Raw genomic sequence first — 144,179 nt, forward strand, 5'->3', positions numbered from 1 at the left:
TGTTCAAAAATTAAATCCAAAGGCATTTGAAACTACCAAGTGAAAACTGACTTACTGTAGGGAAGGAAGTTCTTACACAACTGTCCGATGATTTCGCAACAGAAATCTTGAAGTGCAGAATGGAATGAATCATATATTCAAAGTACAAAAAGAACATGAATGAAATAAATGCTTTTCCACTTCCACATTAGCCTGTCCGGAGGTGTTGTCTTTGTATTCACCAGTACTAGCATGCTAGTGAGACTTCATAGGTATTCTTCTGTTGACCTTCTTAGAAAACAGAATTTCACAGAAAACTTCACATTCTCCTGGGTCTTACATCCTTTCTGCCCCCTCTTCCACAATGACTCATGATCCTTAGATGCAGGAATTATGTTTTAGATGTACCAGCTCTATATTTTAGAGCCCCATGTTTCTGTGAAACCTATCTGCTTCAAAGAAAAGTTTTGCAAGATCTCAATCCTAGACAAAGAACAACATGCAACTAAGGAGTGCTGAGAGCAGGAGAAATAGTCTTCCCCAGGAAAATGCACACCAACTGTTCAATATCAAGTGGTCAGTGCTAAAAACATACAAATAACAGAATATGAACAGTGCAGTTAGTATACATACACATGCAACAACAGTTAGAGAAAAAAGGCTATAAATTCAATAGAGAGCAAGGACAGTATGTGGAAGGATCTTGAGCAAAGAAAGGGGAGGGGAAATGATATAATTATATTATAATGTTAAAAAATTAAAAGGAGACATCTCCCTGGACACCTGCAAGTCTCTCTAGAGTCAAGTCTCTTGCCAACCCTAAGATGGCTTCCTTAATTAGGATATATACTTCCCTGCTCCCATATCCACCCTTCCTTTATCCCAACCATCCCTTTCCCCAAGCTCCCCCCATCCTCCCCTTCTCACTTTTCTCACCCCATTTCCAATTACCCCTATCCCACCTCACCCCCAAGTTCCCAGTTTTTGCCCTGCAATCTTGTCTACTTCCCATATCCAGGCAGATGACTATATGTTTTCCTTTGGGTTCACCTTCTTTTTTTTTTTTTTTGTTTTTTTTTGTTTTGTTTTGTTTTGTTTTTTCGAGACAGGGTTTCTCTGTAGCTTTGGTGCCTGTCCTGGAACTAGCTCTGTAGACCAGGCTGGCCTCGAACTCCCAGAGATCCACCTGCCTCTGCCTCCCGAGTGCTGGGATTAAAGGCGTGTGCCACCACCGCCCGGCTTGGGTTCACCTTCTTATTTAGCTTCTCTAGGACCAGTTAGTACCTTGGGCAACTGAAAAGAGGGAACCTGAAATGACCCTATCCTATAGCCATACTGATGAATATCTTGCATATCACCTTAGAACCTTCATCTGACGATGGATGGAGATAGAGACAGAGACCCACATTGGAGCACCGGACTGAGCTCCCAAGGTCCAAATGAGGAGCAGAAGGAGGGAGAACATGAGCAAGGAAGTCAGGACCGCGAGGGGTGCACCCACCCACTGTGACAGTGGGGCTGGTCTATTGGGAGCTCACCAAGGCCAGCCGGATTGGGACTGAATAAGCATGGGATGAAACCAGACTCTCTGAACATGGTGGACAATGAAGGCTGATGAGAAGCCAAGGACAATGGCTCAAGGTTTCGATCCTACTGCATGAACTGGCTTTATGGGAGCCTAGCTTGTTTGGATGCTCACCTTCCTCGACCTGGATGGCGGGGAGTGGACCTTGGACTTTCCACAGGGCAAGGAATCTGAACTGCTCTTCAGACTCAAGAAGGAGGGGGAATGGAGTAGGGGGAAGGAGAGAGGAGTGGGGGGAGGGGGAGAAGAGTGGGGGGAGGAGGAGAGGAGTGGGAGGAGGGGGAGGGAAATGGGAGGCGGGGAGGAGGCAGAAATTTTCTTCAACAAAAAAAATAAATAAAATTAAATTTAAAAAAAACAAGTTACAGGCTTGTTTAAAATAAACTGGCCATTATGTAATCTCTCCAAAAATTTTTTTTTAAAAAAATTAAAAGGAATTAAATGTCAAAAAATACTAAAATTCACCAAAACCGTCTTTCAAAATAAGAAAAAAAAGACACACCTAGACCTTAGACAAATGAAAATTGGCAGAGTTCTTTGCACTGGTCTTGCTTTGCATGCCGTCCGTGGCCCATGATCTCCCTAACCATTTTAAAACCATCTTTATAGTATATATAAGACATCAAGCCCTGATCAAGTCCTGTCAAACAAGCTCTCAAATGCAATCAAGAGAGTAATTGGTTTCCTGTCTTAACCTGTCTTGCCACTATTGTACCAACTGACAAATCTTGTATGGCAGATCCATATTGTAGCAGGAAGAGTCCTACAATGCTGCTTTTCACCTTTCACCTTGTTTGAGACAGAGTCTTGTCAACTCAGCTGCTTATGTTAAACTAGACGGCCCATGAGCTGCTAGGAAGTTTTTCTTTTTCTTTTTTTGCCTCCCATCTTTTACTAAGACCACAGGGATTACAGATTTTCATTACAGGGACTCTGGAGATTTGAATTTACAAGACTGACACTTTGTGGCAATTGCTGTATTCACTGATTCATCCCCTAGCCTCATGGCAGTGAAAGTTGATTAGAATGATTTGGTATAGGTCAATCCTAATCAATTAGTGAAGCTGTAGAATATTCATAGGCATGTTTTCTATTTACTTGATTCCACAGTTATTCTCTTCAGGCCAGGTAACCCTTTAACAAAAGAAAGGTTGGTTTACCCAGTCTAGCTAAGGAGAGGTAACTTAAATAGCCTTATGAAATAGAAAGCGTGTGGATCTGTTCTCTTAATTCAAATGAAAAGACCAACTTCATGACTGAAAAAAAGTTCCATAAATGCTTAAGAGATTCTTCACTCATAAAAGAAGCTTGAGAAGATCCATTTTCATCAACACTAACTGCCCTTTATACCACCCCTCCCAACACCTTGGAGTTTATAGAAATTGTCCTAAATTATCTATTCTGGATTTTACCACAGAACAGTGAATCTGTGACTGTGTGGAGGGAAATACTCAGATATTTTGCTTTCCAGGCCGTTTCTATCTTGCAGCCAGTGCTGAAAACCCATGAATTCAGTCATTTTTCATGTGCCATCTAGCTTTATATTACAGATTATTTTCTAAATTTTGTCATTGGACAAGTTATTTTGAAATCCGTTTGCCTTTTCAAAAGATATTTATTTGTATTTGTGTATGAGAAGGAGTGATGCATAAGAGTGCGCTGCCTATGGAGGCCTGAAGATGACTTAGATCTCCTTGAGCTAGAGTTTCAAAAGGTTGTGGACCACCCTACGAGGGTTTCAGGAACTGAGCTGTGGTCCTCTACAAGAGCAGCAAGCACTGTAAACCTTTGAGCCCTGGCCCCTCCTCTTCTATTTACTTCTTGTTGCTGATCTTTCACACAGAGGAAACATGAAAACACTAAATGAACATTTTTTAGTAACAAAAACTGGGGTTGGGTCTATTTATATCTATAATTAGATATCCATATTTCTATAACATTTTAAAGTTCCCAAGAAATTTAAATCTCACTCAAATAATTCAGGTTTATAAGATGATTTTTGTCTTTAAATAATTGTAATAAAATATTAGTTTAATGAAATATTAACAGGAAGAAATTATGTTTTCTAGTTCCAAGGACAAAATGAACTAGATGATCTTACTATTTAATTATTGTGAAATACCATGAGCAATGATAACATCCCATATTATTCTTGGTGCATATGAGGTATTCATGTCCAATAACTCATAAGGAGATAAGCTTTCACTGACACTGATATTTTCTTTTTCTTTTTATTTTGTTATCATAGAATTTTAATTACTTTTTCAAAGTGAACTAATGAATGATCATAGGGAACAAGACAAAAATAGCCCATAAAGTAAACATCCAACCTCCTTATGGGAAATGCTTCACAATAAATTTTAAACCTTAAAAATAATACCAGTGAAAATTAATACATTCTTTTGAGAAAGTAAAGTTTTCCAGTGTGTAGATTAACTAGAGCAAATATGTTGTGCATATGAACCACATTTTCACTTTTACTACTTGTCCGTCAGTTGGTCAACATCATACCTTGCCAGTATGCCACAAGCCTCATGGCAAAATATAAAGTAATGAAAATGGTTAATTTTAGATGTAAGAACTAGCTAGCAACATGCTTAAGTGATTGGACAAGCAGTGATTTGATTAACACAGTTTCTGTGTGGTTATTTCCTGGTCTGGGTAGCCAATAACGAACAAGAAGACTCCAACTACATAGGTCAGTTCCATGAAGGCTCCCTGATGTTCAGTTCAGTCTCTGTGAGTCCCTATGATCCCAGATTAATTGATTCTGTAGGTTTTCTTATGGTGTCCTTGACACCTCTGGCTCCCACAATCCTTTCTCCCCTTCTGCAGGATTCCCTGAGCTCCATCTAATGTTTGGCTGAGTCTACATCCGTTTCCATCAGTTGTTAGATAAAGGCTCTCTGATGAAAGTTGGGCTAGACACCAATCTGGCTGCAGGAGATGGCCAGTTCAAGATATGGATCCACTATTGCTAGGAGTTTTATCTGGGGCCATCCTCGTAGATTACCTTGCAACAGGTTTTTTCCTGAACCCATAATGTCCTGTTTTCTAGTATTCACTTTCCGTGCTCTCTTCATCTGCTTCCCAAACTTTTTTGTTTGGGGATGGCTCATGCTCCATCCCCACTTGCCCTCAGTCCATTCATGAAATCTCTTCCCTTTCCCCTTTTCCAGAGAAGATTCAAGTGTCCTTCCATGAACTCTCCTTGTTATCTAGTCTCTCTGGGTCTGAGGATTGTAGCATAGTAATTCTTTACTTTATATGTAGTATTCACTTATGAGTGAGTACATAACAAGTTAATCTTTTTTGGTCTGGGTTCTATCACTCAGGATGATGATGTCTTCCTAGTTCTATCCAGTTGCCTTCATATTTCCTGGTTTCCTCATTTTTTAACAGCTGAGTAATACCCCATTGTATAAATATAGCACATTTACTTTATCCATTCCTCAGTTGAGGTACATCTAGGTTGTTTCCAGGTTCTTTGCCTCCATCCTATAGTAAAGATAAACTAGATTCATTGTTTTTTATGATTAATTCTGTTTCTCAAAGATTGGGCTATGTCCCACCTGTAACCCTAACTACTGCCTGTTTCAGGAAAGGCCAGCCATGACTTTGTTTAAAGGTTATTATGATCACCTGTTGCTATGACCACCTTATTATGACTACCTCATTATAACTACCTTGTTATGACTGCCTCATTACTATCTCGTTATGCCCTCTTAGGAATCATGTTTAGTTGCAGGGGGTCATTATTACTAATGTGTTATGCTTATGTTCTGCTTCTTTAATACTAAATATTTTGCCCACCAAATCCCCTATCCCTGAACTATAAAAAGCTTGTCTTCCTCATATCCAATTTTGATCTCTTGAACCCCACTTTTATAATGAAACAGTCCATGTACAGAAATAGAAAAGCTTGCTTTAATTAATTGCTTGCTTTAATTAATTTGGCTGTGTTGATTTGGGTCAGTGTTCTTTCCGCCCAGTTAATCTTTAGGGTTAACACACCATGAAATAAGAAGTAATAGGAAGTGCTCTCTCCATTTCTTCTCAAAAGCTCCAGAGCTAGCATCCTTTCCCAGTCTGTTATATATCTAGTCCTCTGAGGCGCCATCCCATCTCATAAGAAGGTTCTCTACTTATCCAGCTTTATGATCTTTTCAGCAGAGTTTCCTTTACTAAATAAGGCTGAGGGAGGAGGAGGGAGGCACAGTATCCACAGGGTAATATTTCAGGGCTATATGTGTGCTAGACTGCCTCAGAACTGAAAGTTAAAATGAGTCTTGAAGTGCTTAGCATTATCCTGGCATTATTTAAGATTGGTGAAGATGAGGGGATCGTTCAGTCAGTGACCACTACTGTAAGCTCCACCAAAGGAAAAAATGCAGAAAGTACCTTTGCCAGATGCCTGTCTGCCCTTCCTCCACACCACTGATTCAGGGTTTGCGTTATTCTAAGGCTATCAGGATTTAACCTGATGCTCCTCTGGGACTGTGGAGATATATTCATCTGGTCCTCATTACCATGAATAATTGATCCTTGGAAGAATGTCAGAGGCTATCTATGAACAATGCTTTTTACTTACCATAAATTGATGGCAGTTGGCAGGAAAATCATTTCATGGAAGGGACCTAGGATGTACTGATGCACAACACTAACATCAGCCTCTCTAAATCAACCATGCCATGCTTTCCCCTTCACTGTTAGAATTGTAGTTCAGACTAGAAGAAGTCAGGAAATACCAGTAAGTACTTTTATTGAAAAATGTATTTTTATTCCAAGCAGAGACAATGCACATGAATAGATATGTGCTGGTTCCAGATGTCATTCATTCCTAGTCCTAAACATTATATTTTATACAGAGTGAAAGGGGACCTACAAGTAGTAAACACAAATGCTCACAGTCAGCATGACAATTCAAAATCAAGCTTAACTGTTCACAAAAAGTGTGCTCTGTCCAGGAGGAATGAGATTGGATAGACCCAATTTTTTAAAACTGCTTTAGGTGATTGTTTTTTTCCCAGTAAATAAAATCTGACTTATTTTTTCTATAGTATTTATGGGAGCTATAACTCACCTGTCATTGTTCTGCTTCTGTAACCACAAGACTTCCTACTACCATCAATAATCAAACAGTGATAATATGTGTGGTAGTTTAAAAGAAAATGACACCCAAAGGGAGTGGTACTATTAGCAAGTGTGGCTTTATTGGAGTAGGGATGGTCTTGTTGGAGGAAGTATGTCACTGTGAAGGCAGGCTTTGAGATCTCTTACATGCTCAAATCACATCCAATGTCTCAGACTACTTCCTGTGGCCTGCCTATTAAGAACCACCAGCACCATGTCTTCCTGCATGCCATAATGAACTAAACCTCTGAAAATGTAAGCCACCCCAATTAAATGTTTGTCCTTTACAAGAGTTGCAGCGGTCATGGTGCCTCTTTACAGGAATACAAACCCTAAGGCGCCATGATAATATACCTATAGCCCATTTTTGTAAAAGGGCCATGTCCCATCTTGGTTGCCAAGGGCCACTGCACCCGCATCAGTGAAAAATTGCCCAATTTTTGGTTCTTGCCTTCATAAACTTTCTGCTTTATGGATATGGGGTTGTCTTTTTAGACTTAAAGTCACAAGAGTGTGTGTCTCCCATGGGATCTGTGTGGTGCAATAAAAGCTTCAAATTCTTAAAGATTGTGTTCTTGCCTCCTTCTCTTAGGTCATAGCAGTCAGACTACAATATCCCAACTAACAGCACAATAGAAACTATAATTCAACATATTGATTGATATAAATTAAATATAAATCAATGTAAAAAGGGAGAAAGGAAGGAGGAAAGGAATAAAATAAAAAGGAAATGGAATGAAGGAAGAGAAGGAGTGGAGAGGGATGGAAGAAGAAAAAGAAAAAATAATGCTTATATGCTCTCTCTCGGAATGGTATGACTCTGAACTTAGGTTATAGTGAACCAAGGGAACTCTTCTTCAGAGTAGCAAATCTATAGTAAATAATCAGAAGGTGTGTTGTTTTTTAATATCTTTTTATTGATTTTAGTTTGATGTCTATTTTGTTAGATATTAGAATAGCTACACCCACTTGCTTCTTGGGGCCATTTGATTGGTAAATCTTTCCTCAACCCTTTACTCAGAGGTAATGTCTGTCTTTGAGGTTGAAATGTGTTTCTTATACACAACAGAAGGATGGATCCTGCTCTTGTACCCATTTTGTTATCTTATCTCTTTTTTCTTTTCCTTTTTTATTTATTAAAAAATTTTCACCTCCTCCCATCCTCACATTTCCCTCCCACTCCCCCCACTCTTCCCACTCCTCCTCCCCCTCACTCTCCAGTTCTAAGAGAAGTCAGGGTGCCCTGCCCTATGGGAAGTCAAAGACCCTCCTCCCTTCCTCCAGGTCTAGGACGGTGTGCATCCAAACAGACTAGGCTCCCCAAAACCCAGTACATGCAGTAGAATCAAAACCCGGTGTCATTATCATTGGCTTCTCAGTCAGCCCTCATTGTCAGCCACATTCAGAGAGTCCAGTTTGATCACATGCTCATTCAGTCCCAGTCCAGCTGGCCTTGGTGAGCTCCCATTAGATCAGTCCCATCATCTCCGTGGGTAGACGTGCCCATCACGGTCCTGACTTCCTTGCTCATGTTCTCCCTCCTTCTGCTCTTCATCTGGGCCTTGGGAGCTCAGTCCAATGCTACAATGTGGGTCTCTGTCTCTATCTCCATCCATCACCAGATGAAGGTTCTATGGTGATATGCAAGATATTCATCAGTGTGGCTATGGGAGAAGACCAGTTCAGGCACCCTAGCTGGGGAAATCCCCTTGGACACCTGGGAACCCCTCTAGAGCCAAGTCTCTTGCCAACCGTAAAATGGCTCCCTTAGTAAAGATATCTACTTCCCTGCTCCCATATCCACCCTTTCTTTATACCAACCATGCCATTCGCCCAAGCTCTCCCCAATCCTCCCCTTCTCCTTTTTCTCTCCCCATCTCCTCTTCCCTCCGCCCCACCCCACCCCACCCCCAGGCTCCCAACTTTTGCCCTGCGATCTTGTCTACTTCCAATATCTAAGAGGACAGATATATGTTTTTCTTTGGGTTCACCTTCTTATTTAGCTTCTCTAGGACCACAAACTATAGGCTCAAGTCCAAATGGATTAAAGACCTCAATATAAATCTGACCACACTGGACCTGATAGAAGAGAAAGTGGGAAGTAGTCTGCAACACATGGGCACAGGAGACCACTTCCTATGTATAATCCCAATAGCACAGACAATAAGAGCAACAATGAATAAATAGGACCTCTTGAAACTGAGAAGCTTCTGTAATACAAAGGACACTGTCATTAAGAAAAAAAGGCATCCTTCTGAATGGGAGAAGATCTTCACCAGCCCCGCATCAGACAAAGGTTCTATATCCAAAATATATAATGAACTCAAGAAACTAGACATTAAAACTCTAATTAACCCAATTAAAAAATGGGGTACTGAAATGAACAGAGAATTCTCAACAGAAAAAGTTCAAATGGCCAAAAGACACTTAAGGTCATTCTCAACCTCCTTAGCAATCAGGGAAATGCAAATCCAAACAACTTTGAGATACCATCTTACACCTGTCAGAATGGCTAAAATCAAAAACACCAATGATAGCCTATGCTGGAGAGGATGTGGATTAAGAGGAACCGTCATCCATTGTGCTGGGAATGCAAACTTGTGCAACCACTTTGGAAATCAGTGTGGCGGTTTCTCAAGAAACTGGGAGCAAACCTACCTCAGGATCCAGCAATTCCACTCTCAGGAATATACCCAAGAGATGCCCAATCATACTACAAAAGCATTTATTCAACTATGTTCATAGAAGCACTATTTGTAATAGCCAGAACCTGGAAACAACCTAGGTGCCATAAGCAAAGGACATTGAGCCTATAGTTCCGGATCCTAGAGAAGCTTGTGTCTTTTTATGATTATTGAGTGCATTGATATTAAAGGATATTAATGACCAGTGATTGTTAATTCCTGTGTTTTCTTTTGCAGTGGTAGTGTTTGTGTGTTTCCCTTCTTTGTGGTTTGTTGGTGTGAAATTATCTGTTGCCTGTGTTTTCGTGGGTGCAGCTAATTTCGTTGGGTTAGAGTTTTCCTTCTAGTACTTCTGTAAGGCTGCATTTGTGGATAGGTACTGTTTAAATCTGGTTTTGACATGGAATATATTGTCTGCCATAGATGATATCATCTATGGTGATTGAAAACTTTGCTGGACATAGTAGTCTAGGCTTACATTCATGTTCTCTTAGGTTCTGAAGTATATCTGTCCAGGACCTTCTTTCTTTCATGGTTTCCATTGAGAAACTGGATGTAATACTGATAGGTCTGCCTTTATATGTTGTTTAGCTTTTTTGCCTTGCAGCTCTTAATATTCTTTCTTTATTCTGTATGTATAGTGTTTTGATCATTTTTTGGCAAACGATCTTTTTTTTGGTTCAATCTCTTTGGTGTTACATAAGCTTCTTTTTACCTCATAGGCATATCTTTTGTACCTTTGAGTTGGCGTTTTTCTCCTTTTTCTATCCCTATTATGCTTTTTTTTTTTTTTTTTGGTTTACTTATGGAGTCCCAGATTTCCTGAATGTTTTGTGTTAAAAAAATTTGTTGGATTTAATGTTTTCTTTGACCAATGAATCTATTTCCTCTACAACACCTTTTCTTCAACACCTAGGATTCTTTCTTCCATCTCTTGTATTCTGTTGGTTATGCTTGCATATGTAGTTCCTAATTATTGACCCAGATTTTCCCTTTTTAGAGATCCATTCTCCTGTGTTCTCTTTATTGTCTATATTTCAGTTTTCAAGACTTGATCTGTTTGAATTCTTTGCTTCAACTCTTTGATTGTTTTTTTTTTTTCTGTAAAGAGATTTAGTAATTTCTCCTGAATTTTGTTTGTATTTTCCTCCATTTCATTAAGGAAATTTTTTATTTCCTCTTTAAGGGTCTCTTTCCTCTTCGTAAAGTTATATTTACAATCATGTTCTTCTGCTTCTTCTGGGTTAAGATGTTCAGGTCTTTCTGTTGTATGACACTGGGTTCTGTTGCTGTCATATTGTTTTTTAGGTTGTTGAATGCATTCTTGCATTGGAGCCTATTCATCACTTCCTCCAGTTGGTGCAGGCAGTTTTATTCCTCTTGCTTCAATCAATTCTTGTAGTTGGTGTCTGTGTCTTAGGGATTTTTCTCTTGGAAAGATCATTGCAGTTGCTGTCTGTGTCTTAGGGAGCTGCACTTGGTCCACTCTGTGTAGTTGTTGTCTGTGTCTCAGGAAACTACTGAGGTCTCTGGAGATGGGTTAGCTTAAGGATATGGTGGGACTTATAGATTACAAGGTCTGATTGACGGGGTTGTTAGAGCAGCCTGCCTGTATGTGACTTGCCTGCTGGTCAGCTAGTGAAGCTGATGCATGTGGCAGAGGGGCTTGGAGCTTCCCCCTGGGGCCTAGGGTTGGACTGTACAGCTACATTCACCTCTTGGTCTGCTCTGAGCAGTCACAGTCTGTGACTCACAGATCCAGTGATATCACAGTGGATGGATGTGTTTGGGGAAAGAGTGGTACTTATAGGTTACAGGATCTGATTGATGCAGGGGTATTTGGTGCAGCCTCCCTGCAGGTTTGACTGCTGGATGACTAGTGAAGCTGAGGCAGGTGGGGCAGGGACCCTGAGTTTGCCTGAAAGCCTAGGACCTAGAGACTGGGCTGTCTAGCCAGAGACTTGGTCACTCACCTCTTGTTCTATTCTGTGCAGTCACAATCTGTGCCTTAGAGATCTACTGAGGTCATGTGGAAGGGGTGGGTTTGGGGGCAGAGTGGGACTTGTAGCTTGCAGGGTCCAATTGATGGAGGTGTGGAGCAGCATACCTACAGGAGGCTTATCTGCTGGCTGGCAAGTGAAGCTGAGACAGGTGGGGGAAGGGCCCAGGTTATTGACTGAGGACTAGATGACTGTTCTGTCCAGTTTAGGAGCTTGTCACTCACCTCTTGGTCTGCTCTGTTGCCCTGGAAACGTTTTAAACTCGCTATTAGTGAACCTCCCTCATATTAGCTGCACCCAACCCTTACATGCTTGAGTCTGATATACCAGACTGATGCTCAGTTTCATTCACTACTGGGTTTGACTTTGGCTGTCTATAGGCCCTTGATCTTCCAGTACTTTTTTCATCACTTTCAGCCTTTTCGACTTTTTGTTAAGGTTTTATAACAAACTTTTTTTGTTGTTATGGTTTTAGTCTTGTTCTCTGAGAGAAGAAAGTCATATACAAATTATATATAGCACTTTTTACCTGGACATTCTGCCTTCATTATTTCTGGGGTTTGAAGATCTTGCAAGTAATAGCACTTGAAGGCTATTTTTGGAAATAACTGTTTTTCTAAATCTGTATAATATAAATTAGAGCATTCTTTTATATGCAGTTGTTCTTTATGTCCTCACACTCAACTTAAAGCAAGACCCAGTTATAATTCATGGCCCCAGTAAGCCAAATAAGTCCACTAAGACTTAGTAAGTAATGTCTTTGCTCTTACACTTTCAATTGTAGGTACAGTAAGAAATTGGATAAAACTATAAATATTGTAGCATGTGTTACGAAGAAAAAGGCACGGCCTCAAGTAAGGGTGATATAGAAATTATCAAGTGGGATTGAAAGGACAGGAGGATTTGTTTGACAGTAATATTGTGATGAAGTAAATGAAGTCTCTGATCCCCCCATAGGTCAAGGAATATCTATGGCAGGTCACACTGGAAGGTTGAAATATGATGATTGAGAGATGACCAAAGATAAAGTTTATAAATTCATCTTGCTTGAATCCTATCATTATTTCTGTCTGCCTCATGATAGCTCAGGTTTAATTACTTTATACTCTAAATAAATGTTAAAGTTACCATTGTTTTTGTGTTGTATCCACATATTTTGCTAAAGTCACTTAGTAAGTAGAATAAAATTGTGTCTAGCTTTATAAATATGCCAGACTAAGTTTGGGAAGATAACTCACTGAGTAGAATTCCTTGATGTATAAGGTAAGTTCAGATCCACAGATTCCAAGCTAAGTTTGATGGGGTAGCAAGATCATCTATAATCCCAGTAGGCCTCTAATAAGAGATGAGAGACAGAGACAGTAGAATCTTCCACATAATGACAGAGACCCTGTTCAAAACAATTGTAGAGTCAAGAACCAACGCTTGAAGGTTGATACTCTTGTGTCTGCATACAAACACATGAACAAGCACACACAGACACTCATACATATACAATCCCAAAATTCTAGTTTTTCTTTCAGTTGCAGTATTTGAACAATGTGTATCTTATTTAATTATCAACAGGAATAGGATTATATCTACTATCTTGTGATTCATTTCCTTTTGGATTACTTGATCAACCCTTTGATATTCTCACCCATGGAAGTAGTCTCTCTATCCTCAGAAGATATAATCACAACCCTGAAATATAGCCCCTTTGACTGAAGAAATTAGTCCTCCATTTTCTGGTAAACCAGAAGTGACCTTTGAAGGAATGTCTATCCAAGATAAAACTGATGTCATTCAGGACCCACCAATATGTCTATAAGCTGACAAACCAAATTCAGGAACACATCAGAAAAATCATTCACCATGATCAAGTAGGCTTCATCCCAGAGATGCCTCAACATGCCTCAACCAACCAGGGATGGTTCAACATATGAAAATCCATTAATGTAATCCACTATATAAACACACTGAAAAGAAAAACATATGATCATCTCATTAGATGTGGAAAAGGCCTTTGACAAAATCCAGCATCGCTTTATAATAAAGGTTTTGGAGAGATCAGGGATATAAAGAACATACTAAACAAAATAAAGGTAATATACAGCAAGCCAATATCCAGCATCAATAATGTAGAGATGGAGAAAAACTATACCCATATTTTCAAATATTGTCTATAAATATTCATTTACATTTAAAGGGGGATATTCTATAGAGATTTGCAATGGTATGTGTCTTGGTTTATTGATACAAATCAAATTTAAGGTCAATTTTGTTATACTGTATATATATATATATATATATATATATATATATATGCTCTTGATTAAGGTATTGTGTTTGTGCAGCTCATTTAAAAATTATAATTAAGAAATATAGGTTGAAAGATAATCATCTATAATTGTCAAGCTTGAGTCATGTTAGTTAGATTTCCTAGATGTACAGAGATGTATTTCAGATGCATGGGCATTCTTCAAACCTTTCAAAGACTACAGAATATGGCATTTAAAATTTAGGGCTTTTCATGACATGAAATACATCTGTTCCTGGCAACACAAATCTACTTCAAGAGGATGATGGCCATTAAAGACACTCCTTATGAAGTTTGCTAGCCATTTGGGCAAGAAACTGCTCTTGCCTGGACTGCTTGATGAACTAGGACCCACAGAGAAATGACTGCTGAACTTGCTTAAAGGTGAGCCGATCCTTTGGGGTTCCTGCTTCATTAAAGAGTCTGCCAGATATTCTGCAGGACACAAAAAAAGTAACTGACAAACTGCCAATATAGGCAAAACTGTCTTTGAAATTTCTTGCTTCATGGAAAAGTTTGCTGGATACTATGGGCCTGTAGGCTGAAGATGGATGCCCCAATGATACAGAAGAACTTTGAGTGATTGTCCAGTCAGAGAGATGTCTCTATCATTTCTAGAATTTTCAAAGTTGCTTACAATGTACTTCCTGTTTACTTAAGTAGTATTATATCCTTCTGGAGTCTTTGATAGAGTTGAAGAATAGATCATAATAATATAGTTTTCCTTAGTTATGATAAAAGATAAAATAGATGTAACTGTAATTCTTGTTTGATAAATGTTATATGTAATTTTACTAGGTTAAAGTTAAAACCTTCCTTTTTTATTGAAACAGAAAGGGAGAGGTGATGTGGGATTTCCCTCTGTATGCTGTGTTTGCCTTTGATGAATAAAGAAACTGTCTTGGGCTTGTGCAGGGAATAGAGGTAGGTGAAGAAAACTAAGCTGAATGCTGGGAGAAAGGAGGTAGAGTCAGAGAAAAGCCATGTAGCCCCACCAGAGATGGATGCCGGAACTTTAGTCAGTAAGCCACAGTCATGTGACGATACACAGATTAATAGAAATGGGTTAAATTAATATGTAAGAGTTAGTCAATAAGAAATTAGAGCTAATGGGCCAAGCAATGATTTAAATAATATGATTTCTGTATGGTTATTTTGGTTCTGAGTGACTGGGATAAACAAGCAGCCCCCTTCAACAGAAACTCAAAGTGATTCCACTAAAATCAGGAATAAGACAAGGCTGTCCACTCTCTATATATCTACTTAATATAGTATACTAAGTTTTAGCTAGAGCAATAAGACCACAAAAGGATATCAAACAGATACAAACTGGAAAGAAAGAAGTCAAAATTTCACTATTTGCATATGATATGATAATTTGTTTAAGTGACCCAAAAAGTCTACCAGGGAAATCCTAAAACTAATACATACCTTCAGTAATGTGGGAGAAGACAAGGCCAACTAAAAGAAAATCAGTAGCCCTCATATATATATATATATATATATATATATATATATATATATATGATAAAGAGACTGAGAAAGAAATCAGAGAATCATCACCTTTCACAATAGCCACAAACAATATAAACTATCTTGGAGTAACTCTAACCAAACAAATGAAAGACCTGTATGACAAACACTTTAAGTCTTTGAAGAAAGAAATTCAAGTAGATATTAGAAAAAGGAAAGATCTCCCAAGCTCTTGGATAGGTAGGATCAACATAGCAAAAATAACAATCTTAACAAAAGCAATCTACACATTTAATGCAGTCCCCATCAAAATCCCAGCACAATTTCTCACAGACCTTGAAAGAACAATACTTAGCTTCATATCAAAAAATAAAAAGCCTAGAATAGCAAAAACAGTCCTGTACAAAAAGAGTACTTTCCTGACTTCATGCACTACTATAGATCTACAGTAATGAAAACAGCTTGATATTGGCATAAAAACAGAGAAGTGGAACAATGGGATTAAATCAGAGACCCTGATATTAATCCACACACCTATGAACACCTGATTTTTGACAAATAAGCCAAAATTATACAGTGGAAAAAAGAGAATATCTTCAACAAATGGTGCTGGCATAACTGAATGTTGACATGTAGAAGAATGCAAATAGATCCATATCTATACCCATGCACAAAATTCAAGTTCAAATAGATCAAAGACCTTGACATAAATCCAGCCACATTGAACCTCATAGAAAACAAAATGGGAAGTAGTTATGAATGCATTGGCACAGGAAAGTACTTCCTAAATATAATACCAGTAGCATAGACAATGAGATCAACAACAGATCAATGGGACCTCCTAAAAATGAGAAGCTTCTGTAAGGCAAAGGGCACAGTCAAAAATACAAAATAGCAGCCTACAGAATTGGAAAAACCTTCATTAACCTCACTTCAGACAGAGGACTGATCTGCAAAATATACAAAGAACTCAAAAAACTAGATAACAAATTATCAAATAATCCAGCTAAAAAATGTGGGTACAGATCTAAACAGAGAATTTTTTCTTTCTTTTTTATTATTGCTTAAAAAATACCAATCCAAATTCCCACTCCCCCCCCTTCCTCCCAGTCCCCTCCCTTTCCCTCCACATACTCTCCCCCATCCTTCCAAGCATAAGGAAGTGCCATGCACTCCGCCCTGTGAAGGTACAAGGCCCTTCCTACTACATCTAGGTTGAGAAAGGTTTACATCCAAGGAGAATAGGATCCCACAACGCTGGTATATGCAGTGGAGACACATCCCAGTGTCACTATCAGTGGCCCCTCAGTCTGCCCCAGCTGTCAACCTCCTTCAGAGGTGCTTGGTTGTTCCCATGCTTGTGCACTCCCAGGCCAGTTGGAGTTGGTGAGCTCCCATTAGCTCAAGCAAACCAGATGACCCCCTCATGGTCTTTGATTCCTTGCTCCTACTCTCCTTCTACTCTTCAACTGGATCTTGGGAGCTTAGTTCAGTGCTCTGATGTAGGTCATTGCCTCTAAACAGAGAATTTTTAACAGAGGAATCTCTAATTGATGAAAGGCACTTAAGGAACTGCCCAACATCCTTAATCATCCAGGAAATGCCATTCAAAACAACTCTGCACCAGTCATAATGGCTAAGATCAAAAACATTAATGACAGGTTATTCTGGAGAAGATGTAGAGTAAGGGCAACACTCCTCCATTGCTGGTGGGAGTGCAAACTTGTACAGCCACTTTCAAAATCAGTTTGGTGGTTTCTCAGAAAAGTAGGAATCAGTATACCCCAAGATCCAGCAATACCACTCTTGGACATATACTGAAAGGATACAGACCCATACCACAAGAATATTTGCTCAATATGCTTGTGGCAGCTTTGTTCCTAATAGTTAGAACTTGGAAACATCCTAGAGGCTTGTAAACTGAAGAATGGATAAAGAAAATGTGGTACATTTATACAATGGAGTACTACTCAGTCGTTAAAAAACCCAACAACATCTTGAAATTTGCAGGCAAATGAGTGGAAATAGAAAAAAGTCATATTGAGTGAGGCATCCCACACACAGAAAGACAAACATGGTATGTATTCACTCCTAAGTGGATATTAGGCATAAAAAGGATAACCAGCCTTCAGTCTAACCCCAAAGAAGACAGGAAACAAGGAGAAACCTGAGAGAGACATACATGGATCTCCCTGGGAAGAGGAAGTAGACAAGATCTCCTTAGCATATTGGCTGCATGGGGAGAAAAGGGTGATAGGCGAATGGGGAGGAGCACAAGGAGGAGAACGTGAGGGATTGAGTAGATTGTGTTGGGTAAAGGACAGAGAGGGATAACAAGTACAGGAATACCTTGAAATAGGGAGCCATTTGGGGGTTAGTGAGAAACAAGGCACTAGGGAAACTTCCAGGAAACCACAAGGATGACCCAGCTAAGAATATAAGCAATAGTGGAGAGCTTACCTATATTGCCCTTCCCCAATAATCAGATTAATGACTACTTTGTCATCACAAAACCTTCATCTAGTAACTGATGGAAGCAGATGCAAAAATTCATAGCTAAGCACTGGGCCAAAGTCCTGGAGTCCAGTCAGAGAAGGAAGAGTGATATTACAAGCAATGGGGTCAAGACCACAATAGGGAAACCCACAGAAACAGCTAGCTTGAGCTAGTGGGAGTTCACTGACCCTGGACTGACAGCTGAGAAAACAGTATAAGACTGAACTAGGCTCTCTGAATGAGGATGACAGTTCTGTGGCATGGGCGGTTGGTGGCACCACTAGCAGTGGAACAAGTATTTCTGAATTGCATGAACTGGCTCCTTGGAGCCCATCCCCAAAGAAGTGATACCTTGCTCAGTTTTAGGTACAGTAGGGAGGGCCTTGGTCCTGCCTCAAGTGATATGACAGACTTCGTTGACTTCTCCTTGGGAGGCCTCATCCTCTCTGAGGAGTTAATGGGGGGTGGAGTGGGAAGAAGATGGGAGGAATGGGAGAAGTGGAGGGAGAGGGAACTGAGATTGGAATATAAAATAAGATTATTTTAAAGACAATTGTTTGAAAAAAAAAACAAACAATATTACAACCCTAGAGGAATTGCCACCATTATGGACTTGAAAGATACAGGAGTGGTGGTTCCCACCACAACACCTAAATCACTTATTCCTATCTGTCTAGTACAGAAGACAGATTGATCATGGAGAATGACAGTTGAGTATTGAAAACTTAATCAGGTGATTATCCTGACTGTAGCTACTGTACCAGATGTGGTTATGAATACCAGCTAAGGTCACATGATCAGTTTTAGAAAAGAGGATTCTAGCTGGCTACATAAGATATAGTGTTTCTTTGTATTTTTAAGAATGCATCTATAGCCTTAGCTGTGGAACAGTTTCCTGCCCTTTCACTAAGGCTACCAGCCTAGACCAGTGAGCGCCTGACTAGAGGGCAGGCCTCAAGGTCCCCACCAGGGGAAGCGGGCCCCTGCTGCTGGGGTTGCAGTCTCTGCTTGTGATCTCCTGGACCTGCTCTCCCTGCCCCCTATTTCCCTTGGTCCCGGGCTCATTGGGGCCACCAGGAATCCCTGCATAGGTGCTGAGAAGTCCCATCTGGATGGGTGAGTGTGTGCTATCCTGGGGCGCACTGTCCAGGTAGAGAGCACAAACGCCCCTCCCCCAGCTCCTGCTGCAAGGCTTTCTTTCCTACACACCCGCCCCCCACCCCCACCCCCAAGCCTGCCTTGTCTGCAAGGTCCTTAGCTGTGGAACAGTTTCCTGCCCTTTCACTGAGGCTACCAGCCCAGACCAGTGAGTGCCTGACTAGAGGGCAGGCCTCAAGGTCCCCACCAGGGGAAGCGGGCCCCTGCTGCTGGGGTTGCAGTCTCTGCTTGTGATCTCCTGGACCTGCTCTCCCTGCCCCCTATTTCCCTTGGTCCCGGGCTCATTGGGGCCACCAGGAATCCCTGCATAGGTGCTGAGAAGTCCCATCTGGATGGGTGAGTGTGTGCTATCCTGGGGCGCACTGTCCCGGTAGAGAGCACAAACGCCCCCCTCCCCCAGCTCCTGCTGCAAGGCTTTCTTTCCTACACACCCGCCCCCCACCCCCACCCCCAAGCCTGCCTTGTCTGCAAGGTCCTTAGCTGTGGAACAGTTTCCTGCCCTTTCACTAAGGCTACCAACCCAGAGCAGTGAGGGCCTGACTAGAGGGCAGGCCTCAAGGTCCCCGCCAGGGAAAGCGGGCCCCCGCTGCTGGGGCTGCAGTCTCTGCTGTGATCTCCTGGACCTGCTCTGCCTGCGCCCTACTTCCCTTTGTCCCTGGCTCATTGGGGCATCCAGGAGTTCCTGTGTAGGTGCCGAGTAGTTTCATCAGGACGGGTGAGTGTGTGCTATCCTGGGGCGGACGGTCCCGGTAGAGAGCACAAACGCCCCTCCCCCAGCTCCTGCTGCAGGGCTTTCTCTCCTACACACCCGCCCCCACCCCCACCCCCAAGCCTGCCTTGTCTGCAAGGTCCTTAGCTGTGGAACAGTTTCCTGCCCTTTCACTAAGGCTACCAGCCCAGACCAGTGAGTGCCTGACTAGAGGGCAGGCCTCAAGGTCCCCACCAGGGGAAGCGGGCCCCTGCTGCTGGGGTTGCAGTCTCTGCTTGTGATCTCCTGGACCTGCTCTCCCTGCCCCCTATTTCCCTTGGTCCCGGGCTCATTGTGGCATCCAGGAGTTCCTGTGTAGGTGCCGAGAAGTTTCATCGGGACGGGTGAGTGTGTACTATCCTGGGGCGGACGGTCCCGGTAGAGAGCACAAACGCCCCTACACTAAGGCTACCCAACCAGAGCAGTGAGTGCCTGCCTAGCGGGCAGGCCTCAGCAACCCCCGAAAGGGAGTGCAGGCACCTCCAGCTTGTACTGCAGTGTCGCCTGTGTTCTACTCGACCCCGCCCGACCCCTTGCATTCGGCCTTCTTTACGCGGGTCATTGGAATACCACGCATCCATGTTTTGGTGTTGAGGAGTTCATCTGGAAGGGAACGGTTCCTGCCCCTACACTGAGGAGATACACCTAGAGAGTTAGTCACAGCAAAGACTGGTCCAAGACATCAGGCCTCTCCTGGCTCCATTTGAAGGAAAAGATGGGCAGGCGCCAATGCAAGAATTCCCCCAACAACTTGAAAGGCAACGTGACATCACCAGGATCCAGGAATCCCGAAATGAGAAGTGTACACCCTAATCCAGAAGAATTAGAAGAATTCGACTCAAAAGTGAATTTTATGAAAATAATAGAGGACCTTAAACAGGAGGTGAAAAACTGCCACAACCAATTAGAGATTACAAACAAAAAGGTAGAGGAAATGAATAAATCTCTCAAAGATACCCAAGAAAACCAAGAGAAACAAGAAAAAGTAATCAAACAGGTAAGGGAAACGGTTCAAGACTTGAAGAATGAAGTGGAAGTAATAAAGAAAACACAAACCGAGGGAAGGATGGAGATGGAAAATTTGAATAAACGAACAGGAACTACAGAGACAAGTACCACCAACAGATTACAAGAGATAGAAGAAAGAATCTCAGACACTGAAGATACCATAGAGAAAATAAACACTCTCATCAAAGAAAACAGCATAACCAACAAATTCTCATCACAAAACATTCAGGAAATCTGGGACACAATAAAAAGACCAAACCTAAGAATAATAGGGATAGAAGAAGGAGAAGAAGTACAGCTCAATGGTCCAGAAAATATATTTAATAAAATTATAGAAGAAAACTTTCCCAACCTTAAGAAAGATATTCCTTTGAAGGTCCAAGAAGCATACAGAACACCAAATCGACTGGATCAAAAAAAAACATCTCCTCGTCATATAATAATCAAAACACAAAACATACAGAATAAAGAAAGAATATTAAGAGCTGCAAAGGAAAAAGGTCAAGTTACCTATAAAGGTAAACCTATCAGACTTACACCTGATTTCTCTATGGAAACCATGAAAGCCAGAAGGTCCTGGATAGATATACTGCAGAAACTACGAGACCATGGATGCAAGCCCAGACTACTATACCCAGCCAAGCTTTCATTCACTATAAATGGAGAAAACAAAATTTTCCAGGATAAAAACAAATTTAAACAATACGTAGCCACAAATCCAGCCCTTCAGAAAGTAATTGAAGGAAAATCACAAACCAAGGAGTCCAACAATGCCCACAATAACTCAGACATCTAATGACCCTTCACCAGCACAACCTGAAGAAGGGAAACACACAAACTCTACTACAAAAAGAAGGAAAGAAAGAAAGAAAGGAAAAATGACCGGAGTTAACAACCACTGGTCATTAATATCACTTAATATCAATGGACTCAACTCACCTATAAAGAGGCACAGGCTAAGAGATTGGATACGAAAACAGGATCCAACATTCTGTTGCTTACAAGAAACACACCTCAACCACAAAGACAGACATCTACTCAAAGTAAAGGGCTGGGAAAAGGTTTATCAAGCAAATGGACCTAAGAAACAAGCAGGTGTGGCCATACTAATTTCTAAGAAAGTTGACTTCAAACTAAAATCAATCAAAAGAGATGGAGATGGACATTTTTTACTCATAACAGGAACAATTCACCAGGATGAAGTCTCAATCCTGAATATCTATGCCCCTAATATAAAAGCACCCACTTATGTAAAAGAAACGTTACTAAAACTCAAGGCAGTCATCAAACCACACACACTAATAGTAGGAGATTTCAACACTCCTCTCTCACCAATGGACAGGTCAATCAGACAGAAACCTAACAGAGAAATAAGAGGATTAAGGGAGGTAATGAATCAAATGGACTTAACAGACATCTATAGAACATTCCACTCAAATAAGAAAGAATATACCTTCTTCTCTGCAGCTCATGGAACCTTCTCGAAAATAGACCACATACTCGGCAACAAAGCAAACTTACACAGTTACAAAAAAATATCGGTAACCACCTGTGTCTTATCAGATCACCATGGATTAAAGTTAGAATTCAACAACAATGCTATCCCCAGAAAGCCTATGAACTCATGGAAATTGGACAGTCAACTACTGAACCACACCTGGATCAAGGAAGAAATAAAGAAAGAAATTAAAGTCTTTCTTGAATTCAATGAAAACGAAGACTCAACATACTCAAACCTATGGGACACTATGAAAGCAGTGCTAAGAGGAAAGTTCATAGCATTAAGTGCCCACATAAAGAAAACGGAGAAAGCACACATTGGAGACCTAATAGCCCACCTTAAAGCTTTAGAAAGAAAAGAAGCAGACTCACCTAGGAGAAGTAGAAGACTGGAAATAATCAAATTGAGGGCTGAAATCAACAAAATAGAAACACAGAAAACAATCCAAAGAATCAATGAAACAAAAAGCTGGTTCTTGGAGAAAATCAATAAGATTGATAAACCCCTATCCAAACTAATCAAACGGCGGAGAGAGAATACGCAAATTAACAAAATCAGAAACGAAAAGGGAGACATAACCACAGACACAGACGAAATTCAGAGAATCATTAGATCTTACTACAAAAACCTGTATGCCACAAAATTGGAAAATGTAAAAGAAATGGACACTTTTTTAGATAAGTACCATATACCAAAGTTAAACCAGGACCAGGTGAACAATCTAAATAGACCTGTTAGTCGCGAAGAATTAGAAGTTGTTATAAAAAACCTTCCCACCAAAAAAAGCCCAGGTCCAGACGGCTTTAATGCAGAATTCTACCAGAACTTCCAAGAAGACCTAATACCTATACTCCTTAATGTATTTCACAATATTGAAACAGAGAAGTCATTGCCAAATTCCTTTTATGAAGCTGAAGTTACTCTGATACCAAAACCACACAAAGACACAACCAAGAAAGAGAACTACAGGCCAATCTCACTCATGAACATCGACGCAAAAATACTCAATAAAATACTGGCAAACCGAATCCAAGAACACATTAGAAAAATTATCCATTATGATCAAGTAGGCTTCATCCCAGAGATGCAGGGCTGGTTCAACATACGAAAATCTATCAATGTAATCCATCATATAAATAATCTGAAAGAAAAAAACCATATGATCATTTCATTAGATGCGGAAAAAGCATTCGACAAAATTCAACATCCCTTTATGATAAAGGTCTTAGAGAGATTAGGAATACAAGGGTCGTTCCTAAATATAATAAAAGCAATTTATAGCAAGCCGTCAGCTAACATCAAATTAAATGGAGAGAAACTCAAAGCTATTCCACTAAAATCAGGAACACGACAAGGTTGTCCACTCTCTCCATACCTCTTTAATATAGTGCTTGAAATTCTAGCAATAGCAATAAGACAACATAAGGGGATCAAAGGGATTCAAATCGGAAAGGAAGAAGTTAAACTTTCATTATTTGCAGACGATATGATAGTGTACATAAGCGACCCCAAAAACTCCAGCAAAGAACTCCTTCAGCTGATAAACACCTTTAGTAGCGTTGCAGGATACAAGATCAATTCCAAAAAATCAGTTGCCCTCCTATACACAAAGGATAAGGAAGCAGAGATGGAAATCAGAGAAGCATCACCCTTCACGATAGCCACAAATAGCATAAAATATCTTGGGGTAACCCTAACCAAGGAAGTAAAGGATCTATTTGACAAGAACTTTAAGTCAATGAAGAAAGAAATTGAGGAGGATACCAGAAAATGGAAGGATCTCCCTTGCTCTTGGATAGGGAGGATCAACATAGTAAAAATGGCAATTCTACCAAGGGCAATTTATAGATTCAATGCAATCCCCATTAAAATCCCATCAAAATTCTTCACAGATCTTGAGAGGACAATAATCAACTTTATATGGAGAAACAAAAAACCCAGGATAGCCAAAACAATCTTATATAATAAAGGATCGTCTGGAGGCATTACCATCCCTGACCTCAAACTCTATTACAGAGCCTCAGTATTGAAAACAGCTTGGTATTGGTATAAAAACAGAGAAGTTGATCAATGGAACCGAGTAGAAGACCCTGATTTCAACCCACAAACTTATGAACACCTAATTTTTGATAAAGGAGCTAAAAGTATTCAATGGAAAAAAGAGAGCATCTTCAACAAATGGTGCTGGCAGAACTGGTTGTCAACGTGTAGAAGAATGAAAATAGATCCATATCTATCACCATGCACAAAACTCAAGTCCAAATGGATTAAAGACCTCAATATTAGTCTGAACACACTGAACCTGATAGAAGAAAAAGTTGGAAGTACTCTACAACATATGGGTACAGGAGATCACTTCCTACGTTTATCCCCAGCAGCACAGACATTAAGGGCAACATTGAATAAATGGGACCTCCTGAAACTGAGTAGCTTCTGTAAAGCAAAGGACACTGTCACTAAGACAAAAAGGCAACCCACTGACTGGGAGAAGATCTTCACCAACCCTGCAACAGACAAAGGTCTGATCACCAAAATATATAAAGAACTCAAGAAACTAAACTTTAAAATGCTAATGAACCCAATAAAAAAATGGGGCACTGATCTGAACAGAGAATTCTCAACAGAAGAAATTCAAATGGCCAAAAGACACCTAAGGTCATGCTCAACCTCCTTAGCGATAAGGGAAATGCAAATTAAAACAACTTTGAGATACCATCTTACACCTGTCAGAATGGCTAAAATCAAGAACACCAATGATAGCCTTTGCTGGAGAGGTTGTGGAGAACGAGGCACACTCATTCATTGCTGGTGGGAATGCAAACTTGTGCAACCACTTTGGAAATCAGTGTGGCGATTTCTCAGGAAATTTGGGATCAACCTACCCCAAGATCCAGTAATACCACTATTGGGAATATACCCAAGAGATGCCACATCAAATGACAAAAGTATCTGTTCAACTATGTTCATAGCAGCATTGTTTGTAATAGCCAAAACCTGGAAACAACCTAGATGCCCTTCAATGGAGGAATGGATAAAGAAAGTGTGGAATATATACATATTAGAGTACTACTCAGCAGTAAAAAACAATGACTTCTCGAATTTTGCGTGCAAATGGATGGAAATAGAAAACACTATCCTGAGTGAGGTATCCCAGACCCAAAAAGAGGAACATGGGATGTACTCACTCATAATCGGTTTCTAGCCATAAATAAAAGACATTAAGCATATAATGTGTGATCCTATAGAAGTTAAATAAGAAAGTGAACCCAAAGAAAATCATATAGTCATCCGCATGGAGAGGGGGAAGTAGACAAGATTGCAGGGCAAAAACTGGGAACTTGCGGGTGAGGTGGCACGGGGCAAAGGGGAAATGGGATGAGAAATATGAGAAGGGGAGGATGGGAGGAGCTCGGGGGATTGGGATGGTTGGGATATAGGAAGGATGGATACGGGAGCAGCGAAGTATATATCCTATCTAAGGGAGCCATCTTAGGGCTGGCAAGAGACTTGACTCTAGAGGGGTTCGCAGGTGTCCAGGAATATGTCCCCAGCTGGTACCTTGGGCAACTAAGGAGAGGGAACCTGAAATGACCCTATCCTATACTGATGAATTTCTTGCATATCACCTTAGAACCTTCATCTGGCGATGGATCGAGGTAGAGACAGATTCTCAATTTGGAGCAACGGTCTGAGCTCTTAAGGTCCAAATGAGGAGCAGAAGGAGGGAGAACAAGAGCAAAAAATCAGGACCACGAGGGATGCACCCACCCACTGTGACAGTGGAACTGATTTATTAGGAGCCCACCAAGGCCAGCTGGTCTGGGACTGAATAAGCATGGGTTGATTCCGGACTCTCTGAGCATGGCGGTCAATGAAGACTGATGAGAAGCCAAGGACAATGGCACTAGGTTTCAATCCTAATACATGAACTGGCTTTGTGGGAGCTTAGCCTGTTTAGAAGCTCACCTTCCTGGACGTAGATAGAAGACCTTCGTCTTCCCGCAGGGCAGAGAATTTGGACTGCTCTTCAGTATCGAGAGGGAGGGGGAATGGTGTGGGGGGAGGAGAAGAGGAGTGGGGATAGGGGGAGGGGAGTGGGGGGAGGGGGCAATATTTGGGAGGAGGGGAGGGAAATGGGAAACGGGGAGCAGGTGGAAATTTTAATTAAAAAAGAATAAAAAAAAAAAAAAAAAAAAAAAAAAAAAAAAAAAAAAAAAAAAAAAAAAAAAAAAAAAAAAAAAAAAAAGAGAAGAAAGTTTTGATTTTACTAAAAAGTTTTGAATGTAGAATCAGATGTATGTAGATTAAAAATCTACATAAACACTTTCTGTGAAAAAAAAAAAAAAAAAAAAAAAAAAAAAAGAATGCATCTATACAGATATTTGTGTTTTCTTTAATTTTTTTATCATATGATATAATATGAATTAAAAGAATACCAGTGATTATTATATTTTAAGTTTGAGACACTAAAAGGATATCCCTTAAGAGACATTGCCACCCATTCTAAATTTATGTTTTGTGGTGGTAGGAATAGTTGGATTATATTAGGTATAATTATAGCCAAGTTAAATATATACTGTGTTTGCAATTGTATGTGAGATAGTTATAATATGTTTAGGCATTATTATGGCTAATTATTGTTTTTATTTAGAAATTAATCATGACATAAGGAGCTATGATTCTGTGTCAGGTTGAAAGTAGTGAACTTGTGATGGTTCTTTCTTGGTTGTCTACTTGGTTACATCTAGAATTAATTAACTAAAACACAAATTAGTTAAATCCAAAAATGGGAGATTACCACTGAGGGTTTTTTTTATTAAGTTGAAACAGGAAGAGCAATTCTAATCCTGATCTTGGGGTGAGAAGACACACACTTTTAATCTGGAGCTTAAGGAAGGAAGACACACCATTACCCTGGTTCACACCTTCTGCTGGTAGTCTATATAAGTACATGGAAGAAAGGTTTTGCTCTTTGTCTTGCTATCAAGTCCATTCCTTAACTGTCATTAGAGCCTACTTCTTTGGAATTCCAAGACACCCATCCTTGTAGATGGAGCAACTTCAGGATTTTTGAACTTTCTGTTCATAGCCAGCCATTGTTGAATTAGCTAGAACACAGCCTGTAAGTTCTAATAAATCTTTTTTATATCTATATACAGAGAGATTCATTCTATAAATTCTGCTACTCTAGACTGTAGAAATGTGGTTCTCAACTTTCTTAATTCTGTGACCCTTTAATACAGTTGTTCATGTTGTGGTGACTGCTCAACCATAAAATTATTTCCGATGCTAACTCATAATTGCGATCTTGCTATTGTTATGAGTTGTAATGTATATATCTGTGTTTTCTGATGGTCTTAGCAACCCATATGAGAAGGTCACTCAACCCCCAAGGGGATATTGATCTTGACAGGTTGAGAGTTGCTACTCTAAACTCTAGTGAATCCTAATTCATATAATACTTATACATTTTCTATAAGATTTTATGATGTATGAAACATCACATGCAAAGTACAAGGGAAATCAGTGTTCTGACCTCACTAGAAACTTGAAGCTTCCACCAAGCATCCAGGAGAACTTCTTGCTTCACTCACACAAATGGAAATTGACTTTTGATAACAAAAGATTAATTGAGCATACCCTCTGAAATAAGAACCTATATAATGCTGTTTCTGGTGTTCCATTCATATTTTTTCTATTGTGTTCTTTTTTTAATTTGTTTCTCTTTCCAAAATATCCCACAGAACACACCAAAGACTTAAAAGTTCCTTCCTTAATGTTTTTTTTTATAACATATGACTTTAAACTCTAAAAAGACATTGTAAAATGTGTAAGTGTTAAAGGTGCAGAGGAGCATCAGGAGAGGTAGATATGAAAAAACAAAGAGTGTCTTCTTCTTTAATTCCTTTGCATGTCCCAGTTTATAGACATAGATATTTAAAATATACATATGGTACAGTAGAGAGCTTTTTAAAAAGTAACTGTAGAAAACATTGTTTTCTGCTTAGTAGTGCTAGGAAAGGCAGAAGCAAGGAATACAAAAGAAATACACCCAACTATAGGTATAATGATCTGTCTCTTTAAGAGACAAGCCATATCCACTTGGTCTTTCTTCTCCATCTTACTCTGGAAGAAGCAGCTTCTGCCGCTCCCCTCCCCTCTCTCTCTCTCCCCCCCTTCTCTCCTTTTCCCACCCCCTCCATAAGCCACCTAAAAAATGTCCAACTTCACTCTTCATGGTGTGCCTATCTGTCTCTCAACTGCCTGCTGCCACCACATGGCTCACTAGCCAGGGACACTGCCAGGGACCAGCCACCTTAGGAGATCTGCCCTACCCGGGACTGGCTGCTTTTGGGACCCACTGCCCTCTGCATTCCAGGAATCCCACAACAATTTTTAATGATCATTACAGTAGGCCCATATTTCTATATGGTGTGGCAGACAGGCTGTCCCTGCCCTAACAAAGGGTCAGGATGTTGTTGCTCCTTTCTTTGTAATTTGAGAATGCCTGATAGAGATGCTATTTCAAAACTATGTGGTAGCTAGCATACACAGCAGACAGGTAGTTGTGGACATGACTGAAAGCCATTCACCTGGTTACCTAAGACAGAATGCTAATGTATTTTCCCCTTCAGTTAAGTTTTTATATAAAGACTGTTTGGAAAATAAATAAGAGGAATTCTTCAGGATGTGAACTCAGGACTTCATGAGGGACCACTGAGAATCTCCCTCCCGATAAAACCTCATGAGTTGTGTTTTTATTTCCACGCCTCCACGCCAGTTCAGAGAGACTTGGGGTCTGGTCAGAGAGAAATAATTGAGGGTCCAGGCTACCACCAGCCCCCAACACCCAATGGACCTTATGGAGAACTCTGTGTGTTCTGTTTATAGATTCTGTCTGGTGATAACCTTGTGCCATAGGAGTCCTGCTCCTCTTTTTGTGCTTTTAGTTTTTATAGCTTAATGGTTAGGAAGGATGGGAAGAGAATCATCATTAAGAGAACAATGCTCTCATATAATCAAGCCCATAGCTAGTTCAGAAGATGGAAGAAAATGACTTTTATTCCCCAATAGCTGATGCTGAGAACATACAGAATAATACATTGTGCAAAACAGACAATCTGGTCAAGGTATAAAAGTTGAATTGTGAAGTTGATGATAGTGGCAGTAACCCATGACATTTCAGGAAAGGCTGAAACCCCAGTCAAATAGAATTGCCATGTGGGTCTCTCTTTCTCTTTCAGAGTTTCAGTCTAGTCTGCTCAGGGATATTTTCATCATTTACCACATACTGCCTTTAAAAATCTTTGTACTATCACAGGTACTCAATATCTGTTATCTTCTTTATCAATAGAACATCATCTTTGTAAATTTGAAGTCTATTTACAATTAAGGGTAGTTATGTTAAATATGGAGTACTAAAACAATAACATATCAGATATTAAAAGATCAGTTCCACAGCATCCATTTTTTTCTAAGTAATATAACTATATTGTCTTTTCCTCAGAAAATGGTGCCAGAAATAAATTTGTGTCTGACCTGGGTGGTAATGGCTCATGCCTTTAATTCCAACACTTGGGAGCAGAGGTTAGCAGATTTCTATGAATTGAAGGTCAGAATGAGTTTCAGGATAGCCAAGGCTACACATAGAAACTGTGTGTCTGTCTCGAAAAGACAAAAAAGAAAGTGTTTCTAAAACAACTATTGTATGTGAAGAGATAAATATTAAATAAATAACTTTCTTTTTTTCTTTCTCCAAGGGAAGGAGGCTGAAATGACGGTAGCAATGGAAACACTAGATATGAGTAAAATATATTCAAAACAAGTTCTGTAAAAAAGAGATTTTTTCTGTGTCACTATGCTCTCCAAATCAAAAGGCATGGTCACAAAGAGAAACTGCGGTACAAACTCTATTTTAATTCAGGAAAACACCTTCTGTGGTCTGAGTTACTCATTTTATATAGACAGTCTTTAATAACATTTCTAAATATAATAAGTCCCCATTATAGATACTGTATTACTAGAGAAAATATAATTATTAAGGTAGATCTTGAGGTCAAGTTGTCCCAAATTAAACATATCATAACAGTTCAGAATATGCTCAGTGACCTGACCTCCTTGTTTCAAATGGAAATCAAATACAAGCTTTTTCTGTTACATTAGCTCTCATGTAGTTGTCTATGTTACCTTTTATAATATTGATGGTTCAACATTTTCTAGAATGTGCTATAGTCATTCTTAAACTAAACCTTTACTGTTTATGCATAGAATGGCACTTGGTGTTTCTATAAGGTGCTTTGCTGGGGGACTAGTAAGCATGATAGAAATGAATTGGCTGGGCAACTAATATGGAAGAAAGACTCAATTGGGTATTTCTTTACATTTTGTTTGTTTGCTTTTATATTGTTCTGGTAAAGAAAACTAACACTTAATTATCAATCCTCTCCTGAGAATAAAAGGTTGCTATTTTTACAAATTTATTTTGACAAAATTATGCGTATTTATTAGATTCCATGTAGATGTATAGTTTACAAATATTTTTCTTATTCTGTAGGTTGCCTCTTCATTCTTTTGATTGGTTGAAATATGATGCTAGAAAATCTTTTAAGCCTGGAGACTTGAGTTTAATATCTTGAACTTATGTAAAGGTAGAAGGAAAGATCCAACTCCATAAAGTTTTCATGTGACTTCTACATGGCACACATACAGAATAACAATAATTTTAATAATAATAAGCATTTGTTCTATTATCAATTGTGCTTATTTATATGATAAGTGTTTGTCAAAAATACTCTAAACTTTCAAATTTTCTGTGCAGAAAAGTTTTAGTTTGATGAAATGCCATACATCAAGTTCTTGGTAAGATTTTTAAGCATTTCTTGACCGATTACTAGGCAGTTAGTGAGATAAAATGAATTAAAATGTCTAGATTATGTCTTTTAGAAGAACATAAGAAATAAGAACAAGAAAATAGGAATAGAAAAATAAAGGACATAAGAACTCATAAAGAAATCAACAAATATAATGAGAGATAAGAGATACATGGACTCTACGGGATTCAAGTGGGGAAAGAGGAGAGTTGCATAATAGAGTTTAATAAGACAATGCAGAGACCATTCCAAGAAAAATGCTACAGCACAAGAAAACACGGCCTACAGTGGCACATAATGAAGAGTCTGAGAGAAAGGATATGCCCATGGGGAGGAACTGGGTGATAAGAATGGTTTTTGTTTGCTAGAAAAAGGCTTCTTTTCATAAACAATGGAACCCTAGTAGATGATCAAGTCATGATATGACTTGTTCATATGGACATGAACGATGGCATATGGGTGGCAGTGATAAGCAAAGAAAGGCAAAAAGTATTTGCATCCATTAATATTTCAAGAAGAGTTGAGTTTGATCAGACATTAGAGGCCATAATTGATATAATTGCATCCTCTTAAGTTCCAGAGGGGTTGATAGCATTTGGAAGTCTATACCTGTACTAATTGTTTATATGCAGTTACTGTAGTATTAGTTTTAATTAAAAGCCATGTGAGAGAGGATTGAAGCTATAAGGTGTTTCCACCCTGAGGACTTTGAATTTCTATTTTGAGTTTGGCAGAGACAAGTTAGTAAATGATACTATCAGTGAGCTTCAAAGAAATGGAATTAAATCCTTGTTCTCTAATATCAGATAGCACAGAACATGAAAACAAACAATCCACTAGGTAGTGGCATTTAACAATTTTCAGTCATAGACTTTGGTGATAGAAGTCACTGGCATCAATGTCAGAAGACTTTCCATAGCTACCCTGGTATGGTCTGAGTCTTTCAAGCAATATTCCTCCTCTCTTTCACCTTCAATGTACCACATACATTTCATTGAAACTAATGTGGAACAAAAAATAAGACAGAGAAATAATCAAGAAAGAGAATTACAATACCCTACCTGCTCTAATTCTCCTAAAAGCTCAGTTTGTTTTCATTAACACAGTGCACATAACATTCCATGCTCAGGAAGCATATGATAGGATCCCATAACTGAACATAAAACAAATGGTTTCCAAAGTCGTTGTTGTCTACAATGAAATGATAAACTATTATACTAAGGGTGTTCTTTATTGACAGGTTTTCATTTGCTAGAATATTATTTAAAATTAAGAGAGACATATAGATCTAATCTACATGGGTAGTAGAAAAAGACAAGATCTGAGTAAATTGGAAGAATGGGTACCTTGGGAGAGGGTTGAAGGGAAGGGGGGAAGCAGGAAGGGGAGCAGATAAAAATGTAGAGCTCAATAAAAATTAATAAAAAATTACTTAAATACAAGCTGTTGATTTGAGAGTTTTCAAAAGCATTTCTTATTCTTTTTTGGCATTTTTCTTCCATTAATCCTTCATGGTGCTCTCCGATGTCCTGTAGCACAGTGTTCATTGAGATGTTTGTCTCCAGTATGCTAAGGAAGAAAAGATTGAGCTGTTAATGAACCTGAGGACTCTGCCCTTCTTGGGAAGTAGAAATGGTTGCATTTCCACATGAAAAAGATTATATTTGCAAACACAGATGAAATTTTATCTTCTTTGCATCCATCAGTCTAGTTTATAACTAGAAATCTTAGCACTATAATTTGAAGCTCCATTATTAGTGTTTCCCTTTTGAGGGTAAATAATACATTAACAGCTTGCTTTTTTGTTTATTTTGCCTTTGCTTAAAACATAAAATTCAGTGGTACTCTCACCTTTTCTGCCCCTCATTCAGAGGTTTATTCTGGTCTGTTTTCAGGGGAACATCTCTAGAAAGACAGCCAGATAGGTCTTTGTGTACATTGCCAAGCAACTTGGAACTCTGTTGATCATTACAAAAAGCACTAGTGAAGTATTGAATCCACTTACATCAAGGATACTGCTTTATGAATACAAAAATAATAAAACATATTTTAATTTTTCTTTTTAGAAAAATGAAATCATGAGAAAAATATGCTCTCTCACTGGATATTGTACTATAGAGGTAAAAGACAACAGGTACTTGTTAGACTTGGGAAATGTAGTTAAATTTGATGCGTATGAAATCGTATAGATAGGATATTGACAGCATTGTGAAGGACTCCACATTGTCATGGCAGGGCAGACCTAGTCAATAATCTTTGTAAGGATAAGTGTGTACATTTAAAGACTATACAGTTGTCAATTATTGGATGTAGAAGGAAGAGAAGAAAAGAGAAAAGAAAGCATGGTACATACTAGACAGTGATTGAAATCTGACCATTTTTTAATGCTACTTCTTGGAGAACCCAAGGCTACCATGAGGACGCTAGACAGTTAGTGCTGTCAATTCTCGACTTCAAAGGTCAGCATTTTCCAGCATCCGTTATATATGCAAAGAATCAAAACCTGATTGATCATGATGTCAATACAAAATTGGCTAAAGTTGAAAAGTTTCCCATCTAACTCTGACAAAAATTTCATTGCTTTATTATTTTTTTCAGTTTTGCTTATCTTTACTAGGCCAAACACTAAGAAAGATTTAGTTATTTTTTATTTCAAATTGTTTTACTAGTAAAGAGAAATTATTTTGTGAGAAAGTACTCTGAATTGTAATATTTTATTATATAATAGAGTCCTAGCAAATCTTCACAAAAGTACACTCTCAGATAAACTTTGAAAGGCACAATATTCAGTTTATTCTACAAAGCTTAGAAAAGTGAAAAGGAAAATTTAGCTTTCAACTTCATAAGAAGCAGTTATAAATATCTAATCTTTTATTACAAATTGAACTCTTACATCTCAATCTTTAATGAGTTAGCATTTGAGGAAGTCACATAAAAAGCTGGACATTGGGTATTGGGGCAGTCAAGACAGGAAGGTCCCAAGGATTTGTTGGACCAGTCACCCTATCTAAAATTGTGGACTCTAGATTCAGGGAGACATCCTGTCTCAAAACTTAAGGTGGATTTACAATTGGGTGAGGTCTTTGATGAGAATTTCAATATCAATGTGTCAGACAAGATGTGCTCACTTGTACAATAGTAGTATGATTATTAAGAGCCCACTTCATAAAGGGGACCCATGTATAAAACTATAAACATGGTAAAAAAAAAACACAAAAACAAAACATATGGTTAGGAAAGTCATAGACTTTCAGCCACACTTATTGCTTCTTTTTTGTTGTTGTTGTTTTGTTTTTTTTTATATTTATTTATTTATTAAAGATTTCTGCCTCCTCCCCGCCACCGCCTCCCATTTCCTTCCCCCTCCCCCGGTCAAGTCCCCCTCCTTCGTCAGTCCAAAGATCAATCAGGGTTCCCTGCCCTGTGCGAAGACCAAGGACCACCCACCTCCATCTAGGTCTAGTAAGGTGAGCATCCAAACTGCCTAGGCTCCCACAAAGCCAGTACGTGCAGTAGGATCAAAAACCCATTGCCATTGTATTTGAGTTCTCAGTAGTCCTCATTGTCCTCTATGTTCTGCGAGTCCAGTTTTATCCCATGCTTTTTTAGACCCGGGCCAGCTGGCCTTGGTGAGTTCCCGATAGAACATCCCCATTGTTTCAGTGTGTGGGTGCACCCTTCACGGTCCTGAGTTCCTTACTCATGCTCTCTCTCCTTCTGCTCCTGATTTGGACCTTGAGATTTCAGTCCGGTGCTCCAATGTGGGTCTCTGTCTCTGTCTCCTTTCATCGCCTGATGAAGGTTAATATTCAGGAGGATAACTATATGTTTTTCTTTGGGTTCACCTTCTTATTTAGTTTCTCTAGGATCACGAATTAAAGGCTCAATGTCCTTTATTAATGGCTAGAAACCAAATATGAGTGAATACATCCCATGTTCCTCTTTTTGGGTCTGGCTTACCTCTTTCAGGACAGTGTTTTCTATTTCCTTCCATTTGTATGCAAAATCCAAGAAGTCATTGTTATTTACTGCTGAGTAGTACTCTAATATGTATATACTCCATACTTTCTTCATCCATTCTTCCATTGAAGGGCATCTAGGTTGTTTCCAGGTTCTGGCTATTACAAACAATGCTGCTATGAACATAGTTGAGCATATACTTTTGTTGTATGATAGGGTGTCTCTTGGGTATAATCCCAAGAGTGGTATTACTGGGTCCAGGGGTAGGTGGATCCCGAATTTCCCGAGAAACTGCCATATTGCTTTCCAAAGTTGTTGCACAAGTTTGCAATCCCACCAGCAATGGATGAGTATACCCCTTTCTCCACAACGACTCCAGCAAAGGCTATCATTGGTGTTTTTTATTTTAGCCATTCTGATAGGTGTAAGATGGTATCTTAATGTTGTCTTGATTTGCATTTCCCTGATCACTAAGGAAGTTGAGCAAGATCTTAAGTGTCTTTTGGCCATTTGAACTTCTTCTTTTGAGAATTTTCTGTTTAGCTCAGTGCCCCATTTTATAGTTGGGTTGATTAGCCTTTTACGGTCTAGTTTCTTGAGTTCTTTATATATTTTGGAGATCAGACCTTTGTCTGTTGCAGGGTTGGTGAAGATCTTCTCCCAGTCAGTGGGTTGCCTTTTTGTCTTAGTGACAGTGTACTTTGCTTTACAGAAGCTTCTCAGTCTCAGGAGGTCCGATTTATTCAATGATGCCCTTAGTGTCTGTGCTGCTGGGGTTGTACATAGGAAGTGGTCTCCTGTGCCCATGTGTTGTAAAGTACTTCCCACTTTCTCTTCGATCAGGTTCAGTGTGTTCGGACTAATATTGAGGTCTTTAATCCATTTGGACTTGATTTTTGCGCATGATGATAGATATGGATCTATTTTCATTCTTCTATAGATTAACATCCAGTTTTGCCAGCACAATTGGTTGAAAATGCTCTCTTTTTTCCATTGTATACTTTTAGCTCCTTTATCAAAAATCAGATGGTCATAGGTTTGTGGGGTAGAGTCAGGGTGTTCTATTCGATTCCATTGGTTGACTTCTCTATTTTTATGCCAGTACCAAGCTGTTTTCAATACTGTAGCTCTGTAATAGAGTTTGAAGTCAGGGATGGTAATGCCTCAAGACAGTCCTTTATTGTATAAGATTGTTTTGGCTATCCTGGGTTTTTTCTTTTTCCATATAAAGTTGGTTATTGTCTTCTCCAGATCTGTGAAGAATTTTGATGGGCTATTGATGGGGATTACATTGGGCTATAGATTGCTTTTGGGAGAATTGCCATTTTTACGATGTTGATCCTCCCAATCCAAGAGCAAGGGAAATCCTTCCATTTTCTGGTGTCCTCTTCAATTTCTTTCTTCAAAGTCTTAAAGTTCTTGTCAAATAGATCTTTCACTTCCTTGGTCAGAGTTATCCCAAGATATTTTATGCTATTTGTGGCTATCGTGAAAGGTGATGCTTCTCTGATTTTCCTCTCTGCTTCCTTATCCTTAGTGTATAGGAAGGCAATTGATTTTTTGGAGTTGATCTTGTATCCTGCCACATTACCAAAGGTGTTTATCAGCTATAGGAGTTCTTTGGTAGAGTTTTTGGGGTCGCTTATGTATACTATCATATCATCTGCAAATAACAAAAGCTTAACTTCTTCCTTTCTGATACGAATCCCCTTTATCCCCTTATGTTGTCTTATTGCTATTGCTAGAACTTCAAGCACAATATTGAAGAGGTATGGAGAGAGTGGACATCCTTGTCGTGTTCCTGATTTTAGCGGGATGGCTTTGAGTTTTCTCCATTTAATTTAATGTTAGCTGTCGGCTTGCTGTAAATAGCTTTTATTTTATTTAGGTATGACCCTTGTATCCCTAATCTCTCCAAGACCTTCATCATAAAGGGGTGTTGAATTTTGTCGAATGCTTTTTCAGCATCTAATGAAATGATCATATGGTTTTTTTCTTTCAGTTTATTTATATGGTGGATTACATTGATAGATTTGCATATATTGAACCAGCCCTGCATCTCTGGGATGAAGCCTACTTTATCATAATGGATAATTTTTCTAATGTGTTCTTGGATTCGGTTTGCTCGTATTTTATTGAGAATTTTTGCATCGATGTTCATGAGTGAGATAGGCCTGTAATTCTCTTTCTTGGTTGGGTCTTTGTGTGGTTTTGGTATCAGGGTAACTGTAGCTTCATAAAAGGAATTTGTCAATGACTCTTCTGTTTCTATATTGTGAAATACATTAAGGAGTATAGGGATTAGCTCTTCTTGGAAGTTCTGGTAGAATTCTGCATTGAAACCATCTGGTTCTGGGCTTTTTTTGGAAGGGAGATTTTTGATAACAGTTTCTAATTCTTCGCGAGTAACAGGTCTATTTAGATCATTCACCTGATCTTGGTTTAGCTTTGGTATATGGTACTTATCTAAAAAAATGTCCATTTATTTTGCATTTTCCATATTTGTGGCATACAGGCTTTTGTAGTGAGATCTAATTATTCTCTGAATTTCTGTGTCTGTGATTATGTCCCCCTTTTCATTTCTGATCTTATTTATTTGCCTGTTCTCTCTCTGTCATTTAATTAGTTTGGATAGGGGTTTGTCAGTCTTGTTGATTTTCTCCAAGAACCAACTTTTTGTTTCATTGATTCTTTGGACTGTTTTCTGTGTTTCTATTTTGTGGATTTCTGCCCTCAGTTTGATTATTTCCAGTCTTCTACTCCTCCTGGGCACATCTGCTTCTTTTTTTTCTAGAGCTCTTAGGTGTGCTGTTAAGTCCCCAATGTATGCTTTCTCCATTCTCTTTAGGTGGGCACTTAGTGCTATGAACTTTCCTCTTAGCACTGCTTTCATCGTGTTCCATAGGTTTGAGTATGTTGTCTCTTTATTTTCATTAAATTCAAGGAAGACTTTAATTTCTTTCTTAATTTCTTCCTTGACCCAGGTGTGGTTCAGTAGTTGACTGTTCAGTTTCCATCTGAGTTTGTCGGCTTTCTGGTGGTAGCATTGTTGTTGCCTTCTAACTTTAATCCGTGGTGATCTGATAAGACACAGGTGGACACTGATAATTTTTTGTATCTGTGGAGGTTTCCTTTGTTTCCGAGTATGTGGTCAATTTTCGAGAAGGTTCCATGAGCTGCAGAGAAGAAGGTGTATTCTTTCCTATTTGGTTGGAGTGTTCTATAGATGTCTGTTAAGTCTATTTGCTTAATTACCTCTAACAATTCTCTTAATTCTCTATTAGGTTTCTGTCTGATTGACCTGTCCATTGGTGAGAGAGGTGTGTTAAAGTCTCCTACTACTAGTGTGTGTGGTTTGATGTCTGCCTTGAATTTTAGTAATATTTCTTTTACGTAAGTGGGTGCTTTTATATTAAGGGCATAGATTTTCAGAATTGAGACTTCATCCTGATGAATTGTTCCTGTTATGAGTATAAAGTGTCCATCTCGATCTCTTCTGATTGATTTTAGTTTGAAGTCAGTTTTGTTAGAAATTAGTATGGCCACACCTGCTTTTTCCTTGGGACCATTTGCTTGAAAAACCTTTTCCCAACCCTTTACTCTGAGTAGATGCCTGTCTTTGTGGTTGAGATGTGTTTCTTGCAAATAGCAGAATGTTGGATCCTGTTTTCGTATCCAATCTCTTAGCCTGTGCCTTTTTATAGGTGAATTGAGACCATTAATATTAAGTGATATTAATGACCAGTGTTTGTTTACTCTGGTTATTCTTATTGTTTTTGGTAGTAGAGTTTGTGTGTCTCCCTTCTTTGAGTCGTGCTGGTGAAGGGTCGCTAGATGCCTGAGTTATTGTAGGCAGTGTTGGCAATGTTTGATGGGGGGGTCATCTTTCTATCTGTTGCTTTCCTTGGTTAATTAATAAAGAAACTGCCTAGGCCCATTTGATTGGCCAGCCTTTAGGTGGGTGGAGTAAACAGAACAGAATGCTGGGAGAAAGAAGCCGAGTCAGTGAGTCGCCATGATTTTCCCACTCCAGACAGACGCAGGTTAAGATCTTTCCTGGTAAGCCAGCTCATGGTGCTACACAAATCATTAGAAATGGGTTAGATCAATATGTAAGAGCTAGCCAATAAGAGGCTGGAACTAATGGGCCAGGCAGTGATGAAAAGAATACAGTTTCCGTGTAATTATTTCGGGTAAAGCCATGCGGGCGGCCGGGTGCCGGGGACGCAGCCCCGCAGCTCCTATTACAACAAATGTTGAATTCCTTGGGCTGTGATTTTCCTTCTATTACTTTCTGTAGGGCTGGATTTGTGGCTACGTATTGTTTAAATTTGTTTTTATCCTGGAATGTCTTGTTTTCTCCATTGATAGTGAAAGATAGCTTGGCTGGGTATAGTAGTTTCGGTTTGCATCCATGTTCTCTTAGTTTCCGCAGTACCTCTATGCAGGATCTTCTGGCTTTCATGATTTCCATAGAGCAGTCAGGTGTAAGTCTGATTCGTTTATCTTTATAAGTTACTTGCCCTTTTTCCTTTGCAGCTGTTAATATTCTTTCTTTAATCTACATATTTTGTGTTTTGATTATTATATGGCGAGGGGATTTTTTTTTTTTGATTCAGTCTGTTCTGTATGCTTCTTGAATACTCAAAGGAATATCTTTCTTTATGTTGGGAAAGTTTTCTTCCATAATTTTGTTAAAAATATTTTCTGGGCCTTTGAGCTGTGATTCTTCTCCTTCTTCTATCCCTATTATTCTTAGGTTTGGTCTTTTTATTGTGTCCCATATTTCCTGTATGTTTTGTGATGAGAATTTGTTGGTTTTGCTGTTTTCTTTGATCAGTGTGTTTATTTTCTCTATGGTGTCTTCAGAATCTGAGATTCTTTCTTCTATCTCTTGTATTCTATTGATTATGCTTGTTTCTGTAGTTTTTGATCGTTGACCTAGACTTTCCATATCTAGCTGGTCCTCAGTTTGTGTTTTCTTCCTCGCTTCCATTTCAGTTTTCAATTCTTGATCTGTTTCCATTACCTGTTTGATCGTTTTTTCTTGGTTTCCAAGGGTATCATTTACGTATTTACTCATTTCTTCAAACTTTTTGTTATACTTCTCATCCATTTCTATGAGGGCAATTTTTACATGTTGTTTAAGGGACTCTATTGCTTTTATAAAGTCAATTTCTTCCTCTTCTTCTGTGTTAGGGTGTTCAAGTCCTTGTGTTGTAAGATCATTGGGTTCTGGTGTTTTCATGTTGTTTTTCAGATTGTTGGGTGAATTCTTGCCTTGGCGTCTGCCCATCTCCTCCTATCGATGCTATCTATTGGGTCTTTTAAAACAGGATCAGGTTTCCTTGCTGGCCAGAGGCCCCACTTACAAAATGCCCTCTATCTGGTTCCTGGCTCCCGCTGTGGGCCAAGATCCCTCTCACCGCTCAGAAGGGTCTTCAGGACCAGGACCAGGCTCCCCGTTCGCCAGGAACCTCTCCAACAAAAGGCCTACTACTCTGCAGGTCAGTCACCAAAACAGAGAAACTCCTGCTGCCCTCTGCCCTGAGCTCCTGACCCAGCGCCCAAACAGGCGAAACTGGGTGATCCTGCGGCCCCACGGAAGGGAGGGGGAGTGAAGGAGGACCCTGGGCACAAGCTGGGATGGGTCAGGGAGAGAGAGGTTGCAGTAGAGGTGGAGCAGCCCCAGCAGAGGGTACTAGCTCTCACAGACTAACTGGGGGGGAAAAGGGGTTAGGGAATGCTCCCACTCCATTTCCTGTGTCCCGCCATGGGCCAAGAACAGTCTCCCCACTCAGGAGGGTCTTCAGGGACAGGACCAGGCTCCACATTCGCCCGTGGACCTCGCCACTAAAAGGCCTACCACTCTGCAGGCTGGGCCCCCCAAAAAACCTACTTGATTTAATTTAGTGGGGCAATCTGCTCTCAGTGTGGACTTCACTGTTTCATGCTTGGAGTATCCCGCATCCGCCGCATCTGCGCACCGGTGTCTCCGCCCGCCACTTGGGCCTGTGTGCCATTGTGCTACACTTACTCCTTCTGCTCAGTAAAAATGACATAGCATCATAACTGCCTATAAATACCAATGTTAATATCCATATCAAATGATACTGTAAGCCTTAATGAGAGGAAGCCTTCTTTGCAGTAAGCATCAGTGAATGAGGTGATTCGCTGATGCTAATGATACTTAATCTTAATCAAGATATCCATATCACACCCTCTGGGCTCATTGAACATCATAAGAGGAGTTGGAAAGAATGTGAGATGGAAAACAGGGAGAAGAACAATAACACAATCATTGCTATCTTGAATTCATGGCAATGGGCACTATTTGTAGTAAGTCATCTAATAGTCAGTTATGGTTGGAGAGGAGGGGAACTCGTGGAACCCTAACATTTCCTGATAAACTATTGGTTATTGAAAGATTCTGGGAAAAGGAAGAGTCATTATCTTCAGTTGTGTAACCACTGGTGAGCCCACCAAGCTCCAAGAGATATCTTCAAGCCAATGGTTACATAGACAGTCCTGGGTAAACTCAGTGGATCACAAAACAAAATGACATGAGTATGGGAACATGATTTGTAGGGAAGAGGAGTTTTGAGAAGGTGGGAGATAAGAGTAGTTAGAATGCATTTTATACAAGTATGAAGATGTCAAAGAACAAATATAATTAATAAAAAGGTGCAGAAGTGATAGAGGAAAACATCTCAGCATCAACCTCTGGCTTCCACATGGATGAGAACACTGCCAAAGGCAGAGGTTCACACATGTATGCACTATACACATAAATATCCCTAGCTCTACAGACCCTAAGTGAAAGTCACTGTTACTGTTTGATCTTACCCAAATCTTAGTGAGATTAAGCCACGAGTATAAAGTCACATACCAGCAAATAACATGGCAGAGATCACACTGAGATTCTAAATCATTGGGAAAATGGCGTTACACCTTCCCTTCTGTTTTTATTTCAAGGCTCTTACACAATGACTGTTATACACATTGTCCTTTTAAGTTGTGATTTTTGCTGTCTACAACACTATCTTAGTTAGGGTTCCTATTGCTGTGAAGAGACATAATGACCATAGCAACTCTTATAAAGGAGAACATTAAATTGGGGCTAGTTTATAGTTTTAGGCCATTATCATCAGGGCAGGACATTGTGATGTGTAGACAGACATGGTACTAGAGAAGGAGCTGAGAGTTCTATGTCTTGATCTACAGGCAGTAGAAGCCATTGTATATTACACCAGGCATAGCTTGAGCATAGGAGACATCAAAACTTGCCCTCCATAAAGACATACTTCCTACTCAGCAAGGCTGCATCTCTGCTGTATTGCCACTGTAGTGCCCTTTGGGAGCCATTTTGTTACAAACCATTCCATACATCTGTATCTCTTTTAGGAGAATTCTGAAAGAATTTTTTCAGGTTTGAGTCATTCTTTTCTAGTCATGATTTATGAGAAAGGAGTTTTCTTTTAAGTCCTTGATCTTTAAAAATCTACTTGAATTTTATCTTAAATAAACTAAGATGGCAATAGAAATTTAGATCTAAAGAAGACAATTGAATTTGAAAGCTGGCAATTGAAAATTGCATTCATTCTGTTTTGAGAATTGCATTCATTCATATTGAGAAATAAGAAAATAAATCAGCAGATCTACTTAGAGAATTAAATCACAGGTAACAGGCAGTCTTGCTTTAGAACTGATCCTTGAGTTAGAAAATGAATCCTTTAATTCTGTTTTGTGGTAACTGCAGCTTGTCCCTCATTATTTGTCATAAGAAGAACAAAAATCTATAAAAACACAAATAAGCCCCTGTTAACTCAGATGAATTAATACAACTTCAAAGGTTTCACACATTTGCATTATGTGTTCTAGCTAATGGGCAGTGCTGCTGTTTGTCCTTTAGAAGAATATCATTCACTAGAGACGTTAAGTACCATAACAAGTAAAGAGAGGTGCTGCAAGAATTTCAAAGGATTGTTTCTACATGAGTTTACATACCAGATAAGCCAGTGTGACATCCATCTCAGCAGAGGTCTTTCTCCTAATTTTATTTTTAAAATATGCACAGTGTAATTAGAAAGTCCATTATACATAATCTTTCAGAAAATTGGTGTTATAAAGTTGTTTCAGCTGTTAAGAATGCTTCTTGTTCTTTTAGAGGACCTGTGTTCAGTTCTAAGCACTGACATGACATCTCACAACCACCTGTAATTTCAGTTCCAGGGCCTCTGAATCCCTCTTCTGGTTTTAAGGTGCTTATACTCACACAGGCTCACACACATACATATTTAAAAAATAGATCCTTAAGTAGAATAAAAGGCTTATTTGATAGGCCAATATAGCATGTGGTTTCTTTTAGTCTTTCTAAAACTAAAAAATAATAAGTAAAATATCTTGGGAAAATTGTGATGGGCAACAGAAGCCAAATTAAAGAGTATGTTTAATACAAATGCCAAAAAGTTATTTTGAAAACTAAAAGCATTCTAATACTTCTCAAAAGACAGAGAATACTTAAACACAGAACCCTTACAGTTTGTTTTTTCTTCCTTGGATCTGTTTCTCATTTCCCCTATATGGTGACTCTCTATAAATCCCTGGGGAATAATCAGCCTTCCTATATTTTCTTAAGCACTCATGATTTCAGGTGGTTTATAACCTCTTTCTCTTTCATTTTCCACATTTGCAGAATCTGACCACATTTTCATCAACTGGGACTTAAATAAGTTAATACCCAAATGTGTAAAAGTCATAATGTTATTTACAGACTATGTATAAGTTTAAGATTTGTGAAAAGTTTTATCTTTGAAATCAGAAGTGTACAGTCTAATTTTAAATTAACCTTGGTTAAGGATGCTTTTTATCTGGTGGGGATTTACTTATGTCCTAGCCATTATGGTCATAGTTAAAGCAAGTTTCTTTGCCAGAAAAGAACTTGGGCTGATGAAAGGGATAAATCACCTCTTATCCATGATGCTACATGCAATGTAACATAAGCTGCCTTACTGCTTATTCTGGACACTTCATTATTCCCATTGCTGACAGACTCCTCAGTAATCCTATTTTAGAAGCCTGAGCAAACTTGAAATCACAAAGCATCAAGACACTCCTCTCTGAAGGGTAGCTCGATAAGCCACCTCTTCTCTCATAAAAGTGCAACTGGATCTATTCACCTTCTTCATTTGTCCGTTCTTAGGTGAGCAAACCCACTTTCTATCCCATTATAGTTTAAGTATGCACTTTCCATCATGCATGCTCTGCCTCCTGGAGCAATGCATTTTTCTTTCCTACAAACCGCCAATTGCTTTGGCCATGATTGTCTTATTATGTCCTATATTTTCCTGTAGGAAATTACTCCTAAGGTAAATGCCTATCTCACACATACTTATGAAGAGCTTTACTAACTAGTAATCTTCACTCTAAAAGAAATGATTTAAGAAGTAAGTCAACAGCAACTTTTATTATTATGTTCAACTAAAATACTTTTTCCAAGCTATACCATAAAAAAAGAGAAAGAGAAGCGAATATATCCCCATGAAAGACATTTCTGAGAGGAATCAAAATACGAAAGAGTAGGGATAGATCCTGAGTGAGGTCTAGACCATTTCCTAGATGGGATGAAATTGAGCCATTGTGACCTTCTCTAGGCCTCATTTACATTATCCCAAGCTAAGGAATTCTGTTAGGAGTTTTGAGAACTGTCCAGTGAAGTATCAACATTATAGCTTTGCAAGCATAGTAGAGAGCATGAGCTTCTATAGTTGACTCTGCCTCTTCTACACCTGCATTTATGCATTTATCTCACAACTCAGAGTACTCTACTTTTCTGGTAATTAAATCATGTAGGCAAATCCAATTAAGGTGCCCCCTTTTCTCTTTGTGCATCAGTAGGAAACCATCTACAGGTCTTTAGAGATTCTTCACATTCAGATATTTCTCCTCCAAAAACTAATTCACACTCTTACACAGAGAATTTAAGCAAAAAAGAAAAGAAAAGAAAGAATTCTCTGAGACTAATTCTGAGACAAGAGGAACAAAAATATAACCAGTTTTATTAGACAGATAAATAGAATATTGAACAATTTATAATACTAGTAAGTAAACAGTTAGCCTTTGTTTTTGCTGTACACACTTTCTTACAAAAGAATTAACCTGTCTCAGCCTATTTCCTTCTTCCTATATTCCTAGGCATCTTCTTCTTGACGACCTGATGAGTTATGCAGCAACTGGGTCTCTAGAAAGGTCCATCTGAGCTTTGACCAATGCTGATAGTAGAGCAGATCCTAGCAAACAGCTATTTCTTAGTTCCTAGCCTTCTCAATCATCATCAAAGATATCTGTAGAAAACATTTATGACTTCTTTACCTTTCTTGGTGAAGCCCTCTTCTGCTTCTTTTATTTACATGACTGAATTGCATGCTCTAGACTACCCTGCATCAAATAATGGTAGTTTGCATTTCTTCCTGTTGTTTTTCTCCAACATAGGTAGAGAAGAGTCCATAAAATAAGGGGCCAATGTATGAGCATCTTCCAGTCCATTTGTGTAGGCAGTTATTTGGGGCTAGGCACCTTTGCTTTTTAAACTTATGAAGAGGAGCTGCTTGCTAGTCTAATGATATTCTAATGAAAAAGGACAAATTTGCAGGTCATACCATCAAGGGAAAGCAAACAAAAGCATTTTCAAAACAGAGTTTGTCTATAATCACATGATTATTTGAAAATATGCTCATACATACCAAAGCTCAGTAGCTCCTAACCCTTGCTTTGCTAGCATGTTTAGTTTATAGGGATAGACCCCCACCCCCAAACCTGCCTTGTCTGCAAGGTCCTTAGCTGTGGAACAGTTTCCTGCCATTTCACTAAGGCTACCAACCCAGAGCAGTGAGTCCCTGACCAGAGGGCAGGCCTCAAGGTCCCCGCCAGGGAAAGCTGGCCCTTGCTGCTGGGGCTACAGTCTCTGCTGTGATCTGCTGGACCTGCTCTGCCTGCGCCCTACTTCCCTTAGTCCCTGGCTCATTGGGGCATCCAGGAGTTCCTGTGTAGGTGCCGAGAAGTTTCATCGGGACGGGTGAGTGTGTGCTATCCTGGGGCGGACTGTCCCGATAGAGAGCACAAACACCCCTCCCCCAGCTCCTGCTGCAGGGCTTGCTCTCCTACACACCCGCCCCCACCCCCACCCCCAAACCTGCCTTGTCTGCAAGGTCCTTAGCTGTGGAACAGTTTCCTGCCATTTCACTAAGGCTACCAACCCAGAGCAGTGAGTCCCTGACTAGAGGGCAGGCCTCAAGGTCCCCGCCAGGGAAAGCGGGCCCCTGCTGCTGGGGCTGCAGTCTCTGCTGTGATCTGCTGGACCTGCTCTGCCTGCGCCCTACTTCCATTAGTCCCTGGCTCATTGGGGCATCCAGGAGTTCCTGTGTAGGTGCCAAGAAGTTTCATCGGGACGGGTGAGTGTGTACTATCCTGGGGTGGACGGTCCCGGTAGAGAGCACAAACGCCCCTACACTAAGGCTACCCAACCAGAGCAGCGGGCAGGCCTCAGCAACCCCCCCGAAAGGGAGCGCAGGCACCTCCAGCTTGTACTGCAGTGTCGCCTGTGTTCTACTGGACCCCGCCCGACCCCTTGCATTCGGCCTTCTTTACGCGGGTCATTGGAATACCACGCATCCATGTTTTGGTGTTGAGGAGTTCACCTGGAAGGGAACGGTTCCTGCCCCTACACTGAGGAGATACACCTAGAGAGTTAGTCACAGCAAAGACTGGTCCAAGACATCAGGCCTCTCCTGGCTCCATTTGAAGGAAAAGATGGGCAGGCGCCAATGCAAGAATTCCCCCAACAACTTGAAAGGCAACGTGACATCACCAGGATCCAGGAATCCCGAAATGAGAAGTCTAAACCCTAATACAGAAGAATTAGAAGAATTCGACTCAAAAGTGAATTTTATGAAAATAATAGAGGACCTTAAACAGGAGGTGAAAAACTGCCACAACCAATTAGAGATTACAAACAAAAAGGTAGAGGAAATGAATAAATATCTCAAAGATACCCAAGAAAACCAAGAGAAACAAGAAAAAGTAATCAAACAGGTAAGGGAAACGGTTCAAGACTTGAAGAACGAAGTGGAAGTAATAAAGAAAACACAAACCGAGGGAAGGATGGAGATGGAAAATTTGAATAAACGAACAGGAACTACAGAGACAAGTACCACCAACAGATTACAAGAGATAGAAGAAAGAATCTCAGACACTGAAGATACCATAGAGAAAATAAACACTCTCATCAAAGAAAACAGCATAACCAACAAATTCTCATCACAAAACATTCAGGAAATCTGGGACACAATAAAAAGACCAAACCTAAGAATAATAGGGATAGAAGAAGGAGAAGAAGTACAGCTCAATGGTCCAGAAAATATATTTAATAAAATTATAGAAGAAAACTTTCCCAACCTTAAGAAAGATATTCCTTTGAAGGTCCAAGAAGCATACAGAACACCAAATCGACTGGATCAAAAAAAAACATCTCCTCGTCATATAATAATCAAAACACAAAACATACAGAATAAAGAAAGAATATTAAGAGCTGCAAAGGAAAAAGGTCAAGTTACCTATAAAGGTAAACCTATCAGACTTACACCTGATTTCTCTATGGAAACCATGAAAGCCAGAAGGTCCTGGATAGATATACTGCAGAAACTACGAGACCATGGATGCAAGCCCAGACTACTATACCCAGCCAAGCTTTCGTTCACTATAAATGGAGAAAACAAAGTTTTCCAGGATAAAAACAAATTTAAACAATACGTAGCCACAAATCCAGCCCTTCAGAAAGTAATTGAAGGAAAATCACAAACCAAGGAGTCCAACAATGCCCACAATAACTCAGACATCTAAAGACTCTTCACCAGCACAACTTGAAAAAGGGAAACACACAAACTCTACTACCAAAGAAAAGAAAGAAAGAAAGGAAAAATGACCGGAGTTAACAACCACTGGTCATTAATATCACTTAATATCAATGGACTCAACTCACCTATAAAGAGGCACAGGCTAAGAGATTGGATACGAAAACAGGATCCAACATTCTGCTGCTTACAAGAAACACACCTCAACCACAAAGACAGACATCTACTCAGAGTAAAGGGCTGGGAAAAGGTTTATCAAGCAAACGGACCTAAGAAACAAGCAGGTGTGGCCATACTAATTTCTAAGAAAGTTGACTTCAAACTAAAATCAATCAAAAGAGATGGAGATGGACATTTTTTACTCATAACAGGAACAATTCACCAGGATGAAATCTCAATCCTGAATATATATGCCCCTAATATAAAAGCACCCACTTATGTAAAAGAAACGTTACTAAAACTCAAGGCAGTCATCAAACCACACACACTAATAGTAGGAGATTTCAACACTCCTCTCTCACCAATGGACAGGTCAATCAAACAGAAACCTAACAGAGAAATAAGAGGATTAAGGGAGGTAATGAATCAAATGGACTTAACAGACATCTATAGAACATTCCACCCAAATAGGAAAGAATATACCTTCTTCTCTGCAGCTCATGGAACCTTCTCGAAAATAGACCACATACTCGGTAGCAAAGCAAACTTACACAGTTACAAAAAAATATCGGTAACCACCTGTGTCTTATCAGATCACCATGGATTAAAGTTAGAATTCAACAACAATGCTAGCCCCAGAAAGCCTATGAACTCATGGAAACTGGACAGTCAACTACTGAACCTCACCTGGATCAAGGAAGAAATAAAGAAAGAAATTAAAGTCTTTCTTGAATTCAATGAAAACGAAGACTCAACATACTCAAACCTATGGGACACTATGAAAGCAGTGCTAAGAGGAAAATTCATAGCATTAAGTGCCCACTTAAAGAAAACGGAGAAAGCACACATTGGAGACTTAATAGCCCACCTGAAAGCTTTAGAAAAAAAAGAAGCAGACTCACCTAGGAGAAGTAGAAGACTGGAAATAATCAAATTGAGGGCTGAAATCAACAAAATAGAAACACAGAAAACAATCCAAAGAATCAATGAAACAAAAAGCTGGTTCATGGAGAAAATCAATAAGATTGATAAACCCCTATCCAAACTAATCAAACGGCGGAGAGAGAATACGCAAATTAACAAAATCAGAAACGAAAAGGGAGACATAACCACAGACTCAGAGGAAATTCAGAGAATCATTAGATCTTACTACAAAAATCTGTATGCCACAAAATTGGAAAATGTTATAGAAATGGACACTTTTTTAGATAAGTACCATATACCAAAGTTAAACCAGGACCAGGTGAACAATCTAAATAGACCTGTTAGTCGCGAAGAATTAGAAGTTGTTATAAAAAACCTCCCCACCAAAAAAAGCCCAGGTCCAGATGGCTTCAATGCAGAATTCTACCAGAACTTCCAAGAAGACCTAATACCTATACTCCTTAATGTATTTCACAATATTGAAACAGAGAAGTCATTGCCAAATTCCTTTTATGAAGCTGAAGTTACTCTGATACCAAAACCACACAAAGACACAACCAAGAAAGAGAACTACAGGCCAATCTCACTCATGAACATCGACGCAAAAATACTCAATAAAATACTGGCAAACCGAATCCAAGAACACATCAGAAAAATTATCCATTATGATCAAGTAGGCTTCATCCCAGAGATGCAGGGCTGGTTCAACATACGAAAATCTATCAATGTAATCCATCATATAAATAAACTGAAAGAAAAAAACCATATGATCATTTCATTAGATGCTGAAAAAGCATTTGACAAAATTCAACATCCCTTTATGATAAAGGTCTTAGAGAGATTAGGAATACAAGGGTCGTTCCTAACTATAATAAAAGCTATTTATAGCAAGCCGTCAGCTAACATCAAATTAAATGGAGAGAAACTCAAAGCTATTCCACTAAAATCAGGAACACGACAAGGTTGTCCACTCTCTCCATACCTCTTTAATATAGTGCTTGAAATTCTAGCAATAGCAATAAGACAACATAAGGGGATCAAAGGGATTCAAATCGGAAAGGAAGAAGTTAAACTTTCATTATTTGCAGACGATATGATAGTGTACATAAGCGACCCCAAAAACTCCAGCAAAGAACTCCTTCAGCTGATAAACACCTTTAGTAGCGTTGCAGGATACAAGATCAATTCCAAAAAATCAGTTGCCCTCCTATACACAAAGGATAAGGAAGCAGAGATGGAAATCAGAGAAGCATCACCCTTCACGATAGCCACAAATAGCATAAAATATCTTGGGGGTAACCCTAACCAAGGAAGTAAAGGATCTATTTGACAAGAACTTTAAGTCAATGAAGAAAGAAATTGAGGAGGATACCAGAAAATGGAAGGATCTCCCTTGCTCTTGGATAGGGAGGATCAACATAGTAAAAATGGCAATTCTACCAAGGGCAATTTATAGATTCAATGCAATCCCCATCAAAATCCCATCAAAATTCTTCACAGATCTTGAGAGGACAATAATCAACTTTATATGGAGAAACAAAAAACCCAGGATAGCCAAAACAATCTTATATAATAAAGGATCGTCTGGAGGCATTACCATCCCTGACCTCAAACTCTATTACAGAGCCTCAGTATTGAAAACAGTTTGGTATTGGCATAAAAACAGAGAAGTCGACCAATGGAACCGAGTAGAAGACCCTGATTTTAACCCACAAACTTATGAACACCTAATTTTTGATAAAGGAGCTAAAAGTATTCAATGGAAAAAAGAGAGCATCTTCAACAAATGGTGCTGGCAGAACTGGTTGTCAACGTGTAGAAGAATGAAAATAGATCCATATCTATCACCATGCACAAAACTCAAGTCCAAATGGATTAAAGACCTCAATATTAGTCTGAACACACTGAACCTGATAGAAGAAAAAGTTGGAAGTACTCTACAACATATGGGTACAGGAGATCACTTCCTACGTTTATCCCCAGCAGCACAGACATTAAGGGCAACATTGAATAAATGGGACCTCCTGAAACTGAGTAGCTTCTGTAAAGCAAAGGACACTGTCACTAAGACAAAAAGGCAACCCACTGACTGGGAGAAGATCTTCACCAACCCTGCAACAGACAAAGGTCTGATCACCAAAATATATAAAGAACTCAAGAAACTAAACTTTAAAATGCTAATGAACCCAATAAAAAAATGGGGCACTGATCTGAACAGAGAATTCTCAACAGAAGAAATTCAAATGGCCAAAAGACACCTAAGGTCATGCTCAACCTCCTTAGCGATAAGGGAAATGCAAATTAAAACAACTTTGAGATACCATCTTACACCTGTCAGAATGGCTAAAATCAAGAACACCAATGATAGCCTTTGCTGGAGAGGTTGTGGAGAAAGAGGCACACTCATTCATTGCTGGTGGGAGTGCAAACTTGTGCAACCACTTTGGAAATCAGTGTGGCGATTTCTCAGGAAATTTGGGATCAACCTACCCCAAGATCCAGTAATACCACTATTGGGAATATACCCAAGAGATGCCACATCAAATGACAAAAGTATCTGTTCAACTATGTTCATAGCAGCATTGTTTGTAATAGCCAAAACCTGGAAACAACCTAGATGCCCTTCAATGGAGGAATGGATGAAGAAAGTGTGGAATATATACATATTAGAGTACTACTCAGCAGTAAAAAACAATGACTTCTCGAATTTTGCGTGCAAATGGATGGAAATAGAAAACACTATCCTGAGTGAGGTATCCCAGACTCAAAAAGAGGAACATGGGATGTACTCACTCATAATCGGTTTCTAGCCATAAAATAAAAGACATTAAGCATATAATGTGTGATCCTATAGAAGCTAAATAAGAAAGTGAACCCAAAGAAAATCATATAGTCATCCGCATGGAGAGGGGGAAGTAGACAAGATTGCAGGGCAAAAACTGGGAACTTGCGGGTGAGGTGGCATGGGGCAAAGGGGAAATGGGATGAGAAATATGAGAAGGGGAGGATGGGAGGAGCTCGGAGGATTGGGATGGTTGGGATATAGGAAGGATGGATACGGGAGCAGCGAAGTATATATCCTATCTAAGGGAGCCATCTTAGGGTTGGCAAGAGACTTGACTCTTGAGGGGTTCGCAGGTGTCCAGGAATATGTCCCCAGCTGGTACCTTGGGCAACTAAGGAGAGGGAACCTGAAATGACCCTATCCTATACTGATGAATATCTTGCATATCACCTTAGAACCTTCATCTGGCGATGGATCGAGGTAGAGACAGAGTCTCAATTTGGAGCAACGGTCTGAGCTCTTAAGGTCCAAATGAGGAGCAGAAGGAGGGAGAACATGAGCAAAAAATCAGGACCACGAGGGATGCACCCACCCACTGTGACAGTGGAACTGATTTATTGGGAGCCCACCAAGGCCAGCTGGTCTGGGACTGAATAAGCATGGGTTGATTCCGGACTCTCTGAGCATGGCGGTCAATGAAGACTGATGAGAAGCCAAGGACAATGGCACTAGGTTTCGATCCTAATACATGAACTGGCTTTGTGGGAGCTTAGCCTGTTTGGACGCTCACCTTTCTGGATGTAGATAGAAGGACCTTGGTCTTCCCGCAGGGCAGGGAATTTGGACTGCTCTTCAGTATCGAGAGGGAGGGGGAATGGAGTGGGGGGAGGAGAAGAGGAGTGGGGATAGGGGGAGGGAAGTGGGGGGAGGGCAATATTTGGGAGGAGGGGAGGGAAATGGGAAATGGGGAGCAGGTGGAAATTTTAATTAAAAAAGAATAAAAATAAATAAATAAGTAAAAAAAAAAAGTTTATAGGGATACTCAAATTACTATGTATTTACTCTTGGTCAAGAACTATTCTAACTGATTTTATTCATTTTTATAATCACATCCTGAGGAAGACTCCATTTAAATTTCACATATTAAAAAATGTGGTTTGTAAAGATTAAGTAATTTGCCCAAGGTAAAAAAAAAATAACAGAATTTGCCTCTGACATTAGCAGCCAACATCCTAGCTTTTTATAATTGATTCAAGATACAGAATTGAAAACCAGCCTACAAACCACAGTCCCAGAGAACTTAGACAAAAATGAGGACACTAAGAGAGGCTTACATAGATCTAATCTACATGGGAAGTAGAAAGTAGAAAAAGACAAAATCTCCTGAGTAAATTGGGAGCATGGGAACTTTGGGTGAGGATTGAAGGGGAAGGGAAGAGGGAGGAAGGAGCAGAGAAAAATGTAGAACTCAATAAAAATAAATTTAAAAAAGATACAGAATTTGTTAGAAATGATGCCGTGTGCTAGTGGGTCATGGTGGAGGATATGGTTTAATTCCACTGAATAGCAAAAAATTATGCAGACCATCTTTTTAAATAAGACACTTGACAAAAAGTTCTTGTTATTGGAAGTGGGTTGTATCTGTTCTCAGAGTGATAGATGACAGATCTACATCTCCACTCTACATCCTGACCTAATCTCAGAATAAAAACAATTCTTCTGCTTTGGGATGGGTACTGATATGTTAAGAGTGTACCATTTGAATACCACTAAATACCACTAAATATAGAAACATAGGTAATTATAGGAAAGAAAATACAGGCCTAGAAGCTGAAAGAGTATAGTTTGCTAGTGATAGTATATAATTAAAACTATGGATTTCATTTTCAGTACTCACTTTGAATACGGTCAATTTCTGTTATCTGTTGGAAATAGAAGTATTCTAGAAAGTGCCACAGATATGCTGCTATCATTGGGCTTCCATTTTTAATAATACTTTCCTTTCTTTCTACTACTAATGACAATGACAGAAGAAATTGGTAAAGAACCTGTGTCTGGATGAGAAGCAGTTCTCATCCATTCCTGGGCCATGAAGACTATGTCCAGAAGCTAAGTGACAGGGGCCATGAAAAAGGCAGAAGCAAGCTTATCAGCTTTAAGGCTTAAGGCAGTCGCTCATTCACAACCATTGTGTTTTTCATAGAGAAATCCTTTGGGGGAGGGAATCTTATCAGATCATTCAAATTGCCCACATTTCTTGAATTTAATCTTGAAAGGAAGGCAGTTCTAAGACTTAGGATTCTACAGCAGACAGACAAGTAAGTCAGTCCTTACATCACCTATACTTTCTAAAGGTGACCACTGACCCTCTAGTGCTAAAAACTACATTGTCTGTGGAAACCACTTCCTTTTCTACCTGTTTATATTAAAACATAGTCAAATCCCATGAAGTAAAGACTGGAGAGCTTTCATAATACAGTTCTTTTTTTTTAAATATAAACTGATTGGCCAAGTATCTCAGGCTCTTCTTTTTAACTAATTCTTATAACTTATTTTAGCCCATTATTCTTGTCTATGTTAGCCACGTGGCTCGGTACCTTATTCGGTAAGGCAGTCGCATCTTGCTTCTTCTGTGGCTGAATAATGACTCCTTAATACACTTCTTAACATCAAGTGATGCTGGAGTGTAGGGACTATAGGAAGCTTTGAATGAGTGAGGTTCTGAGTAAATGTGTGTTGTCCATGCCATTACAGCCATCCCACGCTAAGGACTATGAAACTTGAGACCCATGGTAGAATGGCAAAGCCCTACCCCCATTCTGAAGGCTCAGAGACATGGGGGACTGAGTGCATCCTAAGAGGGTGTACAAAAAACTCCAGCAAAGGTTTCCCTCCCCAGTTACTTAGGACCAGATGACTGCTACCCTAGAGACTCCTATTGAGATTAGCTAAACCTGTCTCCTTGATCCATCCATATGCCACAAACCTTGCCTGCTTATTTATCTGTAGATGCAATAACCCTGGATCCTTTTTCAGCTGTATGCTGTAACCCCAATTCTCTGTTTCACTCTACATAATGGACATACTGAGCTTGTAGGGCGTTGAAGTTTCTCCAGCCAAGAGTCGCGGCCATCTGATCCCAGCTTTTGGCATGTCTGTCTATCTGTCCCTTGCTTCCATAGTCAGGTGCAAGTTCTGGGAGGCTGTGCATGGATGTGGCACTAGTATCTTAATAGACCATGTATTCCTATAGATAATAGAATTGATCTTACTTAAGTAACAAAGGGTTGAACTGTATTATCAACAGTATTCTAACACTAATTCTCTTATTCTTCATTTCACTTTGATGGTATTACTTTACTGAACTATACTGAATTGATTAGTACTCTCAGGAAAATATTCTTCCTGCTCCTCTAGCAACCACAGCCCCTGGACCAGGACTGGACCCTCACCAAACACTATCAATCCATTGATGACTCAGATATTTTTCTCTTAAGAAACTGAACACAGAACCACAAGAAGTCTAACAATTTAGGGCCAGCAGGCTGAGCTGAAAAGCCAAAGACACAGTCTGACTTACTGGTGTGACAAGTGAAAGCTAAGAAGAAGAGAGGTCCTAATGGGGAACCTAAACTTGGGAAATAAGGGAGGTCTGGCAAAAAAAAAAAAAAAAAAAAGTAGTTAAAAAACCACATGGAAGGCGGATCTCTGGGAGTTCTAGGCCAGCCTGGTCTACAAGAGCTAGTTCCGGGCGGCACCAAAGCTACAGAGAAACCCTGTCTCGAAAAACCAAAACCAAAACAAAACAAAACAAAACAAACAAACAAACAAAAAAAACCACATGGCTTCAGAAGAATGGAGATAAAAATTCCACTACTCTGAGAAGCATCAATTTCTACTTCCACCTCTGAAACCATAGCTTCTTCCTTCCACATTGTCGGCCAGATAGAACAATCAGTTTCTGTAAGCATGCTGTTAAAAATGCTACGAGACATAGGAACCTCAACTGGAATGAGACAACTAGATGAAAGGTCTCTGTTCATCTTGTTACTATATGAGATGATAGTGGTGTAGAAACAAAAACTTATTAGCAATATAGTTAATTTGAGCTCTTTTACCACAAGGGTGATCATTTCTTGAAGAAGAAATATATGTAATTTAAGGCTTGAAATAATAATGGCATGAATTAGATATACTGAGATTTCAGATTCATTAAATGATCCCAGAACTTGATATGTTTCTAAACTAAAATATATGCTACACTTTGAACAACAAGTATTCTAAACACAGAATGCTTCTTCAGACACACACACTCTGTTTCTCCATCTCTGTCTCTGTTTCTCTGTTTCTTGTTTGCTCGCTTTCTCTCTCGCTCTTAATGTAAGCAGCGCCACACAGTGGTGGGACTCAAAATAGCTACAACACAATTGTGGGACAAGGAATTCAGCTTTTCAAAAGCTCCAGCATTGTTTCCTTTGGAGATAGAGAAATGTTTCTTTTTCTTTTTCCAAAATTTAGATGCAATACGGTGTTATTTTATGCTGAGACACAAATGTTTTAATTTTTTTACTACTTGATTTCTTGACAATAACAATTGTTGGCTAAATTTCAAACCTATTTACAGATGAATACGTGAACAGCAAAAAACACAAAAAATACTTGTCATATTTTACCATGTGTGGTTATTTTTATTATAACCAAATGCATTTCAAAAACCCCAGTGATTAAAAAAATACCATTGCCTGAGGGCTTTCCTTTCATCCTCTGACAAAGAGAACATTTTATTATTAAATTTAATCTGCTGAAAATCAAATTTTTTTAACTGAAAAATTGGCACAAACTAAAACATTGCTACATTTCTTTAATGCTATTACAAAGACTGCACTAACTAAGTGAAAGTAAAGTACAGTTGCGATATTATACATTCCACTGCGGCTTAGCTCCAAATTACATATGAAGTATAAAACTGTGGAAATCACTTTCGCCAGGTCAGTACCAGAGGCATGACTTTTTCAGATCTTTAGAGTGTGAAAGCCATAATTTCTAGAATGTATTCCGTTTGTATCACAATTGGATGTTCATCTTTTCTGAACAATGCTTGATCTCTTAATACTTCCTCTGTTACCCTCAGTGGACAGCCTTCCTGGGCACTCCTTCATCTGTGAAGCATTTTCAAGAGAACTGCTGGCGTCTCAGGAACCATTTGCTCATTATTTAACTATAAGTCTAGTTGCTAGGGAAGAAATGTGATTAGTTACTGAGATGCAAAGAAACATGCAGTTAAAAAGACTGTGTTGCCAGGATCAGGAAGCCAGGTGAAAGATGGCCCTTACAAGGAAAGATGGCCCTTACATAGCCCAGGTGCCTATGAGTGATCCCAGCCCTGGGACTTCAGTACTTGAGTGTTCTGATAGCCCTAAAACACAAAGCCATGTCTTTCCTCTATCCTTTGTTTTAAAAAAGAGGATATCAAAAGCCATATTTTATTTTATTCATATGGGTGTTTTGCCTGAATATTTGTGTGTGTACCCTGTGGGAGCCTGGTGCCTGAGGGGTCTAGAAGAGGATGTGAGATACCTGATACTAGAAGGACAAACAGTTATGAACTGCTATGTGGATGCTGGGAATCAAACTCTGGTCCTCTCCAAGACCTGTAAGTGTTCTTATTTGCTGAGCCATGTCTTTCCAGCTCCATTTTCCCTATTTCTTTTTTTTTTTCACTATTAATATTTTATTGGATTTTTTTTTATTTTTTTTTATTTTTTATTTTTTTTAATTAAAATTTCCACCTGCTCCCCGTTTCCCATTTCCCTCCCCTCCTCCCAAATATTGCCCCCTCCCCCCACTCCCCTCCCCCTATCCCCACTCCTCTTCTCCTCCCCCCACACCATTCCCCCTCCCTCTCGATACTGAAGAGCAGTCCAAATTCTCTGCCCTGCGGGAAGACGAAGGTCTTCTATCTACGTCCAGGAAGGTGAGCTTCTAAACAGGCTAAGCTCCCACAAAGCCAGTTCATGTATTAGGATTGAAACCTAGTGCCATTGTCCTTGGCTTCTCATCAGTCTTCATTGACCGCCATGCTCAGAGAGTCCGGAATCAACCCATGCTTATTCAGTCCCAGACCAGCTGGCCTTGGTGGGCTCCTAATAAATCAGTTCCACTGTCACAGTGGGTGGGTGCATCCCTCGTGGTCCTGATTTTTTGCTCTTGTTCTCCCTCCTTCTGCTCCTCATTTGGACCTTAAGAGCTCAGACCGTTGCTCCAAATTGAGAATCTGTCTCTACCTCGATCCATCGCCAGATGAAGGTTCTAAGGTGATATGCAAGATATTCATCAGTATAGGATAGGGTCATTTCAGGTTCCCTCTCCTTAGTTGCCCAAGGTACCAGCTGGGGACATATTCCTGGACACCTGCGAACCCCTCTAGAGTCAAGTCTCTTGCCAACCCTAAGATGGCTCCCTTAGATAGGATATATACTTCGCTGCTCCCGTATCCATCCTTCCTATATCCCAACCATCCCAATCCCCCGAGCTCCTCCCATCCTCCCCTTCTCATATTTCTCATCCCATTTCCCCTTTGCCCCATGCCACCTCACCCGCAAGTTCCCAGTTTTTGCCCTGCAATCTTGTCTACTTCCCCCTCTCCATGCGGATGACTATAGGATTTTCTTTGGGTTCACTTTCTTATTTAACTTCTATAGGATCACGCATTATATGCTTAATGTCTTTTATTTATGGCTAGAAACCGATTATGAGTGAGTACATCCCATGTTCCTCTTTTTGGGTCTGGGATACCTCACTCAGGATAGTGTTTTCTATTTCCATCCATTTGCACGCAAAATTCGAGAAGTCATTGTTTTTTACTGCTGAGTAGTACTCTAATATGTATATATTCCACACTTTCTTCATCCATTCTTCCATTGAAGGGCATCTAGGTTGCTTCCAGGTTCTGGCTATTACAAATAATGCTGCTATGAACATAGTTGAACAGATACTTTTGTCATTTGATGGGGCATCTCTTGGGTATATTCCCAATAGTGGTATTACTGGATCTTGGGGTAGGTTGATCCCAAATTTCCTGAGAAATCGCCACACTGATTTCCAAAGTGGTTGCACAAGTTTGCATTCCCACCAGCAATGAATGAGTGTGCCTCTTTCTCCACAACCTCTCCAGCAAAGGCTATCATTGGTGTTTTTGATTTTAGCCATTCTGACAGGTGTAAGATGGTATCTCAAAGTTGTTTTAATTTGCATTTCCCTTATCGCTAAGGAGGTTACAGGAGATCACTTCCTACGTTTATCCCCAGCAGCACAGACATTAAGGGCAACATTGAATAAATGGGACCTCCTGAAACTGAGTAGCTTCTGTAAAGCAAAGGACACTGTCACTAAGACAAAAAGGCAACCCACTGACTGGGAGAAGATCTTCACCAACCCTGCAACAGACAAAGGTCTGATCACCAAAATATATAAAGAACTCAAGAAACTAAACTTTAAAATGCTAATGAACCCAATAAAAAAATGGGGCACTGATCTGAACAGAGAATTCTCAACAGAAGAAATTCAAATGGCCAAAAGACACCTAAGGTCATTTTCCCTATTTCTTATGTTCTGGCATCTGGGGTCTCACTTGCCAAGGGAAGGAGAATCCTCACACAAACTATCAATACCTAAAGCTAGTAAAAGACTTCTCTGCAAGACTACCACTCCTATAAAGAAAATCATAACCCATATTGCATAAAGTCTGCTTTCTGAACTGCACACTTACACATGAAACACTGCCAAGTTTCAGAAAACTAAGACACTCTGCCTCTGCCAAAATGTTGCTGGCTATCTTAACTTGCTTCTCCTATCTATTTAATTCTTTCCCCAAAACACACAATATTGGATCTTACCCATAAGTGCCCTGTTTCTCTTCTCATTAACTAACTGTTCATCTAGTTTCCATAGATGCTCCATGTTGCTTTCCTCCTTTTGGCAGAGCTACATCACTCAGAGGGCAGAGAAAATAATTTAAAACAATGTCTGTGAATGTTTTGCATGCATACATGTATCTTTACCACATGGGTGCGTGGGGTCCAGAAGACTGCATTGGATCCCATGGAACTGGAGTTACAGATGGTTGTAAGCTACCAAATGGGTGCTGAAAATCAAACTAGTCCTCTGGGAGAGCATCCAGTGCTCTAAATTGCTGATCCATTTCTCCAGTCTTCATGAACATCTTCTCTCAAGAATAGGCATTCCTATAATTGTGTCTGTCACCAAACTTGATTTCAAAAAGTCCTGGGTATGTATGGTCTAAAACAATTCTCTAATAATGTAGGGCTCTGAGTTCTAACTTTTTCAAAGCTAATCTATTTTTAAAATGAATTTAAAGCCCCCAAACAAAAACAAAACAATCACAAACACAAACAAATACAGAATCAATTAAATAGCCAAGAAATTAATTTTCAAGTAATCAACAGCTGACACATTTACGTATTTATCCCACTTGGTCTTATGTGTTTGTATTTTGACTGATTAATTAACATCCAGTTGGCTTTTCTCATCTCATAGCCTGTGTTCAATTGACTGTGCTATTCAATTTCCTGCGTTGGAGTCAGAGTGCCCCAAGGCTCAGACCATTTCACTCATACAACAAAACACCGTTCTTGTTGAGTTATATGCAATTAAAGCACAGCAGTATGTAAGAGAAATATTTCACCTCAGAAGTCTAAGTCAACCTTTGTTACTATAATTACTTTGCAAAACACACACACACACACACACACACACACAGTGGCAAAATAAGAAGGCAAAACAAGTGCAATTTTAAGATTGAAGGATAAAATAAGAGAAGCAGAAATCTGATTTGTTTTGTTTATTAAATCCATGCACTAAAAATACCAACAAAATGCCACCCACAACAGATGCTCAGAATTACTGAATTTAAAATTTGTAAACATCAAAGAGCTTCTGTGGTCAGGCATGGTTGTCCAGTGTCTTTTGTCCAAGCATTCAGAAGGCAAAAACAGGTAGGTCTCTGTGAGTTCTAGGCTAGTCCAGTTTACATACTAAGTTCTAGGCCAACCAAGCATACAAAATGAGACTGTGTATCAAAGAGCAAAACAAATAACAAAAGGTCTAGCTTCTGAATCTTGTATCTGAATGTGGTAGGTGTGTACAGTTGTATGCATAGATATGTACTTATGTAGGTAAATGAGAGTTCATGTGATATACGAATTGGACACTGTTCTTAACTAAATACTTATGCTGCCCAGGCACTTTGTTTAATTACTGCATGTTTGTTCTTTTACTTAGTTTTATAATCCATATATATATATGGCATATATATATGTATTATATTATATATATGGAGAGAGAGAGAAAAATACTATGATTCCAGAAAGATAGTCCAATGTAATTGACTTGTCACTCTAAATGTTTTAATAACATAAGTTCTTGACTTTATTTATGTAACTATACTGCCACACATAGCCTACAATCTACAATGGGGAAAAACTAAGCCTCTCAATCATAAACATGCCACTTTCTCAGTCTCTATTGCTTTAAAAGGACATTTTCAAACTAAAATATTTATACATTTTTCAGATCATAGCGTGCAGGACATTATTGTTACATAGCTGTTTATGTATGCACAGTGAACGATGATGGGCAAGGGATCTGGCCTAAGGCTCTCTGTCTTCTAGGCTTTCACTCCAGAGCTCTCTCCGGTCTTGGCTGAGTGTTGGTTTTTAGAAGAGAGTGGAACATGGTCTGGGTGGTTCAACCAACCTTGTTTCTGCCAGAGCTAAGCTGAGGTTAGTTCGGAAAGTTTTTCAGATCTGTCTTTCCCTGACCAGATTATACATTATTGTCAGCCACCTTCTACTATAATGCACTGACATCTGACAGGAACTGGGAACCCTCCCAGACGTTCCCTGCTTATATGAGATTTTGATCACAGTTCTTCTTGTCTGTCATAGAGTCCTGGTATGCTGCTGTTGTACCCCAAAGACATAGTCAACTTTTCTCCATTCTTCTGTGATGGAGGAAGGTCACTGGTTAATTAATAAAGAAACTGCTTGGCCCTCATAGATTAGAACATAGGTGGGTGGAGTAAACAGAACAGAATGCTGGGAGGAAGAGGAAGTGAGCTTAGATGCCATGCAGCTGCTCCCCAGGCAAGACGTGATGCAGTCAGCCGCCAGGTCAGACATGCTGAATCTTTCCCGGTAAGCGCACCTAGTGGTGCTACGCAGATTATTAGAAATGGGCTAAATTAATACGTGAGAATTAGCCTAGAAGAGGCTAGATATAATGGGCCAGGCAGTGTTTAAAAGAATACAGTTTGTGTGTTGTTATTTTGGGGCATAAGCTAGCCAGGCAGCCGGGAGCTGGGTGGCAGGAATGCTACCCGCAGCTCCTTCAACACTTCTGGTCAGAGTTTGGGTCCTAGGGGAAGATGCTGAAAATAAGTAGGGGAATCAATGCAAAGTAAGTTCCTCTGCAATACTGGCCCATTTTCAGTCTCCAGGCCTAACATATCTGGAAGACTTTTCTATGAAATAGGATATTCTGAAGGGCTGTCCCTCATTGTCTTGACAATGCTTGACAACCACTTTCTTTTGTGTCCTTCTTGTCTAATTAGGAGAGCATATTGTCAACAGTTGAGGCAGGGGCATTTTCTTGCCCAGTGACTTACTTTTGCCACAAAGAAAGTAAACTCCATGTGGAATTTCTTTGATGCCCATTATATTCTCTGAAGTAAAATGGGTGCTGCCAGGAGCAGACATGTCTCATTGTCATAAAAAAAGCCTAGGCTTTGAAAAGATTGTAAGTGCCATATTCTGTAGATCTCTGAAATGTTTGAAGATTACCTGTCTATCTAAAACATTTCTTTGTTTGACCTTGAAAACATACTTAATGTGATTATAAGTTCGATTATATTAGGTGATTAATTACTAACCTGCCTATTATCTTAAACAGTTGATAATAATAACTTTCAAGTGATAGAAATTTGTATTACATTGTTAGGTAAGTTGTAAAATTACAATATCTTGAATAAGATTAGAAATGTATGTATAGTATGTTCTAACAAAACTAATCTCAAATTTGTAGCAATAGTAAAAATCCAATCCAATATAAAACATTTAAAACTAGTAGTTGCTTTTAAAAGTAGATTCAGTAATCTACCCCTTTCACTTATCTATATCCTTTCTTTTGTCTTTTCAGAGTAGATTCAATAATCTACTATATTAATCTATCATGTCTATGTCCCCATTTTTTTCAAAACAACAACCTTGAACCTAATTTCCTTTGATTAAATTTTTCCTGACCATTATCAATATTAACTTGTAAACAACACACGAAACAAACACAAACATCTATAATCCATTTTTGGGAATGTGGTCATAGTTTTTAGTCTACTTCCTGCTTATTGGGAGTGCTGATAATCATATGGGGATCCAAAAAAATTTAGGATTAGAGTCAAGTCCTGAATGAAGTATTCTGTGAGACTGGATCATCTCATTCAGCAGTCTTGAAGCTGTTTTGGATATAGAACTCAGAGGAAACTGCAACAGAGGTGCTCTGAAATGTTGTATCATCTGGGCCTATCTGAGATTTTTCAGGGGGTCTTTCTCCATCAATCCTTATTTTTCTTAACCCAGAAAGAATCCACACCCTCTCATTTCTCATGGAAACAAAAGCAAAGCTTCTTCTCCAAAGTAACCTATCTTTTGTCATAAATTTTAAAGTCAAGGCATTTTCAAAATACATAGTTTGGATTAGTCCAACAGCATTTATAATGAAATATCTTTTAGCAGCTGTTGCTCCTTCCTTAGCAGTCAGACAAATCAAGACAGCACAATAACAGACAGTATCCAGATTCTTTGTGTATTTTCCATCTTTATGTGGCTTTTTTTATAACTCATTTCTTTTATTTTTAATTTTTGGTGGTTTTTTTTTTTTTGAGTCAGTTTTCTCTGTATATCTTTGCTTATCCTGCAGTTCACTTTGTAGATCAGGCTGGCCTTGAACTTACAGAGATCTGCCTGCCTTTGCCTTCCAAGTACTGAGATTAAAGGTGCGTGCCACCAAAAACAACTTCTTTATTTCTTATTTTTAAGAACTTTTCTATCCTTTCTCTTTTCTCTCCCAGGTATATGTATATTTTTAAACACACTATAAACATTTTAGAGTTTTTTCACCTGAATCTGTCTTTACTGTATATATTTTTTCCTTTACCACAAGAGTCTTTAATCTTCTAAGTGATATGGCTAAGATTAAAACTGTGGTTTTGGTGGCTGAATCCATCCTGTTCTTAGCTTTTGGAGAGTCTAGCTTCATGGCAGAGGTACTGGTGAGAGCCACATGTATTTCCAGAACTCTGTGAAGTTTCTAGGTTCATACCACCACCAAGAAGCCTGATGCCAACTGCTCATAAACACCATTTAAGTGTTTGAGTAGCAGAACCTCTTAAAAGAGCTGCAAGAATTTTGCTGCTAATACTGAGTCAGGAAGCCTCTCTTAAAGAAGCAGCTGAAGAAAAGATGGTTACCAAGAAGATGCACTTTTTTCTTGACTATAGAACCATGTGGCCAAAGCTTCTAGGTTCTTCTGCTTGGGGCTGGAACATGGCCCCCTCATTCAATTACGTCTTCACTAGTTCTCTGTTTTTGATGATTTCTTCTCGTGGGGGCCTCATAGGATAGTAGCATTGCGAAGCTATGGGTGGATGGCCGGGGAAGAAGAGGAAGCTAAGTCATGGTAGATGGAAGCTGGGAACACTAGTTTTTCTCCTAAACCCAGGTGGCAAGGTTTGGGTCAACTATGCCAGTGGTTAAATAGTCTCAGGTAAATGACTTTTTCATTAATTTTCACTCCAAAAGTTGGGCACCAAGTAAAGCATGATTGATAAAAACTCAGATTCAAAAATTGGAGTTCAACTTGAAGGTCAGAAAAGCAAAACAATCATCCACTGACTCTTAACCCTACCTCAATCCAAAATGGTGATCCTGCCTCTAAGAAACTTCAGAATGAGACTGAGACTGAAAGCTGTCTTATCCCATTTTATAATCCTTTCTCATTCTGGGATTCAAGGTATGTATCACTATGACCTGGTTTCTATGGCAAACTCATGAGGCTATTGGAATTAAAGGTGTGTGTTATTGCTGCCTGGTCTATAAAGCTGCCAATGTGGCTGTACTACTTTTCTGATCCTCAGGCAAGTTTTATTTATTAAGATATAGGTGAAATGCCACTATATTTAATACCTCCATTTGTGTGACCCTTGGGTTAGCTAAATTGCTTTCTATGTCTAGGCTTTCAGTGCTACTATCCTGGACAGTTTCTCCTTAGACCTAAGCAGGACAGATGTGGCTTTCAAGGTGAAAGCAGGAGAAAAATATTCATTTGGGGACTTGAAAGATGGTTAAGAAGAGTGCATACAGTTCTTGCAGAGGAGCCAAGTTCATTTCTCAGCACTCACATTAGACTGTTCACAATTGCTGTAACTCCAGCCTAAGAAGATTCAACACTCTTCTCTGGCTTCTGAAGGCACCTGTACTCATGTGTAAATCCTTATACATCGATGCTCAAACATCATCAGAAATTGTAGGAGGAGGCTGCTTGTTTGTCCCAGTTGCCCATAACCAAAGTAACCACACAGAAACTATATTAGTTAAAACACTGCTTGAACTATTAGCTCTAGCTTCTTCTTGGCTAACTCTTCTATTAATTTAACCCATTTCTATTTATCTGTATATCGCCATGTGGCAGTGGCTTACTGGCAAAGTTTCAACATGACTGACTCTGGGACTCCATGGCATCTCTCTAACTCTGCCTTCTTCCTTCCAGCATTCAGTTCCATCCTTACTGCCTACCTAAGTTCTGCCATATTAACAGGCCAAGGCAGTTTCTTTATTCATTAATGGTAATCACAGCACACAGAGGGGACTTTCCTATCGCCTCCCCTTTTCTGTTTAACCAAAAAAGGAGAAATGGTGTAGGAGATCCTTCTGTCTATGTGTTCCTTTCATTAGTTAATAAAGGAACAACTTTGGACCTATAGCAGAGCTGTAGTGGAACAGAACTAAGTGAGGAAAACTAAATGAAATGGTGGGAGGAAGAAGGAAGAGTTAGAGAAACGCCATGGAGCCGCCAGAGTCAGACATGCTGAAACTTTGCTGGTAAGCCACAGTCGCGTTGCATATACCAATTAATGGAGATGGGTTAAATTAATATGTAAGAGTTAGCTAATAAGAAGTTAGAGCTAATAGGCCAAACAGTGATTTAATTAATACAATTTCTGTGTAGTTATTTTGCTTCTGGGCAGCTGGGACAAACAAGTGGCTGGGACGAACAAGCAGCCTCCTCCTAAATACAGAGGGGACTCCCACATCATGAAAAGAAATAAATTGATCCCCCTCCCATTGTAGGTCCAGCTGCTGGTCAGCAACTAAGACTCCTATAGGCAGGCCCTCCACCACTCTTACCACACATTAAACTCTGCAATCTACAAGTCTCACTCTGCCACACAAACACATGGAATGCATCTTCGTCCCCCAATCCAAACACTCCCCATGGCATCAGTGGCCCCCGGAGACATAGGCACCACTTGTACCAACTGGAGAAAGAAATGAGTGACTGGTATCTTGCCTGAGTAGCCCTGCTTTCTAGACCCTAGAACCTAGAGCACATCCCATGTCCATCCCCCTCCCATTGTAACCCCTAGAAGCCAGTCAACAGTTAAAACTCCAGCAGGCAGGACATTCCACCACCAGAATACCCACTGAATTGTGCATTGTACAAGTTCCACTCTTCCCCACAAACTCACAAAATGTATTATCCCCCCCTCAGCTAACCATCGCCAACAGTGGCAACAGGGCCCCCTCCCCCCGAGGCACTGGCACCAATTGCACTGATTGGAGGAAGAGCCCAATCAGTTAGTCAGGAGAACCCCTGGGGGTAGATGTACCACCTGCACCTACTGGAGGAAGAGATGGGTAGATGGCAGGGTATGAATGCATTCAAAACATAAAGAGCAATATGGCACCACAGAAACTAGTGGTTCTACAACAGTAAGATCTGAACATTCCAATGGAGATGAATCAGAAAAAAAAAACAACCTTAAAATAACTTTATAAAGATGATAGAGGTTCTTAAAGAGAAAAAAATTCCCTTAGCAGAATTGAGGAAAAGACAAAAATTGAAAGATATCAATAAATCCCTTCCATACAGCCAAGAAAAACAACCAAACAACTGAAAGAAACAGTTCAAGACTTTAAAATTGAAATAGAGGCAGTAAAGAAAACACAAACCTAAGGAATTCTGGAAATGGAAAATCTGGGTAAATGAACAGGAACTACAGATGCAATCATAACCAGCAGAATGAAAGAGATCGAAGAGTGAATTTCAGACATTGAAGATACAATATAGAAAACAGATACATCGATCAAAGAAAACATTAAAGTCTTAATACAAAACATCCCGAAAATCTGCAATACCATGAAAAGACCAAACCTAAGAATGTTAGGAATAGGAGGAGGAGAAGAATATCAGCTCAAAGGTACAGAAAATATAGCCAACAAAAATATAGAAGAAAATTTTCCCAACCAAAAGAAAGACATGCCTATGAAGATACAAGAAACTTAAGAATGCCAAATAGACTGGACAAAAAAAAAAATCTATTTGTCACATGATAATCAAAACACTAAACATACAGAATAAAGAATGTTAAGAGCAGCAAAGGAAGAAGGCCAAAAAATATATAAAGATAGACACATCAAAATAATACCTGACTTCTCAATGAAGACTTTGAAAGTCAGAAAGTCCAGGACAGACATTATGCAAACATGATGAGACCACAAATACTAGCCTCGACTACTATACCCAGAAAAACTTTCAATCACCATAGATGAAAAGAACAAGGTATTCCATGACAAAAATCAGGTTTAAACAATACCTACTACAAATCCAGTCCTGGAGAAAGTACTAGAAGGAAAAGTCAAACCCAAAGAAGTTAGTTGCACCCACCAAAACACAAACTATAGATAATCTCATACCAGCAAATCCCACAAAAAAGGAAGCACACAAACACTACCACCTACAAAAACAAAAAAAATAACAGTAATTAACAATCACTGGTCATTAATATCCCCTAATAATAATGGACTCAATTTACCTATATACAGACACAGTCTAACAGAATAGATATGAAAACAGGATTCATCCTTCTGCTTCATACAAAAACAAACATCAACTTTCCAGACAGAAATTACCTCTGAGTAAAGGGTTGGGAAAAGATTTTTTTCCAATCAAATGGATCTAAGAAATAAGCTGGTATATTTTTCTAATATCTAACAAAATAGACTTCAAACTAAGATTAATCAAACGATATAGAAAAGGACATTTTATATTCATCATAAGAAAATCCATGAAGATGAAGTGCCAATTTTAAATGTTTATGCCCTAAATACAAGGGCACACACATTTATAAAAGAAACATTATTGAAGGTTAAATCACATATCAAACCCTACACACTAATAGTAGGAGACTTAAACATCACTTTCTCCCCAGTGGACAGGTCTGCCAGACAGAAAACTAATAGAGAAACAAGAGAACTAACAGACGCCATTTCTCAAATGGACTTAACTGTCATTTATCTAAAATTCCACCCAAATACAAAAGAGTTTATCTTCTTCTCAGCATCTCATGGAACCTTCTCTAAAACTGACCACATACTTGGTCACAAAATAAATCTAAATTGATTTTAAAAAAATGAAATAACTCCAAGTATCTTATCAGAATACCATGGCTTAAAGTTAGAATTAAACAACAACACAGATTACAGAAAGCCTATTCATGGGAACTGAATAACAATCAACTGAATCACCAGTGGGTCAAGGAAGAAATAAAGAAATAAATTAAATATTTTCTAAAGTTCAATGAAATGAATACAAAACATAGCCAAACTTATGGAATACAATGAAAACAGTGCTAAGAGGAAAATGTCCACATAAAGAATTTGGAGAAATGTCACATAAATAAATTAACAACAGACCTTAAAGCTCTAGGGAAAAAAAGAAACAAACTCACCTGGAAGAAATAAACATAGGAAAATATCAAATTGTGCATTGAAATCAATAAAATAGAAACAAGAACAATACAAAGAATCAATAAAACAAAGAGTTGATTCTTTTTTAATTTATTAAATTTTTTTTAAAAAAATTGCAGATCCAAATTATCACTCCCTCCCCTCTTCCCATTCCCTCCATACACCTTCACACCCCACCCCCATCTAATCCTCAGAGAGGGTAAGGCACTTTGCTTTGTGGAAGGTCCAAGGCCCTCCCTAGGCTGAGCAAGGTATACATCCAAAGAGAATAGGATTCAAAAGGCCAGTAAATGCAGTAGAGATAAATCCCAGTGCTACTGCCAGTGGCCCCTCAGTCTGCCCCAACCATACAACTGTCAACCACATTCAGAGGGACTTGTTTGGTCCTATGCTTGTTCCTTCCCAGTCCAGCTGGAGTTGGTGAGCTCCAACTTAGCTCAGGTAAACTGTTTCAGTGGATGAACCTTTCACAGTCTTGAACTCTTTCTTTGGGAGCATCAACAAAATAGATAGAATCTTATCCAAACTAACCAAAAGGCAGAGAGAGGATATCCAAATTGATAAAATCAGAAACAGAAAGGAGGACATAACAACAGACACTGAGGAAATCATTGAGAGAATCATTAGGTCATACTTCAAATACCTGTACTCTATAAAAATGGAAAATTTAAAGGAAATGGGCAATATTCTGGATAGATATCATATCAAAATTAAATCCAGAGCAGATAAACAATTTCAGTAGTCCTATAACCCCAAAGGAAACAGAGGCATTTATAAAAAGTCTCTAAACCAAAAAAAGGACAGGTTCCCGCGATAGTTTCAGCACAGAATTCTACCAGAATTCAAAGAAAAGCTAATACCAGTAGTCCACAAATAGTTACAAACAATAGAAACAGAATTAACACTCCCAATCTGTTTTTTTTGGAAACCATAACCACACAAAGATACAACAAAGAACAGGAATTACAGAACAATTTGTCTCATGAACATTGATGCAAAAATACTCAAAAGAAATACTGGCAAACTGAATCCAAGATTACATAAAAGATATCACCCACCATGATCAAGTAGGCTTCATTCTAGAGATGCAGGGACGGTTCAACATACAAATACCTATCAATGTAATCCACTATAAAAAACAAACTGAAAGAAAAAACCACATAATCATCTCATTAGATGCTGAAAAAGCATTTGACAAAATCCAACACCCCTTCATGATAAAAGTCTTGCAGAGATCAGGCATAAAAGAAACATACCTAAACACAATAAAGGTAATATACAGGAAAACAACAGACAACATCAAATTAAATGGAGAGAAACTCAAAGCAATTCCACTAAAATCATGAACAAGACAGAGCTGTCCACTCTCTCCCTATCTATTCAACATAGTATTTGAAGATCTTGCTAGAACAATACTACAACAAAAGGAGATCAAGGGGACACAAATTGGAAAGGAAGAAGTCAAACTTTTGCTCTTTGCAGATGATATGATAGTATACATAAGTGACCCCAAAAATTCTATGCAGCTGATAAACACCTTCAGTAATATGGCAGGATAAAAGATTAATTGAAAAAAAAAAAAACAACCAAGCAGTAGCTCTCCTATACGCAAATGGTGAACAGATCAAGAAAGAAATCAGAGAAACATCACCTTTTACAGAAGCCACAGACAATATAAAATATCTTGGGGGTAACTTTAACTAAACAAGTGAAACACCTTTATGACAAGAACTTTAAGTCTTTGAAGAAATAAATTGAGGAAGATATCAGAAAATGAAAAGATCTCCCATGCTCTTGGATAGGTAGGATCAACATCATAAAATGGCAAAGCAATTGCTTATCTAAAGCAATCTACAGATTCAATGCAATCCCCACCAAATTCCAAGCCCATTCTTCACAGACCTCAAAAGAATAATACTCAATATCATATGGAAAAGCAAGAACTGCAGAAAAACTAAATCAATCCTGTACAATAAAAGAACATCTGAAAGCATCACCATCCCTGACTTTAAGCTCTACTATAGAGCTATAGTAATAATAATAATAAAAAAAACACCCAGCTTGGTAATGACATAAAAACAGACACATAAATCAATGGAATCAAACTAAAGACCCTGACATTAATACAACACACCTATAAGCACCTTATTTTTTAACAAAGATGTCAGAATGGTACAATGGGAAAAAGAAAGCATCTTCAATAGATGGTGCTAGAATAACTAGATGTTGACATGCACAAAACTCAAGTAGAAGTAGATCAAATACCTCAACATAAATCTAGTTATACTGAACCTGAGAGAAGAGAACATCCAACATAGCCTTGAATGCATTGGCACAGGAGACCATTTCCTAAATATAACACCAGTATCACAGACACAGGTAGAAACAATTAATAAATAGAACTTTCTGAAACTGAAAAGCTTTTGTAAGGCAAAGGATGCAGTTGATTACACAAAAAGGCAACCAAAAGAATGGGAAAAGATCAACCCCACAATCGACAGAGGTCTGATCTTCAAAATATGTAAATAAACTCAAGAAACTAGACATCAAAATACAAAACCATCTTATTATAAATGGGGTACCTATCTAAACGGTAGAGAATTCTCAACAGAAGAATCTCAAATGGATGAAAGACATTTTAAAAATTGTTCCAAATCTTTACTCATCAGAGAAATTTCAAGCAAAATGACTTTGAGATACCATCTTATACCTATCAGAATGGCTAAGATCAAAAACACTGATGACAGCTTATGTTGTGTGTGAAGCAAGGGGAACACTCCTCCACTGCTTGTGGGAGTGCAAACTTTGGAAATCAGTATGGTGGTTTCTCAGAAAATTGGGAATTAATCTACCTCAAGACCCAGAAATATCAGTCTTTAGTATATACCTAAAAGATGCTCAATCTTACCACATGGACACTTGCTCAACTTTGTACAGAAGAGCATGATTCACAGTAACGAGAACCTGGAAACAACCTAAATGTCCCTCGACTGAAAAATGTGTAAAGAAAATATAGTGCATTTACACAATGAGTATAATAACTCAGCTGTAAAAAACAATTACAGTATGAAATTTGTAGGCAAATGGATAGAGCTAGGGGAAAAACCATCCTGAGATCCTGAATGAGGTAACCCAGACCCACAGAGACACAGTATGTACTACTCAAAAGAGGATATTAACTGTAAAGCAAAGGGTAACTAGGCTACAATCCACAGATCAGGAGAAGCTAGGAAACAAGGAGGACCCTAAGAGAGATTGCCCAAGGAAAGGAAAATAAATGATAACTACTGGATAAATTGGGAGCAGGAAAGGTGGAGTGTTAGGTATGGGGGATAAGAATATGAGGGAAAGGGAGGTTGAGTTGGGAGAGGGACTGAGAGGGAGAGCAATGAAAAAGTTATCTTGAGATGGGGAGCCACTTTGGCGTTAGGGAGAAAACTGGTACTAGGGAAATTCCCAAAACTCCACAAGGATGACCCCAGATAAGACTCCTAGCAATTTTGAAGAGGATGCCTGAACTGACTTTCTCCTGCAATCAGATTGGTAACTACCCTATTTGTCATCATAGAACCTACATCCAGTAAATGATAGATGCAAATGCAAGATGCACAGCTGAGCAGTGGACTCAGCTCCTGGAGTCTAGTCAAAGAGAGGGAGAATGGATTATATGAGCAAAGGGAGTTAAGATAATGACCAAGAATGGGAAATCCAGAGAGACAGCTAGCTGTCTCAAGCTCTTGGGAACTTAGGGACTTGGACCGACAACTGGGAAGACTGCATAGGACTGAATTAGTCTCTTTGCATGTGGCTGACAAATTGTTTGGCTTGGTCTGTTTGTGAGGCCCAGGACAGTGTGACCAGGATCTATCCCTGGTGCATTAGATATTTGGAGCCTAGGTCCTATAGTGGGATGACTTGGTCAGCTTTGATGCAGGGGGTTAGGGGCTTTGTCCCGCCTCAAGTTGATGTGCCAGGTTTTGTTTACTCCTCATGGGAAACCTTATTAATTAATTCTGTTGAGTGGATGGTGGTGGGATCGGGGAGAGGTGGGAGGGAGTGGGATGAGGGAAGGGACAGGAAACTAAGTAAAATGAATAAAAATAAAAATAATTGAATAAATCTTAAAAAATATCCCAGTACCCCCTCTAAAAGATATGGAAAAGAACTAATGCTAATAATTGAATTAATCAATAGTTCTCCTAAACATAGACTTATCTCTAGGTGCACATTATTTAATTTTTTTTCCTATTTAACTTTTAGAATAACAAAGTATCATTCCAGGCTTGTACTTGGTAGGAGTAAGAGAAAAGCGGTAAAAAGAAACTGGCTTGCTCTCAATGATCCCAGTGTCAGTCCTCGCCCTTAACTTTACATCTGTCATCATGTGAAACATTCTGTGATTTTAAGATTCTGCTGTGAATGCCAAACATTTCACTGTTGAACATTAAGGTCTTAGTCATTTTCTATATGAAGACAGTTGAAGATGACCTGTTTGGCTTTTTTTGTTTGTTTGTTTGTTTTTTTTTTTTTGTTTAAGTATGGGGTTTGGTTTTCTGAGCTTTTGAGAAAATCTTGGAAAAATACTGCCTTTCTCTTTTAACAAGGAACAGTGGCCCCTGTTCTTGAGTGCTCTCAGTGAGTTACAGAAACACTAGATGGTGCTGAGCTTCGAAACTACAGTTGAGATAGTGAAAACAGTACATTCTAAAAATTTTAGTATTCTCTATCAAAAAGAGGGTCAGCTTTATACAGTTAACAAACCAAATCAATAAATTACCCTTTACTACTTAGCAGTTTATTTAAAAAGATAACTTTTAATCTCCCAGCTAAAATTAGATTAGTACTTTCTGGAGATGAGTAATTAAAGTATAATTATTTAACAATCATTTCATTTTTTTCCAGATTAAGCTTCAATCTTGATTAAAGGACTTTATTTTTACAGAATTTTATGAAACAACCAAATTAACAAATTATATACTATTGACCCTTAAAAATAAGTTTGTAAAAAGCTGTGCATGAGTTATTGCTTCCTCCTGTATAAGTCAGGGGTAAAGAGTAATTTATATCAAATGAGCTCAGTAAATTATGAACCCCTCCTGTAACTTTAGAATCACTTCTCAAAGTGAGTTTTGCGAACTAAGATGCCAATTTCCTCTTTCTGGAGCTTTCTTTTTCTCATTGTCCTCCCCTGGAGGGCACCTTGAGCCACTCAGAAATACCTTGTTTTCTAAAATACATCTTCTGTCCTTCAAAGATGCCTACATATGTGGTGTCAGGTAGCAACCCTTAGAGATCATCACTTGAAATCACAAACACATTGAATGTTGAGTTGGCATTTCTAGAACCTACGTTCTAGTCTGTTTGGCAAGAGAAGATACTCTGGAGGATATGAAAAGAGAAACCTGGATACAAACCCAGACAGAAAACCTGTCCTACTTATAAGATGTAGTAGGGTAATGGTGGCACAGAACTTGTGGGAGTTGCCAATCAATGTCTGGTTTAAATTCAGGCACACTCCACAGGATATAATCCATGTCCATTAGTGCTTACATGACCAGAAACCAGAGTCTGGATAGCCCTGAAATCTAGGGTAGCACCAAACACAATTTGTCTTTAAAAAAAAAAAAACATCAATGAAACGATTCCTAACGATACTCTTCTATACTCACAGAGTGGTACTTTATCCAATCATCATCAGAGAGGCTTCCTTTGGCAGCAGATGGGAGCAAGTGCAGAGATCTACATAATTTGGAGAGAGAGTCTACATTGGAGGTCTCTATCAGGTGTCTCCCCTTGGGGAATAAGGTACCCCATGGAAAAGGGGGAGGAAAGACTGTAGGAGTCAGAGAATTTGGAGAACACCAGGAGAACATGGGCCACTGAATCAAGTAACAACAGCTCACATAGGCTCACAGAGACTGAAGCAACAAGCAAGGGACCTGCATGGGTCTGCTCTACGTCATCCATGTATATGTTCTGGTTGTTAGCTTGATGTTTTCAGTGGTACTCCTAATAGTGGGAGCAGGTGTGTCTCTCTTTTGCTTGCTTTTAGGACTCTTTCCTTCCCATTAGGTTGCCTTGTTCAGACTCGATATGAAGGGTTTCACCTTGTCTTCTTGTATTTTGTTTTGTTCTGTTTGACTGTCCTCTTTTGGAAGCGTGCTCTTTTCTGAAAGGGAAGGGAAGGGAGCATAGACATGGAGGTGATGAGTTGTGGGTAGAGAGCTAGGAGAAGTGGAAGCAGAAGAAACTGTGTTTGGGTTGTATTGTATTGAAGTAGAATCTATTTTCAATTAAAAAATAAATAAATAAAAGTAAAACATAGTGATGAAATAAAATTGATTAAATAAAATTTCATCTGAGAGAAAACAAAGATCACCGCTGTGTTCTTGGAACCATGGAGGTTCCTAGGAGTGATTTGGCAACGAAAAAGGTGTCTGCAGGGCCTGCAATTGCTTCAGAACAACTAAGAAAATAAAAAGGCAAGTCTTATGAGAAGATACTTTTAAATCGTGGACTCATGAAACTGGAAAGAGAGGTTGTAGAACAGAGCTATGTGTGGCGAATCTATACCCTTTGCTCCTGTATCTAAGCAAGCAGGCTGCAGACACAAAAGTTGTTTCTGCTGAGCCTTTTGGGTACCAGCACTGATGACAGGAAGATGTGTGGATCCCAGGAGCTCTGGCAGAAACAGATTGTTAATGAGTAGGGCCGGCTCCAGGACTGCTGGTCTGTTCCTGGCATAAAAATCCCTCGGCTGTGGCCTATGCTTCTTTACCCTGTTGGAAGACATAAAGCACTGGGCAGCAGCTGCTCGAAGCCTACAGGCACAGGGATCATGCCTAGTGGCCAGCACTGGGGACAGGGGTGAGCTCAAGCAGAGACATATCTTTGTTTTATTGTGTTGGCCTTTGGCCAGTCAGCCAGCCACCCACATGGATCTGCCTCAGTTACAGTCTGTGATGCTTGCTCTGATGGGAGATGGCGGATATTGGGCAATGATTTTCCCTGCAGCCTAAAAGCTCAACAGTTATGCCTGGGGAGTCACGCAGGAGGGTGGCCCCTGCCTGCAGTTCCCAACAGAAACATGTCATAACTGAATAGGGCAGGTCCTAGGCCTGCCAGTGGGCACCCAGCATGAAACCTCTGCAGCTGCTGCTTGTGCTGCTTGCCCTGCTGGGAGATGGAGGTTAGCAGACAGCAGTGCTGCCTGCAGGCTACAAGCACAAAAGTTGAGCCTGGTGAGTCTCAGGGTGGCAGACCCTGAGGATGGGGATGAGAGCAGCAGCCAGGAACTCACATATTACCTGCCCATGGATGTCTGGCCTAGCTGTAACATCATTGCAACTGTGGGCAACAGCAGAATATCTAAGAGGAGTCGTGGCAATCTTTCAGTATTCATGATAGCTCAGAAACAGGAAACTTTGAACCAGACTAATGAGTTATTGCAATGAATATTTGTATATAAAACTGTCTGGGCAAAAAACATTATGTGGCACATGGCAGTTTCCAAGGGCACAACAATGAATGAATATTCAATGGAGAGGTGGGAAAGATAGAGGAGCAGAGAAGTGAGTGATCAATGGAAACAGGCAGAACTAGAGATGCAGCAATGGAAGATCCAAAGAGATCCATTAATGAATAAAGACTGCCTGAAGATCTGAGAGTAAAACAATCTCACTGATCAACCTTACAGACCAGGTTATGGTAACACACACCTTTAGTCCCAGTAGCCACAATGATATGCATCTTTAATCCCAGAAGCTACACTAGTTGTTATAGAAATCGGATGGTTCCTACTTTTAAACCCAGACTAGAGAGGAATATAAAAACAGCTTTCAGACAGTCTCATTCTGAGATCTCTGGAAGCAGGATTGCCATTTTAGACTGAGGTTGAGGTAAGAGCCAGTGGCTGGATGTTTTGCTCTTTAGATCTTCAAGTTGAACCCCTATTTCTGATCCTAAGTTTTTATTAATCATGCCTCACATGGTGATGTTTGTGTCCATGCTGCCACCAATGACTTTGTCTGGGTCCACGGTCCTGCTGCAGCCAGAATCTGTGTTGATGTCTCTGGCCAGTGTTACCACCTAAGGTTATGCAGTTATCCATGTCCTATGCTGTAGACTGAAGTCAAGTTGATGCCAGTTGGTTGTGCTGCTGCCAGGGTCGATATTGATGTGGATGGCTTGTGCTGCTCCCTGAGGCCATGGTAATGTCCCTGGCCTGTGCGTCAAGAGCGATGATGGCGTCCATGGCCTGTGAAGCAGCAGAAAATTGTGTGTGTATCCATGCTTTGCACAACCACCCAAGAACATGGTGAAATCCATGGCACAGTGCAGACATTTGAGACCATGTAGATGTCTGTGACCTGTGCTGTCCCAGAAACCATGTATAAGTCCAGGATCCAAGTTGCTGATGACTGTAAAGTGCATGGAAACTAATTTTGCCATAGTACTGATGACTACAGAATCACAGTTGAGAAAGAAGACCAGAGAAGGTTTATGTGACAACCCTACCTTCAGTTCCCCTAAATGTAACATGCAGAAAGTCATTGAAGAGAACTCTTAAAATTGTAATAAGGATAGTGAAGTGTAGCTCTCCACACTGATAATTTCTGGGGGGTCTTAGGTGGGGAAGTTTCAGTTTTCTCTAAGAGGCTGGCTACCAGGAATATGACCATGTTCCATGACTACATGGAGAACTCATATTGGACTTGTTTTTACAAATTGGATTTGTTTTCTTTTTTCATTTTCTTCTTTGGTTGGGGGGAAGGAGGTCACAAGGATGGGAGCAAACCTGGGAGGACTGGGAAGTGACTGAGCTCAAGGTTCATGATATGAAATTCCAAAATAATCAATAAAAATATTATGAAAAACAGTACATCAGATTACTTGGTTTCAAGTAAAGAAAGGTAATGCACAGTAAATTAGAGGCAAACCATATGCCTGTATCTGACAAAGAAGTGTAACTTTTCCAAGTGGTCAACAGGGCCTATTTCTTTAGAAAATATATTTTGCTATATGATTAGAAAATAAGTCACTCAAGTAACTAGGCAGGTTTTTTTTAGTAATGCCACTAAGATCACTAAGATTGTCTCATAAAATATTATGGCTGGATAAGCTTTGAATATACCCATTGTCTGATGAAAAATATTGTCATAATATAAAAACTAAAATTTTGTGTTTGTTAATGTTTAAAAATCCTATCTTTGAGGAAGGAAATTCTAATTGAATTACAGGCAATTATAAAAATATGTGTGTGAGAGAAGTATTACTATTTTAGAAAAGTTTGTATATATATATATATACATACTTATGAATGACAGAAAATACATCTTGCCTCAACACACACACACACACACACATGTTGAACTCATTTGTTTCTTGTAATGGACAATATTAAACATCATAAAACATAAAAATAAACAACATGGTTTCTGTCATCTAAGGAGGTAATTTTGGAAAGGAAAGCTATGTATATCCAGAAAAAAATTAATAATAAGAATTTTAATTTGCAATTCAAAGTAGACAACAATTAGAAATGAAATATAAAATTAAGTTTTCCTAAATGAAAAGTCCAAATACAAAAGCATAAAAATATTTCAGAGAAGAACTTAATAGTGTGAATAGGCTAACCTTACAAGAAGCAAGAAGTAAAGGTTGGGGGTAGTGAAAGAAAGCTAAAGCTTTAATGCAATACTTTCATTCACAGAGTATAAATGGGATTTCCTTACGATGTGGGAGTCCCGTCTGTGTGCTGTGGTTACCATTAATGAATAAAGAATGAAAATAGACCCATATCTATCACTACACACAAAACTCAAGTCCAAATGGATCAAAGACCTCAACATAAAGCCAGCCACACTGAACCTTATAGAAGAGAAAGTGGGAAGTACACTTGAGCTTAGCACAGGAGACCACTTCCTAAATATAACTCCAGTAGAACAGACACTGTGAGAAACAGTTAGTAAATGGGAAACTGAAAAGCAAAGGACACAGTCAACAAGACAAAACGACAGCCTACAGAATGGGAAAAGATCTTCACTAACCCCACATCAGACATAGGTCTGATCTCCAAAATATACAAAGAACTCAAGAAATTGGTCATCAAAAGAATCCAATTTAAAAAAATGGAATACATACATAAACAGAGAACTCTCAATAGAGGAATCTAAAATGGCAGAAAACACTTAAGGAAATGTTCAGCATCCTGAGTTATCAGAGAAATGCAAACCAAAACAACTCTGAGATTCCATTTTACACCTGTAAGGATGGTCAAAATCAAAAACACTGATGACAATTTATGCTGGAGATATTGTGTGATAAAGGGAACACTCTTGCATTGCTGGTGGGAATGCAAGCCCCTTTGGATGTCAGTGTGGTGATTTCTCAGAAAATTAGGAAACAACTTTCCTCAAGAACCTGTAACACCACTTTTGGGCATATATCCAAAGGATGCTCAATTGTGCCACAAGGACATGTGCTGAACTATGTTTATAGCAGCATTGTTCATCATAGACAGAACCTGGAAACAACCTAAATGTCCCTCGACCAAAGAATGGATAAGGAAAATGTGATATATTTACACAATGGAGTACAACACAGCAGAAAAAAATAATGAAAGCTTGAATTTTGCAGGAAAATGGATGGAGCTAGAAAACATCATTTTGAGTGAGGTAACCCAGACACAGAAAAACAATTATCACATGTACTCATTCATAAGTGGCTTTTAGATATAAAGCAAAGAAAACCAGATACAAACTACAATCCCAGAGAACTTAGACAACATTGAGGACACTAAGAGAGACATACATAGATCTAATCAACATGGAAGTAGAAAAAGACAAGATCTCTTGAGTAAATTGGGAACATGGGGACCTTGGGAGAGGGTTGAAAGGGAGAGGAGAGGCAGGGAGGGGAGCAGAGAAAAATGTAGAGCTCAATAAAAATCAATAAAAAAATCAAAAAAGCAATTGAATTCTTTCTGAAGTCAGTAATTTCCTATAAAAGAAACCTCACTTCTGACTTTGATGATGGATAATAAATTATAGGGGCAGAAAGCAACCACCAGTCAACAACAATTAAGGATATGAGACCTTCAGTTTTACAACCTCAAAACTTAATTCTGTCAGTGATTTGGGAGGTTCACTTGAAGTCTTATATAAAACTACTGCTGATGCTTGTAGCTAGGTAAGACCGCTATGTGGTGTTGAGACTTATGACGCTATGAAATTTTGAGACAGTAAACACATTGCACTAAATTTGTTATACCATAATAAAAAGCAACTAAAATTCCAAAGTTCCTTCCCCCATTTCTCAAGCACAATTTCTCTCCCTCCTCCCTTTACTTTTCTCTCCTATTTCCTCCCTCCCCTTCCCCCTCCTCTTGTATTCTTCCTTATAGTCATAATTTTTATTATTATTTCTTCTGTTTTATAGTACTTTTTTGAGGGTACTAGGCTTAAGAAAAAGTTACAGCTTTAATGCAATACTTTCATTCATACAGTACAAATGGGCTTTCCTTACTGATATGGGAGTCCTGTCTGTGTGTTGTGATTACCATTAATGAATAAAGTAACTGCTTTGAACCTATAGCAAGGCAGAACTTAGGCAGGCAGGGAAAGCGAGGCTGAATGCTGGGAGAAAGAAGGGCAGAGTCAGAGAGATGCTATGGAGGTGCCACTGGAGATAGCCGCGCTGAAACTTTGCTGGTAGGCCACGACCTTGTGGTGATACACAGATTAATAGAAATGAATTAAATTAATATGTAAGAGTTAGTCAATAAGAAATGAGAGCCAAGCCGTGCTTTAATTAATACTGTGATTTAATTAATACAGTTTCGTTGTGATTACTTCCAGTCTAAGCTAGCCAGGTGACCAGGAAACAACAAGTGGCCCCTCCTCCAACATATTACTTAAAGTCTTTTGTATTTTCTTACTTCCAGTTGGGGCCCACAAGTAGTTGGCATCTCCAGTGTCCCTAAATTCCACTTTTTGAACTGGCTCCTTTCTCTTACAAGTCTGATGCTTTTGTTTGCTTTCTTCTATGAGCTTGCTAAATGAGATTAGTTAAACACACTTAAATTACTAAATTTCTGTTTTGAATTAAAAGCCTAAAATTTCAAGAGAAGTATAACTTTCATTAAAATGACAATAATTGCTATAATCAAGTAATAGAATGAAGACACAGTTTTGAAAGAATAAGCTTGAGAACATAACATTGTTCTCAGACAGTTTTATGTTAAATTCATTGAAACCTACAAAGGACAATTATTCTCATCCTATTTATACAATTCCAGAGCACAAAAGAAAGAGCAATTGTCTCAGTTTTTTTAAAAATGTAATTATAACCTTACATAAGAATGTATATTCATTGGAATAACCTTAATTCTAGAATCTGAACAAAAATGATGAAAAGAAATATAGATCAATTTCATTTATCAGTATGATATGTAATCACAATAAGAAAATGTATAATTTAATATGGATGTAAAACTCCTAAAATATTAGCAAAGATTTACAAATAAAATAAAATAAAATCCCTTTATTATAAGTACTACTATAATTGTCTATCTAGTAGTAAGATAGTTATAAATATGAAAATTCATCTTATTCTACAAATAGACATAGAAAAAGCAAATCTTTATAAACATTAAAACTTTATGATATTTAACACTATTTTTATTAAATATCTCAAACTTATATCACATTACCATAATGTGGGAAAGGGATAGAAATACTTCTAACCAACAACCAAAATTATGTTTAACGACAAGATACTGAGAATCAAGACTATTAATAAACATTGTCATCAGACAAAGCACAGAAAGTGGGAATAAAAAAATTTACATAAAAGCTGCAAATACCTTTCTAATTTGCAAATAATATGACTGTATACTGAAGAATACAAAATATTAATTGATAAAATATTTACATCAATGTATGTGTTAGCTTGAATTAGAGTGGACTCATTTGTGTATTTCCATGTTTGGGTCCCAGTGAGTGGACTTTTTAGAAAGGATTAGGAAGTGTGATTTTGTTGGAGGAGGTGTGTCACTGATAAGAGGCTTTGAAATCCACTAATTTTTCTCTTTCTCTGCATCCTGCGTGCATATCAGGATGTAAGATCTTAACTAGTGCTCCAGTGTGATGTTTACCTGCCTGCCTGCCTGTCTGCCTTCCAAAATATCATGAACTAACTCTCAGAAACATTAAGCAAGCCCCCAATTAATTGCTTTCATTAAGATGCCTTGGTCATAATGTCTCTTCACAGGAAAAAAACAGTAACTAAGACAATGTACAAACAGATATAGAGTAACAGAAAGCAGCAGATAGGAAAAATATATTCTAAATGATAGTATTAATTTGTCAAAATACAATGATTAAAAGCTCTAATCCTAATAAAAACAAAAAAACATAAAGAACATCTGGCGATGGATGGAGATAGAGACAGAGATCCACATTGGAGCACTGGACTGAGCTCCCAAGGTCCGAATGAGGAGTAGTAGGAGAGAGAACATGAGCAAGGAAGTCAGGGCCACGAGGGGTGCGCCCATCCACTGTGACGGTGGGGCCGATCTAATGGGAACTCACCAAGGCCAGCTGGACTGGGACTGATGGAACATGTGATGAAACTGGACTCTGAACGTGGCTGACATGGAGGGCTGACTGAGAAGCCAAGGACAAAGGCACTGGGTTTTGATCCTACTGCATGTACTGACTTTGTGGGAAACTAGTCTGTTTGGATCCTCAACTTCCTAGATCTGGATGGAGGGGGCAGGCAACCCTGACTGCTCTTTGGACTGGAGAGGGAGAGGAAGGGGGAATGGGGGAAGGGGGAGGGAAATGTGAGGGGGGGAGGAGGTGAAAATTTGTAATAATAATAATAAAAAAGATGAAAAAAAAGAACATAGAAATGTGATAATTTCTGGAGATCATTAAGAAAAATTAAAACATTGTTAGCAACAAAAGAACATTGCGTTTCATCTTTATGTATTCCATATAAATAAGAAGTCAGGTATAAAACTATGCTCATATGCAACTTTGTAAATTACAAGTTGGTGAATATTTATGTTTCCTGTTTCTAATCATAACTATTTTCTCACACAATAAAACCTAAATACAGTTTCTCCTACATCTACTCCTACCAGTTCTTCACCATCTCCTCTCCATCTGCATCCACTCCCTTTCTGTCACTCATTAGAAAATAGCAGGCTTTGAAGAGATAATAACCAAAAATGCAAAATAAAAAATAGTAAGACGAAAAAAGAACCCGTCATATGGAAGGTGGACAGCACAAACCAAGAAAAGTAAAAAAGCCCCAAGAGAAGGCAAAAGCATCAGAAACTCTGTCACACATTAAGGAGCCTGATAAAAGTACTACACTGCAAGTTCTAGTGTGCATGCAGAAGATCTAGTGAAAATCTAAGTTGGCCCTGTGCTTGGTGCTTCTGTCTCTGTGAGTTCTTAGAAATCTTGTTCAGTTGTTTTAGAGGGCCATGCTCTCCTGTTGTTCTCCATCCCCTATGTTTCCCATAATCCTTCTGCATCTTCTTTTTCAGGTTTTCCTGAACTCTGAGTGAAAGGATTTGATTTAATGGAGACATCTGGTTTAGAGCTGTGTGTTTCAAGGTCTCTGTGTAATGTCCAGCTGTGGGTCTATGTATTCTCATCTGCTGAATGAAGAAGACTCTCTAATGATGGAAGAATAAACAATAACAGAATATCACTAGGAGTCATTTTATTTTTTCCACTCCATTAGGTTTCCATATGGCCTCTCAAATACTCTTCAAGTCTATCTTTCACTCCCCTAATTCCCTCCATTAATCACATCTCCCTTTTCTTCTCACTTATCATTCCATTCTCTTTTCTATCTGTTTCCACCCCCAATTCATTCCACCTATAAAATATGTTCTATTTCCCCATCCCAGTGAGAGCTGTGTTTTACCTCTAGTCCCTTCCTCTATGTCTATCTTCTATGGGTCTATGTATTTTATCTTTCTTATCATTGATTTAACGACAAACACCCAGATACAAGCAAATGCATGCCATATTTATTTTTCTGGGTCTTGGTTAACTCGCTAAGGATGATTTTTCTAGTTACATTCATTTGCCTTTAAATAAGATAATTCATTTTTAAATAGCTGAGTACTACTTAGTTGTGTAAATGTACATTTTCCTTTATCCATTCTTCTAGGGGGACACATAGGTTGTTTCTAATTCCTAGCTATTATGAATAGAGCAACAATAAATACGCTTAAGGAAGTGCCCTTTTGGTGAGATGAAACATCCTTTTTGTAAATGACCAATAGTGGTATAGTTCTATCTTGAGGTAGATATATTTCCATCTCTCTTTCTGAGGACATCCCATACTGACTTTTATAGTGGCTGTACAAGTTTACAGTTCCACCTATAATAGAGGAATGTTCCCCTTTCTCCACATTCTCACAAACATTAAGTGTCACTTGTAATGTGGACCTTAGTCATTCTGAAAGCTGTAAGACTGTCCTTGTTTCCTGATATCTATTTCACCTTCCCAAGAGAATTTATATATGCTTCTTTTAGGGTTTTCCTTGTTACCTACTTTATCTGAGGTCATGAACTATAAGCTTATATTTTTAGCTTTTTATCTATATCCACTTATGAGTGAGTACATACCATGCTCAACTTTCTAAGTCTGGGTTACTTCTTGCGGGATGTTTTTTTCTAGTTCCATCCATTTGCATGCTGTAATGGCATAAATGAATGCAGACAGATTATAAAAATATATACAGCTTTAATGGGGAAATAAACTTACAGGACCATAGGTTCCCACGGAGAACAGGAAAGCAGAAAAAAGGGCTGCTGGGATCATGCCCCAGCAGATTTATCAGTAAACATTAGCCCGAGGCAAACATGCCCCTTTAATGGGCGGGGCTTATCCCTACATCTCCCCCTTTTGTCTAAATAAGACAGAACTAAACCAAATACAACTATATACAATAATAACAAATAATAAATATAACAAACAATATTGAGAACAAAAGTTTTGCTAAACATTCTATCTCAAGGAGTCTAAATAATGTAGAGAGTAACTACAATTATATAATCTTCAACTCCATCAAAGATCTGAGAAGGGAATAAATATTACTTAACAAACGAGAGATATCCAAAATGTGCAATAATTGACAGAGACAACTGACTACCTGGGCAATCACCCAAAGTCTCATAGGCAATGTTGAGTCAACCAACTTTGGCTAAGGCCTAACGTAACTGACATACCATTCTTAGAACTATCCTATCCTGTCTTGGCAGGATAAGACAATCCTGTTTCATATCTTTGTCAGAAGTTGAGTTATGGGCTTTTCTTAACCCAAAGGCCAGTTCTGCCAAGAAGACAAGCTCCCAGTGGAGTGTCTTTGATGCTCAACATTCTCTTGGGAGTAGAGTGGCATTGCCAGGAGTAATTGTGTCTCGGCACAGAATTTTAGGTTAGATTAAAGGCCATTTTCTACAGCTCTTCGAAGAGGCTGAAGATTATACTATCTATACTAAATATAATCTCTATGTATCTAAAAGACCTGATTAACCTAAAAATAAATATGACAAACATATAATTCTCAATACCTATCTAACTTGAAGACTAAAAGAATAAATAACTGTGCAATATATGAAGACAATGATCTTCAACTGTAAACAATGTCATTATATAAATAGTATCAGAGGTAGAAATGTACTTTTTAATATGGTAGATGTATCAATACAATATAGACAAAGTTATAAGCATACTCTTATACAAAAATAGAGGTAGGAACACTCACATTTAATATTCAATATATCAATATACAAGAAACAGTACCAATACAATTTTCTAAAAACAGTAATTCACAAATACCAATCATCCCATAAAACCAGTTAATCCCCCCTTTTTTTTGAAAATACCCCTAATTCCATAAAATATCACTCCATCCCCTCAACCGTAAACCAACCACTAAAAGATGTCCCTAACCCTGAGGGCAAACTCTGTTGGGAGAAGGGATGTCGTCCTCTAAGATTCCTTCTAGCTGACATGGGGGCGACGTTCTTCTTAGGGGGTCCTGTGAAAGCAAATGATGGTAAAATTCCCAATTTAACCTTTGACCTAAGAAAATTGTAACTAGTCTCTGAGCGTTTTGAGAAGGTCCGGCCAGAGTGTTGTCAAAAATGTGCACCATTCGAAATTGTCTCGTCTAGTTGGTACCAAAAAATAGGTCTAATATTAGCGCTTTAAAAAAAAAATTCATGACGTCATAAAAACCAGATTGAGTTGACGTTGTGGGGCCCCATCTTCATCCTGGAAACCTCAAAGATTACTGTAGGAAAATTTGTTGCTTGTTATGGGAAATTTAAACATTAACAACAAGGACATATACTGACATATAAAGAAAGACACAGATATGAGGAAAGGCAAAGAAAGTTTAAGATATATATATATATATAATTAATACTTAGAGAACATGTCCATCCATCAGTAGTTAAATATTCAGGGTCCCTTAAATTTTTTGAAGATGGGTATTTTCCTGTGGAGATAAGAAAAGAACCCTGCCCCCATCCTATCTGTATTACTTACCATCAGTATGATCGCCATCCTTGTGATTGAATTGTTGTTTATCTTTTCCAAGTGGCTTCTCTTCATCAAAACAAACCTTTATTAATTTTGATGGTATCAACAATTTTTCCTCACCTGTGGAGACAAGAGCAAATCCCCTTCCCCAGTGCAGCACATCTCCTGGCTTCCATTGTGATGTCAGCACATCCTTGAAATAAACTGATTAATTTAGTTCAGTAGACTTTTCCATTATCCAATGTCTTTCTGCAGCCGATGTTCCCTTCTCATTAGCGTTGAGAAAATTCAAGGTTAACAAAGCATTATGTAACCTATTTCTGGGGGTGTTTTCCACCCCTTTCTGTTTGTTCAACATATCCTTTATAGTTAGATTTGATCTTTCCATGACTGCTTGACCTGTAGGATTGTATGGTATACCTGTAACATGCTTGATATTGTAATAATCAAAAAACCGTTTCATTTTCCTAGAGACATAAGCAGGACCATTATCTGTCTTTATTTGTGTAGGTATACCCATGATAGCCATGACTTCTAATAAATGAGTGATTACTGAATCAGCTTTTTCTGAGCTTAAAGCCGTTGCCCACTGAAAGCCTAAATATATGCCAATGGTGTGATGAACATATTTTAATTTGCCAAATTCTGCAAAGTGGAACACATCCAACTGCCAGATTTTATTCCTTTGGGTGCCCTTTGGATTAGCCCCTGCAGGCAGTGGCATTTGGTTATAGAAAGAGCAAGTAGGGCATTTCTTTACAATCTCCTTAGCTTGTTGCCATGTAATAGAAAACTCTTTCTTCAAACCTTTCCTATTAACATGATGTTTTTTTATGAAATTCAGAAGCTTGTAGCGCACTACCAATCAATAATTGATCAATTTCTGCATTCCCTTGTGATAGAGGACGTGGCAGACCCATATGGGATCAGATGTGTGTTATGTACATAGGGCAAAGCCTGTTCCTAATCAAATCTTGTACCTGGATAAACAATGAGGTTAGTTCTGTATCATCAGGTATAAATTCAGCAGTTTCAATATGTAAAATAACTCTTTCTGCGTATTGTGAATCAGTAACTATATTAATAGGTTCTTTAAAATCCCTTAGTACCATAAGAATGGCATATAATTCTGCCTTCTGGACAGAATCATAAGGACTTTATTCCACCTCACCCGAGTCTTCTGATTTGTAACCTGCCTTCCCTGATTTATTGGCATCAGTATAGAATGTACAGGCTCCAGTTATTGGAGCATCACGGACGATTCGAGGAAGGATCCAAGAAGTTCTCTTTATGAAGTTAAGCCTCTTGCTTTTTGGATAGTTGTTATTAATGTCTCCCAAAAAATTAGCACAAGCTCTTTGCCATGGTTCATTATCTTCCCATAATTTCTTTAGTTCATCAGCAGTGAAAGGCACTATAATTTCTGCTGGGTCTATGCCTGCTAGTTGACGAAGTCTCAACTTGCCTTTTATAATTAACTCAGAGACTTTTTCCACATAAGTTTTCAGTTTCTTACTTGGTTTATGTGGTAAAAAGATCCATTCCAAGATAATATCATCTCTCTGCATTAAAATTCCTGTAGGAGAAATTTTTGATGGTAGTATGATGAGAATACAATCGAGCTCTGGATTTACCCTGTCCACATGTGCCTGTTGTAATTTTTCCTCAATCATTGTCAGTTCCTTTTCTGCTTCAGCTGTTAATTCTCTGGGACTCTTTAAATCTTTGTCACCATCCAAGGTTTTGTTCAAATAAATTATTAGATCAGGTGTTATCCCAATAACTGGTCATAGACTGGAAATGTCCCCTAATAGTCTTTGAAAGTCATTAAGAGTCCGTAGGCGATCTCTCCGAATATGTGCCTTTTGTGTCTTAATTTTTTGCAAACCTATTTTATAACCTAAATAATTAACAGAATCTCCCTTCTGAATCTTTTCAGGAGCAATTTGCTATCCCCATTTAGGTAAAAGTATCTTTATTTCATCAAACAGTCTGTTCAAGGTATCCATGTTTGAATCAGATAAGAAAATGTCGTCCATGTAATGATATACTATCGATTTGGGAAATTTCTTGCGTATTATTTGCAATGGTTGATTCACAAAATATTGGCACAGGGAGGGGCTATTTAAGATAACCTGGGGAAGGACGGCCCAGTGGTACCTCCTCGAAGGTTGAGAATTATTATAAGTAGGCACTGTGAAGGCAAATTTTTCTCTATCTTCTTTTTGTAAAGGTATAGTGAAAAAACAATCCTTTAAATCAATAACTATGAGAGGCCATCCTTTTGGCAATAATGGGGGCAAAGGAATTCCAGATTGCAGAGGGCCCATAGCTTGAAAAACCTTGTTGATAGCCCTGAGATCTGTCACCATTCTCCATTTACCTGATTTTTTCTTAACCACAAATACAGGAGAATTCTAAGGGCTGGTAGATTCTTCTATATGTCCAGAATCTAATTGCTCTTGTTCCAGCTGTTCTAAAGCCTGTAACTTTTCCTCAGCTAAAGGCCATTGCTTTGTCCATATTGGTTTCTCAGTCAACCATTTTAGAGGCAAGGCTGTTGGTATCTCTGAAGGGACATCAATTGCTTGTTCTTGTACAGCCCAAATGGCCGGTTTTCTCTGTTTGTAATATCTTTTAATATTATTCTCAGAAATATAGGCTCTAGAAGTAGCAGGAATGTTAATTTGGGTATTCCATTGTTGTAATAGGTCACGACCCCAAAAATTCATTGCAATATTGGCTACATATGGCCTTAATTTTCCTATTTGTCCCTCTGGCCCTATACATTCAACCCATCTCGTGCTCTGTCTTACTCGAGAAAGGGTTCCAATTCCCAGGAGCTGAACATTTACATTCTTAAGAGGACAATATGGATGCCAATATTCTGGGGTAATGATACTTTCATCCGCACCTGTGTCCAGCAGGCCAGTAATAAAAATGCCATTTACACACACTCTCAGCTTTGGTCTTTGATCATTTATAGAAGTTTGCCAAAACACACGGAACTCATCTTTTTGATCATTATTGCTTGTAACAGTAGGCATGGGGCTTCCTAATTTTCCTGACGAGTCACGTTCTCTGTAGTAACTGGAAATGACTGAACCATGTTTGCCATGGGGGCCTGTGAGGCCCCCCCTCTCACGTTTCCCATCTGTATCAGGTTGCCTTGTCTATCTCTTGTAGACCTGCACTCATTCGTCCAATGTCTGCCTTTTCCACATCTTCTACATAAACCTGAAGGCTGAGTCCTCCTATTTCTGTTATTTCTAGAAGATGCATTATTATTATTTCTGAAAATCCGTTGTCTACAATTCCTTTTCATATGACCCATTTTGCCACAATTAAAACATTTGGTATTCTGATGTCTCCTTTTACCATTGGAAATTGCTTCTTCTACCCATGCTTCAGTGCCATAGTCAAATGTATCAACATTCAGTGTATGCAAGACCCATTCTTCCAATGGCGCTGATCTGAACTTTAAAGGCCCCCAAATCCTTTTGCATTCCACATTTGCATGTTCATAAGCCAAAGACTCAATCATTATACATCTTGCTTCTGGGTCAGATATCCCTATTTGTACAGCTTTAGTTAGTCTTTGTAAAAAGTCACTAAAGGGTTCTCTCTGACCCTGTTTAACTCTGACAAATGATTCCATTCTCTGTCCTGGGTCTTGCACCCTGTCCCAAGCCCTTAAGGCTGCTGTAGTACACATGGAGAGTGTGCTTTCATCCAAATTAGCTTATTCCTGACGGTCAGAAAAGAGCCCCTCTCCTATAATTTGATCTAGGGAAATCTCAATTCCCTTCACTCTTTCCTGCTGTTCTAAAAGTCTATCCTCTTGCCTGAATAAACATTTCCAGTTCAATTGCTGTCCACTCTCAAGTACCGCAGAACTCAGTTGCAACCAGTCAGAGGGAGTTACTCTGCTTGTCGTGGCCCAAGATTTTAGCATCTCTTTAACAGAAGAGGCATGCATCCCAAAAGTCATTACAGCCTGTTTAATTTCTTTGAGATCATTCATACGGACAGGCTCCCATATATCTTCCTTGATGACCCTAGGGTTTCTGGAACCAACCACTTTCTCTGTTGTTACTACTGGAAAGGCAGGTAGAACTGTAGGTAGAACTTCGTGGGAACCAGAGAGATTTACCCACAGATGTAGTTAAAATTTGCCTTTCTACCCCTTGCTCTTCTTCATCAGAATTTAGAAATTCCTCAGTCTTTTCAATTCTATTCACCATTGCCTTCTGCAATGTCTGAATCTCCTGTCCAGAATTATGTTCCAAAGCCTTCACTGAGGATTCTAAAGTATGAAGTTTGTCCATTAGAGATAACATCTCATCTTTGGACATAATTTTTATAGCATAAACCGTGCCTTCTTGTATTGACAATCTTTCCACCAATCTGTCATAAGCTTTAGATAAAATCCGATTGTCACATTCAGCACTTTTGATTCTCTCAGTTAATGTTTCAGTTCCTACTGAAAGGGACTGAAGTTTACTATCCAAATCAGCTGTTCCCTCTTCCATAGCAATGAATTTCTCCTTAATATCAGCCGTTAATGTTTCAGTTCTTACAGAAAGGGACTGAAGCTTACGATCCAAATCAGTGGTTCCCTCTTCCATAGTAATGAATTTCTCCTTAACATCAGCCTGTACCTCTTCTAAATTTTTTTCAGTTGGTCGAGTTGTGTTAAACAAAGATCTGTTCTCTGCCTGGAGAACTTCAAACTGATTCTTGAGAAGATTGTTGTCATTCTCAATTGTTTTTAAGCGTTCAACCTCGTCTCATAAAGACTTTATCATATTTCTATCATCAAACCATATAGTACCAAGGAAAACTACGAATCCCAGAAAGATCCATATCTGTGGGCTGACAGACACTTCTTGTAAAATCTCCCACATGGTACAATCAAAAAGGCTGTTAAAGTCTTGAATGGTAATGTTTTCAGACATTTTTTTTATTTATAAAAGAAAATTATTTATTTGTAATGACGTTTTCCTGCCAGTGGTGGTGAAAGAAATGTACCTGAGTCCACGTGGTCTAAGCCAGAGCCAGTCTGAAACAATTAACTCAAAATGAAAATTATTGTACTGCCTGAGAAGTTAGATTGGTTACGGAAGGGGTCACTTTGTCTGCTGCTGTGGATACTTTTGCTTCAAATCCGCAGGTGCTTCCGTTAATTCAGGCAGTGGGGTTCCGCTGCAAACTTAGCCAAGGCAGGCAGGGAGCAATTAACGGTTACCGTGCTCTGGCCCGAGTAAGTCTGAAAGAAGGGGCAGGCCCACAGGCTAGGCATACAGGGCCGAGTGGGGGTTGCCGCTCTGCCACTGTATTGTGGCCTGGAGTGGGGGAAGGGAAAGCGAGCAGTGAGCGTGCTGTGAAAGCTAGCCCAATCACACTTCCTGAGTTCTGGTAGCTAACTTGCTCACAAAGGCTGGGAAAGATCGAGCTTGCGTCCCCCCCCCCCGTGCCGGGGAGGGGGCAAAATAGCCCGATGTTGGATGCCAAAATGTAATGGCATAAATGAATGCAGACAGATTATAAAAATATATACAGCTTTAATGGGAAAATAGACTTACAGGACCACAGGTTCCCGCGGAGAACAGGAAAACAGAAAAAAGGGCTGCTGGGATCACGCCCGGCAGATTTATCAGTAAACATTAGCCCGAAGGGAACATGCCCCCCAATGGGCGGGGCTTATCCTTACAGCATGCAAATATTAAGATGTCATTTTTTTATCACTGAGTAATACTCCCTTTTGTAAATGTACAACATTAACCATTCTTCAGTTGAGGGGCACCTAGGTTGTTTCCAGGTTCTGGCTATTATGAATAATGCTGCTATGAACATAGTTGAACAAATGTCCTTTTTAGTATGATTGGGCATCCTTTGGATATGTGCCCAATTAGCTGGGTCTTGATGTAAATGGATTAGAGGTTTTCTGAGAGACCACCTTATTGATTTTCAAAGTGGCTGTACAAGTTTGCAATCCCACCAGAAAGTGAGGCACAATCCCCTTACTTTCCATCTTCTCCAAAATAAGCTATCATTGATGTCTTTGATCTAAGCCTTTCTGTCTGGTATAAGATGGTATCACAGAGTCAATTTAACTTGCATTTCCCTGATGGCTAGGTATGTTAAGCATTTTCTTAAGTGTCTTTTGACCATTTGAGATTCTTCTGATAAGAATTTCTGTTTAGCTCTGTACTCCATTTTTTTATTGATTTATATTGAGCTCTACACTTTGCTCTGCTCTGCTCCCTGTCTCTCCCCTTCCCTCTTCAACCCGCCTCCAAGGTCCCTGTCTTCCCAATTTACTCAGATCTTGTCTTTTTCTACTTCCCATGTAGATATTAGATCTATGTAAGTCTCTCTTAGTCTCCTTATTGTTGTCTAAATTCTCTGGGATTGTGGTTTGAGTACTACACAGCAGAAAAAAAGAACAACATCTTGAATTTTACAGGAAAATGAATGGAGCTAGAAAACATTATTTTGAGTGAGGTAACCCAGACACAGAAAGACAATTATCACATGTACTCACTCATAGGTGGTTTTTAAACATAAAGCAAAGAAAACTAACCTGTACTCCATTTTTTAATTGGATTATTTTGTTTTGATGTTTAGTTTCTTGAGTTCTTTATAAATTTTGGAAATTAGTCCTTTGTCTAATGTGAGATTGGTGAAGATCTTTTCCCATTCAATAAGCTGCCTTTTTGTCTTATTGATTTTATCCTTTGCTTTACAGAAATTTCTCAATTTCAGAAGGTCTCATTTATTTATTGTTGTTCTCAATGCCTCTTCTACTGGCACTATATTTAGGAAGCAGTCTCCTATGCCAATGTGTTCAAGATTACTCCCCACTTTCTCTTCTATGAGTGTAACATGAGGGCCTGCTTGTTGGAGTTTCTGTCCTGCCTGGTTCCCACAGACGTTAGGTCCCAAAGAAAATCACACCGAGGTCTACATAAGTTATAAACTGATTGTCCCATTAGCTCAGGCTTCATATTAGCTCTTATAACTTTCATTGACCCATTATTCTTATATATGTTAGCCACATGACTCAGCACCTTTCTCAGCAGGGCAGGTCACATCCTGCTTCTTCAGTGTCTGGACATGACTGCGAGAAGAGCTTCCTTCTTCCCAGAATACTCCTCATTGCCCCACCTCTACTTCCTGTCTGGTTTTCCTGCCTGTACTTCTTGCCTGGCTATTGGCCAATCAGCATTTATTTAAAGCATAATTGACAGAATATGTCCTACACCATATGAGGTTCAATATGGCTAGATTTATATTGTCTTTGATCCATTTGAACTTGAGTTTTGAGCACAGGGGTAGATGTGGATCTATTTATATTCTTTTAAATATTTACGTCCAGTTATGCCAACACAATTTGTTGAAGATGCTTTTTGTTCCATTGTATAATGTTAGCTCCTTTGTCAAAAATGAGGTGTTCATAGGTGTGTGGTTAAATTTCTGGATCTTCAATTCAATTCCTTTGGTTCACCTATCTGTTTATATGCCAAAACCAAGCTGTTCTCATTACTGTAGATATATAATAAATCTTGATGTCAGGGATGGTGGTGCCTCTTGAAGTTCCTGTATTGTATAGGATTGTTTTGGCTATCCTGAATTTTTTTTTTACATATGAAGTTGAGTATTGTTCTTTCAAGGTCTGTGAAGAATTGTGTTGGAATTTTGATAGGGGTTACACTGAATATGTATATTGCATTAGGTAGGATGACCATTTTATTATGGCCAAGGGCATGGAAGATCTATCCATTTTCTAATATCTTCACCAATTACTTTCTTCAAAGACTTAAAGTTTCTTTTGTATAGGTCTTTCACTTCTTTCATTAGTATTACCTCAAGATATTTTATATTATTTGTCAATATTGTGAATGGTGATGTTTCTCAGATTTCTTTCTCAGCCCCATTATCATTTGTATATAGGAGGACTAATGATTTTTTTAGTTGATCTTATATCCTGCCACATAACTAAAGATGTTTAGAAGCTATAGGAGTCACCTCATCGAATTTTTGGAATCACTTATATATACTATCATATGATCTGCAAATAGCAAAAGTTTGACTTCTTTCTTTCCAATTTGTATCCCTTTGATTTCCTTTTGTTATCTTATTGCACTATCTAGAATTCAAAATATTATGTTGAATAGACATGGTGTGTGTGAACAGCCTTGTCTTGTTCATGATTTCAGTAGAATTTCTTTGAGTTTCTCACCATTTAATTTGATGATGTCTATCAGCTTGCTGTATATAGATTTTATTATCTTTAAATACATTCTTGTATCCTTGATCTCTTCAAGACCTAAATCAAGAGGGGGTGTTGTATTTTGTGAAATGCTTTCTCAGTATCTAATGAGATGATCATATGTATTTTTTTTAGTTTATTTCTATGGTGTATTACATTGTCAGATTTTCGTATGCTGAACCATCCAACCTGATCATGGTGGATAATTTTTTGATGTGTTTATGGATTTGGTTTGCTACTACGTTATTGAGTATTTTGCATCAAGGTTTATGAGGGAGATTAGACTGTAATCCTCTTACTTGGTTGAGTTTTTGTGTGGTTTCGATATCAGTGTAAGTGCAGCCTCATAAAAAAGAGTTTTGTTTCTTCTGATTCTATTGTGTGAAACAATTTGAGGAGTATTGGTATTAGTTCTTCTTTGAAGCTCTGGTAGAAATCTGTGCTGAAACCATCCAGCCCTGGGCTTTGATTGGCTAGGAAACTTTTGATGACTGCTTTCATTTCCTTACAAATTATATGTCCATTTAAATCATTCATCTGGTCTTGACTTAATTTGGGCATTTGGCATCTGTCAAGGAAATTGTCCACTTCTTTTACATTTTTCAATTGTGTGGAATACAAAATTTTTTAGTGTGACCTAATGATTCTCTGGAGTTCTTCATTGTCTGTTGTTACATCCCCCTTTTAATTTCTGATTTTGTTAATTTGGAAATTCTTCTCTGCCCTCTGGTTAGTTTTGATAAGGGTTTCTCTATATTGCTAATTTTATTCAAGAACCAGCTATGTGTTCCATTGATTCTTTGTATTGGTTTCTTTGCTTTTAGTTTGATGTCAGCTCTCAATATTATTGCTTCCTGTTATCTACTCATTCTGGGTGAGACTGCTTCATTTTGTTCTATAGTATTCAGGTGTGCTGTCAAGTCATGAGTGTGAGATTTCTCCACTTTCTTTGTGTAGGCACTTTGTGCAATGAACTTCCCTCTTAGCACTGATTTCATAGTGTCCCATAGGTTTGGGTATGCTGTGGATTAATTTTTGTTGAATTCTAGGAAGTCTTTAAATTCCTACGTTCTTTCTTTCTTTTTCTTTCTTTTTTTTTTTTTTTTTTTTTTTTTTTTTGGTTTTTCGAGATAGGGTTTCTCTGTAGCTTTGGTGCCCATCCCGGAACTAGCACTTGTAGACTAGGCTGGCCTCAGCTGGCCTCAAACTCCCAGAGATCCTCCTGCCTCTGCCTCCCGAGTGCTAGAATTAAAGGCGTGCACCACCACCGTCCAGCTCTTTATTTCTTTCTTGACCCAGGGGTGATTCAATTGAGCATTGTTCAATTTCCAAGAGTTTGTAGACTTTCTGCAATTAGTGCTTTTGTTGAATTCTAACTTTAAGCCACAGTGACTGGATAAGATACAGTGAGTTGTTCCAATTCTTTGGTATCTTTTGAGGTTTGCTTTATTGCTGAGAGTGTGGAAAATTTTAGAGGTTTCTGCTGTAGGAAGTATTACATACAGCCAGTGGCAAAGAGCTTGTGCTAATTTTTTGGAAGAAATTAATAGCAATTATCGCAAAAGTGATAGACCAGTGGTTTTTAACTCCGGTTATTTTTTGGTAGTAGTATTTGTGTGTTTCCCTTCTTTGGGTTATGCTGGTGGGGTGGGGGGTTTATCAGATGTCTGTGTTATTATGGGTGTTGTTATCTTCCCTGGATTAAGGTTTTCCTTCTAGTACTTTCTGTAAGGCTGGATTTGTGGATAGGTATTGTTTAAATCTGGTTTTATCATGAATTTATCTTGTTTTCTCCATCGATGGTGATTGAAATCTTTTCTGGGTATAGTAGTCTGGATTTGCATCTGTATCTTAGTGTCTGCAGCACATCTGTCCAGGACCTTCTGGCTTTCAGAATTTCCATTGAGAAATTAGGTATAATTCTGATAGTTCTGACTTTATATGTTATTTGACATTTTTCCTTGAAGCTCTTAATATTCTTTCTTTATTTTGTATGTTTAATATTTTGATTATTATGTTGCAAGGGAACGTTTTTTGGTCCAGTCTCTTGAGTGTTTTGTAAGCTTCTTTTACATTCATAGGCATATCCTTTTATTTTAGGTTGGGAAAGTTTTCTTCTATGATTTTGTTGAAAATGTTTTCTGTGCATTTCAGTTGGAGTTCTTCTCCTTTTTCTACCCCTTTCATTTTCATGATGTCCCAGATTTCCTGGATGTTTTGCATTAAGAATATTTTGGATTTAACATTTGCTTTGATCAATGAATCTATTTTCTCTGCTGTATGTTCAACTCCCAAATTATATTGAACAAATTTTTATTTTCATCTACAATACTTGTATACCTAGGCAAAATTACTTTGTCATATTGTATGAATGCATGCTTCTACTTCTGCTTAAGTGCAGTATACATTTCTACCTCCAATCAAGATACTTATACATTGATTACATATTGAGGTTATTGTCCTCATTTGCTGCACAGTTGTTTAAAGATTATTTAATATTCTAATATGAAGTCTTAGTCTTTAACTTTTATAGGTATTAAGAATTATAGGTGATTAATCATACATGTTTGTTGTACTTATAGTTGGACTAATCAGGTTCTTTAGAAACAATAGAGATTGTATTTTGCATAGATAGGTAATCTTCAACTACTTCAAAGAACTGTAGAATATGGCATTTAAATAACTTAAGGCTGTCTTGAAGTGAGACACAATTGCTCCTGGCAGCACCTATTTATACCCAAGAAAATGTTAAGCATCAAAGACACTCCACTAGGAGTTTGTTTTCTTTTTGGCAAAACTGGTCTTTGGGCAAGGAATTGCCCATGCATCGACCAGTGACAAGATGCATGATGTCTGGATAAGACAAGCAGGATAGAAGAAAAAGCCTGTCAAACTTGCCAAGACAGGGTAAGACAGTTTAGAAAAATTCCCTGCTTTTGAAAATGGTCTGTCAGTTACTCTAGGCCTTAGCCAAATTTGGTTGCTCCAATGTTGCCAATGAGACTCTGGCAATTTCCCAGGTAGCTAGTTGTCTCTGTCATTTGTTGCGCATTTTGGAAGTTGCTTGATTACACCCCTGCTTATTCAAGTAAAATTATTTCCCTTCTCGAGTATTCAACAGGGTTGAATACTAGATAGTTGTAGTTACTTTCCTCTCATAACTTAGTCAAGTAAACTCCATAGGATAAGAAAATTATTGAAACATTTATTACATGTTTTTTACTTGATAGTTTTTATGCTGGTTGTAATTCTAATTTTTATACCTGATATTTTTCTTATTGTTTATAATTTTGTATTAGGCTTAGAACTCTCTTATTTAAACAAAAGGGTGAGTTACTGTAGGAATTCTTACAGCCAGTAGCCTTTAGGTTACTCGCTCACTTCGGCATAGCCTCTTATACTATATATGCCAATGTAAAGTGCGGTCACCCCCTTTTTCAGCGACGGAATTTGGTTGCTGCTCACTGTTCGAGTAGAGGGCTGTGATATGTGAGTCTAGCCCTAAAAAAATAACCCTTTATTATACTCAATTCTGAACTAGTGTGGGATTTCATTTTAGCCTCCATCTTCATATATTCACACTTCCGGACAATGAAAGCCCAAGGGATATTCTTAATATCTCCTACTTCTCTTGATAAATTCTGTCACATATATTCTCTTTCCTTTCTTACAAATTTCACCCCTGTTCATTAAATTTGCTGGCAGTTATGAGGATGACCAACTGTCAGCAAGTTTTAGTAATCATTTAATTTACTTATTGGTTGTATGAGCTTTGTCAAGAAACTTTATCATGACTCAGATTTCCAGTTTTATGAATACCCATTGAATCCAATGTTTTGAGAAAATGATGCTATGTATTATAGAAACTTAATATGCATCATAATCTAAACTTTTTTCCCTATCCAACTTACATATAACAAGAAGTAAATAATTCACTGGAATCTCATAATATTTAATGAGTTTATTGCTGATCAATTTTTTACTTCCAGTTTAGGGACACCTAAACTACTCCAACCAAATAATACATCATTTCATTATATTAATCTCAAATGATAAAGTTATGTGAATCATGTTTTTGGTCAATTCTAGTAACTTCTTATCTTGATGCTTTCTTTGAATCTACCTAAACTCAATTTATACAATTAATGTCTCCTGAATATATTACTTTTCCTTTTTTTAATGCAAGTTAAGTGATATTATTCCCTTCTCAAAGGATCCAATTTTCATGTCTTTAAAAAATCTTAAATACCCTTTTTTTATTTATTTATTTTATTCTTTTTTAATTAAAATTTCCAACTGCTCCCCGTTTCCCATTCCCCTCCCCCTCCTCCCACACATTGTCCCCTCCCCCCACTCCCCTCCCCCATCCCCACTCCTCTTCTCCTCCCCCCAGTCCATTCCCCCTCCCTCTCGATACTGAAGAGCAGTCCAAATTCCCTGCCCTACAGGAAGACCAAGGTCCTCCCACTTCCATCCAGGCCCAGGAAGGTGAGCATCCAAACAGGCTAAGCTCCCACAAAGCCAGTTCATGTATTAGGATCGAAAAATACCCTTTTCAAATATATTCCTGTACCAAAAAGAAAATATAGGTGCCAGTGTTACAAAATAAGGATGAATAACTTTTGGGTATGTTGAAATATCTTGTGTTTTCATAAAAGCTGCATTTGTATCTGCTCTCACTTGATTGATAAGACATTTGGAATATAAATGGATTTGTTTGGATTTTCCCCATACCCTTCTTACTTAGTCTGTAAGTGAACTGGCTTACAATGGTATCAATGAGTCATTCTTAAGTATTTCAAGAAAATTCTATGAGTTATTATGTGGACCAGTGAATTAAATATTTTTATAAGATGGTCTCTCAATTTCTTCACCTAGTCAGAGATATAAAATAAAATCAGACAGTGAAGGGCTACTTAGAAGAGTCTTAGTAGTGATTTTGCCGACTTTTACCCACCCACTACTAGTGATGAGATCTATACTTAAGTCTTTTAGTTTGTAGATAATACTATAAGAGTTATGTTGAGGGTGAAAGAGATAAAAGTCTTATTTAAAATTAATCTGAAAATGCTTCTTATTTTTTCCTGGCCTACCCATAGATTATTTCTCATATAGCTCATATTCAATGTTCTATTCATAACATAATTTACATACTTCTCAGAGAGCTGTATTATTTACCTCTGGTACTTTTTATTTATATCTTTAGAGTTAATAGCTAAATCAGTTTTACTATTTCAACAACTTTGTTTATTACATTTTAGGATATTCAAATTTAGAAAACTATTTAAAAATCTTTCAGTGTACAACAGCAAGGAAGTTCTAAGATGCTTACAAAATAGTAGGTGAGTTTGTGGCTGAAAGCTTAAGGTGATAGATGATAACCACATAATCCCACATGTGAAGGAATGCTCTGTTCCTTCAGGAAAAGCAAAGGCACCAAGGGCAGACAAGATCTGGCTTTCACAAAGGCTTATGTCTTGAAATTGGAGAGCTACCAAATTCTGGAAACTTTTTTAAGGGATTAAGTCTAAAATCAAGCTGAGGAATAGCCACAATGAGCTGGAAGATGGATTGTGTTCAATTGGTATCAGATGTCTGAAGCTAAACCCTAATCTTTCCATCTCACTTTTCATAAGACTGACAGGCAATCCAGAATCTATTTCTGATGCTCATCTAAGGCAGATGCTGGAGACTCTGTCTTGCCTTTGTATGTTTGGTGTTCATGATGGGTCATATTTTTGAAAGTCTTAGGAACTGATTGTACACTAAGCCAGAAAGTGGTGTAAATGGCCCAATAGAGAAATTTCCAGTCCCTAAATTGTGTCTAAGATTTGAAAATAGGCTGGATGAAGTATTAAAATGTCCTTCTGAACAACTAAATTTTTACTTTAAATAAAATAATTTGACTCATTATAAACATCACAAATATTCATTGTTTAAGAAAAGTCAAAATGAACAAAATTTAAAGAAGTCAAAAAACAACAGCAGTTGACAATCTTTCTCCCAGAGAGTCTCTTTCATGTTTATATCTTACTATCTCAGGATATTTATGGGCACATGTGAAATGGCACAGCTATATTTGTCTGTGGAGGACCATTTTAGGTTATTTCATTCTACAATTTACTGTGAGTATTATCAGTAAATAAAAGTTTATGTGGCTTTCACTTAGTAGTATTGAATGTATGTGCATATGTTAATAAATTTCAATTATTGATTATGCTAATGTTTTTCAACTTTTGCTAGTGTAAATAAAATTTTCATGAACAACCTGAGGAATATATCATTAATTGGATGTAGAATTTCTTAGACAAAAGGCTGTTTACTTTAAAATACTAATTTTTTGTTTAATATGGGTAGGCATTTATGCCCATGTATGTAGTAATGAATGCTTTCTATTTCTACTGTGTGGCTTCTGAAGTTTAAACCCAGGCAGTCAGGATTGGAAGCAAGCAGTTTTTCCACTGAACCATCTTTCAGATCTTTTACTTATTTATTTAAATTCTGATACAGACTCATTAACTGCCCTTTACATGATTTTCATTACTTTTGTCCCAACTAATGGATGATTAACTCAGTTTACTTTCATAACATTATGGAAATCAAGTCTCATTAACTTCTGTTGCAAATATGATTGATGAAAATATTTAATTCTGTGTTTTCATTCATTTATTTTATTAATGGTAGAGTTTGAAATATTAATGAGATTTTAAAATCTTTTCTGAAATATCACATATATCCTTCATGATCTGTTTCTCATTGATTTTCAAACACATTTTTTAAAAAACATATTGGAGTGGATTAACTATATCTGTCATGTTTATCGTATTATCTTCCTGGATTGTTACTTGTTTCTCAGCTTTGTATATAGGATAGTTTAATTGTGTGAAAATTGCAATTAATATGGTCAAGTTCTTAATTTAGTCAATTTTATATATGAGGTTTTTATATCATGCTTAGAAAAATACTCAATTCTAATGTACTGGACAGTTTTATATCAACTTGACACAAGCTCAAATCATCTGAAATGAGGTAACATCTATTGAGAAAATGCCTACATAAGATCAGGTTGTTAGGCATTTTCTTAATTAGTTATTGATAGAGAGGGCGTATTTTATGTAGATTATGATATCCCTGAGCTGGTCATTCTGAGTGCTATAAGAAAACCGGCTGAATAAACCAATAAGCAGCACTATTCCATGACCTCTTAATCAGCAGCTCCTGCCTCCAGGTTCCTGCTCTGCTTGAGTTACTGTCCTGGCTTTCTTTGATGATGAAAAGTTTTGTGGGCATACACCTTTTCCTCTCAACTTGCCTTTTGGTTGTGATCTTTCAATCACAGCAATAAAAATCCTAAGAAAGACACCTAAAATTTTTATTTTCTTTACTTCTGTATTCAAATTTTGTGACTTAAGAATGATTGACTTTTATATAAGAATAGAGACAAAGAATTTTAAAGTTTAAATTGCTAAAAGTTGGTTCCAGTTTACTTTATAAAAATGGCTCTTTTGCACACTATTATTTCTATATACAAAACTGCGGTATTTCCATGGCTAGCTTCATGCTTTTAGTCTGTCTCTGCCTATGAGTGGAGCATTAGCACATATTATTATGCTTTTTAAATTCCTTAATAACTTGTGAAGAAGAAAAATTTTCCTTAACTACAATGAATACATACATGTTATACATATACATATTATATATATATATGATTTTAGATAAAACATTTTGTCAAGTTTGCTTCACTTTTAAGTGACATAGTACTTAAATTTGAATATAAAATTCTACTTGTTGACTTTTCAGTGTGTCGATAGGGACAGAAAATTAACTTTACTTTTCAGAATCCATTTTTTCTTAATGTTTCCATTCAAAATGGTAACAGAGAGAATTTTAGATGATGATGGTGATTTTTATGCAGATTAAGCAGCAGCTGTTTTTAGCTCAAATTCCTTGACACAAATCTGCTGGCTTCTTTTGTTAATATGAGGTGGCAGCTGAGCTTACAAATGTGTTCTTATCTCTTTGATCTTACTTCTGGGTCTGTGACTCCTGGTCAAAATGAAGGTATCTAAACTTGTGTAAGATACCACACATTGAAATGTAAAATAGAGTCAGTACCAGGGTGAGGAAAGCAATGACCTTGATGTAAGAGCATTAAGAGTATTCTCAGATTCATATAAACACTACCTCATTTTTGTGCAAACCTGAAGAGTATAAGCCTGCAGGAGTTTTCACTGGAGGTACTTAGTTTTGGCACTCACCTACAATGAGAATTTAGCCAGCAATTTGTCAGAGTTCCAGCTGACTACATTTTTCTTAAAAGTTCCAGTTTGGTTTTTCTCAATGGCACTTTCTAGTCATCCTTTTGCCCTAAACTCTCTGCTCTCAGAACTTCAAGCTCCAATATAAAATACAAAGAAAACATGTATACAGAAACTGCTTAACTTCACAATTTTCTATAACACATGTCTACACACAAACATATATGCACACAAACACACATACAGTGTCTAGGAAGTTAATATGGCAGAAGAACATGTATATCCTTATACACAAAAAATTCTCTTAAGAATCAGGAAAAGGATCTGCTGCCTGGCTGAAATGACATGTCCTTCTATATGTGTTGTTTGTATTGGTTGCTGAATAAAGCTGTTTTGGCCAATGGCTTTGCAGAGTATAGACATGCTGGAAATCTAGGCAGAGGTAGACAGAGATAGTGGGCAGAGTCAAGGAGAAGCAATGTAGCTGCTGAAGGAGAAAGAAGCAAGAATATTACCAGTAAGCCACAGTCTTGTGGTGATACATAGATTAATAGAAATATGTTAATTTATGATATAAGAGCTTACTAGAAATACACCTAAATCATTGGCCAAACGTTGCTATAACTAATATAGTTTCTGTTTGATTATTCAGGTCTGGGCAGCTAGGAAAAGAAAGTACAACCTCCAGCTACAGATGGCACCCATCATGGTGCAAGAATTTCCACATAAAACCTTAGAGAGCTTTTAAAAAAGATTCTAGACAAAGAAGAACAGAGTCAAGCTCAGCTTCTTGGTAACTGCCTTGACTCCAATATACTCTGTTTGCTGGCAGTGAGCAGAGGCACACTAACCGTTTTGTCTCCAGTTTGCTCTGTTTACTGGTGTTGAGCAGAGGTGCAGCTCTGTTAAGAGAAGCCCCCTGATTCAGCATTAGCAGCAAAAACCTTGTAGTTCTTCTGAGAGGCTCTTCACCAATCACTTAAATGGTGTTTATGAACAGTCAACATTGGGTTTCTTGGTAGTGGACTGGTGTGGGAAGACCTTCTGTATATGTGTTACTTTTATTGGTTAATCAATAAATAAACTGATTTGAGCCTATAACAGGGCAGAACAGAACTAGATGGGGAAAGCTAAACTGAATGCTGGGAGAAAGGATGTGGAATCATGGAGATGCCATGGAAAGACACAAGCCATGAGCTTGAACCTTGCCAGTAAGCCATTAGCCTCATAGTAAAATATAAAACAATTGAAATGAATTAATTTAAGAGATAATAATAAGCTAGAAATATGCATAAGCTAATATGCCAAGCAGTGTTGTAATTAATACAGCTTCTGCGTGATTATTTCAGTTCTGGGCAGCTAGGAACAAATAAGTGGTCTTCAAACAAAAGTGGACCTACAAAACTACCCAAAATTATGGTAATGAATATGTCTCCTGCCAATACTTCCACCATGAAGCTAGGCTCAGAAAACTAAGGAATGGAGCAGACCCATCTCCAAAGATGCAGCTTTCATTTTAGCCATACCTCTTAACAGGTTAAAGATATATGTAGTCAGAAAAAGAGAGAGAGAGAGATCGTAAAGACAGATTCAGACAGAAAAAAAAATCTCTAAATAGTTTACAGTGTGTTTAAAAAGATACATAGGCTTGAGATGGAAAATAAAAAGGATACGGTAAGTTTTTTAAATAGAAATAAAGTAGTTGGGCATGGTAGTACATGCCTTTAATTGCAGCACTTGGGAGACAGAAGCATGTAGATCTCTGTGAGTTTGAGGCCAGTCTGGTCTACAGAGTGAGACTCAGGACAGCCAAGGATACAGGAACAACCATGTCTCAAAAAAAGTAAAAATAGAAATAAAAGAAATAGAGTAAAAAAGGCAGCACAAAAATGGAAAATATGGAGAAAATCTGGATACTGTATGTTATTGTGTTGTTTTTGAATTGTTTGATTGCTGGCGAAGTAGCAACAGTTGCTAAAAGACATTTAATTATAAATGCTATTGGATTAATATAAAATATATATTTTGAAAATGCTTTGACTTTAAAATTGAAGTCAATAGATATATTACTTTGGAGAAGAGGTTTGCTTTTGTTTCCAATGAAATGACAGTCTGTGAATTCATTCTTGTTTAATAAAAATAAAGTTTGATAAAGGAAGACCTCTTGAAAAATCTCTAGTGAGAACAGATGGCTAGATGTTCCAATATTTCAGAGCAACTCTGTTGCAGTTTCCTCTGAATTCTACATCCGGAACAGCTTCAAGGCTGCTGATTGAAATGATCACAGCTCACAGAATACTCCAGTAAGGACTTGACCATAATTGTAAATTTTTCAGGGTTTGCATAAGAGTACTAGCACCTCTAGTCAGCAGGAAGTAGCCTTAAAAACTGAATATGGATGTTTTAAAGTAATTTGACACTAGCTCAGTATTGAATATATAAAGGGATATTTATTTAGGGGTAGACTCACAGATCACAAACATCTGCAAGAACAGAAAACAGAAACTGAATCCAGCAGCTGGGAGAGAGGGAGCACATGCAAGCTTTATGGCTACATTTATAATATAAGATTATGCCCAATGGGGCTGGTATCTTAATAGCTTAATGAGTTATTACAGCATCTCCCCCTTTTGTCTAAATAAGAAAGTTCTAAGTCTAATATAAAACTATATACAATAAGAACAAATACCAAGTACAAAAATTAGAATTAAAATCAGCATAAACAATATCAAGCTAGAAACATATTCTAAATGTTTCCATTATTATTCTATGCTAAGGAGTCTAAGTCTTATATTAGCAATAGCTTGGTCAAGTCATGAGAGGAAAGTAACTACAACTACTTAGTCTTCAATCCCATCAAAAACTTGAGAATGGAAATAATATTACTTGAATAAATAAGAAGTACAATCAATCAACTTCCAAAATGAAATATAAGTGACAGAGACAACTGGCTACGTGAGCAACCACCCAAAGTCTCATTTGTAACATTGGAGCAACCAAATTTGGCTAAGGCCTAGAGTAACTGACAGACTATTTTCAGAGGCAAGAAAATTTTCAGAACCATCATACCTTTTCTTGGCAAGGTTTGAAAATCTTTTTACTTATATCCTGCTTGTGATGTCTGGACACCATTCATTTTGTCACTGGTCGAAGCATGGGCAGTTCCTTGCCAAAAGACTGGTTTTGCCAAAAAGAAAACAAGCTCTAAGTGAAGTGCCTTCAGTGCTCAACATTCTCTCGGGAATAGATAGGTGCTGTGAGGAACAATTGTGTCTCGTATCAACAGAACCCTAAGTTATTTAAATGCCATCTTCTATAGCTCTTTGAATAAGTTGATGATTACCTATCTATACAAAATACAATTTCTATGTGTCTAAAGAACCTGATTAGTCTAACTATAAGTATGACAAACATATATGACTACTGAACTATAATTCTTAATACCTATATAGCTTAAAGCTTAAGACTTCATATTAGAATATTAAACAATCTTTTAACAACTGCACAGCAAATGAGGAGAATGACCTGAAAATGTAAACAATGTATAAGTAGTTTCATCAGAGGTAGAAATGAATAGTGCAATTTGTTAAATATATTATAAATAGTATCACTATACAAAATGTCTTAAGCAGAGGTAGAAGCATGCATGCATACAATATGACAAAATAACTTTGCCTAGAAATACAAATAATGTAAACAGAAATAGGATCATATTCAATATAATTTGCATTTTTATCATTATACAGGAATCTATACCAATGTAAATTGCTTGTGAGTAATAGCTCACAAGTACTCACTCTATTCCTCACTATTATTATTAGTGTCAGTTCGCTCACACTAATCTACTTCTAAATCCATCCAACTTTCCTTTTGTTTCTTTTTTTAAAAGAGATCTTTGGGCCTACATAATTCCCATGCCAACCCCCAACCCCACACTAGTTATAATCAACTACTAATTGATGTTGCTAACCCTGAGGACAAACTTTGTTAGGAGAAGGGACATTGTCTTCTAGAATTACTTCCAGCTGTCATTGGGGCAATATTCTTTCTATAGAATCCAGTAAAAGTAAAATAATGGATAAATTTCAAGATTGATGGAATAGGGTCATCTGTCTATTTGTTATTTTCATTGGTTAATAAAGAAACTGCCTTGGCTTTTGATAGGGCAGAATTTAGATAGGTGGAGTAGACAGAACAGAATTCTGGGAGAAAGAAAGCTGAGTCAAGCGGTCGCTGTAGCTTTCCTCTCCAACGCAGGTTAAGATCCTTCCTGGTAAGCCACTACCTCGTGGTGCTACACAGATTATTGGAAATGGGTTAATCAAGATGTAAGAATTAGCCAGTAAGAGGCTAGAGCTAATGGGCCAAGCAATGTTTAAAAGAATACAGTTTCCGTGTAATTATTTTGGGTAAAGCTAGCCAGTGGCTGGGAGCCGGGCAGCAGGAAACAGCCCGCCACTCCTTCTACACAAGATTATTTTATGGTCTAATTGTAAATAGACTCTCAGTAATCTAAAGGGTTTTTATGAGGTTCCTATTTAAAGTTATGGCCAGAGCATTGAAAGAAGGTATACCATTTCAACTAACCAGGTTGGAAGCAACTTGAGCAGTTGGTACCCAAAGCCAGTTTTAAAGTATCATTACCTATATCATGACATCATATAAACCAGGTAGAATTGTCATTGTGGGGCCCCATCTTCTTTTTGGAAACTTCAAAGATTGATGCAGAAAAATTCATTGCTCACTATGGAAAACTTAAACATTATTTATATAGACATATATTCAACAAAAGGTATGATAGAGACAAAAATAAGTATGGAGAAAAGTAAAATTTTCCTAAATTCTTTCTTCTTTTTGTCCCACACCAGATGGCTCCTGAAATGATACAGAAACTCTGATTTTTTAACAGCATGCTCATATTTAGAGAAGGATAGGTATTGTCCAACTCCAAAGCCTGCTTTGATTTTTTTAAGTATATATATATATATATATATATATATATATATATATATATATATTTTAAGTATATATATAATTTTAAGTATGTATATATATGATTTTTAAGTATATATATACTTAAAAAGAACATATATATTCAGATAATCAAATTTTACTGTACAGATGATATTGCATCATAAGACAGATTTCTCTTTGGAGATTCTTTCTTGATATCTATCTTTTCTTCTATAGAAATCTAGACGTCCAAGGTCTCTCAGATTTTTGAAGATGGGTATTTTTCTGCACACATGAGAACAGAAACCTAGCCCAGCACTAATGAGTTTTCCTTACCAGCTGTATGGTTGTTACCTCTGTGGGTGAGCTGTCATTTCTTTCTCAAGAGATTTTCCTTATTAAATCAAATTTTATTAATTTTGATGGCATCCATAGCTTTTCTTCTCTTGTCGAAGCAAGAACTAAATCCCTTTCCCACCGAAGCATATCTCCCAGTTTCCATTCTGAGGTAAACACATCTTTTATAGAAGTCTGCCAAAATATATGCTCCCTATTTCCTATTGGAATTTTTGATTCATCCTCCATGTTTATTCCATCATCTAATACAGAATAATTTTTTACACAAGGCAATGGATTTTTTTAATTTTGCTGGTGAGATGTATCCTCCACAGTGACTGGGAATGACTGGACCATGTTTGACTAGGGGGCCTGTGATAGGCTCCCTAAGGAGTTTCCCAATAATATCGGGTTGCCTTGTCTGTGTTTTGTTGATCTACATTCATTGGTCCAAAGTAGGCATTTGCCACATTTTCTACATAATTCAGAAGGTTTAGATATTCTATTTTTGCCATTCCCAGAAAAGACATTATTTCTGGGAATTCCTTGTCTATAATCACTTCTCAGATGTCCTATTCTAACACAATTAAAATATTCCATTTTGATGTCTCCTCATACCTTTGGAAATTGCTTCTCCTACCCAAACCTCAGTATTATAGTCAAATGTCTCCATGTTCATTGTTTGCAGGATCCATTCATCCATTGGTGCTGATCTAAACTTTAAAGGCTGAAGTACCTTTTTGCATTCTAAGTTGGCATCTTAAAAATCCAGATATTCAATTACTCATATAAAACGTCTGGGTCTGTTACTCCTATTTTCACAGTCTTAGTTAATCTTTACAAAAAATCACTAAAGGTTTCTCTTTGGGCCTGTTTAACCCTCATATTTGATTCAATTGTTTATTCTGGTTCTTGAATCCTGTCAAAGCATTTAACAAGGCTGTGTGACACAGGGGTAAGATGTGTTCATTGTAAAGAACTTGATCCTGTGGGTAAGCATATGTGTTTTTGACAAGAATTTGATCTTGAGAAGTCTCAAACATTTTTTTGTTTTTCCCTGTTGGTCTAAAATTTTTGCCCATTCTCACTAATAGCATTACCACAGTAACTGTGGCCCATTTCCCAGGACTGCTAAAACTAACTGAAGCCAATTATGTGTGGTAAACTTTTTTTGCTGGAAGCCCATGTCTTTACCTTCTCCCTAACAAACGGTGAATGCAAGCCATAAGATACTATTGTTTGCTTAATTACTTTTAGATCGCTCATACCTATAAATTTCCATCTACACTCTTTGGACCCTTTTGGGCATTTAGAACTTCATGCTTTTTCAGAGGTGGTTACAGGGTAGAAAGTTAAAATCCTGGGTAAGTCATCTTTGACCCTGACATGTACTGGTGATCTTAAATCCTGTCCTTGGTACCTTCTCTCCCTGCTAATCAGCTCTAATAATTTCCTCAATCATTTCACATATTACTAACTTTTATAAATCCTGAATCTCTTGACCTATATGTATTTCTAGTGATCTCATTGATGCACCTAGCTTCTGGTCCTCATTCTGCACATGTGATTCCAAGGTATGAAGTTTTTCCTTTAAAGATAATATCTCATACTTGGACATTATTTGGATAGTATACAGATTGCCTTCCTAGAGAGACACACTATCAGCTATCCTAACATAACTCTTTAATAGATTTTGATTGTCAAATTCAACAGTATGAATTATTTCAGGTAATCTCCCAGTACCCTTTGACCTGGATTGAATTTTATCTGTCAATTAATGTTATATTTTTCAATGGTATTAATTTTCTGCTAACTTTTGATCTTTGATGGTATTATTTCTGTCAGCTGTTCATTTTTATTCTAAAAAGACTATCATTTCTTAAAAGTGCCTGATTCTTGGCTTTGCTATTAAGCCATTTTCTTAAAGATATAAAATGAAAAAACAAAGCTAAACCCCAATATTCAATAAATTGATGTATCAGAAAAATCATAAAAGCCTTGCAGAATACCATCCATAGTATAAGCAAAAAGGTTATTAAATTCCTGTATGGTAACATTGTCTACAATTTATAACTTTCAAGTTTATTGATTTATTTATTAATCAAATAGTTACCTTGGTTATGAGATTTCAGTAAATTATTTTAGGTATAATAATCTTTATTGGCAAGCAGGTGTTATGGTTGCAGCCATGTGGTGGAGAGAAGTAACCAGCAGCACAACAGTTCTGTACCTCTTTGGTTCCTTGCTTGGTGCCTTGTTAAATACTAACAAATATGCATTGCTTGACAAGCTAAGGGCAATGAAGTCAATTCTGTACACAGAGCAAGAAGCCCAGAACTTACAAGCAAGCAACAAAAGCCACAAGTTGCACAAGTCACCATGAACAGTCACTAAAGAGGCTATGGGCAAAGTGTGCATGAGCCCTGGAAATAGCCAAGTTAGCACATGGTACCTGTGCTGTGGTGGGTTTTGGCAAAAAAAAAAAAAAAAAAAAAAAAAAAAAAAACACTTAGTAGGTAAAATTAAGCCAGGCGGGTGGGCGTGGAAGACTTTTTGGGCCTTTTAGACCAATCCATCAAGTTGGCATGGAGTTGGGATTCACATGGGTGCCAGATGAAAAAGAACACTATAAAGTAATCCAATTGAGTATCATAAAAGGTTATTTATTTAGGAGTATACTCCAAAATCACAGTCATCTGCAGGAAAAGGAAACAGGAACAGTATCCAGCAACCAAGAGAGAGAAAGAGAGAGAGAGAGAGCGAGAGAGAGAGAGAGAGAGAGAGAGAGAGAGAGAGAGAGAGAGCATGTGCAGGTTTTTGGCCGCATTTATACTATAAGAGACCACACCCAAGTGGGCTGGTTTTTTTAAAGACTATTGGCTGAAAGAGTTCCCACAGCAGAAACTACACCTACATTCCCAAAAGCAGATTATGAATGTTTGCCTTTGTTTAGCATGTTGGTTACAAGTTGTCATGGAGAACAATCAGGGAAAAAACTAACAAAGCAGATGAGATTCAGGGTCTTTTTTTGAAAAGAAAAAAAAAGGGCAAATGCTGTGGAATAATTCTTTTCTACACGTAAATATTTATCACTCATATTGGTTTAATAAAATGCTGACAGTCCAGTAGCCAGTCAGGAAATATAGGTGGGGAAACCAGACTATGATAATTCTAGGAAGAGTAAAGTCCAGATGCCGTCACCAGTCAGATGTAGAGGAAACAAGATGAAAATGTCTTACAGATAAAGATGCTGATCCACATGGCTAAACATAGATAATTATTATGGGCTATTTTAAGTTGTAAAGCTAGTTTTCAAGAGCAAGTTCATTTTTCAATTCTTGAACTGTTTCTTTCACCTGTTGATGATGTGAGAGTCCACTCTGTGTGCTGGGATTACCATTAATGAATAAAGCAACTGCTTTGGATTTATAGCAAGGCAAAACATAGGTAGGCAGGGGAATCTAGGCTGAATTCTGGGAGAAATAAGGACTGAGTCAGAAAGAGAAGCCATGGAGCCACTGGAGACAGAAGTGCTGAAACTTTGCTGGTAGGCCATGACCTTGTGGTGATGTGCATAGATTACATGAAATGGGTTAAATTAAGATGAACATTAGCCAATAAGAAGTTAGAGTTAATGGACCAAGCAGTGTTTTATTTAATACAGTTTTTGTGTGATTATTTCAAGGCTAAGTGGCTAGGAACTAACAAGCAGCTCCCTCCTCCTACATGTTGATTGCTTTTTTTTTCTTGGCTTTCTTTGCTTTCTCTAAGGCATTTGTTGATTTCTTCCATTTTTTGTCTTTTCCTTAATTTTATTTAGGGAGGTATAAGATGAAATAACAAAGTAGTTTTGATTTGCAATTTCTTGATGGCTATGAATGTTTAACATTTTTAATATTTTTAAGCATTTTAAAGTGTTTCTCAGCCATTTGAGTTTCTGCCTTTGAGGATTCTGCTTAGATCTGTAGCCAGTTTTTAATTAGGTTATTTGTTTCTTTGAAATCTATTCTTTTGAGATTTTAGGTATTGAATATTTGTTCTTTCTTTAAGATGTGCTGTTGACAATTATTTTTCTCTTCTTTGGTTGCTGCTTTGTCCAAATGACATTTTCCTTTGCTATGAAGATTTTTTTTTAATTTTATGAGGTACCATTTGTTAATTGTTGGCATTAGCACCCTTGTTAACAGTGTTCTGTTCAGGAAAGCTTTCTGTTCTTTGTCAATGAATTTGAGGCTATTCTTTATTTACTATTTTTTTTAGGTTCAGTGTATCTGGTTTTCTTTTGAGGTCTTTGATCCATATGGAGTTGAGTTTGAGCAGCATGGTGAATATGGATCTATGATTCTTCTACAAGTGACTGTCCAGTTTGACAAAGTTTGGAGTTTCCATGTATCATTAATGCTGTGTCTAAGCACTTCCTTTTGGGGGGCTTTTTAATTTCATGGTTTTTTTTGTTTTTCATTGCATTTCATTTTCATTCTATTTTATGTATATTTCTCCTCTTTTTACCCTACAAATACTTTACATACACACATGGACAAACACATACACACACACTCATTGCATTATATATATGATGGCTTTCCATTTGGTTGTTTTGTTTGCTTGTTTGTCTTGTTTTGAAAACATGGTTTCTCTGCTGAACAGTCCTAAATGTCTTGAAACTCACTTTGTAGACCAAGCTGCCCTCAAATTTGTGAATATCTGTTTGCATCTGCCTCTCAAGTGCTGGGATTAAAGGCATTTGTTATCACACATAAAAACACATTGCTAAGTGTATTAAGGAATGGGTCTCTGTGTCTGTATCTGTTTACTTTGGCTTCTCTTTTTCTCTTTTCCTTTGGTTTATTTTGTCCTATTTATTTTATTTTATTATTACTCCTTAGAAGCCAGTTTGGTTTCTAAAGAGAGACAAGAAGAACATATATCTGTATGGGAGGAGAAGAGGGGAGGAACTCAAAGGAGTACTAAATAGGGAGATAAGAAACTATCATCAGGACATATTAGGTAAGAAAAACATCTATTTTCAATAGAAGAAAAAGAGCTTTGATAGTCTCTAATGAATATCATGTGGTAAAAGTTAAAGTCAATACTGGAAAATTTGTTGAAGGTGGCAAGAACAGGACATGACTACTTTTCAAATTTAATTTTTAGTAAATGTGAGTTTATCTCTATATTTAGAAAATTTGACAGTATTTGACTAACTTGATGTACAAAATGGCAAATTCATATGTTATAATCAATAAATATATTTGTTAATATGTAAGAAACAAATACTTGAGTGAATAGAAACTACAGATACTAGAAACTACAAAAAAACTCTCAGGTTGCTGGAAAAATTAACTCAAATAGTCAGTGAAAAAGGAGGTGAAAAATCAGAAGCTAATTAATGGTTTAACCTTATGTTCTGAGAGGAGTTCTCCTCACATTGACTCCCTAATTTTGGACACAGCTCCACAACATATAATGAAAGTGAGACTGACCAATGTGAAAAGAGTGAATGAGGATAAGCATCAATAAGAAACATTTAATGTAACTGAACAGAGGAGCATCATCAAATGTCAAGAAAATACCTATTTTATAGTCTCCTTCACATAGTAAATGACAGTAAGTAATAACCTGTCCTTAAATGGCTCCAAAAGAACACCTTGGAGACCTCACATTTCTCCACATAAATCACATAGATACGGCTTGTCTGAAGTCATGTTTGTCTTGGATAAATATCCTGAAACTCTTTTTTTTTTTTTTTTTTTTTGGATTTTTTCAAGACAGGGTTTCTCCGTAGCTTTTTGGTTCCTGTCCTGGAACTAGCTCTTGTAGACCAGGCTGGCCTCGAACTCACAGAGATCCGCCTGTCTCTGCCTCCCGAGTGCTGGGATTAAAGGCGTGCGCCACCACCGCCCGGCTCTGAAACTCTTTATAGATAAAAAGTGAATAAGCCTGGTAAGAAACTGCCAGGATGTTGTTTTTGTTTTTGTTTTTCTATCATGTATGAGACAGCACAAGGGTATTTCTCAGCTGGTGCCTTACTTCCAGTTGTGAATAAGACTTTGATTTTACCCTCCCAGAAGACACAGTTGCAGTTTCTGTTTAAATCTAAAGAACTACTTGACTACAGTTTAGAATTGATTCCTAACAGCAGACTATCACTCACAACATATGTCACATGTCCTCTTTGGTGTAGTACTACTTTGTGGTATAAGAAATGCAGGGAGCTTACACCATGAAGCTTGATTTTGCTGTATGAAACCATTTGGGCTTATTGTTTTTGTTTATTTGTTTTTGATTTTACTGTTTGAAACTATGGAGGCATGAGTCAATCAATACAGCTAGCAGATGCTTAATCACCCACTATGTAGCCATTTTGGGAATGCTTAAATGCTGAATCAGTCCTCTGATCCAACTTATAATCAAGTGAGGGCAAGCAGACAAAAATCACTTTTCTTCTTTTAGGGCATTTTATTCAGGCTGCCAGCAGAAGAAACCACTTGTATATACGCTGCTTCTTCCTGTTTCAAATAATCTGATTAAAAAATTCCTCACAAGAGTGACTATTATCTTGCATTGCAATTGGTTCTAGATCCAGTCAATTTGACAATATAAGATTAGCCGTAACCATTTTCAGTCCTTTTTTTCTGGCAAGCTAGCCTACAATACAGCCCATGTGATTGAGGATGCTCGATTATATCATATATTCTTGAATGTGGTAAGATTATGAGCACAGTTCCAATTTCTTGTAGTCTAGTGAGTCTGTGATTATAAGAGTAAATTTTCCACATTTAGGTACTATCATTTGGAAAGATCAGTATCCCATAATACATGTAAGCTACCCCAATGACAGCTTTGTCACTCATAAAAGTAGTTGTAGTTTGTGCTGAGATTTCCTGGCCTTGATCTGTCTTTGGAATTAAAATAGTTTCAAAATCATGTGAAAAAAAAGTTTACCATATCCTGGGCTGGCTTAAACTAGTTATAAGTGCAAAGTCCATGACTTAAGTACATTTATGTCTAAATATACTTAGAAGCATGACATTTCTATTTTTATTACCTTTACATTTGTCCTGAAAGTCTACATATATTTAGCCATTTGGCTACTAATACCAAATATTTAATATTCATCCAGCAATAGTACTCTACGAACAAGACAAAATTACCAAAGATTGTAGAATCAAAGAGATTCTTACTTAATTTCGTAACTCCTAACAAATATCAGTTTCATTATACACATTTGAAATTTTCTTATTATTACTAATTTTCTATTTAACTGGAAGATCATACAATCTAATTAAGATTGCAATCTAAACCAGGTTGGAATTTTTTAATATTCTAAGGCAAAAATGAGGTAAAATTGGTGATTTCTGTCATCTCAGACAAGCCAACAAAAATGAAAGAGCGGCCCAATGATTATTTTCTAATATTTTTCAATAATTAAATGCCAAATGGTACCCAGAAAATTCTGTCCTCACTAAGTGGGTATCACATACCAAACAATGTCAGTGGAAGAGTCATGAATAAAACTTCTTTGCATCATTCCTTCTAGTGGAAATAATTAAATAATGACAGTTATGAAAAATATGCATAAGCAGAACTACTTATAAATGCTTTCAAAATATGACTTACTGAAAAAAATCTATAACTAAGAAGTTATAATAATATTGATTTGTATTTGTCCCTTATCTTCTAATACTTGTCACAAAATACAAAATGGAAGCTTCTCACAACATTACTATGTTGTTTCAATAGCTTTTCTTTGATCATGAATCTTACAAATTGCCTATGGAATATTTCATGAGATACAGAAATTTTCATTATGTTTTAAATATATATAAATTTAAGTACCAGTTAGCTGTCATATCAAGAAACAGTAAACCAATTGTCTTAATTTGCTTTCTATTATCATGTAATAAACACCATGCTAGAAAGCATTGTACAAAAGTAAAGAAACCTTATTTGCTAACAGAATGAGGGAGGCTTACATCATTGAAAGAGACCAAGAACAAACTCAAGCAGTAGTGAACCAGAATTATGGAAAAACACTGCTTACTGGCTTGCTCCAAGGTTCACCTTCCTTCCTTCCTTCCTTCCTTCCTTCCTTCCTTCCTTCCTTCCTTCCTTCCTTCCTTCCTTCCTTCCTTCCTTCCTTCTGCTTTGATTTTTCAAGAAAGTGTTTCCCTTTGTAGCTTTTGAGCCTGTCCTGGAACTTGTTTTTTAGGCTCTTCCCAAAGTCACAGAGATATGTTTGCCTTTGTCAACTGAGTGCTGGGATTAAAGCAATGCACCACCACCTCCTGGCTCAGACATCTTTCTTATACAGCTTAGATCCACCTGCTCTAAGATGAGCTGGTCCTTCCCACATCAATTAGCAATCAAATAAATGACCTAAAGATATGCCCAAATTCTAATCTGAGGAAACCAATTCTTCAGATGAGGTTACCTCTTCCATGATGTGTCAAGTTGACAACAATGATAAACATTTACACTGTTTTTTTTTTAAAAAAAAGAAATTATATCTTCCCAGGGTACTTATATCAATCATTAATGTGAATGAATTTGATATTAAATAGACATTCATTAATTTCATCATATATCTAATGTGGGAATGGAAGTTCACTCTATTGAAAACTCTACATAAATAAATAATCAATGTATCAAAAATACCCAATTTCCAGCTGAGAATAACTTCCTTTAATTTCAAAGTAAAACCGATATTCATTTATTTGAACTGAAAATGAAACAACATAGTTTTTTTTTGCATTTTTTTTTTTAGAGAGGGTTTCTCTGTGTAGCTTTGGGGCCTATCCTGGAACTAGCTCTTGTAGATCAAACTGGCCTCAAACTAACAGAGATCTGTCTGACTCTGCCTCATTAGTGCTGGGATTAAAGGCTTATAGCACCACCGACTGGCCAATATAATTGTTGTTTAAGTAACTACCATTTATTGAGATTTTTATAACTGAAGACATAAAACGATATACAAAAATTTTGTGTAATTTAATCTCTATAAGATTGGTGTCATTAGCATTGTTCCAGTTTTACAGATGTGAAAGCTGAGGCTAAATAAAGATAAGAATCTTTATTTAATCTATATACAACTTCTAGCATTAGAACTGAAATTTACATTTAGGGACAAATGTTTTATACCTATCTACTGAAATATGTTTCAGATATGGATCCCTTTAAGTTAGACATCATTTGTGAATTATAGTAAGTGTGGCAAATCTTTGGAGGTGTTTAGAGCATGGCCAACCACTCAATATCAGGAGGACTTTAAGTTCATGTCCTTCATTACTATTGCAAGCTAAGAAGTTGGATTAAGTTGCAAAGATATTCCTAATGTCAAAGTGAATTTGCCATGCAGTCAAAAACTCAAATTTCTTTTCTACAAGTATCTTGAACTTCTAAAGCATTTGTGGCCATTTATCAATATATTCAGCTGTCTGCTCAAACTTCACAGTTTGATAATTTTGTATAAATATTGTTTTATATATACAGAGAAAAATTAAGTTACAAGAAGAGAATTAGTCCATAATTTCTAAGTCAAAAGTCCTTTCAAGTAGAATTTCAAGTCAATAAAAATTACTTTATTTCCTATTTCCTCAGATAACTCAACTTTTGAACATTTGTAATTGTTAATTAAGTTATAGATATAATTTAAGGCTTCTAATAAATGTTGATTTATTCAATTAAAAAGAAATGTGTTTGAAATAGAGTGCACCCAACCACTGAGACAGTGGGGCCGATCTATTGGGAGCTCACCAAGGTCAGCTGGACTGCTACTGAAAAAAAACATGGGATAAAACCGGACTCTCGGAATGTGGCGGACAATGAGAGCTGACGAGAGGCCAAGGAGAATGGCACAGGAACTTTCAACTGGCGATAGATCGAGAGAGAGACAGAGACCCAAATTGGAGCAACGGTCTGAGCTCTTAAGGTCCAAATGAGGAGCAAAAGGAGGGAGAACATGAGCAAGGAAATCAGGACCACGAGGCGTGCACCCACCCACTGTGACAGTGGAACTGATCTATTGGGAGCTCTTCAAGGCCAGCTGGACTGGGACTGAATAAGCATGGGTTGAAACTGGACTCTCTGAACATGGCGGACAATGAAGGCTGATGAGAAGCCAAGGACAATGGCACTAGGTTTCGATCCTAATACATGAACTGGCTTTGTGGGAGCTTAGCCTGTTTGGATGCTCACCTTCCTGGGCCTGGATGGAAGTGGGAGGACCTTGGTCTTCCTGTAGGGCAGGGAATTTGGACTGCTCTTCAGTATCGAGAGGGAGGGGGAATGGACTGGGGGGAGGAAAAGAGGAGTGGGGATGGGGGAGGGGAGTGGGGGGAGGGGGCAATGTGTGGGAGGAGGGGAGGGAAATGGGAAACGGGGAGCAGTTGGAAATTTTAATTAAAAAAGAATAAAAAAAAATAAAAGTAAAAGAAAAAGTACTAATGATTATTATAAACCAGAGTACTTTAGGAAAACAGAATATTTAAATGTGACCTGATTTTTAACACCAAGAAAAGTGGGGGATTTCAGAGAGAAGCAAATTTGAGACTGTGCACATACTATTTTAATGCAATCTTAACATTACTCTTTCATCTGGTTGTCCACCTGTCTTAGGAGCTGAGTGGTAGTGGGTTTGGTTTACAAATTCCTAGGTTTGAAAGATACTAAGTATGGTGAACTTTCATCTCAGACTTGTGCAATCCATCTCCATTAGGAGAGTCATAGACACTAACAGGAATAACAGATGCCACTAATCTGCTCACGAACTGAGTCCAGAGTATTCAATGAAGCTAATTGTGCCAAATCCTTCAATGTTGAGAGTATGCACATTCTGTGCCTTGGTGGCTCCACGTATAGGAAATTACCTCGTGTGTTATTTATAGTTGGTTTTATAGACAAGAATGTTGACTGTAATGTCACCTGCAAAACTGACATATACTAAGATTTTTTTTCTGTTCTATCTATCCTGCCATCCCAGATCTCTGAGCATTACATGCCTGTATTTTTATTGCTGGGTTTTAGCTTTGGTCACTCACCTCAAAGGCAATTATGTGGTTTTTGCTTTGGTTCTTCTTTTCTTTCCCAAGGGGGATATGAGATATAGACATCTCTGAAAGGCCATTTGAGAATCTTAGAACTAAGGTATTGGCATTCTTGAGAGCTTTTTAAATTTTTTTTTCACAATTTGGTTTTTCTTTTCCTTTTTCCTTTTATTTAAAGTAGATTATTTTCTTATATAATATATCCTGATTATAGTTTCCCCTCCATTTACTCCTCCCATTTCTGTCTCTCCTTAATAAAGAACAGGCTCCTATGAGATAGCAACCAAACATGACAAAATGAAATATAATAAAATAAAGCAAAATATCATGATAAAGTTGGACACAGCAATTCATCATAAAGAAAAGAGTCCCAAAACCAGGCACAAGAAGATAACCTCATAATAGTAAAATGTAAATAAGGAATATACAAACACCACCACCAAAAAAGTAACAAGAAAATAACAAGAATCAGAAATCATTCATCATTGATATCTCTCAATTCCCCAATTAAATAAATTAAGACACAGACTAAGAGAATGAATGTGAAAACAAGATCCACCCTTCTGCTGTGTCCAAGAAACACACCTAAACATCAGGTATAGAAATTACCTCATGGTAAAGGGTTAGGAAGAGTTATTTTAAACAAATGGACCCAAGAAATATGCTGGTGTAACCATTTAATATCTATCAAAATAGACATCAAACCAAAAGTAAATAAAAGAGGTAAGAGAGTACACTAAATACTCATGAAAGGAAAAATCCACCAAGATTACAATTAGGCTTTTATTTTAAACAATAGAGTTTATAGTTTCATCAATTATTCATTTTATTAAGGAAAAGCTTATCTGTCATGATCAGAACTGTTAGATAGGGAACCTTATGGTCTTTTTGTGTTCAAATATTAAAGATGAAAACTTCTTTCTAAATAGTGGTTTGCTGTTCTTCTAAGCCATGCCACTGCACATTATTTGTGTACAATATGACACATTAACTTAGCATTTCAATAGTTGTGGTATGGGGAGTAGATAAGAGTTTTCCCTTTTCTTTTCTTGTGTTAAAATACTCAACTCAACAAGGATGTATTCTGAAATGATAGTGGAAAAAATGCAACAATAAAACTATTGTGCAGCAATGTAAGAAATTAATTAACATTTAATATTGTAATTCTTAACATTCATGGTTTTTAAATATATATAAAAGTATAATAAAAAACATTTAGGTATAGAATTTTGGTAAGGTTACATCTTCAGAAGTACCTAGGGCCCTTTAGCCTCTTCATGTTTGTGAGGTCCAACATTGTCTAAATCCTTTGCTGTCCATTTGCTAATAATTATTGTTCTTAATTACAAAATCTTTTATATATTAATTCCATTTTAATTATATCTTTTGTAAATAAGAAGAGTAACTCAATTTTCTTCTCATGAATGCCTTCATATATTACTAAGGTATGAATGAAACTTTTCTGTCCTCATGACAATTGAGTTCTACTAAAGTGACTCTGACAATTTCTGTGGATGATAACAACAGTACCTACCTTTGCTCTTATAAAACATTCATCATTTGCATGAAGCCCATTTGTGTGAAATTTTTCTATTCTTATCTTTCATGTAAAGTTTAAATGTACCATTTCTTTCAATTTTGGAGGATAAAGATAAAAAAGAGTAAATACCTTAGGTATCTATTGATACACTAGGCTTTGTGTTGAGTGAGTTCATTGTTTATCCATTTAATTCTTTTAAAATTATTAAAGTAGTTACTTTTTCATTCATTTTGCAAATTAAGAAACAAAGAATTGGATGGTTACATAAAGCTACTAAATCATCAAGGCAAAAGCAAAATTTCAGGCCTAGGGAGCATGAGTGCCTAATAGGCCATGAGTACACAGCATCAGTGAAACTAAACAGCTCTGTTAGAACTTTCTGACTTTGCACACCTCAACTTTATGATCTTCCTAAATTACTCCTAAATTAAATGTTATTTTATCACCTAAGCAGGAGCCTTAGGAAAAAGACCATCCACAGTAACATTGGTACAGACGAAGAAAACAATAATGAAGCATCATCTTAAAACCATCATTGTTTCTGACTAGAAAGTCTGACCATCAGCTCTATGCTCTGCAATTTTATGCTCACCCACAGTGAAAGGTCATTGGGAACCACTGCTGACTCAAAGCCTTGTGTGGGATCAACCAACAACCAGTGTGAATGACTATTCAGGTTCTCATCAAACCATTTGTCATTACACAAGGTGGTGACTTAAGGAACCATAAATAAAACCTGGTTTCTGTTGAATCTTGTTCCTGTGAAAGGTGGTTTTTCTCTCCTAATAGTCTATCTGCAATGTGATACAGACAATCACTGGCATAATTACCAGGTAAAGTGCATTTTCCTTAAGAAACAAAAATAGATTATTAGCAACAGACATAATCTGATAACCCACTCTTTGATCAATACCTGAATCTCCCTCTCAACTTTAGGTGGCAGATTCTTATACTATACCAGTATCCAGTATGATAAACAAATAACAGTTGGAGGCATGTCCCAGGGCATTCACAACAGGCATCCTAACTCTTATCAGACTCATCTCACACTATCTAATGTGTCCACTATACAACCTGGAAATACAGAGGGGAAAAAATGTAATAGTTGTTTGTGAATCTCTACTACCAAGAAATGATGGTGCCATTTCAATTTAGCTGGAGAAATCTTTCTTCCTTTTCAATGTAGAATTCATTCAAATGTTGTCTTTTCAGCTAATCCCTAAGACATAAATCATTTTACACCATAACATCCATTGTTTGTGAATATTCATTGGAGTATTATTTTTATTATAATCATAAGAATTTACATCTCCTATTACTGTGAATTTTTAGAATATGCAAAAATGTATTCAATATTATTTGCCTAGAGCACACAGCAGAAAATCAATTAAAATTTGAAAATAGTCTTTGTGTATTATTTGCTATCAGAAGGTATTGCTAATTATGGCATTTTTCTAACTAAAAGGAAAATGTACATAGTACTATGTAAATGGACAATGTTAACAAGAACAACACATAATGTAACACACTCAACACCAAGTTTGCATACACAAGATTTTAGTCTTCTTTGATAATTCAAAATTCATTTACTGTGCCTCAACATCATTGTAAATGCCAAACAATACTATGTAGAATATACTTAGACATGCGTTAACTCAAATCTCTAGCTAATAGGATGTCAGATAAACTACTTTTCTCTTTATTTGCTCTTCCTTCCACAAGACATTACTTAAATATCTACTTTGATGTAATTTTATGATGACTCATAATTTATCTGAGTTTCTTCTATTCTTACATCCCCGGATTAGATGTCTGCAAGACTTTCCTTTCTCTTTTATTCCGGAAGCACTATCTCTCACAGTTCTGTACATACAAGTCCCCATCGAATTTTACCACACATGGATCACTGAGTAGAGATGAGAGTAAAATGAATCAGGTAATGCTTTTTCAATTACATCAAAATTATGCAATTTTAAAACAACAACAACAAAATCCCAAATGCTTCATTTATTCACTGAATGTATACTAATTCTACATAGACGTTATGTCTATTTACGAAGACCACCTATACAGTGGAGTAATAATCTCATTTTAGATTCAGTAAAGCAGAGCAATCAAAAGGGACATAAGAATTCATATATTTGTTATTCATGACTTCCCAAAAATGGAGAGGTCCTAGGAATTTTGTTATAAAATTCTAACATAAAATCTCAGTCATTTTTTACTTCTTTTATTCTTTCCTCTATTTCTTTTTTAAAGACAAAATGCAGGGTAGTGCACTTGCTAAGAATGACTGACCTTAACCCTAAACACCCTGAACTTTAAAAGTGTCTCCTGAATTAAAAATACAACAACAAAAACAGCAAAACACTGTTTGTACTCTTACTTGCCAGATATTTTGTAACTACTTATTATAATATTGTCTAGGATAAAATAAACAGGTATCAGAAAACGGTGAGTGATCTGATTTTAACATGTGACCACCTTTAAGATAGTTGGGTCCTGATGCAACTAAATTCACTGTTTAAATTCATACATTGTGGACATTATCAAGTTCTAATATAATTGAATGTTGATTTAATATCAACCAGGAATCCAGAATTTCTGTTCTTTTAGTTAAATAAATATTATTTATTTTGCTATTTTGTGTGTGTGCTGTTTTAGGAATTCCTACAACTAGTAGCCTTTAAGTTACCCGCCCATTTGGGCGTGGCCTCTTATACAATAAATACCCATGTAAACTCACATCCTGCCTCTCTTCTGGCTACAGAATTCAGTTGATGTTCCCTGTTTGAACAGAGAACTGTAATCTGTCAGTCTACCTCTAAATAAATAAGTCTCTCTTATACTCATTTCTGAGCTAGTGTGGGATTTCTTTTAAATGTCCCTCTTCATCTGGCACCCATGTAGATCCAAACTCCACACCTACTGGGTGGACAGGCTTAAAGGTTTAACTGGTCCACAGCCCAGAATGTCTCCCACCCCACGCCCACCTGGCTTGCTTTTACCTAAGCAGTTTTTTTTTAAAACTCCCACCACAGCAAAGCTAACTTCTTCCTGTGACTTGAAAATTTCCCAAATTCCCTCACACACCCTTGCTGCATTCCTTGCCATATTCTCTGACTTGTGGTGACATGCACAGCTTCGGGTTTGTACTTCAGGCTCCTGAGTTCTGGGGTTCTTTCTCCCTTTATGGAATTGATTTAATTGCTTTTAATTTGTAAACAAAGCATATTTCTCCGTACCAAGGCAAAAAATCATAGCAGCAGCTCAAGACTGTTTGTGGCACCAGGTTGTGCGGCTAGTTGCAACTCTGCAACCATGACACCTGCTGGACAATAAAGATTATTACACCTAAAACAATTTAGCCGAACTCATAGTAGGTAATTAATAAATCAATAAAGTTGAAAGTTATATAATGGCAGACAACATTACCGTGTAAAATTTTAGTAACTTTATCTGCTAATACTATGGATTGTATTCTGCAAGGCTTATATGGCTATTGTGATACATCCATTTATTTGGATATTGGGACTCATTTTGTTTCTCCATATTAGATCTTTAAGAAAATGATTTGATAACAGAGCCAAGAATGAGGCACTTTTAGAAATAATACAGTCTTTAAAGACTAATAATGAATAACTAGCTGGCAGAATTAATACCATCAAAAATCAAACGTTACCTTAAAAAATAATACTATTGAAAAGGGTAACATTAATTTGACAGACAAAATTGAATCCATGTAAAAGGGTACAAAGAAATTATCTGAAAGAATTCATACTGCTGAATTTGACAATCCAAATTTGTTAAAAAGTTATAATAGGTTAGCAGATAGACTATCTTTCCAGAATAGCAATCTGCATGCTATTCAAATAATGTTCAAGGATGAGGTGTTGTCTTTAAAGGAAAAACTTCAGACCTTGGAATTACATGTCCAGAAAGAGGACCAGAGGCTAGGCGCATCAATGAAATCACTAGAAATATATACAGGCCAGGAGATTCAGGCTTTACAAAAGACAGTAGTAAAAAGATTTGAAATAATTGAGGAAATTATTGGAGCTGATGGGCAGGGGGAAAAGGTACAAGGATAGGATTTAATATTTCCAGTAGCTGTCAGAGATGATTTACTCAGGGTTTTAGCTTCCTACCATATAATCTACTCTGACCAAGCATCAAGTTCTGAAGGCCCAAAAGGATTCAAAGAAGGTAGATGGATACATATAGGAATGAATGATCTAAAGGAAATTAAGCAAGAAATAGTAACCTACAGTTTGCATTCCACACTTGTTAGGGAGCTAGTAAATACATGGGCTTTTAGCATTAAAGCTATGCCACATGACTCCCTCTATTTAGTTTTAGCAGTCCTGAACAAAAGGCCTCAATTGATGTATAAATGTCATTTTAGGGAAGAGCAAAAATTTTAGGACAGGAAAAAAACAAAAGGACCTGAGATGTCCCAAGATCAAATTCTTTGTGAGGGCACTCATGCTGATCCAAAGGCTCAAGACTTTATGATGAACAAATCTTGTCCCTATGCCACTAAGCAGCCTTAAATGCTTGGGACAGGATTCAAGAACCAAGAAAATGAAATGAATCATATACCAAGGTTAAGCAGGGTCAAAGAGAAACCTTTAGTGACGTTTTTACAAAGATTAACAAATAGGAGTAAAAGGCACAGATGCTAGACAAGTACTTATTGAATCTCTGACTTTTGAAAATGCCAACATAGAATACAGAAAGATACTTGGAGCTCTTAAGGTTAGATCAACAATGGATGAATGAATTCTGCATATAATAAACATTGAGACATTTAACTATAATACTGAATCTTGGGTAGGAGAAACATTTTCCAAAGGTATGAAGAGACATCAAAATGTCAAATGCTTTAATTGTGGTAAAATACAACATCTGAGAAGGGATTGTAGACAAGAAATTCCTAGGAATATTATCTCCTCTGGAAATGGCAAGAATAGGAGGACTCACTTTTCATGTATATGTAAAAGGTGTGGCAAAGGCCAACATTGGATCAATGCAGATTAAGACAGAAAAGGCAAACCAATAGAATTGAGAAACTCCTTGGGGAGGTTCTCTTGTAGGGCCCCAAGTCAAAAGTCATCCAGTCATTTCCAACCACTGTGGAGGACATGCCTCACCAGGAAAATTTAAAAATCCAGAGCCTTCTGTAAAATACCATACTGTTTGAATGATGGAATAAGCATAGAGGATAAATCAAAATCCAATAGGAAATAGAAAACATATATTCTGTCAGACTTCTATAAATAATCAAAGAACAAAGCTAAGAGTATGTATTAATGGCATTGTAATTATGGGTTTGATAAACATGGGTATGGACATGTGATGGAGGAAGGTCATTTGTCAATAAACAAACTGCCTTGGCCCATTTGATAGGCCATCCCTTAGGTGGGTGGAGTAGACAGAACAGAATGCTGGGAGGAAGAGGAAGTGAGCTCAGATGCAGGGCAGCTCCTCTCAGAGACAGATGCCATGCCCATGTGCTCCAGAGCAGACGCGATGAAGCTCCGACCCAGGATGAATGTAGGCTAGAATCTTCCTGGTAAGTGCACCTCAAGGTGCTACATACATGAATAGAAATGGGGCAGGCAGTGCTTAAAAGAATACCGTTTGTGTGTCGTTATTTTGGGGCAGCCATGAGCCGGGCTGTGGGAAGAGGCCCGCAGCTCCATACTACAGACATGAGTATCATTACTCCAGAATCTTGGCATCCAAATTGGCATCTTCAAGAGGTATATGTTCAATTACTAGGAATTGGAACCCTACCTCAAGTGAAACAAATCATGAGATGGATTGAATTCGTAGACCCAAAAGGAAAGAAGTAAGGTTGAGGACATATGGGGCTAATATTTATGGGTGAATTTATGGGGTCATGACCTGCTGCAGCAAAGGAATACCCAGATTAACATTTCTGCAGTCCCAGAAACTCATAATTATAGGAAAGGTCATCAGACATTCAGGCTGTAAAAGAACACAAAGCAACTAGCAAATGTTTAGAGGTACCAACGGTTGGTAAAATGGTTGACTGAGAAACCAATATGGGTTAAAAAGTGGCCATTAACAGAAGATAAACTGCAGGCTTTAGAACAGCTGGTACAGGAGCAACTAGATACTCATCATATTTAAAAATCAACCAGCCCCTGAAATTCCCCAGCATTTGTTGTTAAAAAAAATATGGTAAATGGAGAATGGTGACAGATCTAAGAGCTGTCAACAAGGTAATTCGACCTATGGGCCCTCTACAATCTGGAATTCCTCTGTCTTTTCTTTTACCAAAAAGATGGCCTCTTATACTTATTGATTTAAAAAATTGTTTATTCACTATAACCGTTTTAAGAAAAGGACAGAGAAAAATTTGCCTTCAAGGTGCCTACTTATAATAATTCTCAGCCTTTTAGGAAATGCCAGTGAACTATCCTTCTACAGGTGATGCTTTATAGCCCCACCCTATGCCTATACATTGTATGTCAGGCATTGAAAATAATTAAACAATTTCCTAAATCGATAATTTAACATTATATGGATGACATTTTGCTTTCTGACTCAAACATAGATATTTTTAAAAGAATGTTTGAAAAAGTAAAGAATGTTTTGCCAAAATGGGGATTACAAATTGATCCTGAATAAATGGAGAAGAGATTCTGTCGATTACCTAGGTATAAACTAGGTTTACAGAAAATTAGAACATAAAAGGAAAAAATTAGGAGTGATTGATTTCAGACTCTCAATGACCTTTGATGATTGTTAGGAGACATTTCCAGTATTCAACTAGCTGTTGGGATAACACCTGATCTAATAGTTCATTTAAACAAAACCTTAGATGGTAACAAAGACTTAAAGTGTCCCAGAGAATTAGCACCTGAAGCAGAAAAGGAATTGATTGTCATTGAAGAAAAATTACAGTAGGCACATGTGGATATGGTGAATCCAAGTCTTAACTGCATTCTAGTATATTGTCTTTCAGAATTTCCCCCACAGGAATTTTCATGCAAAGGGAAGATATTATCTTAGAATGGATCTTTTTACCATAAAAATCAAGTAAAAAGTTAAAAACTTATGTTGAAAATGTCTCTGAATTAATTATAAAAGTAAATTGAGACCGTCAATTAGCAGGTATAGACTCAGCAGAGTACCCTTTATTTCTGATGAAATAAAAAAAATTATGGGAAGAAGGTGAACCATGGCAAAGAGTTTGTGATAATTTTTTAGAAGAGATTAATAGCAGTTATCCCAAAAGTAGTAGAATTAACCTTATAAAGAGAACTACTTGGATCCTTCCCCACATTGTACAGGACACACAGAGCCCATACATTTTATACTGGTGCAAATAAATCAGAAAAGGCATGTCACAAATCAGAAGGTTTAAGTAAGGTGGAAAAAAGCCCTTATAATACTGTGCAAAAGGCAGAATTATATGCTACTCTGATGGAGGAAGGTCACTGGCTAATAAAGAAACTGCTTTGGCCCATTTGATAGGCCAGCCTTCAGGTGGGTGGAGTAAACAGAACAGAATGCTGGGAGGAAGAGGAAGTGAGCTCAGATGCAGGGCAGCTCCTCTCAGAGGCAGACGCGATGAAGCAAGCCGCCAGGTCAGACATGCTGAATCTTTCCCAGTAAGACTGGTGTTACACAGATCATTAAAAATGGGTTAATCAAAGATGTGAGAATTAGCCTAGAAGAGGCTAGATATAATGGGCCAGGCAGTGTTTAAAAGAATACAGTTTGTGTGTTGTTATTTCGGGGCATAAGCTAGCCAGGCTACCAGGAGCTGGGGTGGCAGGAACACAGCCCACAGCTCCTACTACACTACTCTTATGGTGCTCAGTGATTTTACAAAAAGTCTTAATATAGTTTCTGATTCATAATATGCAGAAAGAGTTGTTTTGCATTTTGAAATCACTCAATTTATACCAGATGATACAGGATTGTCTTCATTATTCATACAGGTTCAAGATATAATCAGGAATAATCTTTATCCCATGTACATAACACACATCTGATCCCATACAGGTCTGCCAAGTCCTCTAGCACAAGGTAATGCAGAAATTGATCAGTTACTGATTGGAAGTATGATGAGGCCTTGGAATTTTATAAGAAACATCTTGTCAATAACAAAGGTTAAAGAAAGGGTTTTATATTACATGGTAACAAGCTAAAGAGATTATAAAGGGATGTCCTACTTGTTCTTTCTAAAACTAAATACTGCTACCTGCAGGAACTAACCTAAGGGAATTAAAGAAGGAAATCTGGAAGATAGATGTGTTCCACTTTGCAGACTTTGGAAAATTAAAACATGTTTGCCACATTATTGTTACTTAATCATGTTTTCAATTGGCAACTGCCTTGAGGTCAGTAAGACTGATTCAGTAATTACATATTTATTGGAAGTTATGGCCATCATGGGTCTACCTGCACAAATAAAGACAGATAATGATATAGCATATGTCTCTAAAAAATGAATCTGTTAAGCCGGGCAGTGGTGGAGCACGCCTTTAATCCCAGCACTTGGGAGGCAGAGGCAGGCAGATCTCTGTGAGTTCGAGACCAGCCTGGTCTACAGAGCTAGTTCCAGGACAGGCTCCAAAGCTACAGAGAAACCCTGTCTCAAAAAAAAAACAAAAACAAAAACAAAAAAAAAATGAATCTGTTTATTATAATATAAAGTATATTACAGGTATACCACACAGTCCTACAGGTCAAGCAGTTATAGAAAGATAAAATTAAACTAAAGAGAATATGTTAAACAAAGACAAAAAGATGGAAAATACCTATAGAGATAGATTACATAATGCTTTATTAACTTTGAATTTTCTTAATGCCAATGAGTAAGGGACAACAACAGCAGAGAGACATTGAATAATAGAAAAGTCTTCTGAATTAAATCAGCCAATGTATTCCAAGGATGTGTTCACCTCACAATCTAAGCCAGAAGATGTATTACATTGGGTAAGGGGTTTTGCTCTTGTTTCAAGAGGAGAAGAAAAGTTATGGATATGATCAAAATTAATATAGATTCGGTTTGAAAAGAGAAATCTCTTGAGAAAGAGAAATGACACTTCATCCACAGAGATGACAACCAATCAGGTGGTAAGGAAACTTCATAAGGGTTGGGGCAGGGTTTTGTTCTTGTCTTTGCAGGAAAATACACATCTTCAGAAAATCAAGAAATCCTTGAAATCTAGATGCCTAAAGAGGGAAAGATAATTCCAGATAGGATCACCAAAGATATTATCACTTGTAAAGACATGTAATCTGAGTGTAAGAAACTCTGAATACTAAATAAAATAATAATCATGACTCACTTAAAAATGAAAGTTGTCTTTGGAGTTGGACACTGGCTCCATTCTTCTCTAAATCTAAGTTAAAATAAGAAAAATTCAGAGTTTTGTTCTCATGTCATGAGCCATAATATGGGATGAAAAGAAAAAGGAATTTAGAAAAAAATTATGTTCTTCATACCTATTTTTTTCTATTATACCTCTCATTAAATATATATGTCTATATAAATAATGTTTAAGTTTTCCACAGTGAGCAATGAATTTTCCTGAAGTAATCTTTGAAGTTTCCTGCAAGAAAATGGGGACCCACAACAACAACTTTACCTGGTTGATATTATATCATGATGCTGATAGTGCTACTATAAGTCCTGTTTTTGGGTACCAGCTGTTAAAGATGGCTCCAACTTGGTTAGCTGAAATGGCGTACTTTTTTACACTGTTCTGGACAGAACTCCAAATAGAAACCTCAGAAAAACCCTACTGAATACTCAGAGACTATTTGCAATTATAACATACAGTAATCTTGGAACTTAATCATTATTTTACTTTCACAAGATCCCATAGAAAGAACATCACCCCATGACAGCTGGAAGTAATTCTAGAAGACAATGTCCACTTTCCCAACAAAGTTTGTCCTCCAATTAAGGACATCATTTAGGGGTTGATTATAATTGTTAAAGGGTTTGGGTGAAAATTATGTAAGCTTAGGAATCTCTTGAAAAAATGGAAATTGGATGGGGTAATACATTAGTGTGAGCTTACTTACACTAATAATAATAGTTAGTAATGGAGTGAATACTTGTGAGCTATTATTTATAAGCAATTTACATTGGTATAGATTCTTGTATAGTGATACAAACAAATTATATTGAACATGTTTCTATTTTTGTCTACAGTATTTGTGTACTTAGGCAAAGTTATTTTGTCATATTGTATCCATGCATGCTTTTACCTTTGCTTAAGACATTTTGTATATTGATACAATTTTAGGACATATTTATCCTAGTGCAATATACATTTCTACCTTTTATGAAGATATTTATACATTGTTTACATTTTGAGGTCATTGTTCTCATTTCTTGCACAGTTGCTTAAAGATTGTTTAATATTCTAATATGAAATCTTAGTCTTTAAGTTATATAGGTATTAAGAATCAGTCAATAGTCAGCCATGCTTGTCATACTCATAGTAAGAATAATCAAGTTCTTTAGAAACATAGATATTGTATTCTGCATAGATAGGTAATCTTTAACTACTTCAAAGAGCTGTAGAATATGGGTTCTCTTGAAGTGAGACACGATTGCTCCTGGTAGCACCAATCTATTAATGAGAGAATGTTGAGCACTAAAAACACTTCACTTAAAGCTTGTTTTCATATTGGCAAAACCGGCATTTGGGCGAGGAATTGCCCATGCATTGACCACTGACAAAATGCACAATGTCCAGACAGAACAAGCAGGATAAAGAAAAAATACTGGCAAATCTGGCCATGACAGTGTAAGATGTTTTTTAAAAATTTTCTGCCTCTGAAAATGGTCTGTCAGTTACTCTAGGCCTTCTCCAAAGTTGGTTTCTCCAACATTGCAAATGAGACTTTGGGTTATTGTCCAGGTAGCCAGTTGTCTCTGTCATTTGTTGCACATTTTGGAAGTTGCTTAATTGTACTTCCTGCTTACTCAACTGATATTATTTCCCTCTCTGGTCTTTGATGGGGTTGAAGACTAGATAGTTGTAGCTACTTTCACGTCATGACTTGGCCAAGTTATTTATTATACAAGACTTAAACTCATTAGGATAGGATAATTATTGAAATATTTTTCACATGTTTCTTGCTTGATATTGTTTATGCTGGTTATAATTCTAAGTTTTATACCTGATATTTGTTCTTATTGTATATAATTTTGTATTAGGTTTAGAGCTTTCTTATTTAAACTAAAGGGGGAGGTACTGTTGGAATTCTTACAGCAAGTAGCCTTTAAGCTACACCCCCACTTTGGCATAGCTTCTTATTCAATATAGGCCGATGTAACATGTATGTCCGGCCTCTCTTCCAGCTGTGGAATTCAGTTGCTGTTCCATGTTTGAGCAGAGGACTGTAATCTGTGGTTCTACCCCTAAATAAATAACCCTTTATTATACTCAATTCTCAGCTAGTGTGGGATTTCTTTTAAGCTTCCATCTTCAGTATGCATACACACATGTGGTGTTTGCATGCAGACATGCATGTGCACCATAATGCATGTGTGCAGTTCACAAGACAATTTTCAATAGTTATTTCTTTCCTTTCATTGGTTTTGCACTCAAAGTTGTGTTGTCAGGGTTGCCAGCAAGCACATTTACCTGCTGTGCTACATAGGGACAAGGTGTGTTTTTCATAGCAAGTCTATTCCTGAGGACCAGAGTGATGACCCTCACCAAGAATTTGATCTTGGGAAGTCTCAAATCCTTTTGTTTTCCCGTTGCTCTAAAATTTTTTGCCTCTTCTCTCTAATAACACTTCCAAAGCAGCTGAGGTCCATTTTCTAGGACAGCTGAGATTAACTGAAGCCAATTGTGTGTGGTAGCCTTAGTGCTTGAAGCTCATTTTTTCACAATTTCCCTGACAAATGGTGAATGTAACCCATAAGAAACTACTGCTTGCTTTTATTTCTTTTAGATCACTCATACTGGTTCCCATGCATATACTTTGACTACCTTAGGGTACTTTGTGCTAGATGGTCTTTTTGAGGAAATTGCCGGATATGCAGCTGAAACTCTCTGTAAGTCATCTTGGGGGTCTGGCACATACTGATGAGGCTAAATTCTATCCTTGTATCTTTTGTCCCTGCCTATCAATTTCAGTATATTCTTCAATATTTTCAAATCTTTTTACTACTGCTGTTTTTAAAGTCTAAATCTCCTGTGCTAATGTCCTCACTGTCTGTTCTAATATCCTCACTAAGGATTCCAAGGTATGGAACTTGTCCAATAAAGGTCATGTCTCATCCTTGGACACATAATAACTTTTCAACAGATTCCTGTAGTTAGATTCAACAGCACAGATTCTTTCAGATAAATTTGTCAAATTAATGCTATCCTTCTCTGTAGTATTGAGCCATTTTTAGTGAGATAATATTTAAAACAAAGCTAATTCCTAGAATCAAATAAGGGGATGTAAAAGGAAAATCATGTAAGCCTTGTAGGATACCTTCCATGCTATAAGCAAAATAATCATTGACTCCCTGGATGTTATCAGTCATTTTTTGTAGTTTTTCAGATTTTTCCTGTCATAAGTCAATTACAATGAATTGGAGTAGGTATAATAATTGTTATCAGCTAACAGGTGTTTCAGTGGCAGCCATGAGGCTGAGATACGCTAGCAGCAGTGAACAGCACATGTTGCTTTCTTAGGTACTGAAAAAATATGATTTGTTTAACAAATTAAGAGCAGTTATTAAGGTGATCAAATAATTCCAAGAGTTGGGAACCAAGAAAAAGAGAAAATCCAAAGTTCTCTGTCAGTGCGAGTTGCAGACTGTGTGCACCGTGGGGCTCACAGGTAACAGTGTGTATCCTGGCATGTAAGGCAGAGAGGCAGCATGTAGGTCATGAGCTAAGGAGCACTGGGCACCAACCTGCTGCATCTGAGTGTTGGCTAGAGCTGCAAGCAGGACAGTAAGTGCCCAATGTGCCATGTGGCTGGCAGACCAATTCCAGAAAATGTGGAATGGTACCCACGTTCAGGTGCTAGATGATGGTGAAAGTTACAAAATAATCCTACACTCGTTCACAATTACATATAATGAGTGGTTCTTCATTTAGGGGAAACTCACAGATCATTGTCCTAGATCACAGTCCTCTGCAAGGACTGGAATCAGGAACAGAGTCTAACAGCCAGAAGCAAGAATGTGAGTGCACGCTTTACAGTGCATTTATTGTATAAGAGACCATGCCCACCTGGACTGGTATCTTAAAGACTATTGGATGAAGGAGGGGAAGGAACTCCCACAGCATGCCTTTCTAACCAAATGAGCAGACAAACATGACAGACAAATACAAAAGAAGGAAAGGATAAGAGTCCCAATACTTACCTGCCAAAGAAACTGAGGGGCCTTCTCACCAGAATACACCATTTGGGGGGCACTGTTCAGGACTACAAGTGTAAAGAGGGAGATGACTAGAGCCTATTCTAGGCAAAACCCAAAAGTTACAGCCACAACGAACAACAACAACAACAACAACAACAACAAAAAACTCTGACAAGGTGAGCTCAAAACCTATGTTAGAAGTCCCTATTTGGGCACCAGAGGTGTCTAGGCCCTAATGTCTTTCTTTGAGAAAGGAGTGATAAGGTACAATGTTAACAAACACAGACACTGAGATAAAGGGATAGGGCAGACTCATTTATAACACTGAGGAAATACTTATGTACCCTCCCAGCACCCAGGCATTCCAATCCATTGACATTGTGTGATCATCCTTCACTAGTTAGGCACAATCAGGACCTCTAATAGCACCTGTTGCTGGGTTCTCAGGCATCATCACATGGTCACCCCTCATTTGTTAGGCATGATCAGGACCTCTGACAGCACGATTCAGACTCCAGGTTAACTTCTCTTGGCCTGATAAGCTTCATCTTTGTACAATAAACAACTACTTTCTCATATTAGATTTGAGGTCTTTTCCACAGAAAAGATTCCATGTCTGTTACTGCAAACCTGGTCAAAATCCCATGACTGAGGAGATCATAGGGCCTGTGGGAGAACATAATGGTATTGTCACAAGAAGCATGGCTTGTGTCCTAACTCTGCCTCCATGCCAAAATGGAGACTAGGAAAGCACTGTGAATGTCAGTCTCAACCCTAACCAGTTTCCCTAAGATAATAGTATTCTGCATGTTTCAGTACAAATTCCTTCTGAGCATAAATGTCAAGTGAGGTACAGAAACAGCATTGATTTGCATTTGTTGCAAGGAAGAAAAGGTTTTCCTAAAAGTTGTTCAACATAATTTAACTCCCTCATAGAGATCTTGTGACCTGAGTCTCTTTCTGGCAAAGACCCCTCTCATCTTCCTCCTGAGACCTTTCTCAGACCTGAAAACTCAGTTAATGAACTGCATTCCATGTGTCAAATTCCATGCTTGAGTTTACATGGATTGCTTCATTAATTTCAATTGCATATCTATTGCAATAGTATTGATCAGTACTATTCCCATTCCAAACTTGAAGACAATCAGGTGTGTGGGATGGAGACTTATAATGCAAGGAGCTACAGTTTTGGAATGTGTAACATGTGCAGCATCTCACACATGACTAACACAACAGTATGAAGATAGCTACACAAGACAAGCAAGACTTGTATCAATACTGGGTACAAGGGAACATATTCTATTAGAGATAGTCAGGGTCCTTGCCCTGATTTGTTTCATTTTCTCCCAGATTCAAAGTCTTTTCATCAACACCATCATGTCTATCTCAGTGTTAAGTACCTACCAAAGGTCCAGATGGAACAAGTCTTGGGTGGATGTAGAGAGATTAAGGAAACCTATCTAGGAAGTTAATACAACAAACTTTCTTCCTCTCTTTGAGGAACTCTGCATCTTTCTTGAGAGAATTTCTGGCCACATTTCTCATCCCTGCCACCTGCATGTTTTGCTTACTCTAAGTCTCCATAGTTGTCTTTGTTTCAATGTAGACACTTGAGGAGCACACATTAAGCAACATACACAAACATGGATGGAAAAGAAAGGTCACTGTGATAAAAATGCATTTGCAGATTTTTTTATATATTCATTTTTTCCACTTTTTATTTTTGCAAGCCTTAGAGATAAACATAGTAGGTATTTTTATTTCCATTCTATTTCTGGGGAAAGTAAACCTCAAAAAGTTGAAGGGACTCATCTAATACTGTTTGGTGATCGGAGGAATGCATTTAATCTAAATATATGCAAATATATGCTACAGGGTGCGACTTCTATGCAAACAAAGAAAATGAGTAATTTGAATTTTTGACCCTCTAAAAACAGTATAATGATTTAGGTAGTCCCTTCATGAGTAGCATTTTGGAGAAGAATAAGTATATAAGAGATATTATAATTACCATAATAACCATCTAAAGATCCCCAGATTTCTTCCTTGTCAATAGCATTGGAGCAGGCAGCATTTTGATGTGAATGGTGCTGAATGCAAATAAGATTATTGTTTTCTACTTCCATATACATCCTGAGACCCACTGCCCTGTGCCCTGTGGAGGTGCTAAGGAGGCTGTGTGAATCACACTTTGCTTCTGTTTTGCAAAGGCTGTCTTAAGGTCACATTATGTTCTACCAGGCTGGCACTGCATCTCTTCTCATCCTGAAGAGTCCCACAATGTCATCTGTCAAGAGCTCACTCTAAATTCCAATGCAGAAATAACTCACCCACACCATGTGTGACAATAATTTGAAAATAGAAATAGGCATGGAACAAATTCAAGTTCATTTTCACAAAAGACATTTATTGAGTACCCACCATTTTCTGCACAAAATGCTGAAATATGGTTGATTTAAATCCATGGATAATAGAACATTTAACATAAATGCAAATATCTCCCAGAGCATAATACATGTATCTCCACCGAGAGATAAATTGATATCAAAAGGTAGAAAATGACAAGGCAAGTATATTTTTCTTATTTACAGTATTATAAAATATTTTGTAAACCATGAATTCTACCTGTTATTTTTTTTAATATTTTTCTTGTAGCACATGTTGTAAAACCAGGTAAACGCTTATCCTTGGTTGACTAAAACAAATAAGTCTTTAAATGACAAGAGGATTCACTTGGATTGATGCTTATATTTGCTTTAATCACTCCCAAAATAATGCAGTTAATTTCCTATCAAGTGATAAAAAATAAAGATGTCATTTTATAACAAAGTTGAATAAAATGTTAAAAAATATCATCCCTTGGCTGTAAGTGAATATCATAATAAGTGATAGCAGGACATTTTATCTCAAATACACACACTCATATTATTTGTTGTAAACCTAAATAAAATCTTGCTTTACTTGCACAAAATATTTCTTTTCAAATATAGTTACTGTGCTCCAAAAATCACCTGATGGAAATAGCATCTAATGTGTTTGGAATGGAGAAATTATTAACAAATTTAGAATGAATACTTCTTCATTTAAATAGCCATTTTGTCCATTTTTTTAATGTGGGAAGACTCTTCATTATCCTGTATGTTAAATGAAAATTTTCCTTTCTTTTCATGAATGACAGTTTTGCCAAAATATCAGTTCTGTAAAACATCCTTGTCTAATAAAGGAGACCTTAGACACATGATTTTAATTCATTTTATAACATTCTGAAAATGGGAGAGTAGACAGTTCCAGAATGCACACCATTCAGGAAATAGTGGTAAACAGTCGATAATGCAGATGAAAAAATGAAGTAGACTGTTCTATATTAAAAGAAATTTTTAAATGACAGGAAAATGCAATGTATGAAATTACATGTGCTTCAGGATTTTTTTTTAACAGTTCAAAGAACAGTCATGGGACCACTGGAAAATTCTAAGTTCATATTTGCCAATATGGAATTATCAATTTTCATAAGTAAAGAAAACTCAAGTGTTACACTGCTCTTTCAATTTTTGTTGATTCAAACTCTTTCATTACATTTATTTATTTATTCATTCATTCATTCATTCATTTATTTGTGGTGTTGTGGTATGTATGGAGGTCAGAGGACAACTTGCAGAAACCCATGCTTTCCTTCAAGTCCATTTGTCAGTTATCAAACTTTTTTTTACCCCATGTAATTAGCAACAATAGACTTTGCAGTGTATAAAACTTTAATGAACAAAAAGTGAACTTGGGCCATCTATGTTGGCCACTTAGGTGTCACTGCCACCATGTGGTCAATACTGAGAACTGTACTTGGAATTGAATGAGGCATTTGCCTTCTGTGATCCAATACTAGAGTTGTACTAACTCTCCAACAGAATACTTGTTCTACAGCATTCCAGGCAAAAGTGCATATGCTCATCCTCTAGATGAGAAATTTTCTATAATATGTGCCTTATTGGATGGGCCACTCTGATACATTTGGAATTCACACTCTGAAAATATAGGTAAAAGTTGTTTTCAGAACAACAGTTATGAGAAAAGATACTGAAGACATAAAAATCAAGAATATTTATTAATGCCATCACCACAGGCACATCTGAGCCCTAGGATACTTTCTAGCTGCCCATTGTGTGTGGCTTTTCTAGATTTTCTTCCTCTGTCTTAAATCATTTTTCCTTAGTATGCAAAAATATTGAATATCTTTTTAAAATCCTGCAGGAAAAAGAACTAAAATGGGTTAGAATTGAGATGCAAATAAGCCAGGGTTCCCTCCCCAATATTACCCTAATTTAATTGTAATATTTTTCTAAAACACAGAGTAAAAATAAGAATGGAAACTTATAGCAAATTTTCAACAATTATTTACTAAGCACCAACGACTGATCCTTTGACTACTTAGTCTACAAGGTAAAGTCTTGCATTGAAAGATAGAAATACAGAAATATACAATAGGACAACAGCCTGTGCTACTAAACTTATGTCTAATTAGGCTGAAGTAAATACTATCACTCCTATGTTACAGATACAGAAGCTAAGCTCAGAAATGAAGGGAGTACCAGTGCTGGTTGGGTTTTGTCAACCTGACACAAACTGAGACATACCTGAGAAGAGTGAATCTTAACTAACAAATGCCTCCTTTGGGTAGGCTTATAGGCAAGTCTGGGAGGGGGGGCAGCTTCTTGATTAATAACTGGTGTGGAAAAGCCTACTCATGAAGAAGAGCAACCCAGGGAGATCAGGCCAGTAACCATCATTTCTCTACCCCTTCTGTTTCAATTCCTGCCTCCAGAGTCCTGCCTTGACTTTCTTCAGTGATAGATTGTATATTTTATCACAACAAGCCCTAATAAGACAGTACAAATATGCAATCTTAATGTTTTCTTTAGAAGTTAAAATATTAAGATAGAATGTTTTCCATTTGAAAATTACATATTAAAATAATAATGAGAGTTTAATTACATTTTAGTCAATAGACAGTACTTTACCATAGTCCAGGCATCTAGAATGGTATCCACTTTTATCTATAAAAGGCAAGTTGATTTTTCTCTTCATTTTATAACATTTGAGACGATAAGGATTTACAGATACTGGGACAGTTTGTGAAATAATCTTATAGTCAACAACTTGGAAAGAAACTAGGTATAATGCAGACATTATTGTCAGTCTTAGATTCTAATCATTAACATCTGGAAATGAAATGTGAAATATGCCAAGGACCTTAGAGAATATAAATGTGTATCAGCGATGATTCATAGCTCACAAATTAAACTTTCAAAAGGTTTTCCAAAGGACTTGGAAGACAACTCTGTGGACGCATACTTACATAGCACATATAAAACCCTGGGAGCCATCCCCTACACCAAGATAAAAAATGTTCTTTCCTAAATGTTTCTTGAAATTCTTGTGTTTTGGAAAATAGACCCAAACCTTGGAATGGTGATTAAATTTGAAAAAGGCATCCCATAAATGCACCTTCCATTTCTCAAAACTGAAAAGAACACCATATTAAGTAGCATTTTAAGTTATTCATTCTCATTTTTAAGACATCATATGTTCCTAAAAAATTTAAAAGCAAATACTAAGTGATTTTTATCAAAACTAATGCATTTAATTAAAATTTTTCTAAAGTCATTCTTTTCCTTTCAATTAAAATGATTTTTCTCACAAAATATATCCAGATTATGATTTTGCCTCCTCCTACTCTTCCATTTCGTCCCCAACACCGCCCCCATTTGTATCAATTCCCCTTCTGTCTCTCATGAGAAAACAGTCTTCTAAGGGATGATACTAAAATAAAACAAAATAAAATATAAGACAAAACAAATAGAAATAGGGAGGTGCTTGATCTTATTGAAACTCGATATTGTCTCATGGGAGACATGCCTTTTTATTTTTTCTTTTATTTTTTTTTCCATTTTTTATTGGTTATTATTGAACTCTATACATTTTTCTCTGCTCCCCTCCCTGTCTTTCTCCTCCCTTTCAACCCTCTCCCAAGGTCCACATGCTCCCAATTTACTCAGGAGATCTTGCCTTTTTCTACTCCCCATGTAGATTAGATCTATGTATGTCTTTCTTAGGGTCCTCATTGTTGTCTAGGTTCTCTGGGATTGTGATTTGTGGGCTGGTTTTCCTTACTTTATGTTTAAAAAACACTTATGAGTTTGTACATGTGATAATTGTCTTTCCAAGTTTGGGTTACCTCATCAAAATGATGTTTTCTAGCTCCATCCATTTTCCTACAAAATTCAAGATGTTATTTTTTTTTCTGCTGTGTGGTACTCCATTGTGTAAATGTACCACATTTTCCTTATCCATTCTTCGGTCAAGGGGCATTTAGGTTGTTTCCAGGTTTTGGCTATGACAAACAATAACCTGCCCTTTTCTAAACAGAAATGGAGGAGTGGATTGTGGGTGGGAAGTGTAAATGAATACCGTGCTTTCATTTCACAGGTATTCAGACCCAAATAATCACACAAAACTATATTAATTACAATACTGTTTGCCAAACAGATCAGGCATATTCCTATCTAGCTCTTAAACTAACCCATTTTGCCAGGCAGTGGTCGTGCATATCTTTAATTCATGCACTCGGCAGGCACAGGAAGGTGGATCTCTGTGAATTCAAAGCCAGCTTGGTCTACAGAGGGAGTTTCAGAACAGGCTCCAAAGCTACACAGAGAAACCCTGTCTCAAAACAAACAAACAAAAAATAACCCATTTCTATTATGTTATATATAACCACAAGGTTTGAGGTTTGTCACCTCATATCTTGCTTTTTAGATGGCTTCATGGTGTTTGCCTGACTCCACCTTCTTTCTCCCTGCATTCAGTTTAGTTTTCCCACCTAACTATATTTTCCCTGCCATAGACCAAAGCCACTTCTTTATTAACCAATGGTAATAAAGCATATTCATAGCATACAGAGGGGAATCTCACATCATCATAGAACGGTAAGAAGAAAAAGGGGTTCTGGGGGACTGGGCTGAGTGGAGGGAGAAGAATCTGCTGCCAGGATATAAAACAAACAAACAAATAAATAAATCTATTTTTTATTTTTTATTATTTTTATTGAGCTATATAGTTTACTCGACTTCCTTCCCTTCCTCCTCCCCCACCTTCTGACTTCTGCCATGATCCCCATGCTCCTAATTTACTCAGGAGATCTTGTCTTTTTCTAGTTCCCGTATAGATTAGATCCATGCAAGTCTCTCTTAGGGTCTCTCTTTGTTGCCTAGGTTCTATGGGATTGTGAATTCTAGGCTAGTTTTTCTTTGTTTAATGTTTAAAAGCCACTTATGAGTGAGTACATATTATATTTGTCTTTATGGTTCTGGGTTACATCACTCAATATGATGTTTTCTAGATCCATCCATTTGCCCATAAATTTCAAGATGCCATTTTTTAGTGCTGTATAGTACTCCATTGTGTAAATGTACCATATCTTCTTTATCTATTCTTTGGTCAATGGGCATTGAGATTGTTTCTAGGTTCTGGCTATGACAATAATGCTGCTATGAACATAGTTGAGCACATGCCCTTGTAGTATGATTGAGCACCCTTTGCATATATATCCAAATGTGATAGTGCTAGGTCTTGCTTGAGGTAGATTTTTTTCCAAATTTTCTGAGAAATCGCCATACTGATTTCCAAAGCAGGTGTACCAATTTGCACTCCCACAAGCAATGGAGGAGTGTTCTCTTTACCCCATATCCTCACCAACATAAGCTGTTTACAGTGTTTTTGATCTTGGCCATTCTGACAAAGGTAAGATAGAATTTCAGAGTTGTTTTGACTTGCATTTCTCTGATGACTAAGGTTGTTGAGCATTTCCTTAAGTGTCTTTCAGCCATTTTAGATTAATCTGTTGGGAGTTCTCTGTTTAAGTCTGCACTCCATTTTTTATTGAATTATTTATTCTTTTAATGACCAATTTCTTGAATTCTTTGTATATTTTGGAGATCAGCCTTCTATCCAATGTGGGGTTGTTGAATATCTTTTCTCATTCTGTTGGCTGCCATTTTATCTTGTTGATTGTGTCCTTTGCTTTACAAAAGCTTCTCAATTTTATAAATTTATTTTTAAAAAAGATAAAACAAAAACTATTGCATCAGGATTGGAGATAACATACAAATAGAAGAAAAGAGCTCTCAGAAAAAGGCAAAATGATGAGAGACTCACTCATTTGCATCCCCAGTAATTACATAACAAACACTAAAGTTGAATCCATAATAAATACAGAAATGATCCGTTGCAGACCTGTGCAAGCTCTGCACATGCTGCTTCAGTCTTTGTGAGTTATGTCAGTTTTGCTAGTGGGCCTTAGAAACAGAAGGAATAGGATATGAGCATCTGGACATTCCAACCTGATTTCATATCCTCAAAGAAGATTATGTTCAAGATTATGCAGCTCAAAGTCAGAGATGATTTGGGGGCATGTTAATTAAAATTTGCATTTTGCTCGAGCTGAATAAATTTAATTTTTATTCATTCTGAGAGTGATTCATGGACAAGTGGGATGACATGTCAGACTATGGCTCAGAACCTAACTCATCAAAAGTTAAGCATTTACTTGTGTCAGACCAAAGTTGCTAAAATACAGCTTTACCCTAAAAGTGAAATCAAACCTTAAACAAAATCAAGTCTGGAAAATATTTTTATTATGACCTCTCTGTAGGTTCAAGATTGCTTTGACATTATGGAACATGTAAATTACTGACAAAGCAAGCCTAAGGCAACAATCTTATCAGGCTTAAATGCTGTCTTTATAAATGTGGCTTTATAAATGAAGCTGCACGAATGTGTTCTAACATGAGGCATAGAGTTGGAGACAATTAGAAGCTCAGGTAGTTGCACTGACAAACATGAAGTAGCCAGGAAGTACTGTCACAAAGCTACAGAAGAGGCTCCATAAAATTGGCAGACTTGGGTGCTTTACAGTAGCCATTCTTCTGCTGACAATTTTTGACAAGAATTGAGGAGGCAGTGCTTTGTGGGATCGAGCTACGGGAGCAACTGTGGCTATGCAGAGAACCTCTAGCTACCTTGTTCATTGACTTATCACTCATCACCTGAGTCCTCACTTCCTCAGGCACTCAGGCTATCTGGAAATACCTCAGAATGGTGCAGAATTCTAGTTGATAGATACATTTCAATGGAGAGGGGAAAATTCAGACAGTAAAAAGTTGATACTCCACAAAATCATAGTTATCGTAGCAATGTGAGATTTTGATACTGGTGTGAGTTATGAGATAGGATATAGAAGCTATATAGCCATTGTCATTTGAACAGATTACAAAAAAAGTATTTATTAGGTGATTATCAAAACACTACATTATTTACCTCTTGATTTTTTTAGCTTCTAAAAAATGTGTACTGTATTGTAATAGATCGTTTTTCTTTTCTAAAACATATCCACTATGAAATTTTTGGTGGTAACTATTTTTTTTCTTAAAGAATCATTCATTGAGTAAACTTCAGATCCCACAGAGCCTGCATCTGTCCACTCCTGTCACATGTTCATACACAGTTGTGAGATCCAATTTGTACATCATCGTAGTGATGTAGAAAAAGTGAGATAATATGTACAACTAATACACACACACACACACACTCATATAATAGAGTTTAACTGGAGTCACTTGAAGAAGCCACAGGTTGCCAAATAAATATCCAGTGTTAGTGTGGGATATCCTTCTCCAGCTTCTGGTCAAAGAGTCTAGGAGATCACTCCCCTCCCCAAATTAAAGGCTATTGTTGTTTTTTTAATTGCATACCAGAACCTGATGCAAAGCCACTACTATCATAGTGGCTTCCCATGGAATGGCTACTAGAGTTGATGTTGGGATAAATCAATGAGTAGGGGGAAAGAAAGTTTGAAGGGGAAGATTTGTAAGTGGTAGCTAGGGGTATAGATAATACTTTGAAGGAGTAGTTATAGATGTAAAGATTTTTAGCTAGCCTACCTCCTTCCTTGGCAGGGGTGGACTGCATGACTCCTAGAAATAGTTGGGGCCTG

The sequence above is a fragment of the Chionomys nivalis genome, chromosome 2 (assembly GCF_950005125.1).
Source record: "Chionomys nivalis chromosome 2, mChiNiv1.1, whole genome shotgun sequence".
Lineage (NCBI taxonomy): Eukaryota > Metazoa > Chordata > Mammalia > Rodentia > Cricetidae > Chionomys > Chionomys nivalis.